General features: G+C 34.6%; 1 pseudogene; it reads right to left on the bottom strand.

Annotated features, from left to right (window-relative positions):
• Positions 1-66,317: 66,317 nt before the first annotated feature.
• Positions 66,318-142,134, bottom strand: LOC102140794 (pescadillo homolog pseudogene; annotated as a pseudogene).
• Between the last annotated feature and the right edge of the window lie 2,045 nt (positions 142,135-144,179).

Here is a 144,179-nt window from a genome sequence, read left to right as displayed (position 1 = left end):
CACCCCATAGCCCCCAATCTGTCATTTGAATTTGTGTCTGGCTTGGTTTGCTGTCAGGAGAGAAAATCAGGCAGCAGTGTGTGGCCCTATTGGGAATGTCAAAAAGAGAGAGAATGATGAAAGTGTCAGAAACTTTTTCTTCTTCTTTAGAATAATGTAATGGAGGACTTTTTGCCAACAAGATATATGATGCAATCATAAGGAAAAATACTTCATGGAATAGTCTCAAATTTTGTTTAGTAAGAAGTGATACAGCATTACACTTCAGAGTTGTTGAAAAATATCTTTCTTAAGACAACAAACATGAAGTAGGTAAATAGTTTTGGAGACCAATAATTTATGAGTATTACCATGTCATTCTTGTGTCTTATAGAAATAACCAAAAATGTAAATGCAGTTATCTTAGTATATCAGTAAATGCTGTATTTTTAAAAATTTAATCCTCTTTATCTGTGATTTGATTTGTCTCCTCTAAAATTGTCTCTTTAATCCTCTATTTGGTCTTGCAAGCATATATTTTTGATCATGTGTGCTGGGTTCTTTTGTTACACAAGTTGAATTAAACTATAGTAATAAAGGAAGCTTTCAAAATTGTTTTATATGGTAGTCATGTCGATCTTGAAAATGAAGACATTTATATTACTCTGCTATGAAAGGTTAGGGACTGAAACATTGTGTATCATTTTTCAATAGAAATGTTTAATGTGGCATTCTGAAAAATAAAGTGAAAAACTAGGCAGGCAATGAATAATTACTAAATAGAAAGATTCATAGAATAAGCTGTTGATTAATGTTGTTTCCACAGGTATGTCATTTAGATGATTATATGGAGTTGTCACAGCTAAAGTAAAAATATGCCCAAAGCACCCGTTTTCTGGAAGTGATGTTTCAGTGTCAACTAAAGCTGCTGTCTGATGTTGTGACATCACTAGAGGCAATCTTTCAGGAAGGACTGTAATAACTTGGCAGCTTTGTGCAATCATGAATCCCCATAGGAAAATCAGGTGTCAGGATGATATGCATACAACCAAGAAGTCAGATTATTACCATGTCCTCACTTACCAGTACTACAAAATGTTAGGCTAAATATTCAGGACAAAACTGTAAAACGAATAAGGGACATCTTAGGAAAATGCAGTTTGATAGCAACTTTTCTTAGAGACTGATTCCAAATCATTTTATGTTTAGCTCTATTACATTGTGAGTGCCAAACAATGTGGAAACGACCATCTAATTCTACCAAGTAGTCATTAAATAACCTAAAGAAAAAGAAACGGTTCATCATCTGTGCCAATATGCTCTACGGAGAAATGTCATGTGTGCCCCACTGGATATATGAATGTAAATCTCTGTCAAATGCACATAAAAGGATTCACTCAAAAAATAAAAGAAGCAAACAAAAACTACACTCAAAAATAGAATATAAATACCATGTACTAACCAAAATCCCAAAGGAAGAAAACAAACAAACAGAAAAAACCTGAATCTTTTTTTTTTCCTTTAAGAACTCAGCAAGACATTTAAATTTGCTTAGCTAAGCCACTTGAGACTCAATCTTTCTGTCATTTTATTTTTCTCGTTTATTCTGCCTGCCCTTGGGCTTTTTTCCCTTGTGTGTTCTACACAAAGTAAAAAAGAAATATAAGATTTGTTTTCCCATATATAAAGAAAAATTTACATGTACACATTTATTCATTTCTAACTGCTATTATCTAATCTTCTGCCATTCCTCAATTATGCCCATAATGCATACTTGATATTTGATCAGTTTGCATTTTTTAAGTGTTATTTTTCCTCTGGCATCTCTACCCCCAATCTCTAGTTATGACTACCTTTGGCTCATGATATGTACAAGATGCAGCAGTGTTGTTCACCATTATGCAGGCTATTGCAGTAATATCCCCTTTCTACACTTCACTACATGTGGCCAAAGAGAGCTTTCCAGCTCTCAAGTTCTAGCTCGTGATGTCTGTAATTGTTATTCAAAAAATTAATCTGTAAGATCACTACCAATCCTGATGATGCCTGTAATTCTCTACATGTCTTTGAGGATGTCAAACTAAAACCACATCTTCCTTTGCCCTCCAGTCTGCTTCTCCTTTGTGTTATAGCATTATTTGTCTTAGAACTTGTTCTCTTTTATAGATCATCTTCATGATAATAGGTAGTATTTACTTTGCCAATGTTGGTAATTAGAGTTCATTGCTTTTGAAAGCATTCCAAAACAGCAATTTTTTGTATATATTTAAATATCTCATCCTGCTTAAAGTTATTTTAGAATGCTACTCAATGAAAGAGCCTCGTGAACACAATGGTGAAAAGCTAAGGCGCATAGTGGTATTTCTTATTACAGTATATAGTCATTTAGTCCCTGCAGGTAAAAATCTCCTCAAATTTCCCTTTAATGAAAGCACCTAAAAAAGTTAAAATTGCTCAAAGAGCACTTTCTTCATGCTGGCAAGGAATTTGGAAGTTTCTAAAAGCTAAGAGAGCCTAAAATCCTTTCTAAAAAATTTGTATCTTCTCTCACAGAGAAATGATTCTCTAAGCTCTCAGGGATTTTTATTTTATAGTTCTGTTTTTACTTTCTTCGAAGGTAAAAGTTGGAGTATTGTATGTGATAGGACAATAATACTGCCATCTTAATGAGACTCCACCACCTTAAAGTATCAAGTTTCCATTTCTCAAAACTATCTGTTGCCATTTGACCAAAATGCAAAAGTCAGCCCCACCTGTATCTTCAACAGAGCATAACAACCCTAACCAAGCTTCTCAGAGTCCCCAGCAGTCCCAACCAGCCAGCACTCCCCTAACGCCTCCCCAACAGGAACTTCTCTCAGAATACACTTCCCCCATCAGGCCCTTTGAAAAAACCTCAGGCTCTAAGAGAGGTTTGCTCCTGACCCTGCCAGTCAGAAGCCCTTCTCAGGTTTGCTCTCAATAAACTTGTCTCAACTATTGAACCACTCTCTCATTTGGTGTTCCTTCTCCTCTCTCTCTCCGTTCTAACAGTATATATCTATATTAAAGGACTCCAAGAAGAGAAATCTGTAAAACTGTTGCATTTTATACAGAATAGCTAATTATTCATTCTTACTAAGTAATTGTTCACATGCATTCTTTAACAGCAGTTTTTCCCACTATAACATAACTTAATATTCACTTTATTAATTTTTAATGTATCAAATGGCCTTTAGGTGAATGGAAAGATAAAATAACTTAAATGATGAACTTTTGTACTGCAACCAGGATGCCTTGGTGTATATGTATTTTCTGTCTATTCTGGTGTATATATATTCTCTCTCTATTCTGTCCGTCTTTTTCTCTCTCTCTGTTCATCTGTTACACTGTATAGTATCCCTGAAATGTCCATGTCCTCAACCCTATAACTTGAGAGTATGTTACTTTACATGGCCAAAACATTTGTAGATGTAAATAATTTAAAGATCTTGATTAACCTGGCTTTTGTGGATTATCTGGACCCACGGCAATCACAAGAGTCCTTATATAAGGAATAGTTAATCAGAGAAGGTATGATAAGGAATGCAGAGTTGAACAGAGTTTTAAAGATGTTATGCTGCTGGCTTTGAAGATGGAAGAGAGGCCAGGCACAAGAGATGCAAGTGGCCTCTAGAAGCTAATAAATGCAACAAAATGGATTTTCTTCTATAGCCTTCAGGGAAAGCATATCCTTGAAGACTCATTTTAGATTTTTGACCTGAAGAAATATATGATAATAAATTTGTATCATTCTAATCCACTGAGTTTGTCATAATTTGTTACAGAAGCAATAGAATATTATATATATCTATGTGTATGTATGTGTGTGTGTGTGTGTGTGTGTGTATATATATGTATAAAATAAATTGTATATATACACACAGAGATATTTGTGAAATGGGAGAATTCCCTGGCCCCACATCTCAGGATATACGACAGGGGTGTGGCTTGTTGTTTGGTTAATGTAAGCTGAAACCCCTTACAAGTGGGGAGTATGCAGACAGGCAGCTGCAGGTGACGGGGCAAGCACTTTGGGCTCTGGCCCCATGCTAGTGTCTAGGAGTGGGTGTCTGTGACTCCCACAGCCCAAGTAGATGTTACAGTGTGCTCTTTTAGCTTTGCCACTTGCAGATGGCTTAAGTGTTAACCAGCTCAGTGCCCTCTTGGCACCCAAGTTTTTGTCCAGAATCTGGGAGGTATCAGGTTGCACACGGACTTGAAGAGTGAATGCAGGGGTTTTATTAAGTGGTGGAGGTGGCTCTCAGTGGGATGGATGGGGAGCTGGAAAAGGGATGGAGTGGGAAGTTGATCTTCCTCTGGAGTTTGGCCATACAGTGGCCAATCTCCTCTTTGATCGTCCCAAACTCTCCTCAGCATTCAGATGCTTCTTCTCTTCTCTCCTTCTCTGCCACACTTTTCTGCCACTCGTCTGCTCATCTCTTTCTGGAGCCTGGGATTTGGTGTTATAGGGTTCAGGACAGGGGGGCATGATGGGACAAAAGGCAACTTTTGGGGCATAAAAACAAAAATGCCTGTTCTCACTAAGGGTCATGGGTTTCTAAGCTTGAGAGTGGGACCTTTGCTGGGGAATCACCCTCTTCTATACAGTATTTTCCTGTCTCCTGTCTGTATGATATGTAGTGTTTTCTGAAGCAAGAATTAGAGTATTGCATATATGCACACATATATACAGATATCTATGTGTGTGTATATGTATGTGTGTATATACACACAAGCATGCAATATATCTATGCATGTAAATATACACATATTATACATATACACTATATATGTATGTATATATGTATCAATGTATGTATATATTATGTGCATATATATGTGTATATATACACATGTATATACATATATCTATGTATCATTATACTCCTATATATATTGGCAACCAATCATGAATTATTGGTCTCATATATATACACACACACACCATATACAGTTTATATATAATTGTATACACTATATGTATATATACATACTATATACATACATAAAGTACATGTATTTGTATACATGTATACACATACACACGGATATACATATATATGTGTATATATAGTGTGTTTATATGTGTGTGTGTCTTCATGGAATATGAGTGCAAAGACAAATCAAGTAGCCCTTGCAAGGATTTGCATCCTGCCTTCTTGTCATTAAATTATGTGAGTGGCCCAGGAACTCACAAATGTTATATTTGGTTTAAGGGAGCAAAGAATGGTAACAACATATTGCACGAAACGAAACTGTCTGAAGGAAGATTTTATTAAAACAATCATTTAATTATTCCCAAAAGTATTTTGTTCTAAGCATAAAGTCTAACAGACAGTGATAATCAAAAACATAAGGAAACATTACCCTTGAATTAAGTGTCAACATAAAACCAAGAGAAAAAAGAAATGAATTCTTCTTGCCTTTGAAAATCATTTTGATCTTGTATCATTATATAACTACATTCACAATAACTATTTATTTATAAAAGCATAATTTCAATGTTTTATTTTCCATAATTTTTTCTTAATACATTTTCTATTCTTTAGCTCTCTCATTAAGAATAAATCTATTTTCTTCAGTACATATTTGGTATTTTTAAAAAATATATTTAAATATGATAATTTCTGAATTCAAGCATTAGCATAAAATGACTTTCAGGTATTGTCAAACAGGAGTCACCTACTTGACTCAGTTAGAATTTTGTGCTCAAATGTCCTCTTCTAGACTCTGTCAGTATTGTCCTGTCTCTTTCTGTTGCTTGGATTTGAGAAGGGAACATCTGATATTTTGCATTACTCTTTGTTATGTACTCAGTTTTTCTGCCTGGATTTATCTAAGATTTTTGTATCTTTCCTTAACTTTAAAATCCCTCTCCATCACAACATTGTGCCTTAGCCTCAATACCGCATTCTTAAGGATATCATTCTTGACCATTTTAGTTAAAAGCGTAAACAAATCTTCTCCCCTTTCAGAGCATTTTAAACTTATTTTACTTTTCTAGTTAGCCTTTATTATCCTCTAATACATAATTTACCAATCTATCATGCTTACTTTCACTAGAATGTAAGCCCCACAAGTGTAGGGAATTTAATCTATTTGTTAATTAACATATTTTCAGCATCTAAGATACTTGTTGAATGAATAAGTACATGAATGGATAATTTTATAAATGTCTTAATTATATTTTTCTTACATTGTGTGAACACTATTGGCCTGAAGACATAGTCTTTATGTTGGTCATAGCAGCTTTCTTCTATTATTTTACCTTTTAAAAATATATTCAGAGAATTCTCAATGGCCTTTTCATCTGAAGTATTATATACATATATATTTTAGATAGAGTTGGTAAATAGTCTCCACCCATCTATATGTAGTGCAGTATGCAGATCTGGAATACATGCAGAGATTTTTGGATCCTTATTCCAATACTTCCTTTCAGTCAACGAGACTATACACACACACACACACACACACACACACACACTAGGTTATACGTTGTTAATTCAGATATCCATTAACCTGTAAATGATCAGGGAATAAGTCAGAGCTTAAATCCGTCAGTACCTCATGTTTTACATCTTTTTATTTAATAATGAAGCAGGATATTTCCCTGACTGCTTTGTGGGACTCATGACAGGGATGCCTTGTTTTCTCAGCCCGCTGCTCTCAACTCCATACAGAAGAGAGAGCGCAAGCGAATGAGGCGGGAACTGGAGTGCATGAGGGCTTGAACGAGCCAGCCATTTTGGTGTTGGCAGGATCAAACTCCACTCATTTGGTCCAGCTTCATTCCACTACTCCAGAGAGGGAGCGTGCATGAGAGCGGGTGCAGGAACTGGAGCGAGTGCTTTTGGGCATAGGCAGGAGTGAACTCCTTGCAGTCTCTGCGGCAGTGTCTAGGCAGGGTGCCGGTGACTTCTGAAGCCCCAGAGGGCGTGTTACAGTGCTGTTTTAGCTCTGCCTTCTACAGAAGGCTTACATGTTAATAGCTCAGTGGGTCCGTGGCCGCCATCTGCCAGTGAGAGCAAAGGGCCTGTGTGACAGTCTTTTTTTTTTTTTTGAGATGGAATATTGCTCTGTCTCCCAGACTGGAGTGCAATGTCACAATCTCGGTTCACTGCAACCTCTGCCACCTGGATTCAAGTGATTCTCCTACCTCAGCCTCCCGAGTAGCTGGGATCACAGTCATGTGCCACCAAGTCCAGCTAATTGTTTTGTATTTTTAGTAGAGACAGGGTTTCACCATGTTGGCCAGCCTCGGCCTTCCAAAGTGCTGGGATTACAGGTGTGAACTACTGCACCCAGCTGTGACAGCCTTTTGTATCTTCACTTGTGGCTCCTGATCTCCTGTCCAACGTCCAGGAAAAATGAATTTGCATGAACGAATTGAAGGATGAATAAGTGTGAGGGATTTTATTAATGATTAAAGTGGCTCTCAGAGGGAAAGAGAGCTGAAAAGGGGATATGGGGGTAGGTAATCTTCCCCTGAAGTTTGGCTGTTTTTGGCTGGATTCTTCTCCAAAGTTATGCCATTAAGCTGTCCCTCTGAAGTCAAGCTGCTTCTCTCCATTGTCCAGTTGTAATTGTCCTGTTGTCCAGCTGCTGCTTCTTGCTGCTGGCTGAGTCTGGGGTCTTTATAGGCACAGAATGGGGTGGAGTGGGCATAGGTGGTTTAGAAAAAGGCAATATTCAAGCAGGAAAATAGGAATAGAAGTTCTCACTTTGGGCCACGGTTTCTGGCTTTTAGGTTTGGGGGTGGGGTTTCACTGGGGATCTACCCTTTTCTGCCTAGAATTTCTCTGTGTCATGCCTCTATCATTGTGTCAATAGCATCTACCGATTAGGTGAAACAATGATACTCATTTGCCTTTCTCAGTTGTCCTAATTCAAAACGAGCTACAGCTGTGCTCCAATTCATTCTTGTGTAACTACTCAAGTGAACACGAAGATTAGGGTAAATTTCTCCTGGCTTCACCATTTTGAGTAGCCTTTGAGCACTGATGAGATTCTTAAATATCATACTGAAATACATGTATGTTCTAAAATCACTTTATGACCTGTGCAATTGGCTTTCTCAAGAGGGGTCTAGAGCTTACATTTTAGACTTTTGTTTCAAACACAGGTTTTTGCATGGAGCTTACATGTGATTTTTTTTTTTTTTATGGTAAACATCTCAAAGTTTGTGACATGTGGTTTCCCAGCATTTTCTAGCTAGTATGGTAATTTTTCTTGTTTGTTTTTTAAGCTCTAATCATAATTACAATAACATCCTGTAACTGCATGTGCTCATGTTAGAGGTAATGAGAAGCAAACGGGAATTTCATTTTATCAAGAACATGAGTGGATGAAATTGTCTAGTTCAGCTTAAGTGCTTTAAAGACACAATCCCAGTCTGGAAAATTATGTCAAACCTTGTCTACATAGGATGACATCCAGGTTTTATGGAATCAATTCTGTAATAGATCTTCAAAACTATTTTCAATTGACTTTCCAAAACAAGTTATTTTTCTTCTTTTTAGAATCTGGTAACACCCAACCACATCCTCAATTTTATAAAATATTTTTAGCCTTCTACTACAACCTAGTGGTAAAATATACTTGCTTTTCTTATCTGCAGACAAGCAATCTTTTTATTTATATATGTTTTCTTAAGTTTGTAAAATATGATTTTCTGAATTCTATCTCTAATATTTCCTTCAAACCCTGATAGAGATACAAACATAACATTGTTTTGATCAGAAATAACATTGACTGTTGAATCAAAATAGCTGAGCATAAAAATCCACAGGCTACCTATGTGATTTTATGAAAGGCACTTAACCTCTCTAAACTTTTGTCTGATATGTAAAATCTACATATTCAACTAGATAATATCAAAGCTTCATTCAAACACTAACAAATCGTATAGCTTCCCTGTTTCTCATCGATTATTTTTGTATTGGAAGGAATTAAATTAAAAGTGAAAGTTTTTTTACTCAATCACTAAAGAGATATGAAAGATTTTTTTTAAATTAAACTTGACAGCATAGGCAGATGAGAAACAAAAGAAAGAGGGGTTTTTAGATAAGCATGCATTTTTAAAAGAGACTTACAAAAGAAAATATTCATAAACATGGACAAATGAAAAGACATACAAATATTTATACAAACTTCAGAAAATAATGATAAGAAGGACAAAGAAAACAATGAATTGGAATTTGCAAAAAATATGAACAAAAATGGCTAAGTATGTGTTTGTTTTTATTTGATGATTGAAGAAGTTGGTGTTCCTAGATGTTGTTTTATTAACAGATGACTGAGAAAGTAGACCTATGAAAAATAATCTTCAAGCTGGAGGTTTAAATTTTAATAACAAAACAAAAAGGACCTTAAGGCCAGTCGCAGTGTCTCTCACCTATAATCCCAACACTTTGGGAGGCCGAGGTGGGTGGATCACCTGAGGTCAGGAATTTGAAACCAGCCTGGCCAACGCGGTGAAATCCCATCTCTACTAAAAATACAAAAATTAGCTGGTCTTGGTGGTGGGCACCTGTAATCTCAGCTACTTGAGGGGCTGAGCAGGAGAATCGTTTGAACTCAGGTGGCGGCAGTTGCAGTGAGCCGAGATCGCGCCATTGCACTCCATCCTGGGAGACAGAGCAAAATTACGCCTCAAAAATAAATAAATAAATAAATAAATAAAATAAAAACAGGACCTTAAATAACACAACTACATGCATGGAAATCCAGTGACAAAACAATTGTAAAAACAAATGGGTAACAAAATAACCTGGCTGGCTCCATACCCCAACAAACTTTCAATCTTGAAGCTGAGATAAAAACAAAATAAAACATAATGAAACGAAAAACTCCCACTCACTAACTTGACCTCTGGGCCAGGCCCTGTAATCAATCCATTTTCCAGGATTTCATTTGCCCTAGGACAATATTTTGGTGGCTAAATAGAAAGGCCTCCTTGTGACTGATTCCATTCTCATCTTTAATCCTTATTCATAAAATCATGTGTTGTGAATACACTGCTGTTATTATAATCTGTCAAGTCAGCAAACACCTATTTGATGTGAATAAAAGTCATAAAACTAAAAATATATATACTTGCCTTAAAAGAAAAAAATATATTATTTCTAGAAACTTCTGATCTTTCCTCATTGTGAATTTATATAAAATGAGTAATTAAAGAAGAATATCACAATATTTAGGGTGCCATAAGTTTCATTCTTGAAGTATCTTTTGTGATTGGGGAATTATTGTTGTATAGTGACATTGCAACTTTAAACAGTGTGTTTTGCCCAGGTTAAAATCTGAATTCACAGTAATAGTCACATGTTCTGTCTTTAACGCTTATTTATTATATTCTGTCCTTTGTGACATATTTAAATGAACATTGGAATTTCCCAGTTAGATTTCTATTTCATTCACACAAAATATTCTAAATCATTAATAGTAAAACAGAAACTGATGTATTTTCCATCATACTTAGTTAATATGATTAGTCCCCATCCACCTGTGAAGACTTAGAAAAAATACACGTTTTTCTCTGATTTTTTTGGATGAGACAAAGGGGAAATTTGTCACTCCAATTAGTGGTATTTATTGGGTGAAATCGAGGGTAGCTAAACATTTTACAAAATGTGCAGAAAGTCATTCATAAAGAAGAACTGTTTCCCCAATTTCTTTAAAAGTTTTGAAATTTTGAAGTTTAACAAATAGGGGAACATAGAACATAGGCATGACTCGTATTTTGAAATAGAAAATGTGAAGAGCAACCATGTTCTTTTAAACCCTCCTGTTTGGAGATCTAACACTGTGTTACATAGCTCTTGAATCTGACTGGGTTGGGCAAATCTTTTGTTCTGAAGCACTTATTCTTTAATGAGCTTGCAAGCAGGAAAAAGGTTCAGTTATGCCTTATAAATTGAGGAGGTTGGACCTGCAAGATCTAATATCTCTGTCAATTCTGTGATCCTATGGTGTTAATTTTACATAGCAGTGGTCAGGAGTGAAATTTTATTTTTAACAGAAGAGAGGATAATATTAATAAATGCCTCCTAAAGAGGAAAAGGAAAGACAAGAGAAATTTAAAGGTCATAAAGTAAATATTTAATCTTCTTTTTGGTATGAAGTCATTAATGGTTTTGTTTGTCTTCCTCTATAACCACTATATTATAATTAAATTGTAAGTTCATTGAGAGTAATGTCTATAAATGTTAGTTTTTCTCTTCTTCATTACAATCAGTTAGGGCGTTTAGTAAATGTTTGTTAAAATAACTGAACTCTAATTATAAAATAGTTAACTCAGTATGTTTTTACTTTGAGAGAAAGATCTTTCAAAATATTTCATACAATACCCTTAACAATTTGGAATTACTGCTTCACAAAGAGCATTTTAATAACTTTAACAAGTTTTGTTTTTCTAGTTGGAATGGCATAGCTTTTTTTCAGAAATAACTTTTTAAAAGCTAAAGCCACAGCAGAAACATTATATGTATTCCTTGCCAATAGTTACTTTTACTCTCATGTACTCTGTAGTATTGCAGATATTTTGGACATAAACTCCAATGCTTATTCAAAAAAATTATATTAGCAATGTATGAGTTAAAGAAAACAAAAACGAGTACCTGGTGCAGAAGGCAGAATGGTCTCTCAAAAATGTCCATGCTTTAATCCATGAATTGAACCTATGAATCTATTACGTTGCTTGGCAAAAGGGACTTTGCAGAGGTAATTTTGGTTATAGACCTTAAAATAGGGAGATTTTCCTGAACTATCTTGGTGGCTCCAATCTAATTATGTAAACCCTTAAACTCAGAGCACTTTTTCTGACAGGAGACAGAAGAGGTGGAGCAGAGAAAGTGCAGATTCTAAGAATGAGAACAATTTAATCTTCCATTATTGACTCTCAGATGTGCGGTCGTAGTTTTAAGAACTAGAGACAAGCCTGTAGGGGTTAAAGGTGGTACCAATTGGCAGCCAGCAAGAAGATGGTGACCCCTAGATCTCTATCCTACATACACTAGATTCGGCCAACAACCTCAGTTAGCTGGTAAAGCCATTCATCCCCATACCTCCAGAAAGGAACAGGCCAGCTCGACACCTTGAGTTTTGCCTTGTGAGACTCTAAGCATGGGACTCAGCTGAGCCACACTGTACCTGGACATCTGACCAATATAAATAATAAGATAATGCATTCATATTGTTTTAAGCTGTTAAATTTATGATAGTTTGTTATGACAGAACAGGAAACTGAGGTTCTTGGTGAAGCAATCCCATACCTTTTTCTTTTTCTTTTTCTTTTTCTTGGATCAAGGTATAATCTATTGAAGATGTGGTTTAATATCACTTATATGTCCAATATTGTGTTACTTTGAAATTAAAAGTAAAACAATAATTTACCTACATTTTTCATTAGAAGCTCACTGTTTGGCTAGAGAATATAACTATTACACTTTAGTTGGCTTTTTTCCTTAAGTATTAAATATTGTGGTGCTGATTATAAAGTTTGTTTCCTTTTAAGACAGTTGTAAATTTTAAATGAGTTAAGAAATGTAAAATGCTTAGTACAATATCTGATCCATGATAAGTACTTTGGAAGTTTTAGTTATTGTAATTATGAGGCAAATATTTGATGATAAAATAATTATCATTGTAAACTTTATTATTTGTGATAAAGTCTAACTTAACTCAAGTAGGACTTGAAATGAACACTTAGAAAAATACTGAGAATTCTGCTAAGCAAGTGGAAAGAAAAAAGGGTGCTGCAGGTTTTAAAAATGCATGTGATAATGTGTGGAGAAATAAGTACCACCATGATGAGTAATCGAAAGCATGCCCAACTGAATAAGGTGACTCCCATGGAATTGGAAACTGACAGTCTCTTACATGGTGGAAACCATGATGGCCTTCACTTCGGTATACCTACTGTGCAAATCTCAACATAGGAAAAGTGTGTATCCACTGTTCTTATCCTATGTCTTATGAGGTTTAATATTTCGCTGCTCTGAGATCTAGTATGTAGTAGCTCAGACAAGCTGCAGACCTTTTCGGTTGCCTTTGTCTCCTTTGTATTAATCACAAGCAGTATTATTGTCAGCTAGGTCTAGATCATTCTGTGGGTCACAAATGACCTAACTTTCTGTACCTGTCCCACTTCCATTCAACTTTTGGCCAAGATACCTTCGTTTGCAAGGGACAGAAATCCAATTAAATGTAACTAACATAACATCATTTACAAAATTATTGGCTTTTCTTGATTAGAAAGTTCAGAGTTCAGGCACAGGTACATCTAGATTTTGAAACAATGAACTGATGAATTTGTCTTTCTTTGTTCATCAGTTCTGCTGTCTTCTACATTTGAACACTTCTGTGTGATTTTTAATTAAGGTTGGAAAGATAGTCTCTAGCATCAGAAATTTTACATAATGTTCAAGCTTATGATCTCAGAAAGGAAGATAATTTTTTATTCATTCCATATTAATCCATATAAAAAGATTTTGATTTGTTTTTCTAGGGTCACATGTCTGACACATGGTCCCACTTTTTTTCCCTCTCCCTCACCATTAGTCCATTATGTCTCATGCTTGGGTCAATCTAATTTGTTTATTGAACAAAAATTTGGATTTATTTTCCTTCAAATTATTTTATCTTCCTCCTATATTATTGTAATACTATTGTATGATTCTCATAATCAGCGGTTTTTAAAAGGGCCCTTCTATTAAGAAGACAGAATTTTAGAAAGATGTGTATGATACAGTTTGGGAGGTAATGATCAGTTTGCAATGTGAATCATAATGCAAGTGAAGAGGAAATACAAAAGAGTAAATATTGCAAGAAAATATACAATGGGAATTAACAAATGGATTAATGCTTTCTCTGTGTTCTTGGTGCAAAGTTTATAATAATGAATGCCTCTGCCTTCAAATTCTGTAGGAAGATAAAATCCTTGTGCAAGCAAGCCAGTGAGTATATAAAAAAGATATATAAAGCTAGAAGGGTGGCGTAGTGAGTGTCGTTAGTTACAAGTATATATTTGTATCAAATTTTTCTTAATCATAAAGGCAAATAATTGAAATTATGTTTTCTACATCTATTTACCTAGGCTGAAATTATGATTGGAAAAATTCAGTTACCTTAACCTGTATTAATTCCTATTCTCAATTATTTGCCTTTTTTGGCCTTTAATTTTAAAGTGCAAAGGTGAATATTAAAAGAGAAAATTTTCTCTCGCCATAATAAAAGGAGTAGGAGGAGCTACATTCAGAAAATACCCATTTTCATTTCTTCATTGACACTCATAGACATTTTTCTGATTTGCTCCAAAATTCCTGGATATAGTGAGTGTTAAACTATATTTGCAGAATAGAACCAAATGATTATATCTTCCATTGGCCTAATTCTAATAATGATTTCTGGCATTTGATATATCCCCAAAATGTTATATTTGTGTCCTGCTTCCATGTAAATATCCCAGTTGCAATTAATACCACTTATTGGTATACTGCTGCTGTATTATGTGAATGTAGTTCCAGAAACGCATTGCTTAGTTTGCCCTTTAATGTCAGGTAAATCACAGTATTACAGAGAAAATAGCTTAGATCAAAGAAATCCAAAACATTCAAGTCAATTAATTCATGAACTTCTATAGCCAGTGGATGGCAAGTGTCTAATTATTTTAAAATGTGACAGTTGAAGCAAAAGGACACTGGTTTGGAAAGTAGTACGTGTGAAGCATTAGCTGAAAGAAGCACAGGTTTTGATTGAAGCACCAATTTTGGAATACTTTTTAAAACTCCATTCAGCAGTATTAGAAAGATAAATGAACAAAGAAATATAAATGAAGGGGAAGTATAAATTAAGAAAAAAATCTGATAAAATAGCAGAATTATACTTCACTATTGTAATATTTTTAGATTCTGTTTTATGTGTATTAGACAAGAAGTTGTATTATTCATCAAAAAGTGAAAGGGACTGAGTTAAAATTAATAAGCCATAATGTTTCTTATTGGGTTCATGCTTTAGAAGTTTAATGCAATAGCAATTGAATGAACACATTCTATAAATAAAGGAAAAGAGTTATTATTGAAACCCAGTATGTTAAGTGCTATTTCAATGCTATAAATTCTCTACTCTGTATTATATAAGGACTTTTAAGACAAAGCTCACATTGCCTTACTGATTCTTCATGTAATCTTAAGTGTCTACTCTCATATGAAATATAATTGCAAATATTGCATGGTTACATTTAGAAGTTGCATCTTTAAGATAAAGATAAATGATATCATTTGATTGTTTTCAAGTGATTACTAATTGTATGTAATATCAAAATACCTTCCGTATTTATACTGATAGGTATTCTTTGTGTTCTATTGCAGGTAAAATTTCAAAACTAGAAACATTGAATCCACTGGGTGAGATGGGAGAAGAAAAGGGTTGATGTGACTTAGGATACTGACCCATGTCAGTGGAGCTGGAGACTTTCAGGACATGATGTTCATATGTGACTGATAATGAGAGAAAGGGAAGCCAGGTAACATAGTCAAACATTACCATCAGGTCAGTATAAAGTGATCTCGGTGAAGTTTCAGATTGAGAATATTGTGATCAACAATGGTCAAACTTGCTACATAAGAGTATTAAAACTGGTTAATATAGATAGGCAGAAGAACATAATTGTTAGGCTCATGGGCTCTTGAACAAGACTACATAATTTCATATTCTATTAATAGTTCACCACTTACTAACACAGTGAGTATAAGCAAAATAATCAACTCCCCTGATTCTTAGTTTTCTTTTCTACAATGATAACGATAGCATTGCTTTCCACGAAGTTTCTGAAAAGATCTAGTGACATAATATACATAAAGTCCTGGCTCATATTAAGCACTCAAAAAACATTGGCTTTATTTTTGCTATTATTATTATCACTATTATCATCCTCAAAGTTTCTTGCTAAGACATTTGGAGTTGACAAGATTTTTCTCCAGAGTAAAAATGTTTATTCTGGTATCATCTCAAATAGAGTAGAAATCTGCAACAAAAAAGCACACCACCACATCAACGTTTAATGTAGCAAACAGGATGTAGAATTTCATACTTAACCTAACTATTCACATTTCCCATCCTTCTCCCCCTTTTCTACAAAATTTTGCAAAGATATTTTGGCTATGAGTGCCTAGACATAGGAAGAAAGAAAAAAAATAACATGAGGATATTTAACAGGATATTTATGAAGATGATACACATTGGCATTAGTTTTATTTTTCCTTTTCTCTACCCCAATCATGCCTCCATATTTCCTCAAAGGTAGAATAGAATTATTTTCATGTCATTACAGTTTATAGCTGAATCGAGTTGAATATCTGCTGCTAGAGAAAACAAATCCATTTGACTAGTTAATAATCTAAGTCTGGTATTCTTTCAGGTTCAAGTGTTAAAATAAAAAATTTCCAATGTTTTTTTCTCTTTGGTTTCGAAAACCTGATAGGTACCCACAGTGGGTCCTGACTAAAGGCCATAGTGGTATTTCAGGAAAGCTTAACATTTCACATGATTTTTTAATTTTTGAGAACTTTAAAAAAATTGTTTAAACAGTCTGCATGCAATTTACTGTGAAAGGCATTAAGTTGCAGCTTGAACATCCTTAATTTAAAACTTGAATACCTTATTGTGGTTTTGATTTGCATTTCTCTGAGGGCGAGTGACGATGAGCATTTTTTCATGTGTCAGTTGGCTGCATAAATACCTTCTTTTGAAAAGTGTCTGTTCATATCCTTGGAAAACCACAATGAGATACCATCTCACACCAGTTAGAATGGCAATCATTAAAAAGTCAGGAAACAACAGGTGCTGGAGAGGATGTGAAGAAACAGGAACACATTTACACTGTTGGTGGGACTGTAAACTAGTTCAACCATTGTGAAAGACAGTGTGGCAATTCCTCAAGGATCTAGAACTAGAAACACCATTTGACCCAGCCATCCCATTATTGAGTATATACCCAAAGGATTATAAATCATGCTGCTATAAAGACACATGCACACATATGTTTATTATGGCACTATTCACAGTAGCAAAGACTTGGAACCAACCCAAATATCCATCAATGATAAACTGTATTAAGAAAATGTGGCACATATACACCATGGAATACTATGCAGCCATAAAAAAGGATGAGTTCATGTCCTTTGTAGGGACATGGATGCAGCTGGAAACCATCATTCTTAGCAAATATCGCAATAACAGAAAACCAAACACTGCATGTTCTCATTCATAGGGGGGAATTAAACAATGAGAACACTTGGACACAGGAAGAGGAACATCACACACTGGGGCCTGTCGTGGAGTGGGGGGAGGGGGAAGGGATAGCATTAGAAGATATACCTAATGTAAATGACGAGTTAATTGGTGCAGCACACCAACATGGCACATGTATACGTATGTAACCTGCACGTTGTACACATGTACGCTAGAACTTAAAGTGTAATAAATAAATAAATAAATACTTTAGTACCAACACCCAGTTCCATATTCTTTCAATTTTGTTTGAAAAAAATGACTGTAAGAACAAACTGAAACAGAGATTAATCCTACATGTGTTTATGTTTTATGGATAAATATCCTTTTTGATGGACCTGTTAATAGGAAAAACTCCTTTATAAACCTAATTGTTTGAACACAAAATGTAAGACCATTTACCTCGTTTCAGGTAGTTTATACTAATACAACTTATTTATTAATATCCTCAAGGTTCTTAGCATTTTCTTTCTTCTATTTTTATTGGCAATGTCAATGTAGTAACTTAAAAAAAAATTATTTACTATTCTTTTCTGCCACACAAAGAAGTTTAAAATTAACTATACAAGGGATTCTTCACGTTTTAAAAAATCTCTTAATTAAGGTTATTTTAGTGCTCCACGCACCGATTTTGCCTAACCTTGTCTTCTATGTAATTTCGATACCTGTGAAGATATTGAAATGAATCTTTCTTCCTGAAAATGTAATAAAATGCACACGCACTAACACATATTTTTTTAAAAAAAATAGTAAACGTCAAAATCAAAATAAAATTAAGAATTGCTCTGAAGTCTATAGTGACAAAAAAAAAAAAAACAAAGAAGTTTATATTATAAACTGAACAGTTTAAATCTTTAATCCATTTTATGTTAATTGTTGTATATGGTGAAAGGTAGGAGTTTAGCTTCAATGTTCTGCATAAAGGTAGCCAGTTATCTCAGCATCATGTATTAAATATAGAGTCCTTTCCCAATTGCTTGTTTTTGTCAGCCTTCCAGAAGATCAGATGGTTGTAGGTGTGCAGCTTTGTTTCTGAGTTTTCTATGCTATTGCATTGGTCTATGTGGCTGTTTTTGTACCAACTCCAAGCTGTTTTGGTTACTGTGACTTTACAGTATAGTTTGAAGTCAGACAGTGTGATGTCTCAGGCTTTGTTCTTTTTGCTTAGGGTCATTTTGGCTATTCGGGATCTTTTTAGGTTCCATATAAATTTTAGAAAAGTTTTTTTTTTTTTTTTTTTTTCCCCTAATTCTGTGAGGAGTGACACTGGGAGTTTGATAGAAATAGCTTTGAATCTGCAAATTGCTGTGGGCAGTATGGCCATTTTAATGATATTCATTTTTCAATCCATGAGCATGGAATGCTTTTCTATTAATTTGTGTCATCTCTGAATTCCTTCAGCAGTGTTATGTAATTCTCCTTACAGATATCTTTCACCTCCTTAGTTAGCTGTATTCCTAGGTTTATCATTTTCTTTGTGACTATTGTAAGTGGAATTGTGTTCTTGATTTCACTCCCAGCCTGGATGTTGTTGGTATATAGAAATGCTACTGATTTTTGTACATTGATTTTGTATCCTGAAAATTTACTAAAGTTATTTATCAGTTCTAGGAGCATTTTGGCAGAGCCTTTAGTATAGAATTATGTTATCAGTGAAGAGAGACAGTTTGACTCATTTTCCTACTCAGATGCCTTTGTTTATTTCTCTTGCCTGATTCCTCTGGCCAGGACTTCTAGTACTATGTTCATTAGGAATGGTGAGAGGGCACCACTCCTATTCAACATAGTGTTGGAATTTCTGGCCAGGGCAATCAGGCAGGAGAAAGAAATAAAGGATATTCAATTAGGAAAAGAGAAAGTCAAATTGTCCCTGTTTGCAGATGACATGATTGTATATTTAGAAAACCCCATCGTCTCAGCCCAAAATCTCCTTGAGCTGATAAGCAACTTCAGCAAAGTTTCAGGATACAAAATCAATGTGTGAAAATCACAAGCATTCTTAAACACCAATAACAGACAAACAGAGAGTCAAATCAAGAGTGAACTCCCATTCACAATTGCTTCAAAGATAGTACAATACCTAGGAATCCAACTTACAAGGGATGTGAAGGACCTCTTCAAGGAGAACTACAAACCACTGCTCAACGAAATAAAAGAGGACATAAACGAATGGAAGAAAATTCCATGCTCATGGATAGGAAGAATCAATATTATGAAAATGGCCATGCTCCCCAAGGTAATTTATAGATTCAATGCCATCCCCATCAAGCTACCAATGAGTTTCTTTGCAGAATTGGAAAAAAAAACTACTTTAAAGTTAATATTGAACCAAAAAAGAGCCTGCATTGCCAAGACAATCTTAAGCCACAAGAATAAAGCTGGAGGCATCATGCTACCTGACTTCAAACTATACTACAAGGCTACAGTAACCAAAACAGCATGGTACTGGTACCAAAACAGAGATATAGACCAATGGAACAGAACACAGTCATCAGAAGTAATACCACACATCTACAACCATCTGATCTTTGACAAAACTGACAAAAACAAGAAATAGGGAAAGGATTCCCTATTTAATAAATGGTGCTGGGAAAACTGGCTAGCCATATGTAGAAAGCTGAAACTGGATATCTTCCTTACACCTTATACAAAAATTAATTCAAGATGGATTAAAGACTTAAATGTTAGACCTAAAACCATAAAAACCCTAGAAGAAAACCTAGGTAATGCCATTCAGGCCACAGCCATGGGCAAGGACTTCATGTCCAAAACACCAAAAGCAATAGCAACAAAAGCCAAAAATGAGAAATGGGATCTAATGAAACTAAAGAGCTTCTGCACAGCAAAATAAATTACCGTCAGAGTGAACAGGAAACCTACAGAATGGGAGAAAATTTTTGCAATCTACTCATCTGACAAAGGGCTAATATCCAGAATTGACAAAGAACTCAAACAAATTTACCAGAAAAAAACAAACAACCCCATCAAAAAGTGGGTGAAGGATATGAACAGACACTTCTCAAAAGAAGACATTTATGCAGCCAACAGACACAGGAAAAAATGCTCATCATCACTGGCCATCAGAGAAATGCAAATCAAAACCACAATGACATACCATCTCACATCAGTTAGAATGGTGATCATTAAAAAGTCAGGAAACAACAGGTACTGGAGAGGATGTGGAGAAATAGGAACACTTTTACACTGTTGGTGGGACTGCAAACTGGTTCAACCATTATGGAAGACAGTGTGGTGATTCCTCAAGGATCTAGAACTAGAAATATCATTTGACCCAGCCATCCCATTACTGGGTATATACCCAAAGGATTATAAGTCACGCTGCTATAAAGCATGTATGTTTATTGTGGCACTATTAATAATAGTAAAGACTTGGAACCAACCCAAATGCCCATCAATGACAGACTGGATTAAGGAAATGTGGCACATATACACCACAGAATACTATACAGCCATAAAAAAAGATGAGTTCATGTCCTTTGTAGGGACATGGATGCAGCTGGAAACCATCATTCTCAGCAAACTATCGCAAGGACAGAAAACGAAACACCACATGTTCTCACTCATAGGTGGGAATTGAACAATGAGAACACTTGGACACAGGATGGGGAACATCACACACTGGGGCCTGTTGTGGGGTGGGGGAATCAGGGAGGGATAGCATTAGGAGATATACCTAATGTAAATGTTGAGTTAATGGGTGCAGCACACCAACATGGCAAATGTGTACATATGTAACAAACCTGCACGTTGTTCACATGTACCCTAGAACTTCAAGTATAATAATCATCATCATCATCATCATCATCATCATCATGGAATTTTGAGAGCAGGCATCCTTATCTTGTTCCTTTTCTCAAGGAGAATGGTTCAAACTTTTGCCCATACAGTATGACATTGGTTGTCAGTTTGTCATAGATGGTTCTTATTGTTTTGAAGTGTGTTCCTTCAATGCTTAGTCTGTTGAGGGTTTTATCATGAAGGGATGTTGAATTTTATTGAAAACTGTATCTACATCTATTGAGATGGTCATATGGTTTTTGCTTTTGTTTTGTTTATGTAGTGAATCACATCTATTGATTCCCATATGTTGAACCCACCTTGCCTCCCAGGACTAAAGTCTACTTGGTGGGGCTCTATTAACTTTTTAATGTGCTGCTGGGCCCAATTGCTAGTATTTTGTCTTGACATCAACCTTGGAAAATAATTTTTGACTAAGTCCCCAAAAGCAATTGCAACATAAAGAAAAATAAACAAGTAAGATGTAATTATATGAAAGAGTTTTTACAAAACAAAACAAAGTATCAACAGACCAAATAGAAAACCTGTAGAATGAGAGAAGGTGATCGTAAATTATGCATCCAACAAAGGTCTAATATCCAGAATACACAGAGAACTTAAGTCAACAAGCAAAATAGACAACCCCATTAAAAATGAGCAAAGAATATGAACAGACACTTCTCAAAAACAGACCTACAAGCAGCCAACAAATATATGAAAAAAAAATGCTTAGCATCACTAATCATCAGAGAAATGCAAATTAAAAGTACAATGAGGTATTGTCTCATACCAGTCAGAATGGCTATTATTAAAATGTCAAAAAACAAACAGATTTTGGTCAGGCTGTGGAGAAAAGGGAATGCTTTGGTGGGAATGTAGATTAATCCAGCCATTGTTGAAAGCAATCTGGAGATTTCTCAAAGAACTTAAAACAGAGCTACCGTTGGATCCAGCAGTCCCAATACTGGGTATATGCCCAGAAGAAAATAAAGTTTTCTATTAAAAAGATACATGCATTCTTATATTTATCATGACGCTATTCACAATAGCAAAGACATGGAATCAACCCAGGTGCCCATCAACAGTGGATTGGATGAAAAAAAATGTGGAACATAGAAACTATGGGATACTACACAGCAATAAATAAAACAATGGAATCATATCCTCTGCAATAACATGCATGGAGCTTGAAGTCATAATCCTAACCAAATTAACACAGAAACAGAAAAATTCTGCATGTTCTCACTTATAAGTGGGAGCTAAACACTGGGCACATATGAGCATAAATGTAGGGAACAATAGATGCTGCGGACTACTGAAAGGTGGAGCAAGGGGGATGCATTAAAAAAACTACCTATTGGGGCCGTGTACAGTGGCTCACACCTGTAATCCCATCACTTTGGGAGGCCAAGGAGGGCGGATTACGAGGTCAGGAGTTCGAGACCATCCTGGCTAACACGGTGAAACTCCGTCTCTACTAAAAATACAAAAAAAATTGCCGGGTGTGGTGGCAGGTGCCTGTAGTCCTACCTACTCAGGAGCTGAGGCAGGAGAATGGCATGAACCCGAGAGTCGAGATCACGCCACTGTACTCCAGCCTGAGTTACAGAGCGAGACTCCATCTCAAAGGAAAACAAACAAACAAACAAAAACTAAACAAAAACAAACTACCTATTGGGTGCTATGCTCACTACCAGGATGATGGGATCTATACTTCAAATCCCAGTATCATGCCATGTTCTCATGTTACAAATTTGCACATATATCCCCTGTATCTAAAATTTAAAAATAAATTAATAAACTGAAGGGTTATAACAATGAAGGACACAGGGACACCTCCTACACATGCATATGCTCACACATGTACAGGCTTGCATGACACATATCTACAGGCTTGCATGACACAGATGGATACAACAAATCTTGAGTGTCTTTCTATGTGATAGCAAGACAAATGCTGGTAACTGCAGCATGCATTTGAATAATTTCCATTTCATAAGGAATATAAAACTTTCTTCCCTATCACTCCTGGTGAGTTCTAAGGATGGCTTAATTATATTGATTTGTTTCACTTACTACCCTAACCTAGTCTTAAGATCACTGTTGGATTCAGGTGATAAAGAAATTCCACTCATATTACATGGACCAGAGTGTACATTGAGAGGTTTTCAGGGACACTTCATATATCATAGAATTTTGTGACCTGAACAGCCAGAGGACTTCCTATTCACCTTAACTCAGATGTGTATGACACACCCTAAAATTGAGCAGTGTTCTAGCTTCTGTGATTTCCCAAGAGTGCTCTGTTCAGATCAAAAATTCTTGTGCAGTCATGGACTTTTCACCACAGTGTCTTATAATAACAATATTAGTAATTTTATTTAGCAACATCTGATGGCATTGACAATTTCTTTATCATGAAAAGGAGATAAAAAAAAAAGTATACAATTCAACACAACATAATGGTGGGAAACATTTCTTGGAACATTACACCATCAGTTTAGCTGCTGAAGAATATTTCATAGAAGAGAGTAGTGACTGGTATCTCAGAGCTCATCTGTTACATCCCCCACAATTTTTAGTTGGAGAAACAGAATCCTGAAAGGATAAATCTTGACCAAGCTTCCAGTTACTTTGATTTACATTACAAATGTTAGTTAAAAGAGAAGAATGGAAAAAAAAAAAAAAGGATATTAAGGGTTCATATCTTGGGGAAAGGGAAAGATCTTAGGCAGACAACTTCCTCAAGTATATTAATAATATTATAAGAAGCATAGTTAAAATGGGTGTTGTACTAATTACATCTGTTCTTAAATTGTTAGAATCATGCACAGAGCACCAATAGCAGTACCTCCACTAGCTACTAAAGCTCCATCAAAATGGCAGTTCTTTTATGCAGATATTAAATAGAAAATTGAGCTAACAATAATTTTTTTGCACTGTGTTTAGGGAAGATAATTTAACAAAGGAAAAGTGTCCATTACAATATATAATACAGTGTGACACTTGGTAATTGTTAATTCTACTCTGTGGTAGACAATGTTTGTTTTTATCCCAATTTTGATGTGATATCCTAGAGATAGAAAACCTACATGAATGCCATGTTTTGGGAAAGAAATATGCATTTATTATACCCAATACAATATTTAGTTAAAATAATTTCCTTTGATAGGTCCTTTCAGTGAAGGTTTTTTTGCATGGTACATTAAATAGATTTTTTATATTTGTTATTCAAACATATCTATATGATTGTGTGCGGTTTACAAATTGAGCAGTTCTAGTGTGGTAGGTAATTGCAGTGAAGTAAAACTAAGATTCAGATATGTCTAGTTTGTTTGGTGAGTTATTCCAATAAGCAGCCCTAGTTATCTATCCACATCTAGTGCTTCAAAACAAGTGGTCAATTAGAGGATGTTCATATTCTGGCACCAGAGAAAATTCAGGAAACTAGAGGGACATTGTGATGTTGCTTCCCAAATAATATTTAATCACCTAACTGTATCCCTTTACATAGTCTTCAGACTGAAGCTGAAGGACCTAGTTCCACTATTTTCCCATGAAGAGGATAGAAATCTGTAGCTATCTAGAGGCTCTGCTTTCAGATGATCTCGTGGATAACAGACACCAGTAAGGTGAACAGAAGTGAAAGAATGTATAGGGATTTTTATGCATAGTAGCAACTTGAGACCCTCAGAAATGAAAAAAATTAAGAGAAAAAATCTAAAATATTTTTTATGTAGGTGTGCACAAAGTTCTAGGGATATTTGAGTTATTTCTTTCTAATGTGATTTTATGTTTATGCAGAGGTTGGTGAGACTTGGAAACTGTACAATTATGCATCCTTTAAAACAACAATTAATATATGCTAATGACTCTTTAGACATTCGTTTTGAGAAGTTTAACAATACTTTGTACTAAAAAAAATCTCACATTGTTCTATGATGTTGCTTTAATATGAGTTCACTGGGTGATGCCTTCTGATTACTGAATCTCTAATACCTGTGTTTTGTTTTGTTTCTGTCTCAATTTGCACTGTTTGTGATCTTTGATAGCCCAAGGTAAATAGAACTGTTCAGTTACCCACCATTAATGAATTTGTAAAATAGGAAATTGGTGAAATGCTTATTATTTACCAGACACTATGCTAGAAAGTGGGAATTTAATAATAAAGAAAGGATGATATTTTTCCTCTCCTTAACAGTTTGGCTGGGAAGAAAAACACTGAAGTAGTAACTTCAAATATGATGAATTTGACAAACGGGATGTACTTGATGCTACAGAGGAACATAAAAGGGGGAGGTAATCTAGATTAGAGTTTCAAAAAAGTCATTTCTCTCTAAGTGAAAACAAAGACACACCTGTAAATTGGAAGAGTAAGCTGCATTAAAAGTGGTATTTCAGGCATAGGGAACAGCATATGTCAGGACCTGATGCAAGAAGAAGGCATATTATTAAAGATGCAGTTAGAAATCAGTACAGTTAGACCACACAATGCAAATGGAAGATATAGGAAAATGAAGCTATGAAAAAAGGCAGATAATAGATTATGAGGTTGTCTATAATTAAAAAAAATTGCTTAGATTCTATTACAGCCTTAATAGAAGCAATGTAAGCAAGATAATTAATTTATAGATTTTCTTTTATAACGATCTAACAGATGCAAATTAAATAATCTCAATTTAATGATTTAATAATGTATAAAAAGCCACAATATTTAAACCAGATTAACTAATATTAACTTTAACATTTGAAACCTCATTGATTGTGTATCTGGTAAAAGGGAACATAAATTTTGGCAGGTATTTGGTAAATTCTGATTATTTTAATATTTAAATTTTAAATATTATATTTAATATTTAATATTTAAACATTATATCTTCCCTCTGTCATGGTAAACACTCCAAGAGCCAGGTTCTTACTGGCTTTGGTAAGTCACCAGCAGGGCAGAAGCAGGAGCTTGGTGACCTAGTTACTTTCTTGCTGCTCGTTCCCATTTGTTCTCTGTATGGATGTCCTGTCTGCTGCAGAAACAGGGAACGGGAGAGGAATAAGAGAAAAATGTCAAAGACAGATAGGAAAAACACATTGGATGCAAGTTTTCAGATCTCTCCTTTGTTGATTTTTTTCATCTACCTCTGCCTTGCCATTGGCTTTCAGAGTGCTGATGGCATCCAAAATGCTGTCTTTCTCTCTGGATATGTTTGATGATTTTCAGGCTATCTCACAACACGGCTCCCTGTACTGTTCTCTGATTTGAGTGAGCTTAGCAAAGTGAAATGCTCTTTGTACCACATTTTTACAACTTTTCTACTATCCCATACCCTCTTGTTGCAGATACTTTGTGCAAGCTCACCTCTTCTGCTCATCTGAGAAACATATCCACCCTTGCTAAAACAGGAGGTGGAAATCACAGTTGCTGCACTGTCAGTGTCAGTGTCTCTTCTTTATTTTACATGCCCATATGGCAACATCCATCAATGGTATGAAGACTTATCAGAATTCAGTGGGGCTTTCTGAGTTTAGGAGTAAAGTGACGAGGAAGTAGGAACACTTGACTTCACCTACCCACTACTGAAAGGGAGGAGAAAAGTATTCATGCTGCATAAAATGCTCTTCTCAATAGAACAGTTCTTGCTATTTTGTTATCCTGCCCTCCCTTACTGAAAAAACCAACAAACTAATACATTTTAGCAGGAAAGCTGATATGGAGCATCTGGCTCTAGCACCAGAAATTAGACCATATGAAGCATGGTGTTTTACTTTGCAATGTTGAATTATTTTCAAAATATAGCTACACATTCTACATATTCTTCTGATAGGAATAGTAGAAAGGGTGTCTTAGTAACATTCTAGCAAATAGTCCTCTCATTAGAGTGAGAAGGTGAAAATAGAAAATGCAGGGAGACCTGTAGCGAGGCTATGGAAATAATTCAGGGAGGGGTCGGGGCGAGGGAAATGCAACTTCAAATAGAATCATAGCATTAAAAACAGAAAGAAGTGGATAGATTCAGTAAAAGAGAGAAAATTAACAGTGCTGATGATTTATTTTATGTAAAGAGTGAGAAAGAGGAAGAATTAAACTCTCAGATGTTATTTGATAAACAGGGTGAGTGAATGAGTAGATGCTGATTTGATGGCAAAATATTTTAAAATGTGAAGTCATCAGGACTTGGAGTCTGATTAGAAATGTAAATTAGGCCGGGCGCGTTGGCTCAAGCCTGTAATCCCAGCACTTTGGGAGGCCGAGGCGGGCGGATCACGAGGTCAGGAGATCGAGACCATCCTGGCTAACACGGTGAAACCCCGTCTCTACTAAAAATACAAAAAGAAATTAGCCGGGCGTGGTGGCGGGCGCTTGTAGTCCCAGCTACTCGGGAGGCTGAGGCAGGAGAATGGCGTGAACCCGGGAGGCGGAGCTTGCAGTGAGCCGAGATCGCGCCACTGCACTCCAGTCTGGGCGACAGAGCGAGACTCCGTCTCAAAAAAAAAAAAAAAAAAAAAAAAAGAAATGTAAATTAAGGGAAAGAAATAGGGAAGTGGTGATTATGAACTACCCTTTAAGAAAAGTACATGAGGAAGGAAGATGAAAATGAGTTGAAAGTTTATGGTGAATAAAGGCTTGTTTTAGGTTTGGAGAGAATCAAGAGGAGAGTGGAGCCAGTAGCAAGGAACTAGTCGATGGTACAAAAGAGCTAGATAGTAATGGATGGTCAAAGATCAGTTCATGGTGATAGCTGATGGAATTGTCCTTGAACAGGTTTTGGTCTTAGAAAAAGAGTTGATGATTAGGTATGTTTTCAGATAAATAAGTGGACATGGAAATAGGAAAGAGGAAAGCAAAAATATGAAAGGCACTAAGCTTGACTTAATTATCTCCATGTAATAGGAAACAAGATCTGACTGAGCTGCAGTTACTTGTCTCTTAGTTCAGTAGTGAACACATATTTGTGCAATTATTCACTAATTTATTGGGCAGTATCTATGGCAATACAGTATGTTAGGAACTATTTTAGAAAGAAAGGGTACAACTTTCAACAGGATACAACAGACCTCTGATCTCAAGCAATCCAATTTTTTTTTTTTTTTTTTTTTTTTTTTTGCAGTATTTGCAAAGTCATGCTCTATAAGCAGCTACAGTCTAGTGTTTAGGAAAACAGAATTTGGAATGGAATACCTGGTTGTATTAGTCTGTTTTCACGAGGCTGATAAAGACCTAACCAAAACTAGGCAATTTACAAAAAGGAGGTTTAATTGGACTTACAGTTCCACGGGGCTGGGAAAGCCTCACAATCGTGGTGGAAGGCAATGAAGAAAAAGTCCCATCTTACATGGATGGCAGCAGGCAAAGAGAAAACGAGGAAGATGCAAAAGTGGAAACCCCTGATAAAACCATTAGATATTGTGAGAATTATTCACTACCACCAGAACAGTATGGGGAAAACTGCCCCAGCGATTCAATTATCTCCCACTGGGTCTCTCCCACAATACTGGGAATTATGGGAGTACAATTCAAGATGAGATTTGGGTGGGGACACAGAGCCAAACCATAACACTGGTTTTGAACTTTAGCTCTAGTGCTTATGAAATTGGGAATTTATAAACTTTCACTCTTTTTTTTCAGAGTATTTTTTTAAATCTAAGAAATGGTGTCTTTTTAAATGTATAAAACTGAGTTTTGTTAACTGAGATTACTTATATTAACAACCCTCTTTATTATTAATTATTATTATAGCATAAACATCATGAGAACAGCATTCATATTTCTTATAGATCTCTCTGTTTCTTCTCCCTGGAATATAGTTAGATACACAGTAATTGTTAAAAATATTTGTTAAATAAATATTAACAATAAATTAATAAAGCAATTTATCTTTCAATATGGTTGTACCACTTGAACTAAACAAGATTAGTGTCATGCCTACCACACTTCATAGAGTATCTAAAATCCCTATGTATATTACACAACCTGTGTCATATATTGTAGCTCTTGACACTAATGTTCTGATAAAGGATAACTTTGGAAATCACTGGTAAAGTATGTGATAAATAACATGTTTACTGATAAAATAGTTACCATTTCTTTTGTTTGGGACTATAAAAGAAATCTAAAAAGAAAACATTCAAAAATATATTTTAAAATAATTATACTTAAAATCTATGTAAGTACTTATGGAAGCTTTCCTTATACAATTTAGTGGAGAATATGTTTGCTATTAAGTACATATAATAGTTAACTATAGGAGTATACTTTTATTGAAGACAACTTATTTAATAAAGTAAAATTAGAGATATTTGTCAAAAACAGCAAGGTAGAGGTTGATACGGTTTGGGTCTGTGTCCCTGCCCAAATCTCATGTTGAATTGTAATTCCCAGTGTTGGAGGAGGGGCCTAGTGGGAGGTGACTGGATCATGGAGGTGGACTTACCCCTTGCTGTTCTCTTTCCCCTTGCTGTTCCCTTGTGACCGTGAGTGAGTGCTTATGAAATCTGGTTGTTTAAAAGTTTACTCCCCATTCTCTCTCTCTTCCTCCCACTCCAGCCATGTCAGACATGCTGGGTTCCCCTTTGCATTCTGCCATGATTGTAAGTTTGCTGAGGTCTCCTCAGACTGTGGAACTGTGAGTGAATTAAACCTCTTTTCTGTACACATTGACCAGTTTCAGGTAGTTCTTTATAGCAATGTGAGAAAAAACTAATACAGAAGTCAAGATGGAAGTCAAAATACTATAAAACATATATGTTAATATAATGAAAAGAAGCACCTTTAATATTCTACTTTAATCAAAAAAATCTAAGTAAGTTATTCAGTGATTTATTTTAAAATGCAAAGCAAATGTGAGTTTAATGAGTTTAATACTTTGAAGAGCTAAATTCTTGAGCTCTAGGATACTGAAAAGAATAAAAGTCTGAGAAATGTCCTAAGAGCTAAATACATTCTAAACTAAGAATGGAGAAGAGACAGACAGAGAAAGAAAGAGATGATTTTAATGTTGACAGGCTTTATAGACCCTGAATATAGGAACTATATTAGGCTTTCAGAGCTATTAGAAAAATTGGACGGGGAACAGGCTTTGGAAAATTATATCTTAGCATGTGTAAGTGCGGCAGTTTTTTCCTTATAATTCTACAAAGAAGAAAAATAGTTGGGAGGTAGCAGGGATTATAGTTTAATTTAGAAAGCATTTGTGGGAGGAATTTTGAGGAGACTTAAAACAGTTATCTTATTTTCTCAGACAGAAACTGAAATATTAGACATTAAGTATTCTGGATTGGTGAGGAAAGCTTTAGAGGTTCAGCAATTAGCTTTCTATTCTGAAACAGTATTGTATTCTTTAAGTTAGTAATTTTCTTAATAATTAGTGACTACTGAAGGTTGTCAGACTCATTCTTTTGGGATGACAAAATTTTCCTATGTACAAATAAATAAGTTTCTGAATGTGAAACATTTCATGCATCACTGAATGGCATTTTATCATCCACCCAATTAGTACATTGAATGGAGAACAAGCTCATTGAAACCACATACTTATTAAATGTCCAGTAAAGGACCAAAACAAGGATATTCTCATTCTTCTGTTTTCTATACAAGCACTGGTACCATCTGGGCAGGTTTATTGCAGGAGCCATAGTATCTTTCTTCTTCCCATCAATTTTCTCTCTTCTGTTGCAGGAAGAAAATTCCACAAAAGAAAGAAAGGAAATATCTTTTCTTTTTGTTATTTAAAAGAGATGAGGAATAAAATATCATGGGAAAGTCAGAAATGGTTGGATTTGCACAATTTTTGCCAAATTGCAACAAATTAACTGAGTGTAACTAGAAATCATATGTTAATCTGTTTTAATTAATAAATTGATAAACCCCATAATTGTGTTGATAAAATAACAGCTACTACTAACAATAGTAATAATAAAGCAATAGATAAAAATTTCCTAGGCACTAACTGGATTATTTGCTTCTCTTAAATTACTTCATTCAATTCTCACGACAATCATGAAAGGGATGTTTTATTAGTGTTCACTGGAAAAATGAGAAAACTAAGATTCAGAAAGGTGAAATAATATATTAAAAGTCACACATGTGGTAAGAGGCAAACCTGGGAAGAAATCAGACTACTCCTCAAGTTTGTGTTCTCAAACTTTATACTGTAAAAAGCATTCTAATTCCAGTTTTGAAAAAAAAAAAAAAAAAAAGGTAGCTCATATATTTAAGAGGCTGTTTGATTTTTTTTGTTGTTGTTTTATTATTTGATCTTGAGACATCAACACTATTATCTAGCTATATAAGTAGCTAGGAATGTATATATACATTTCTAAGTAGAAGTGATGTTTTAACTCTAAGGCTGTTTGCTTGCTCAAGATCAAGCATTTACTTTTTAGTTTTAAATCCTGAGGTCTGTTCTTTAGCATTTTCAACCTTTTTCCCCCTGAGATGTTTCCTACACTGTATTAGCTCAAGCATCTGCGATATCTCTGAGAAGTTTTGTGTATGGTGACCAGCTGTCTTCTGTCCTCCAAAATGCCCCACCAATTCAGCCAAGAGAAGGTGAGTTCGTACAGAAGTATACAAGTTAAGGGGAAAAGACCCTTTTAAATATATATGTCCTCTTTTCCTCAGTCCTTTCCCAAATCCTACCCATGTTTCACAAAACAACAGAGGCAATTTCAATTTGCTTAGTTTTAAAACCTGTACAGACAGTTCCTGACTTACAAGACTTCAACTTATAAGTTTTCAATTTTACAATGATGTGAAAGCTAGAGGCACCAGTAAAAACCGTGCTTTGTTCTGTTTTTCACTTTCAGTACAGTATTGAATATATTACATGAGATACTCAACATTCTATTATAAGATGGGCTCTGTGTTAGATGATTTTGCCCAACTGTAGGGTAATGCAAGTGTTTTTGAACACATTTAAGCTAGGCTAGGCTAAGCTATGATGTTCTGTACGTATATTAAGTGCATTTCCGGCTATATATATATATATATTTTTTTTTTTTTAGACGGAGTCTGGCTCTGTCGCCCAGGCTGGAGTGCAGTGGCACAATCTCAGCTCACTGCAAGCTCCGCCTCCCGGGTTGACACCATTCTCCTGCCTCAGCCTCCCAAGTAGCTGGGACTGCAGGCGCCCGCCACCATGCCCGGCTAATTTTTTTTTGTATTTTTAGTAAAGACGGAGTTTCATCATGTTATCCAGGATGGTCTCCATCTCCTGACCCTGTGATTCGCCCACCTCGACCTCCCAAAGTTCTGGAATTACAGGCGTGAGCCACCGCGCCCGGCCGGTGTTTTCAACTCATGACGAATTTGTCCAATGTAACCCCACCATAAGTCAAGTTGCATCATACGTTCATAAAGATAGACTTTGCACTTGAACACCCCACTTCTCCACAGGAAAATCACACTTTCTATAATTGTTTTCTTATTGTTTTGTTACATATGATTGAAAATGTCTCCAAAATAATCTTTCTTAAATAAAAGAATACACATTTCTTCTTCAAAATTAGCGCAACTGGAATATATATATTTTTCAGTTTTAGAATAATGGTTTTGTCCCTGCTTTATCTGTATAAGGTTTTACAAATTCAGAATTATTTCGCTCTACTAAAAGATCAACACATTTTTAATGATTAGAAATGTATACATCTCATTAGATTTGTTCTAAAATGTTTAATTTTTATTAGGTTGAAATGTAAAGCAAATATCCAGTTCAACATTAGAATCTTGTCAACCCTAAACAAATACAGTTCCAAAGCAAAACGTCTACATATTCCTACCAAAAAGCAAGGAAACAAACAAACAAACTCAAACCTGCAGGTCCGCACATGGAGGAGAGATTTTTCTATTTCTCTGATCTTCATCATGAAATGTCACCCTCTGTCCCATAAGAACAATGTCAGCACAAGATGCCAGTTACCTTCTTACATTGAAGACAGCACACTATTTTTCTTTCCAGTCTACTCATTTCTGTGATAGAAATTCTGTTAACATTTTAAACCCTCAATATTTTTCACACATGACGAGTCTGTGACCCGGCAGGTTGAAGACAGTATCTTATATGAAATTAATAATGTGGAAGACAACTGAGACAACTGAGAAAACTGTGGCATAGTTTAGTAAAAGAATCTATGCCATGATAAACAATGTTTCCTCTCATTTATCAATAAATAATGTTATGATGCCTATGTTGAACTACAAATTGATTGGGGCAGAAAGTCAAAAATACATCCTTTTATTCAGAAATGTCTTTGTTAAAGCATTATTTGTCATTCCATATTCATGATCTATATTTACTCAGCATTGTGTATCTCTCAAATCCAATGCTCAGAGAGCTTAGGTAAATTTCTCACTTAACCAAAACAAAAAAACAAAACCAAAACCAAAACCAAAACAAAACAAAACAAAAAACAGTAGAGTACAGGCTATAGTCAAGACAGGGTTAAACTACTCCAATATCCACATTTGTACCATCCCATCAGCTACCTTGATAATAGTCATTGCTTTTTGATTACTTAGTATCAACTAAGAACAGAGTCTGAGTACTTTACACACACCTCTTTATGTTAATGATGCAAAGCCAGTATTATTTTTTATTAATGAGGAGATTAACACACAGCATGCCTATTTTATTTGTCAGTAGTATGTCATATTCTATTTTTTTTTCTAATTTCTATTTTTATTTTAGGTTCATGGGTGCATGCTTGTTAACTGAGTATATTGCGGGATGCTGAGATTTGGGATACAGTTGATCCTGTTACACAGGTAGTGAGCATAGTCCCCAACAGTTAGTTTCTCAACCCTTCCCGTTTATCTCTCTCCCCTCTAGTATTTCCCATCTTTATGTCCATGTGTTTCCAATGTTTAGCTCCCACATATAAGTGAGAACATGCAGTATGGTGTTCGGTTCCTGTGTTAATTCACTTAGGATAATTTTTCTCTAGCTGCATCCAAGTTGCTGCAAAGCACAGGAATTTATTGTTTGTTATGGCTGCATAGTATTCCATAATATATATGTACCACATTTTATTTATCCAGTGAACCATTGATGACAACATAGGTTGATTACATGTCTTTGCTATTGTGAATAGTGCTGTGATGAACATATGAATGCATTTGTCTTTTTACTAGAACACTATTTCCTTTTTGATATATATCTGGTATGGGATTCCTGGGTTGAATTGTAGCTCTGGTTTAAGTACTGTGAGAAATTTCCAAATTGCTTTGTACAGGGTCTGAACTAATTTCGATTCCCACCAATAGTATGTAAGTGTTCCATTTTCTCCACAGCCTTGCCAACATCGGTTGTTTTTTGACTTTTTAATAATAGTACTGTGATTGGTGTGAGATGGTATCTTATTGTGGTTTTGCTTTGCATTTCTCTGATGATGACTGATGTGGAGGATTTTTTCATGTTTCTTGGACACTTGTATGTCTTCTTTTGAGAAGTGTCTGTTCATGTAATTTTTCCACTTCTTAATGAGGTTGTTTTTTTTTTTTTTGCTTGTTCAGTTGTTTAAGTTCCTTATAGATTCTGGATATTTGAGCTTTGTTGTATGCATAGCTTGTGAATCTTTTCTCTCTTGCTGTAGGTTGTCTGTTTACTATGTTGATAGTTTCCTTTGCTGTGTAGAAGCTCTTTTATTAGGTATTACTTGTCAGTTTTTGTTTTGGTTGCAATTGCTTTTTAGAACATAGTCATACTTTCCCAAGGTTGATGTCCAGAATAGTGTTTCCTAGATTTTTTCCTAATATTCTTAGAGAGTGAGGTCTTATATTAATCCATCTTCAGTTAATGCTTGTATATGGTGAAAATTAGGGGTCCAGTTTTATTCTTCTGCGTATGGCTAGCCAGCTATCCCTGCACCATTTATTGAATACACAGTCCTTTCCCCATTGCTTATTTTTCTCAATTTTGTGAAAGATTAAACGGATATGTATGCAGTTTTATTTCTGTTCCCTATTATTTTCCATTGATCTATCAACTTATTTAAATAATACATATCCTGATCTATCAACTTAAATAATATATATCCTAGTAGAAAGTAAACCCCACAAAGAGTTTGTTTGTATACTTGTTCTGTCAATGTGGTATCCCCAGAGACTAGAACCATGTATGGCACATAAAAGATATTCAGTAAATAATTATCAAATGAATGAAGAATTAAACTGGCCTACCCATTTGAAAATTTATCTTTGAATCTAAATGTTTCATTTTTATCATTTACCATAAAAATAGTTTCTTTTGCTATGTGTGTATTTTAAATTATTTTTATTTATATGAGATTGCTGAGTGTCTTAGAGAAAAGTTTGAGTAGGTCTGTAAGCTTCAGAAGCCACTGTCCCCAGTAAAGGGAAATATCTATAGGCAGTTAGTTCCTTATGCCTGGGTCCTCAGGATATGTAGCCTGTGTTCTCATTTTCCTGGCCAAATTGGAAGACTTCTGAAACAAAGGTAACAATGTATAGGTTGGCCCCAGGTTTGATCCGAGATTCTTGGTCATTACAATTCTGTCCATCAGAGCACGTTTTCATGGTTGCTAGTCATGAGGCAGGAAAAATGGAGAAGGTCAGAAATCCCCCCTTTGGGAATTGCTCTCATCAGGAGATGTTTTACCTTAAGTCATGCCCATTCCTGGAATAGCCAGCATCACTAGTCATTGTAAGCCTACAAAGGCCAGCATCTTACCTCAGTTTGGGATAGCTCTGAAAGGCCATACTAGCTACAGAGCATTCTTTTAGCATCTCCCTTTGCTCATCGTGCTTCCCTCCCTCCTTTATAGCTCTTGTTCCCAAGAGCATTCCCACATTTCTTTGTTACTATAAGCTTCATCACAATGTCTGTTTTCAATAGAATACAACCTGCTAAAAAATAATCTTTTGAGACAAGGACCTGACAATATTTTTAAAAATAAATTTCCAATAGAGATTATAATGTAACCAATCGGAAGTAGCCATTTCTCTAAGCAATCTTACGTTTGATATAAAGATTACAAGATAGAGCAGAGGGATATATGGAAAGGGACATGGATGAAATTTTAAGATGAACATGCTAAAAATAAAACTGTGCTACGAGGTATAGAAGAAAATCAGAAATTGCCATAAACTTTATTTTCCAATTTTACATGAAGCCAACTTTAAACAAGAAGCTATATTTGTAAGTGATGACTGCCATCGTGTAGAAAAAGATCAAAGACAGATTTTAAATCATGTCCTAATTTTGACTAGTTGGTAGAAGCCAGGTGAAAAAGGGTTATGGGGATAATTCTTCAGGTATTGAGGATGTCCATCACTGATTAGTGACTTCTCTCAGGGATGGAAAAAAGGAGCTCATATTGGATAACAGAGGCAGAATTCCTTATCTATAAATAATAATAAAACTGTTAATAAATACCTATTCTCCTCTTAATTTTTATTAGTAAAGTCATACTTTATGGCATATTAGAAATATTTTACTTCAGAGGAATATATTCATTGTGTAGATTACTGGTCATTTATCATTGCGGAATAGGCAATACTATACCCACTGTTTTACTTTTTATTTGTAACAAATGGTAGTATCTTTGTGTCATCTACACATCCGTGTTTAGACCAATATATCAGTGAGGCTATCATTAAAAAGGAGGATAGATAAGTTTCACATCATATAGCACTAAGACTAACTGAAGAACACTAAATTCATTTAATATCAACAGACTCAGTGACATCATTGTGCAGAAATCTCCTTGTTTAGCAATGATAACTTCTAAAAGTAGTTTTCTAGGCCCAGAAGCTTTATATTCAAAAAGATGTCCAAAAGTTCAAACAACATACCAAACTAACATTGCAAACTTAATAGCGATATGTATCTCATTTGTTTTTCACTGTGGAAATTCAATGTCTGTATTTGAAATCTGGTATAAATCGTGATGTAAGATAAATTTAAACCACAAAGCAGAAAATATGTTTCTTTTTATTGAGGTTTTATTTTTGAATGCATAATATGTAGCTACAGCTGCTGGTATTTGTTCCCTTAGTGGGCATTTTGGAAGCCAGATGTATGAAAGAAGATTCAGATAATATGCACAGAAGATAACTGCTTAAGGTTTCTGATCTCAGTAGTTGTGTTTGGTTTATGTATTTTTCCTTTTTGATCATATGTTATGTGCTTTAATAGATAAGAAAGGTTATAGTTGAGATCTCTAGCAACTTTTGTAAACTGCTCAGTATTTGTAGAATTAGGATTCACTAATTTTATAAATTAGCAATCTTTATCACATGCTTAAATGTGAGTATGATTTTTATCTTGTAAAATTTCAGATAAGCAGAGAAAAAAATGGTGACATAAATATTTTAAAAAGAGATTGGAAGGTAATATATTTTATAAATGTCCTCTCTTCTATGCTTTGTTAACATGAAAGCCTTTCCAGAACTTCCACGTGGCTGTAGGATGGCTGATGGCATGTTCTGAAGATCAGCGGTTACATGAATATAGCCCAACCTTGGACAGAAACATACTTTAACTTATATCTTTTTCTCGAAAATGACCTATAAATCTATACCAACCAATACTATAGCCTATATTCCCATGGAGCACATTCTTTAGATCAGTGACCTTTATTTTCTAGTTTAGTTCAGTAGTTTTGTTCACACATTTAAAATGAGATGCTAACAAGGCTCCTTAATTTCGTTGAAGGATTTTACAAGGGTCAGAGTGCCTTTAAGTACATAGTTAATTTTTTATAAGGAACTCGATCTTTTTTGTCTATTTAACTCAAATGTCCTTAAAATGCTAGGCTTAATATAAATAATTGTTTTTTCCTGTTTTTCACTTAGGAATTTTCTCTTATATCTCTTAAGAAAGTTGATTAATGCTAAGTGTTTGTTTTGTCCTTTGTAGTGTTCCATGATGTGTTTTATGGTTATTAGAATTCCATGTTTAGTCTTAGGCTTCTAAACTGAAAAAGGATAAACCATTTTAGACCTTAGGACCAAGAATAACATAAAAGGCAAATGAAATGGAAAAGATGTGAACGTTTGCTTTGGAGAAGATATTATTGCTAAGGAACTCAATAACCATCTTCAACTAATTGAAGAGCAGATTAGTAGAGGGGAGTGAGTTGGGCATAGTGTCCCACTCATATCTCCCTTCAAGAAAAATCTTAGCTCTCCAGCTTTTAGGAATACTGTCAGTAGATGACCATCAACTCTCAGCTCCTCCATAGATTACCTCAGCTGCAAAGAAACAGTCTCATCTAAAAGTCACACTGTATCTGGGACAGCCTGAACTCAATTCATTCAGGTAGAGGTCTGAAATCTTGCCCTTTTTTGAGCAACATAACTCAACTATTGCTGACCATTTAAGCCTTGGAGCTTCCTGTGGAGTCAGCTGAGTCAAGTGTTGGACCTGTATCACCACTCAACTTCTCCTGCCCAAATATTTGTCCTCCTCTATCCTTCTCTTCTCTTCCCTTTCTTTCTGCTGGTATTGATCTATGGCAGTATTTTATAGTGTGCACCTCTTTTCATTAGTTCTATGAGTTGCCTCAGGAACAACAAATTTATGGTCACATGTCTTTTTGAGATACAGCATTCCTCTTTTTTTCCTCTTGGAGATTCTTTATTTGGGTGTGTTTCCTTACTTACTTCTCCTTCTCTACATTCTTTCTTCCCAATATCGTGATAAACCTCTTTATCAAGCAAAATACTTGTGTTTCCCACTGCTTACTTTTGTCTGTCTTTTACAGGTCACATCTTCATTACGTATAACAATGGTAGACTGAATAGACTTTTGCCACGTGCAAGTAAATAAGTGAAACAAAAGGATACCCAGTAAGTGAGAGGGGAGAAAAAGGGAGAAAGAGAGAGAGAGACAGAGAGAGAGCAAGAGAGAGAGTACACATTTCTTAGGGGATAGTTTGGTTTTGGGCGTTAAGTCCTGATATTAAAGGGTTGAGGTTCATCATATGCATTAGCTACCCAAATCACTTTTATCTCAATTACAGCTATTACGATTCCATAGAATTTATTAATTTATTGTTTAGACAACAAGTTTTGTGAGTGAGGCGTGCAGAAGGTAGATACATGAGATAAACTCCAAACACTTAAGCATATAACACAGTGACAATGATCATCTGATTTCTATTTTTTAAGGCTGATATATTTTACACTACCTTTGAGCCATCTGCACCCTACTTCACATATCTGTGATTGTACACAGCTTCTTCCTTATTAGCACTTATCTCTAGCCCATTTGGTGCATTCCTATTCATCCTTTAACTTTCAGGATAGATGCCATTTCCTCAAGGAAGTCTACTTTTGTCCTGCAGGAAAACAGACAGTGACTCCACCGTTTTCCAATAGCAAGTTTTATAAATATTTTATGTTTGCCTCAATGTTTATTACATTTAGTTACATGTTTTTATTTTGGTGGCGTACCTTCCTTAAATCTATGGTTCTTCAAATAGTTTTTATTTTATCATTATTACAGCCTAGAGGGGCCCACAATTTATAAAATAATGATAATAATAATAATATTAGTAATATTAACTGGCAGGTTGAAAGGTCATAAATTCACTCATTTAAGAAGGTTGCACTTAATGCAACTAACAATAAGTGATTCTCATTTTGTTAATATTACATGAAACAGGTTTGCCACATAAAGTCAATGTACTCAAGTAATGTATTTTTGTGAATGAAGAAGAAAAATACAACACAACTTTATACAACACAAACAACCACAAAATAAAGCAAATAAAAAGTACACTACTGAATGGAATAGTATATTTTTATCAATCTAATGTTCATTATTGAACTTTCAAGCTGGATAAAGCTTATACTGCTCAGACATGTCCTGATACATGTAAAAGCCAAAACTGTAAGAGCAAAATGCCTAATGATTGCAGGATTATAAGAGAAAACACAAAAAAGAGATTGGACTTGATATTTGATAAGTATACATTTGATGATGTATGATTCCCCACTAAGTAAATAATTATTCTTTAGCCTTGAATATTTGCTATTATTAATTTTACAAATATTCCAATGATTAAAATAACTAATTTATAATAACTAATTATGCTATTTGTGTTTATTGTTGAATGAATGTTGATGTGGATTTCAGTAGATGATGAAATGTGGACCTCCCAAAATAGGATTTTATTAATATAATCTTATTAAAATTCCCTGCACTCAAACATAGGGGATTCATTTCTACACACACGAAGGCCAAATCTGAGTTACAACCAAGGATTCAAAATAAGCCTTCATATTTGATTAAATATTTATATTTTTATATGCTCTTCCACATATATTACCTAATTTATAAATGTATTTTAGAAACATGCTGATATTAAATCACAGTTTACATAAAAATAAGATCTAGATTTCTACTAATTTTACCTTCAACATTACTCTTTGTTTTCCATTGTGATTCATTAATTTGTAAATTTAAGTTGTTTTAAAAGTTCTATGAAATGATGATTGACATTTGATTTCCTCTATCATTACTTGTGTTTTAATTTAGAGACTTTTTTTACATTAACGTGAAAAATTTAATTGTGATTATATCAAGATCATAGATAAATCTTTGTTTGGCTCATCACGGCCAAGCTTTGTTTTAGTTCTGGTTAATGTAAATCTAAAAAACAGACACTTTGAAGTCAGTTTTGCTACAATTGCTGCAGGCGTAGATGATTCAGCACTGTAACAAAGTACAGAGACACAACAGCCATGTAAATTTTTTTCTAATGCTGTTTTTTGAGTAAAGTAAGTACAAAAAATATATATTGACTGAATATTCTGGATAGGTCCCCTGCTCAAAAGGGGTCTGTCTCTCTTGTGTCAGTCTGACATGGCATATATTGTTTGGATATTTTAGAACACAAAATTTTCTTTACAGAACAATTGATGAAACTCTGGATATTTCATTTTCTGAATGAAGAGAAACAGAGAGAGCGAGAAATTAAAGAAAGTAAGAAAGATGACATAATTATTAACATCTTCCTAGAAAATGTGGACTTAAAAGATCTATCATTACGTTGACATTCATCTGTGAAGTATCACAACATATTTCTTGTACCTTTTTAAACATAAAGTATCCAGTTTCATTTGGAAGCATGTGTTTTCAATTTATAATGTCTTACTCAATTCCCTGAAATTTGTCTTTTCATCCAGAGACAAGCTGATAACGGATCTGTGTGTCCAAGCATCCACTATTATTTGCCCCTAGACAACTACTCCACTTCATTCTGATGTTATACACAATAAACATTTTAGAGAAAAAAAAAAAAAAAAAAGCAAGCATGCAACAATCAAATGCTTATCCATTCGGGAATGTCCCAACAGATGTCAGTTATAGATCAGTGAGGAAGTTTCAGGTTGAAAATGTACTGAGGACATTGAAAAGATAGACAAAAATAGTGATAAAGCAAACATATTTAGTTCAACTGGAAGTGGAATCTAAAAAGCGCTAAGGGATCCTGAGTCAAGCTGATATCAATTTGGTGATGTTGCCCTCAGGGCCCTCGTCTGCCTTCCTAAAGTGTTCTGTACTATTTTTCTTTAAGAATTCAGTCAATCTTATGAAATCAGACAGTCTTAAATTTTTATGTTTCTTTTCTCTCTCAGATTCTGCTATTAATCAACCTTTAATTACAATTTAGAAACATGTGAGAGATGATATAACATCTGCATTGTAACATATCAGGATTGAAAACTAAAATAACTTTGGGATTCTCTTTCTTTTGGTCATATGCTACAAAATATTTCAATTTTTCTATACTGTCTACAAATGTATTTGCCTCCATATAGTCATATTTACCTAACTTTCTCCTGCCTCAATTAGATAAGTACACCTTATTTTTCTCAAGATTTTTCTTTGCCAGGCATGATGGCTCACACCTGTAATCTCAGCTACTAGGAAAGCTGAGGTAGGAGGATTGCTTGAGGTCAGGAGGTTGAGGCCAGCCTGGACAACATAGTGAGACCCCATCTGTAGGGGGAAAATGACTTTCCCTTCTAACTTCTGTGTTATCAGAAATTCTTGCTTTGTTATTTATTCTATATTTTTTTCAACTTTTGCTTTCTGATTGTTACTTTTTTTCACTTATATTCACTTATTTCATTGTCCGTGACCCATCGTGAACTCTAATGACTGTCTTATCTATTCTCTTTTCTTCAGAACCAAGCTTTTTCAACAAAGAATATACATTACTGTTTCTGCCTTATACGATTACATCCTCTGTACATCCCATGCAACCTGGTTTCTGTCCTCATCACTGTGCTGTAATTGCTCTTACTAAGGTTGCCAAAGACTTGGAATATTGCCAATGCCTTTGGGCATGTTTTTTATTTTATTTTATGTACCTCTCTGTGGCATTTGACACTTCATTATTCCACCTCTTAAATTTTCTCCCTCCTTGGCTTTCATAATATTTCAAAATCCTAGTCAGCTTCTTCTGTCTCTGATTGTTCAATCTTTGTTTCTTTCACAGTAGAATCTTTCTCTGTCTACTATTTAAATGAATTTCTGTGAATTAGTACTTCTTTACACATTTAATTCTTACTCATGAAAATTCCAAATGCATATGGCTTTAAATATTTCTTCATTTTGATAATAAATATCTATATTTCAAAAAAATATTTTATAACTAAAAGCAAAACTCTACATTTTTATATATTTATGTGTGTCTATGCATTAATAATTTCCTCTCATACCTAAAAGTTTACTATTATTCTTTATTTTGTTAGTAATACCAACATTTTATAAGTCAGAAGCATAGGGATTATCCTTGCTTCCTATACTTTTTTTCTTCCAAAATTCAGTTGGTCATTAATTCTGTAGCATAAGTGTTTTTCATCTTCTCTGTATTTTGTTTTCTTTGTTTGTTTGTTTTGTTTGTTTTTTAAGATGTAGGTAGTCTCTTCTGTTTTCTGAGTATTGAAGTACCAGGTAAATGTTCTCTTCTTCATCCTTTCTGCATTTGTCTGAGTTTAGACCTGCATAATCTACACACCAAGTTATTATAACAGTCCTCTAAATTGTCCCACTGTCTCCAAATTTTATTATTTCCACTTGTTTCTCATCTTAAACTTGACAATAATTTTCTTTGCTCTCAAAGTCATAAGCCTATAACAAGTGTGAGTTATACTACACTTACAGTAAATTGCCATCAACAGCTTCCCTTAGGAATCTTTTTGTCAATTTTGGATCTGTTTACTATGACTTCCCCCTGCCAAATTATACATAGACCAAACTGAAATAATTATCCCTTGCCTTATATTTGATATTATTTCTGCCTTGATATTTCTGCACATTTTTTTTTTTCCTTCGCCTACTGGGTATTTCCCTCCTTTGTTTGATTAGCATCAAGACACAGCTCATGTGTCTCCTTCATAAAGGATTCATAAGCCTCTTCAGTCAAGAGAGATGACTTCATCTAGGTGACTCCTCTGTGGCTTGTACTTCCCTATTTTGAGAATTTTCCTACAATATTTTAGAAGACTACTAAGAAAAACAACAGATGATTGACAGGCTTAAGATTGTGCAAATATGTGTTTTTTTTCTCTTTATTTGTATATTTTCCAAATTTTCTTTAGTGATTACATATATTTTTATAATATATTAAATGGTACATAAGACTAGCATATTTATAAATATTTGTGTTTTTTAAATGGAAACACACAAATATTATTCACTATGGAGTAAATTCCTTGTAGACAGACTTTTTCATTTTCTTTATTTCCTTTATAAAAATTATTTAAAAATTCATCTCTATTTCTACTGGGGGACTACCGATTAAACAAAAGAGTACAAATTACTAGCATAGCATGTCGAAATAAGGAAACAGTAACTAAAATCTGGCAAATGAGATTTTTAAAGTAAATGAAGCATAAGCACGGTAGTTTAATATGAAGACCTAAAGCATAAATAAAATTTTAAGATTTCTCTCTTTTCATTTATAAATTTTCTTGACCTTTGTTGTAGCAACTAATATTTTTGTGTGATTGAACATGCCCTATATTTAGTCCAGTTTCTAAATTGGGCTTTAATACAAAGTTTGTTTGCTTATATGTCTTAAAATTCATCTGTCTTGATAATGTTTTGGACTGTTATTTTGTATTTATATTTCTTTTTTTTTAACATGCCCCAGTCCTCTATGTTTTGTCATAGTTGACTTTTCTAAGCTCCTTTTCTAAGTACATCTCATACTTGTCATGATTCAGGTCCCTCATTGCCCTGCACAAAGAATTAATTTTATTCTCCTCCTACATCTCTGTAGTCATTCTGATATTAGAATTTTGTATTCCAGATGTTTCTTTTGGTGCTTGAATGCTCAATGGTGCATCAAAGATTTCATAATCTAGCACTACCCCTGTTCAATGTTAGGTTACAGCTATTAGAAAATGATCTTGAAATATTCCATATTATCTTGAGTATTTTAAGAATAGATTTGTGGATAATTTCAACATATTATTTTACCATAAAATTATCCCATAAAACAGTATGTGAAGTAGCATCTCATTCCAAATAAGAAGAATTTGCTATAACTTCAATTAGTGTTGACTATTGTCACAAGTGAATTTTTTGATTGTCCTTCAAATTATACTCAATAAACATCAAATCATTCTTCTCCTGTTCTCTGTTAAAACAAGGCAGAGGAGGAATATAATAATGCAAGACAGGATAAAGGATAGGTATGATCATGATACACTCTTGGCCAAAGATTTGCAATTATCATTTGTTTCAAGGAATGATGAGACTGTCAACTGCAAAAAAGAATTATTAGGAACTTAAGTATCACAGAAGAGCAACAACAGATTGTAATAAATTAATGCAGCATCTAATGGCTCATTGACAAGTGAAAAATGACCAGAACCGTTTGTAATACATTTGAATTTCAGCTGAGTTGAGTTATTTTATCATGATTGAGAAAATAAATGTAAAAATATTGTCCACTTTGATTTTCAAATATTTAATCTATAATTTTGGTTTTTCTATTTGTATTACACTAAGAGAAACTAAAGAAAACTAATTTATTGTATATTGTGTTTTAAAAAGGTGCACATATATTTTAAAGTGTCTCATTATGAAATATTTGTCTTTTATACTGAGTTGATTATATATGACCGGTAAATTAAATATAATCCATGATCATTTAAGTTCCACAAAGTATTTTTATAAGTAACAGAGCTATTTTGCATTTATAATTATCGAGAAAATAAAGAAATTTTTAAAATAGTAAAAAAATTAAATTGTTTTTTCTGCTAGGTTCCCTGGCTCAATAAATTAAATTTTACAAAAATAGGTACTTTTTAAAAAATTTCAGCATAGCAATACATACAGTAAAACTATGAAGGATAAAATTGGGAATACAAGATACAAATTTCTAAAAATATTTTGAAGATTAAGTAAAGAAAAGAAATCCATTGGCCGGGCGCGGTGGCTCAAGCCTGTAATCCCAGCACTTTGGGAGGCCGAGGCGGGCGGATCACAAGGTCAGGAGATCGAGACCACAGTGAAACCCCGTCTCTACTAAAAATACAAAAAATTAGCCGGGCGCGGTGGCGGGCGCCTGTAGTCCCAGCTACTCAGGAGGCTGAGGCAGGAGAATGGCGGGAACCCGGGAGGCGGAGCTTGCAGTGAGCCGAGATCGCGCCACTGCACTCCAGCCTGGGCAACAGCGTGAGACTCCGTCTCAAAAAAAAAAAAAAAAAAAAAAAAGAAATCCATTAGAAAAGTATGAAATAGATCTGATAATATTTAAAAATTAAATGTAAATAATAACCAAAAAGGCTTTTCATCTTTCTCATAATTAAATAAGTATAATTTGCCACTTAAAATTAACCAATATTAAAAATGTTGATAACGTTTATTCTATAAGACAGCACATTTTTGATCATTTGGCAATATTCAAAATTAGAAATGCTATGTCCTTTGATGAACTTCAATTGTTCAGGATATCAATAACTTAGAAATAAAAAATTCCTTAATGTTTATTAACAGTGCTTATATAGTTTGTTAATTACATCAGGCTCTATTCAATATGATTTGAAATATTAATTTGTTTAACCTTCATAATAACCTTGTGAGCTATTACTATTATTGTCCCCATTTTGCACCACAATCATAGAGCTAGTAAGGGCAATGGTGACATGAGTGCTGTGCTAAGATCCAAAACCCAGAAGTTGAACTCTAGATTCTGTGTCTTAAAACACAACACTATGCTGCTACTCTGAATATTTTGCATGAATTATGATTCCTCTATGTAGTTGTTATGAAATGAGGTAGATCTGGATAGGTTGGTATAAAATAATTCCAGACTTTAATACCATTTAAAAAAACAAGATGCAGGTGTATATAATATGTACAAGTTGTTTAAAATTAAGTTGGACAGAAAGAAAGGACAAATAGCAAGAGAGACAAAGAGAAAGAAAGGAAAGAGGGAGCATGCTCAAATTCTACTCTAGAACTTTATTGTTGTCTGGCCTTGGGCAAGCCACTTTTCTCACCTGGGCCTGAGTTTTCTCGTATATAAATTGGAGGTCAGAATAGAAGCAATTGAACAGGGTTGTAAGGATTAAATGACATAATGCACATAAAATACTGAGGACAATACAGATAATGTAATTTCAATTCTGGAATTGTGAATGATTTTTGTTTTCAGTGTCACAGGGATTATGCAATTGTGAATTTTGTTTTCATGTTCTCTTATATTAAAGGAAACCTATATTTTATTGTGTGTAATTAAATATCAAATATTCACTTTATTGTTTATTCAAGAACATTCAGAATATATCAGAACTTCATTTATTCTTGAATATTTGTGTAGTATGGTTCTATTTTAGCTGATATTCCTAGAGAATTTTCAAAGTTAAAATCTGCTATTTATAGAATACATGCCTTTCCTGCTTGGACATTGGGGAGTTATTTGGCTTACCCTAATTTGGACTTTTTTTAACTGTGGGGTTAGTATCAATACTGTATTTAAAACTGTGTTGAGACGTCTAACACAGCATCTTACTAAAAAAAGAAGTATTGATCAACTTGTTCCACAATGGATGTCCTGAACCTTCATTCTGTCTGTTCAGTAATTGGCAAGCACTGCGTATGATGACCACTTTCAGATGGGGCGGAATTTTCTTTTCATCCATGGTTTCCATTGTTCCATTTTATTGCTGTCATTGATCATAATAATCAGCTCTCATTTGTCACCATTAACCAAGCCTCTTCATTCAGTGACTAATATCAGACATGTTGTAAAAAATTAAATAAATGTCTAATAATGTGAGGATCCCTATACCCCTTTTTAGTATTTTTGTGGTTCTGAATAAATGATAAGAATGTCAGATACTATGCATTCCAAGAAGAAAGAAAAGAAATATTCCATATGACGTGAAGGGAATAAATGTACTAAAAGAGTTGAGTTACATTACAAGAAGAGGTTAAAGGAGATCACCCAAGACTTTAATGAGATAATGGAGTCTGCTACTACTTTGGATTTTGGAGAAAGATTGTAATCATCTTGATCTAGATGGGAAGGTTGTTTTGTCTGATGCATAAACCTTTGATTGAGTTAGAATCTGTACCCTCAGATTTCATTTCTGAAATGTATCTCTGAAATATCTCCAAGTGTAATTTTTCCTGTTGCTTTTAAACTAGGCACTCGATCCATGTATAATTTGAAGTTTAGTAAAATCTAGGAGAAATGGTTATTCTGTCATCATAATATTTGTATTTTATGATTTGTTAGTTGATTGTTAACAAATATGTAGATCAGTGTTGGTGGCATTTACTAGTTTCTCTTCCCCTCCCCACTAACAACACAGTATTAAAAATGCTTTGATGGGGCCAGGCACGGTGGCTCACGCCTGTAATCTCAGCCCTTTGGGAGGCCTAAGCGGGTGACACCTGAGGTCGGGATTCTGAGACCAGCCTGACCAACATGGAGAAAATCCGTCTCTACTAAAAATACAAAAAAAAAAAAAAAAAAAAAAAAAAAAAAAAATTAGCCTGGCTTGGTGGCGCCTGCCTGTAATACCAGCTACTCCAGAGACCGAGGCAGGAGAACCACTTGAACCTGGGAGGCGTTGGTTGCGGTGAAACAAAATTGTGCTTTTGCACTCCACCCTGGGAGATAAGAGTGAAACTCCATCTCAAAAAAAAAAAAAAAAAAAAAATGCTTTAATAACTATTTTGAGAATTGTATTATTAAATGATGATGAAAACAAAGGCATACTTGTATTACACGTTTGACCAAGGTAATTTTATGTATCAAGATAAATTTTCAACAAATGTACTTGAAAATATTCTGCAGAAATTATCAGAAAATATACTCAAGAATACAGCTCTGAAAATCTGGGAAACTAATTCTGCTGATAAATTGGAATTTCTGAACTTAACTTCAAGAATAGTTGTGGCACAAACTGTTTAGTCTGTACCACAGAGTTCTGATAAATGTTGATGGAAATGATCGTCCTCTTTATTTCAAGTTAATCAGAGAGCAACACAATTCACTTAGTCAGCACTGAGAGCTGACATGCCAATGATGGAATATAGTGCTGTATGCAAATACTCATCTATTACTCAATCATAGTTTGTAGAAGGTGACAGTAAAGATCGATGTGCATCCAGTGTACACCTTTTTAGTTTAATAGCAGGCTTGGTTCTGAAGGACAGCTCCTGCTATTTATTTAAGTTCAATCTGGATATTTCTTCTCTCTCTCTCTCCTAATTCTTTTTATTCTTCTCCACTTCCACCAATAAGGAAACTCATCAACAGGATACAAAATACCCAGCAGAATATCTGTGATAATTATTTTTGACTAAAAAAGCTATACATCCTTTCTTCATAGTACCTTTAGAAATGTAAGGAAAAATTGGATGCATTTAATAATTACTGATCTCCTGCTAGATACTCGGCACATTGGTAGCTTTTCATTTCCATTTAATTATTTTGCAAATATTATGAAGTTAGAGAGGAGGTTGCAAGTCTGTGTTTAGGAAACAGATACCCAAGTACGATCTTTTCTAAGCCACGCATTTGCTCTGTGACGCTCAGGAAGGAATGTAAGATGCTCTGTGTCCCAGATTTTTCATCTGTTACAAATAGGTATATAATACCTGGATCTTCATGTTGTTTGAAAGTTTAATGAGAAAAGTTTCTGAAATGATTAGCATAACTTAAGAAATAGAAAGAGTACACTACATAGTAACTATTACTATTACTGTTCACATTCTACAGTTAAGGAGACTGAAAGCTAGATGTTAGGCAACTTAAAGTGACAACGCAAATAATTTAGACTGGAATTCAAGCTAGTGTGTGTTTTCAAAGTCTATACCTTTTCTCTCCAGTATACTCTTGATCATTTCATTGGAAGACTATGATAAAGGAAAACCAGTACATTTTTAGGTAAAGCTAAAATTATATACAACTCGCAGGAAAAAAAAAAAAAAAAGTCTATATTTCTTATTTCTCCTACTTTTTTCCTAGAATGTCTGAGCATTTTATACACTACTTGTTGTAAATAAAGTACAATGCAATGCTTTAAATGGAGTAGCGAATTGCCATAGGTATACTTTATCCCCAAGGGCTTCCATCGTTAAACATCCTTTTGGAGAGATTTATATATCTATATTGCATATTTGCTCCCAGCTAAAAATTGGCCTACAAGTTTTCAAGTCAATTATTATTTGATTTTTCTTTCTAACATTTTTCTTTCAATGAAAACATTTTTTAGAGTTAATATGTAGGAAATTCTATAGCATAGTCTTTCTGGCACATTTTAATTACTAACTCCTTCAGGTACTGCTGGTTTTGCAGGATATTTTTCTGGAATTTATTCCTTTTAGTGATGCCTTCAAGGCTACATTACCATAAAATAATAATGTACCTGTATGATCATTTACTTGGAACCCTACCTTTCTAACAGTGAGATTTTGTTTCCTCTTTTATTATTTATATTGTGCTTCCCTTGGGCTTATTATTTATACTATAGCATGAGAAACAGGCATTAAATGATAAGTCGGTAGAAAAACAGTCCATAATGTAAGTGAGCTTGCTTGACAATAGTTAACATGGAAAAATCCTGGGAATATTTTCTCCATGGAAATCAGCAAACACTACAGATCAAGGCTTTTCTTTACCAGGTGGTAAAACATTTACTCACACATCAACTTTATACATAAATAAAATTCTTGCTTGCCTTTGGTAACAAGGGAAAGGAGTGAGCAATTTCTTTAATGATTCTTTGGCAGTGATAACTATCCACTCTTTCTATAGAATTGGGTCCAGATCCATCCCTGTTTCTCAACTTTTCCACTTTCTTTGTAGACTATCGGGTGAGAATGAGCACTAATAAACTGAAAGCAAACCAACATTAATTACTGTTTAAGAATGTTATAGTAATTAACCTAGCCACAACGCAAATTTTTTTCAAAAGAATGCAAACAATAACACCATTGGAAAGAATTCAAAAATTCCTGTGGCCAAGAAGATGAATAAATAATTTGGGGAGTGTGGGATTTCGGTATTCTTTATTATCTTCTGCATAGGTTTACAAGTTATATTAAATTCCTCCCACTTAACTGGAACATGTTAAAGTAATTATATAAATTTTGCTGAGTTAATAAAATTTAATATTTGAGATAAATGTGTTGGCTTATATATTCAAATGATTGTTTGAATGTATTTTGAAATGTCAAGTGTGAAATTAAAATTTTTGAGTAGCACAATAAATCTGCAAAGTGGATATATGTATATTTATATCCTTTAAACATTTATTTTTAACTTTGAATAAAAGGACAGTGATATTGTTTGGCTATGTCCCCACTCAGCTGTCATCTTGAAATTTAGTTCCCTTAATTCCCACGTGTCATGTGGGGGACCCGGTGAAAGGTAATTGAATCATGGGGATGGTTACTCCTGTGCTTCTCTTCTCGCAATAGTGACTGAGTTCACATGAGAACTGAAGGTTTTATAAGGGGCTTTTCCCTCTTTGCTCAGCACTTCTCCTTCCTGCCATCATGTGAAGGATGTGTTTGCTTCCACTTACACCAAGATTGTAAGTTTCTTGAGGCCTCCCTAATCCTGTGGAACTGCAAGAAAATTGAACCTGTTTCCTCTATAAATTACCCAGTGTCTGGCAGTTCTTTATATTAATAGCAGTGTGGGAATGGACTAATACAGGTGGCAAAATATAACTTGGGAAAGCAAACACATAATATTAAGTTTAACTATAAATGTTGTATATTGTGAATAACATAACTGATACAATTTATCACTCTTTCTCAAAAAAGACTAGATACGGCTAGGCTAGGCACGGTGCCTCACACCTGTAATCCCAGCACTTTGGGAGGCCAATGTGAGTGGATCACGAGGTCAGCAGATTAAGACCAGCCTGGCAAACATGGTGAAATCCTGTCTCTACTAAAAAAACAAAAATTAGCTGTGCCTGATAGTGCATGCCTGTAATCCCAGCTACTCGGGAGGCTGTGGCAGGAGAATGGTTTGAACCAGGGAGTCAGAGGTTGCAGTGTGCCGAGATCGTGCCATTGTACTCCAGCCTGGCAACAGAGCTGGAGTGAAAAAAAAAAAAAAAAAAAGAAAAGAAACAAAACAAAACAAAACAAACAGATACAACTTTCCAAAACTTCGGACAAATACATTTTTTCTCATTAGCTCACAATGGATGAAGATGTAACCATGCATTTTTTGTACCTAAACAACATATAGTTTCATTCATTTAATAAATATTTATCAAGAACATGCCATGTGTTAGAGGTTATACTAGGCTCTAGAGTTACAGGCATAAAAAACACCAACTCCCTATCTGTAAGCATTTATGTTCTACTGAACACCTATTTCAATTCTACCACTTTATAAGTTATGAATATTAAGTCTTAGAGAGTAAAGAGTGAGCCTCCCATCTCTACCATGCTTTGAGACTGTTTAAATTTCCCTTCAGTTATTTTTCTTTAAAAAATGTAATACTCAATAATTTTCACCTTGCTTGATTGTCATATTTCAAAGATGTTAATCATCTTTGAGATTCTAATTTAATTTTCTAAACTTTGTCAGAAGCTTAGAGCTAGTGATTATAATCACAAAGTCTGAGAATAATAGTTATTCGTGTTAACTATTTTTTATATTCTTTAGACTTTGTCAATGACACAAATTTGGTATCACTTTCCACAAGAACCTTCATTAGAAACCAGGCAAAACAACAACAACAACAACAAAAATTAAAAAAAAAAACTGACTAAACAAATAAAAACAAAACACAAACAAAAACTTTCATGCCTGTTCATATTAAATATAATTCCTTAATATCTAGAAAAGTATAAAATATTTTTGCTGCATGCAACACCCAGATAATGCAGCTATGGTTTCTAAATGAACATCCCCCAATATAGCCGACTATCAGAATTCCCTGCATCTCTAGAACCACCTGAACTCTAATGAATCAGAGTATCTGTTAACCAGAAAACAGTATTTTTTTTGAAATATCAGCCAGTGGAGGAACCACTAATCTGGAATTTAACTGTTGATTCACAGATTAAAAAGGATGAAATCACCCATAGACTTTCCAAATTCAAAATTAATTATTCCCATCATTTCCTATTTCTCAACCAAGCTATTAAAATCAAATGTGGGCAGTTTGCTTTGAAGATTTCATTATCTGTGTGTTAATTCTGATTTTCATAATCTACTATGAATAATACTAAATGTTTAAAACTGCCTTTATTTTTTTTTTTTTTGGTCTTCTTAATTTAAATATCTGCTCCTTAATGTGTTCTTTCTAGGCAAGAAACGGAGTTATTGGAAAAAATCAAAATAGATGCTAAGACTTTGCTCTTCTGGGAAAATTTAAGAAAAAAAATTTCTAGTTTTAGGTTTTGGTCAGTTAATAACAAGAACTGAAGGAATAATTCACTTTGGATAAAATGTAAAATGTTGATTTTTAGATTTCAGTTACATTATTTGTTTATATTGTCTATTTTATTGTATCTGAGTAGAGATATAGTTTGAGAATGTATACTGTCATTCCATTTTTCATATGCATTGCAGTGGATATTTCAAATTGGTGATCATTGATACAAACATTAGTACTTACATGTGATTTTTTCAATTTCATTTGAAAGTATGACTTATATATCTGTATCCTTTCTTTGATTGCTGCTGCTCATTTCTTTAAGAAATCATAACTATAATACTTAGTTGTCCTTCAGGTCTCTATTTCTTTTCTTATACTAAATTCCCTGGTTCCTTTCTCATCATGAGCTATTTTGGACTAAAATTCTACATTATGCTATGGAAGACTGTATCCAATATTTAGTTAGGAAGTTGCTGTATGTTTTTAAGTACATATTAATATAATTTGTTATAGATAAAATGCTTCTCATAGTAAATGGACTAAATGATTGTTATTTTAAAAACTATAGTCATGTTACTAAAATATATTTAGTAGCAGAATCTGAGAGGAGTATTTAAAACCAAGGCAAACATACTTTCCCAAAGGTTTTACTTTTTATGCTTGAAAAATAAAATGATATATGGGCTACCATTTGTTTTTGAGCAAGCTATTACAGAGGCCATATTGCTTGAGGCTGCCCATCAAGGAAACTACAAGCTTAGTTTTCAGTTTTAGATTTAATTGTTGTCCATTCTCATCCATGAACAGCCCAGCAAGCATGGATGGTCATTAGTCATATTTCATAAGCAAAAAAGTGATGAAAATCCAGAAATTGGTGAGTCTTGTTTTGCCACTTACGATTCACTAGGATTGCTCTTAATCTGTCCTAATAAATGATACCCTATAACAGACATTAGTTTAGATTTCACAGATTGATACGGCACTGGGCAGGGTGACATTGGATATTAGGGAGATCTTGGGCTTTAAATCAACAATGACACAATCATCTTACTGTATGTTTACCACAAAATAGCTTAAGAATTTTGTGTGTTAGATTTATGTCTCATTACTTGAAGTGCATATCACTAAAAAACACACAAACAAAAATAACTAAGCTAAACCTTGAGGCCTGAAGTTCTGATAAATACTGAAATCCATGTGAAGATTTCCAAATGCAGTATGTCATACACTGTCAGTTTTTGCTTGTTTTCCTAATGTTTATTTCTCTTTTTAAAGTACAGAATTACATCTATGTGCATTAATCATAAGTCTCTTAGTAAATGGTTTCAATGGTATGGCAGCTACCCTGTACTGGATGAAAGCATATATTTAGTTTGATCTCTATATGTACATTATACTGACTTTAAGTATGGTTAATGAAATAGGGACTTTCATGTATAAGTACTTCATGTTGTTATTTTCAAACTGTATCGACACAAATGAACAGAGATAGTCAATTTATTTGTCAGTGTTTCAAATGTATTAGGTGGTTTTAAGAAGCTATAGGTGAAGAAACTAAGTTATGGATATATTAAGCAACTTATTTAAAGTAGCACAGGGGTGAGGGACAGAGTTGGGATAAGAAGTCGAAAAGCATATTCTTTCCTGTGTTGCAAAATATCATATTTAATACATGCTCTGCACTATCTCAAACTTATATATAGATAATCAATTAATTATTCATATCTTTCTACACTTGTCTTATTTTTAAATTATTATTATATATATATTTTAGAGACAGAATTTTGTTCTTGTCGTCCAGGCTGGAGTGTAATGGCATGATCTCTGCTCACTGCAACTTCTCCTCCCGGGTTCAAGTGATTTTCCTGCCTCAGTCTCCCAAGTAGCTGGGATTACAAGTGCCCACCACCACGTCTAGCTAATTTTTTTTATTTTTGGTAGAGACGGGGTTTCACTATGTTGGACAGACTGGTCTTGAACTCCTGACCTCAAGCGATCCATCTTCATCAGCCTCCTAAAGTTCTGGGATTACAGGCGTGAGCCACCATGCCTGGCCGACTTTTTTTTTTTAATGTAGCTGTCTCCTGAATAAAGCATAATGTATGAAAGTATACATTTCAAAAACTAAGCTAATAGAATATGTAATTTGACATATGAACCTTGAACAGATGTTCTGTTTGTACTTACATCTGATATGAAGATTTTGTATGCATTGGATTTTCTTTTTAATTTAAGATACAGTGTTTTATAAACGTGACCTTTAGTTCTAATTTTTAAAAATCAATGTTTTGATGTTAAATGACTAACACTGAAAACCCTTAAGGAAAAAAAATACCTTTTGAAGTAACCTTCAAACAGTTGGTTTGATGAGGGGTTCTTTCTGAATGAGCAATTACTCAATTACAAAGATTTCGGCCACATTTTTATATGTGACTTTTGATGGTTCAGATTTATGGTAATTATGTATAGTAAAAACAAACCATTCTTTATTAGAAACAGTCAAAGAAAATTGGGCTTCTTTCAATAATATGAAAAGCAGCACGAAATTAGAAGGATGTTGCAAAGATTCATGTGTTCTAATAAGTATTTTTGCTATTGTTCTTCATATAAATGAGCAACAATTGCTCACATCAAATAAACTACAGCAAAGATAACTTGCCATAACCACTTCCAAACGAATATTTAAAAAGAAACTTCCTGAAAACAGCTGGCAGCTGAGTCACACACAAAATCAGGTACACATTAAAGTGTCAGCCAGAGAGCTGGAAACAGACTCTTCATTGAAATGATGTCCTAAACACTTGAATAAGAAGAGTGCAAAGGCTTCAAAGAGTTTGAGAGCAGATGTAAAACACCATGGAGCTTTAGAGATCACGCTTGGGTATGCGTACGTCTGTCGGCATGTAAACTGTGTGTATGTTTCTGATAAATGTTAGATGATTAGTAGAATTACTGAGTAAGCAGATGACAGGATATAGATTGCTTGACACAATCATGCTTGGGTATGTGTATGTATGTCTGCATGTAAACTGATGTGTATGTTTCTGAAGAATATTGGATGATTAGAATTACTGAGTAAGTAGATGACAGGATATAGATTGCTTGACACAAAGATTATATTTAGCACTTGCCGTTTTGAGCCAAAGACAACATAGCTGAAAAGTTATCTGAAAGATTTTCTCGCTGTTTTTCACATTCTGCTTCTTGTTGACTTTGGGCAAGTTATCAAAGCATAGCACAAATTGTTGCATGATTCGGTTTTCAACTGGAACTGTTAACTAAAGGTACTTCGAACTTTATTTCCCTTGGTAAGCCATCCAGAAATACCAACTTTAGCATACTGTCTATTCTGAATGAAAGCCAGAACCTGATATATATTTTTAAATATTTTAGGAAATTCTAACACCAGTGTTCTTATGTAAGTTTTTTTTTCTTTCCATTATATTTAGATCACACATGAAGACAGATATCTACATCACCTTAGTTCAATGCACTTCTGCAATAATTAAGAATTGAACTGTACTAGGCTGGGCTCAGTGGCTCACGCCTGTAATCCCAGCACTTTGGGAGGCCGAGGAGGGTGGATCACGAGATCAGGAGATCGAGACCATCCTGGCCAACACTGTGAAACCGCGGCTCTACTGAAAATACAAAAATTAGTTGGATATGGTGGCATATGCTTGTAATCCTAGCTATTCGGGAGGCTGAGGCAGGAGAATCACTTGAACCGAGGAGTCAGTGTTACAGTGAGCCAAGATCATGCCACTGCACTCCAGCCTAGCAACAGAGAAAGACTCCATCTCAAAAAAAAAAAAAAAAAAATTGAACTGCACCAAAACATTATTTATGAATAACACAAACCAAAATAACCTAACACGACTAGCAAAATCATCACCATGGATAAGTGAATATAATTTACTTTATATTACTTCTATATTATTTGAGCAAATCTCCGCTATAAGAATGAAGTACAAATCAAAACCACAATGAGATACCATCTCACGCCAGTTAGAATGGCAATGACTAAAAAGTCAGGAAACAACAGATGCTGGAGAGGATGTGGAGAAATAGGAACGCTTTTACCCTGTTGGAGGGAGTGTAAATTAGTTCAACCATTGTGGAAGACAGTGTGGTAATTCCTCAAGGATCTAGAACTAGAAATACCATTTGACCCAGCTATCCCATCACTGAGTATATACCCATAGTATTATAAACCATGCTACTATTAAGACATATACACACGTATGCTTATTGCGGCACTATTCACAATAGCAACCAACCCATATGGCCATCAATGATAGATTGGATTAAGAAAATGTGGCACATATACACCATGGAATACTAGGCAGCTGTAAAAAAGGCTGAGTTCACGTTCTTAGAATAGACATGGATGCAGCTGGAAACCATCATTTTAAGCAAACTATCACAAGAACAGAAAACCAAACACCACATGTTCTCAATCATAGCTGGGAGTTGAACAATGAGAACACATGGACATAGGGTGGGGAATATCACATACTGGGGCCTGTCAGGAGGTAGGGGGCTGAGGGAGTGATAGCATTAGGAGAAATACCTAATGTAAAAGATGAGTTGATGGATGCAGCAAACCAACATGGCACATGTATACCTATGCAACAAACCTGCACGTTGTTCACATGTACCCTAGAACTTAAAGTATAATAAAAATATTTTAAAAAGATATGAGTGCTTTTCTAAAAAGTAGGTTAAAAACTCATATTAAATTAAAATACTATAGCTGAAAATAGACCTATAATATGGTAGAAAAGAAAATGTTTAATATTTTACACCCCAATAATATAGTACAAATCTAGCTAATACACAGGGAAAGGTTAGCACAGGTAAATTAAAAAGTATTAAACAAGAGCAAATACCTCTCCATGCTTTCAGAAATTATTTATTTTGAATCTGGTAATGTATTAATTCATTCTCACACTTCTATAAAGATACTACTTGAGAATGGGTAATTTATAAACAAAAAAGGTTTAATTGACTCACAGTTCTGCATGGCTTGAGAGGCCTTAGGAAACTTCCAATCATGGTGGAATGCAAAGGGGAAGCAAGGCACATCTTACATGGCATCAGGGGGGAAATAAAGAGAAGGGGAAAGCACCAGACACTTATCAAACAAACAGATCTCGTGAGAACTCACTCACTAACGACATGGGGGAGTACCGCCTCCATGATCCAATTACCTGCACCAGGCCCCTGCCTGGACATGTGGGGATTACAATTAAGATTCCAATTTCAGATGAAATGTGCGTGAGGAACAGTCAAACCACATCAAGTAAGTACCAATTATTACTGTTCATATGCTGGGAAATAAAATTAAATTAACTATTACAAAATGATACTCTGTGTCAAGAGCCAAGGTGAGCTGGAGAGAGTTGAGCTGCCAAGCGTTAGAGTAGCTTATTAAAGCACCAAGCCAGCACGGAAGGGACAGTGAAGCCTTTAATCACTGCCGTACTATAAGCAAGAGTCTACACAGAAAAAGATCCTCCATCACCATTCCATTTCTCTACATGGACTGGAGGTGAGGATCAGAAGGATCTGCACAGACCTAGAGAATGTCTCACTAATAAAGGAGCCCAGAAAAACATCCTCCTTCTGCCATTTGACAGGCCTTGAGGGGGTAGAGGAAGGGGAGGTGAGCTACAAGAGAAACATACTGAGATTGAGTGGAGAAAAATGTCCCCACCTCCCACTCCTCCTGTAAGGGGACCTCAGGGAAGGAACCTGAGCAAGACCTTGGTCTAAGCCTTCTGTAAAGAAGCCTCTGAATGGAGGCAGCTGGAGAGGCAGCTGGACTAGGAAGACAGATATACATAAAAGTATGGCATAGGAGTACAGTAGTGCCTGTGTCCTTGACTACAACTTTCTTAAGAGACTACACTACATGGCTGTGTACCAAGTCTGGTAGGCAGGTAGCAGCTTTCCCCAGGGAAGGCCTACCAGGTAAAGCTTTTGCAACTGCCTATAGAGGGGCTTGAAAACACATGCACACACACATACACACATGCACACACACATACACACATGCACACACGCATACACACACACACAGTTTTTGGTCTGGAGCTAGACTACTTCCTATCCACAAACAACTAAATAATAATTTTTAAAAGAAAAAATTAATTATTTATACATATTGCACTTAACTTTTAAACAATATTTGATAAATAATACTGTATCAAAATAAATTGGCACAGATAAATATATGGTTGAAATGAAATTAAAGCAAAATAAATGTAGGCTTCTATAACCTATAAATATTTGGTAAATATAATTTCAGCTTAATAGAATGAATGGACAAAATTACATACGAATATCAATGTAATGATGAAGTCAAAACACTGACTGCCTTTTAAAATTATTCAACCAAAAAAAAAAAAATCTCTCTGAATGAAGTTTCAGAGTCACAAATAAAATAGCGTGGAAATATACACTAAATTCTACTTGACATTCAATAGTTTCAGATCAGTGCTACTTGATTTGTTTAATAAAAAAAATAAGAGTGCCTGCTGCTTTGATGATTAAGAGATCATCATAAAAAACTAGTATGGCTCAATTGGTAAGATGTTGGGAAATAGCATGTGATACTTGTAGAAAAATGAAGAGATCATAATGTACAGTAGAAAAATTTACATTTGGGGATTGCATTGGTTTTAAGGGGAAGGGCATTAAATGACAGAATGAAAAATCTGAATTTTATCTAAAAGACAAGTAGACCTGATTTTTGTTTAAAGAAATAAAGTAATAAAGTGTATATGTGTATATATATAAATAAGATTCAATATATAATGTATATATATATTACTTAATAACATATTTTTCAATATGTTATTGAAATAAAATTCACATACCATAAAATTCACTTTTAAAATGTACAATTTTGTGATTTTGAATGTAATCAGAGTTATGTGACTATCACAACTGCCTAATTTCAGAAAATCGTTATCACTGTGAAAGAGATATTTTAGAAAAGTTAATCTGGTAGAAGAATACCTGAGTGGAAGAAATTATAGCAGGTGTATTAAAAATAATAGAAATGCAATTGAATGGCCCTTGACATAATTGCTCATAAACTGCAAGGAAAGGTTGCACATTCATTGAAAGGGCAGGAATATACTTAGTTTCAGCAACAACTGGTCTTTATGACTCATACTGTACCAAGACTTTCAGTTCCACACCTACTTCTCTGTTTGCTTAGCCAAGTCCCTCCCTTCTCACTGCTTTTCTGTGTCTTCCTTCATTTATCAAGAATAGGGCAGTCCAATAGAAAGAGAGACCTGTCATTTTCTTTACTCAGTGGGAAGATGCAGTTTGGGTGACGTCCTAATGATGAATGAACCTGTCCACTATAGGCGAGTGTAGAGGATGGATAGAGAGGAGTATGAAAGTGGTAGAATTCACAAAACTCACAGACTGTAGTGAGAAAAGGCACACTCTCTGAAGGATGTTGCTAATTAAAGAAAGGTGCATGTTTCTGGGGGTGGGAGGGTGAGGAAGAGCTTTGACATAAAACAATACGTAGACAATAGCTCAAATGAATTAATAAACCATATTCATGTCATGAAATCATGACATTGTAAAATGTGTATGCAAATACACAAAATATTAATACAAGGTTTATTATTAACTGCTACAAGTTTTTGTTTGATTGGTAGTTTTTGTATTTTCATATGAAGAAAACTGGTTGGCAAGTGAATTTCTAGAGTATTAAAAAAAGATTTGGCCACTGAGTTTGATACTTTGACTAATTCCTAGGATTTTGGAGCACATGAAGTCACAAAGTTCACAAAGAATGGTACTGAGTTAGGACCAAGCGAGCACTAAATTTAATAATAGTACAGAAAACAGAAACAAAATTACAATCATAAAGTTGCATGCTAATAAGTATATTCCATTCAGCAGTGTTACGTAGTTGTACCAAATAATATCAAAATGAACAATTAAAATAATGAGTTGTTGAACTGGGGCACTTGGTTAGATATCTAGAAATGATTATGATCAATTAGTAACGTATTAATTTGTTAATTATCTAAAAGGTAAGAAACTGATATTATCCCATTGGTACTTTGGAAAAAATAATATCTTGGTATGTTCAACTCAATTTTTAAAACCTAGCTTTACTTTTAATAGATAAAATGTGATCATGGCAAAATTTTATATTTGTTTTGAAAAAATCTAGGTCATTTTATAATCTAAGAAAGCTGCAGGGAGAATGAGATTTGTGGCAATTTGCACGCAAAAGTGGACTGCCAAGTATGCTTAACATTAATTGTAACTGCTACCTAATTTTGTAACAGAAACAAGAAAATGAGAAGACCTACTTTAGTAGTTAATTTTGTGAACATTATGATTTGCACAAAGTAGAAACTCAGAAAATATTTATAAATGGAGATTAATACAATAAATTGATGTGAAACTACATATCACTGTCACTACACTGATGGAGTCAAAAACTGTGACTGCCTTTTCAAAATACAATAATATATCTTCTCTCTGAATGAAATTACTTAGCCAGGAATAATATGTGACAATTAACATACACTAAATTCCAGTTAGTGTTCAATAGTTTCATATCATTGCTGTTTGATTAATTTAACAAATAAAAATGAAAATAGAAATAGGTTCTGCTTTGATCATTCTCTGCATAATATTTAACTTATTTTCTTGAGTCCTCTACTTTGAGCATTAAAAAACAATTTGGGTGTTCCCTTGCTTTGGAAAATATGCTATTACAATTTAGTCTTGTTAAATATGTGTTTACAAGTGTTGCTATTCATGTCAAATGTACTTGTTTCCTTAGCACTTCCCCATTTAAGTGAAAAACAAACAGCTTCTTTTATCCATTTATTTAAATTTTTATCTATGTATTGCCAAAACATGAAAACTTAACACTTTTGAATTGATGCAGGCTGCTTCTAAGTGAAAAATATGCACATAAAGGGCAATGCAATTTATTCTTACTTTAGAGAGTCTGAGTGGAGGAGAGGTAGAATATACTGCTGTTTTGCTCAGATCTGAATAAGCAATCTGACCATATAACAGCAAGCATCTATCACTGTTATACACAGTGATCTGGGAGAGCTCTTGTTTAGGATGTACACTTTAGTCATCTTTAAAATAGGCATTTCTTGTTAAAGAGGTGTTAAAAATGTTTCCATTTAAAAATCTATCCTTACTTTAGGGAGAATCATGGATTGGGAAAAACACAAATTTCAGAATATTTCTGGGAAAGGCTTAATTTGTTAGTTCTTCACTGGTTTATAATTGCTATATGTGAGGATAATTAGAGAATAAAAGCTGACTCCATGCTAACAAAAAATCTATTCTTACTTTAGGAACACATCAGAATTATGCACATTGGACTTTTTCCTATTGCTGATTTGATTTCAAGCTAAAGCACTGCTAAAAGGAGTGGGACAGATACACCAGGAAGCAAACTTCTTGTCCAACAACATTAGGAGATATATATATATATCTCCTAATATATATATATTTATAACATGTAAAAAATAAATATATTTTTTACATGTTAGGGGGCTTGACCTGTAAGTTTCTGTGAGGTGAAGAATTTGGGATATGGAGTAGAAAAATATCTTCCCTAATAGGTAAAATATGGTATAAAGCATACTTAAATTATGCATATAAAATGATATTATTGTATCTAATGTAAAACAAAAAGATAATTAAATGTCATGAGTTAGGAATGGGGATAACAGTCATGATAACATAATTTAATTAGACTAGATCATCTCTAGGTTTTTACTGACTTATTTTTAAAATTTGTTACCTCTTTGATGTGATTGTTTTCAACCATTACTAAGCAATTCTATAGTCAATACAGGATTATTCAGTTACTGTATATATACTCTTAAAGTTAATTTAGAGTTAATAATAAACCAAAATTATATGCTTTATGTGCACTAAAATCTCTCCAGAATTGCCAACTTAACAAATACTTGAATCAGCTTAGTTGGCTTCAATGTTTTTTTAAAAGGCAAAAGGCCAAGAGGGTTTTATGAAACTATTATGGATCCATCTACGAATATTTCAGAAGTGCACTGCTCTTACATAAAAAAAAAAAAAAGTCATTTTGATTGCACTTTGGAATCCAGGTGTTAAAATGTACAGCTTGTATGACTTCAGTTTAATGGGCTGTCAACTGTCCAGGCGACTGCAGTACAAAGCTAGGCATGTCTTTAATCTTCAAAGAAAAAAAAGTAAAGAGAATAAATTCAGCTATTAGCTTGAAGGTAAAAATAAATGAAAGGATAACGTGAAAGCAAGCAGTATTAGAGTTCATAGATTTCTTATTGGAAATTTGAAATTATATTATCAGTGTATGGTAATTATATACATATACATATGCATATATATACACACACACATACACGTGCACTCACATACAAGTACATTTGTGGGTAACTTAATGACAGAGATAAGTTCTGAGGAATGAATCCTTGGGTGACGTCCTTGCTTGTATGAATATCATGGAGTGTACTTACACAAACCTGGATGATACAGTGTACCACGCAACTAGGCTATGTGGTATGGCCTGTTGCTCCCACCTACAAACCTGGATGGCATGGTATTTGTGAATGTAAACATATCTAAGCATAGAAGTAGTACAGTAAAAATACAATATAAAAAAGATAAAAAATGGTACTTGTGTATAGTACACTTATCATGGATGGGAATTGTAGTATTAGAAGTTGTCTGGGTGAGTGAGTGAGTGAGTGGTGAGTGCATGTGAAGACCTATGACATTACTTTACACTACTGCAGAATGTATAAACACTGTCCAGAGGCTACACTAAATTTATTCAAAAAACATTTTCTTTGTTTAATAATAAACCTAGCCTCTGTAACTTCTTTATAAAGTATTTTTTTTCTTTTGCCTTTTTTACAGCGACGCTTAGCTTAAAACACAAATATATTGTAGAGCTATACAAAATTTTTTTCTGTATTTTCTTATTTTATAAACATTTTTCTATTGATTTTTTTTTTTTTACTTCTTAAACTTTCCTGTTAAAAATTAACACACACACATATTAGTCTAGGCCCACATAGGGCCAGGGTTATCAATGTCACTGTCTTCCCTCTCGTCATTTTGTCTCAGTGGAAGTTCTTCAGGGGCAACGACACACGTGGATCTCTCATTTTTTTATGATAACAATGCCATCTTTTGAAAGACCTCCGGAAAAATTTATCTGAAGCTATTTTATAGTTAATTTTTTTTTAATTAAATAGGAGTACACTCTAAAGTAACAATAAAAATCATAGTATAGTAAGTCCATAAGCCAGTAATATAGTCATTTATTTTCATTATCAAGTGTTATGTACTGTGCTTTATTGTATGTGTTATACTTCTACATGACTGGCAGGGCAGTAGGTTTGTTCACACCAGCATCATCACAAGCACATGAGTTTCTGCGACAGCAGTATGACAATTACATTGTCACTAGGCAAGAGGAATTTTTCAGCTCCATTTTAATCTTATAGGACCACTGTCACATATGTATTCAATCACTGACCAAAACATCATATGGACAGCATGAGACTCACCATTTTCCAATGATAAATTACATAATAAATTATTAGCAACAGAACTAATTGTATAGTTCTGAACATCTAATTAAAATATTTGTTTTGAGAACATCTGGATTAGTCCAGGTTTGATTGTTTTATTTGTACCTGTGAAAATATTTGTTTTACTTGTATAACTGGAATGGCTTTTGCATAGTTTTGATATAGCCATAACATTAATAATTATGCCAAACTTATGTCCTTGCAATATTCATAATGTCTCATTTTTTAGAATCATTTGGTCTTTACAATAAAGACAATCTTACTTTTTAAAAATTTATTTATGTTTCTCTAATTTATTCTTTAGATTCTAAATGCATGTTTGGGATTACCTTAGTAGTTTATCCATTAAAAAAATGATTCTTTTGGTGGGTATATGTGTGAAGACAAGCTTGTTTTTTACTAAATATTTCCTCTTTTAATCTTTTTAATATACTTCATCGCCATACCTAATATTTTTGTATTTTTATTACAAACTACAAATATGCATTGCTTGTATTTTAATTTATAATTTAAATTTATTAAACAAATGTATATACATAAATTTTAGTCCAATAATTTGACATGGCTACTCCATTCACCATGCAAATTTGTATGTCCAGACAATTTCTTCCAACATATTTAAATAATATATTTAATAACTTTTTGAATTCACTGCAGAGTTTGACAGATAGAAAATCAACTATTTGGGGGCTAAGGTAAAATTTAGTTATCTTTTTTTTTTTTTTTTTTTTTTTTTTTTTTGAGGCGGAGTCTCGCTCTGTCGCCCAGGCTGGAGTGCAGTGGCGCGATCTCGGCTCACTGCAAGCTCCGCCTCCCGGGTTCCCGCCATTCTCCTGCCTCAGCCTCCTGAGTAGCTGGGACTACAGGCGCCGCCACCACGCCCGGCTAATTTTTTTGTATTTTTAGTGGAGACGGGGTTTCATTGTGTTAGCCAGGATGGTCTCGATCTCCTGACCTCGTGATCCTCCCGTCTCGGCCTCCCAAAGTGCTGGGATTACAGGCTTGAGCCACCGCGCCCGGCCAAATTTAGTTATCTTACTCTTGTACCCAATAGACTCACATACACACACAGGCATACACACACATGCGCACACGTGCACACACACACACATAATATTTTTTCCTATTCATCTAATATAGAGGTAATTTTTTAAATCTTAATCTCCATGGTTATATAGGTGCTTAGATTTTTAAAACTTTTATTGTACTCTATTCTTTAAAAATGTACAATATGCTACAGGTTTGTTATACTTCAATAACAGGGAAATGAATTAATTAAATTAATTGAGTGAATAAATTAAATGACTTACTTTTAGTGAATCTATTTCTTTTCTTCGCAATTGACTGCAAAAGTCCAGTCGTTTAATCACAATTGCTACCCACACCCTCAACCCATCACAGCCTGAGAATCATGGGACACACTTTGTGGGAGGGAGCCGTGGAAAGCCAAGATGAATGGGTACAGCATGTGAGGGCCTGGTCAGGCCCCTGCACCTCGTGTCCCTGGCTTCTAGGAGCACAGAATCAGACTGGGCACAGAGGCCTCTTTTCTGCCCACGAACCAGCAGGGGAGCTCCATCCAAAGGAAGTCAGGTCTCCCCACCAGGCTAGTCAGCGAGCATGAGGGGTCAGGACTGGCTGGAGGAAGGAAGAAGTGAAGAGAAGCGACTCTGATCTGTCACCACATTTAGGTGCTCTGACCTGCCTCTGCCACATTCAGCTGCTGGGGAGTTGGCCTCGGCCCTCTGAGGGGCCACTGGCACTCAAACCAGCCTTGACTTCTCTGCTTTCTTCTCACATCTCACTGCCTCATCATGGGCTTTCTGCTACTCTGGTAGCTTTTTGGCCTCTTGGCTTTTCTGCCTTTTGTCAAACATGATCTTCTGGTACAGGTACTTCTCCGGCTTCTTCATCATAACAATCAGGAGCTTGGCCTCGATCTCCTCCTCCTGGGTCAGCAGCTGCTCCAAACTACCCTCCTCTTCATTTACTCCCCCTTCATCATCATCACCTTGGTTGTCTTCCTCCTCCTCCTCCTCTTCTGACTCATTCAAGTTTCCTGGGTCCTCTCCCAGCTGCAGAGCCAGAAGCTTCAGCTTCTCAGGTGGGATGTAATCTCCTTCCTCCTCAGTCACAAAGGGTGAAGGGTGTGGGGGTAGCTGCATTGCAGGAAAGTACTCTGCTCCAGGGAAGTGCAGTCTAGCATTCATGGAGTCAAACACCTACTGGGGCTCCACATAGTGCCTGCTAATAACTGACGTCTGCTGCCCAGGCCAGTCGACAATCTGGTGGGTGCTGCATACTTGAGACTGATGCACAAAGGCTTTTGCCAGGATATGTCTTCCCAAAAACTCCTGATGACGAAGGCTAGGGCTTCAGGGGACACCTGTCAGTTAAGTAAAAACTTTAAGCCCTCAGAAAGCTTCTTGTGGTGCTCCTGCACCTCCAGCTCCTTCCTAAGGTTCTCCTTCTGCACCGCCAACTCCGCATCGGTGGGAAACTCATCCACTTCGGCCTCTTCCTCTGTGGCAAGCACCGCAGCGTGGGCCAGGTTCACACTGAGGGCCTCCAGTTTCTCCACTGGCCTCTCCGAGTCCAGCGCGTAGGTACCATCACTGGCCTTCGCCTCTGCTTGGGCCTGACCCTCAGCTTGAGGGAATAGTGAACGTTGAGTGACTGATAGAGGCTGAAGTTCATCGATGAAGCCCAGTAGGGTGGTGTAGAACTAGGTGAAGGTGGCCGTGACTCTGGAGTCCATGTCTGTCTGGTGGTGGTGGGAGAAAGTATAGGGGGTGATCCATATAATGGGCTGCAGCAGCACCTCAGCCTGGTAGTAAATGCCTTTGATGGGCACGAAGACCTTGCTTAGGGCACAGGGAGCGATCACGTAATGCATGAACTCCACTGCCAGCCCGCAGCACAGCTGAATGGTCTCTACATGGGACTTCAGTCCAGGGGAAATTGGAAAAGAGGAAGCACATGGAGAAGGCAGCGCCACCCAGGTCCCCCCAGGCGTCAATGAATGTGGGGTACCATTCCTTGATGATATGGTCATGTTTGTGGTCAACCTTATTGTCCTTTACATGTTCCTCGGTGTTCTGCTCGCTCTTCCCATAGGCCTTCCAGGGCTTCCAGACAGATTCCTTGTATTCCCGGACCTTGTTGAAGATGAATTTTTGGAGGAGAAACCTGATGTCTTCCATAAGGTAACAAGTTTGGGCCGCAGTAGCACCTCTATTAACCTTCTTCTTGTGTTTGGGTTCATGAGGATAAATGCCCATCAAGATGCACCGTCGCCTCGAGTCAGCCATGTTCAGTGGGAGCTTCTTTCCTGGCTTTGCTTCCCATGATGTGGTTGGCGGGTGAGCCTCCTTACTGCTGCTGCTGCTCAAGGCCTACTGTAGCTCCAGGTTAAACATCCCATGAGTGCCGCAGACTGACAGTGCCACTTCCTCCCGGAGTCTGTATTTGTCCTCTCGTAAAAATCTTTTACTCTCTAAACATAAACCAAACTTTATATTAATTAATTTCATAACATTTAGTCTTCAGTTTTAGCACTTAATTATATATTTCAACTTCGGGGATAAAAATGTATTACAAAAAAAGTTTACATTGCCTTTTAATGACCTATAGCCTACTTTATTATGGTTCAAGTAACTATTTCTTTATTGAAAAAAAATTATTTAATGGTCTTGTGTCCGGTATTGGTGGGTTCTTGGTCTCACTGACTTCAAGAATGAAGCCATGGAAACTCATGGTGAGTGTTATAGTTTTTAAAGATGGTGTGTCCGGGGTTTGTTCCTTCTGATATTCAGATGTGTTCGGAGTTTCCTCCTTCTGGTGGGTTCGTGGTCTCGCTGACTTCAGGAGTGAAGCTGCAGACCTTCATGGTGAATGTCACAGCTTTTAAGGAGGCACATCTGGAGTTGTTTGTTCCTCCCATCTGGAGTTATTCATTCCTCCTGGTGGGTTCGTGGTCTGGAGTTACTCATTCCTCCCTGGTGGGTTCGTGGTCTTGCTGCAGACCTTCCCGGTGAGTGTTACACCTCATAAAAGCAGTACAGACCCAGACTGAGCAGCAGAAAGATTTATTGCAAAGAGCAAAAGAACAAAGCTTCCACAGCATGCAAGTGGACCCAAGCAAGTTGTGGCTGCGGGCTCCGGCAGCCTGCTTTTATTCCCTTATCCGGCCCCACCCACATCCTGCTGATTGGTCCATTTTACAGAGTGCCAATTAGTCCATTTTACACAGAGCTGATTGGTCCGTTTTATAGAGAGCTGTTTGGTACCTTCTGACAGGGTGCTGATTGGTGCGTTTACAATCCCTGAGCTAGACATAGAGTGGTGATTGGTGCATTTACAATCCTTTAGCTAGACACATAAGTTCTCCAAGTCCCCACTAGATTAGCTAGACACAGAGCACTGATTGGTGCATTTACAAACCTTGAGCTAGACACAGGGTGCTGATTGGTGCATTTACAATCCTTGAGCTAGACACAAAGTGCTGATTGGTACATTTACAATCCTCCAGATAGACATAGAAGTTCTCCAAGTCCCCACCAGCTTAGCTAGATACAGAGTGCTGATTGGTGCATCCACAAACCCTGAGCAAGACACGGAGTGCTGATTGGTGCATATACAATCCTCCAGCTAGACATAAAATTTCTACAAGTCCCTACCCTATTCAGGAGCCCAGCTGGCTTCACCTAATGGATGCCGTGCCCGTCCTGGCCTGGCCATGGTTGTAGCTGCCTGTCAGTCCCATTAGTTGCCCTGGCACTCCTCAGCCCTTGGGCGGTGGATAGCACCAGGTGCTGGGGATCAGGGGATGGTGCCCGTCGGGGAGGCTCGGGCAGCATGGGAACACACCACTGGGGGTTCAGGCATGGTGGGCTGCAGGTCCCAAGCCCTGCACCTCAGGGAGGCAGCTCAGGCCTGGTGAGAATTCAAGCATGGCATGGGTGGACTGGCAGTGCTGTGGGACCCAGCGTGCCCTCCACAGTTGCTGGCCCAGGTGCTAAGCCTCTCACTGCCCAGGGCCAATGCTGCCCGCCGGCTGCTCCTAGTGTGAGGCCCGCCGAGCCAGCACCCACCCAGAACTCACGCTGGCCCGTGAGCTCTGCACACTGCCCTGGATCCCCCCACCGCCAGCCTCTCCCTCCACACTTCCCTATAAGCAGAGGGAGCCCGCTGCCAACTCGGCCAGCCCAGAGAGGGGCTCCCACAGTGCAGAGGCGGGCTGAAGGGCTCAAGTCGGCCAGAGTGGATGCCAAGGCCGAGAAGGTGCTGAGAGCCAGGGCTGCTAGCATGTTGTCACCTCTCAGTCTCATTCTTATGTTCAAACAACGTAGTATTCAATGTCATGGTGTTTCTGAAACTGCAAGTAGTTTTTGTTTTTGTTTTCTATCCCACTGGGCACATAAAGAGATAACTAGACAGCCATAGGACAGTACAGAACAAATGTGGGCAAAAGTCAAATCTACAAATGATAAACTCGTCCCTTTATATCTAACCCAATAGGTGAGCACCTTTAACTTATTTTTAGAACAATTATTTAACAAATACAAAACCAAAAACAATGCATGTACTGAAACACAAATAAGAACATAATATATAGCATGCAATAATTACAAAGTTTCCTTTAGATTATCTCATTTGCCATGTAAATCTTCTCCTCAGAGTTAACCATTGTTAGCATTTTGGTACATGTAATGTTTACCTTTTAGACCATTTAAATTGCATTCACACGATTTCTGCACACATATGCTCATATATTTTATTTTGCAACTTTCTCTTTTATGTTGAGCAAAATGCCATTGATATATTTCCAGGTCAGTACTACCCATCTATCTTGCTGTGTATAATGGTTCCAGAGTATTTCTTACTAAGACCAGAGCATACTTTACTGAATCATTTCTCTACTTATAAATATTTATAGTTTACCAAACGTTCAGGATTTTTTATACAGTATTAACTAGAAAATTTCTATGGTCAATTTCTTTTCTTTTTTTTTTTTTCTTTTATTTATTTATTTATTTATTTATTATTATTATTATTATTATTATTATACTTTAAGTTCTAGGGTACATGTGCATAACATGCAGGTTTGTTACATATGTATACTTGTGCCATGTTGCTGTGTTGCACCCATCAACTCGTCAGCACCCATCAACTCGTCATTTACATCAGGTATAACTCCCAATGCAGTCCCTCACACCTCCCCCCTCCCCCCTCCCCCCTCCCTCCTCCCTATGATAGGCCCTGGTGTGTGATGTTCCCCTTCCCGAGTCCAAGTGATCTCATTGTTCAGTTCCCACCTATGAGTGAGAACATGCGGTGTTTGGTTTTCTGTTCTTGCGATAGTTTGCTAAGAATGATGGTTTCCAGCTGCATCCATGTCCCTACAAAGGACACAAACTCATCCTTTTTTATGGCTGCGTAGTATTCCATGGTGTAGATGTGCCACATTTTCTTAATCCAGTCTGTCACTGATGGACATTTGGGTTGATTCCAAGTCTTCGCTATTGTGAATAGTGTCGCAATAAACATACGTGTGCATGTGTCTTTATAGCAGCATAATTTATAATCCTTTGGGTATATACCCAGTAATGGGATGGCTGGGTCATATGGTACATCTAGTTCTAGATCCTTGAGGAATCGCCATACTGTTTTCCATAATGGTTGAACTAGTTTACAATCCCACCAACAGTGTAAAAGTGTTCCTATTTCTCCACATCCTCTCCAGCACCTGTTGTTTCCTGACTTTTTAATGATCGCCATTCTAACTGGTGTGAGATGGTATCTCATTGTGGTTTTGATTTGCATTTCTCTGATGGCCAGTGATGATGAGCATTTTTTCATGTGTCTGTTGGCTGTATGAATGTCTTCTTTTGAGAAATGTCTGTTCATATCCTTTGCCCACTTTTTGATGGGGTTGTTTGTTTTTTTCTTGTAAATTTGTTTGAGTTCTTTGTAGGTTCTGGATATTAGCCATTTGTCAGATGAGTAGATTGCAAAAATTTTCTCCCATTCTGTAGGTTACCTGTTCACTCTGATGGTAGTTTCTTTTGCTGTGCAGAAGCTCTTTAGTTTAATGAGATCCCATTTGTCAATTTTGGCTTTTGCTGCCGTTGCTTTTGGTATTTTAGACATGAAGTCTTTGCCCATGCCTATGACCTGAATGGTACTACCTAGGTTTTCCTCTAGGGTTTTTATGGTATTAGGTCTAACATTTAAGTCTCTAATCCATCTTGAATTAATTTTCATATAAGGAGTAAGGAAAGGATCCAGTTTCAGCTTTCTACTTATGGCTAGCCAATTTTCCCAGCACCATTTATTAAATAGGGAATCCTTTCCCCATTTCTTGTTTCTCTCAGGTTTGTCAAAGATCAGATGGCTGTAGATGTGTGGTATTATTTCTGAGGACTCTGTTCTGTTCCATTGGTCTATATCTCTGTTTTGGTACCAGTACCATGCTGTTTTGGTTACTGTAGCCTTGTAGTATAGTTTGAAGTCAGGTAGTGTGATGCCTCCAGCTTTGTTCTTTTGACTTAGGATTGTCTTGGAGATGCGGGGTCTTTTTTGGTTCCATATGAACTTTAAAGCTGGTTTTTCCAATTCTGTGAAGAAACTCATTGGTAGCTTAATGGGGATGGCATTGAATCTATAAATTACCTTGGGCAGTATGGCCATTTTCACGATATTGATTCTTCCTATCCATGAGCATGGTATGTTCTTCCGTTTGTTTGTGTCCTCTTTTATTTCACTGAGCAGTGGTTTGTAGTTCTCCTTGAAGAGGTCCTTTACATCCCTTGTCAGTTGGATTCCTAGGTATTTTATTCTCTTTGAAGCAATTGTGAATGGAAGTTCATTCCTGATTTGGCTGTCTGTTTCTCTGTTACTGGTGTATACGAATCCCATTGTCTCAGCCCAAAATCTCCTTAAGCTGATAAGCAACTTCAGCAAAGTCTCAGGATACAAAATTAATGTGCAAAAGGTCAAATTCTTAAACATTTATAAAATCCTATGTAGGATTACCTTATTCTCATTTATGCTTTCGATGTCTCTTCTGAATTTCTCCATTAAAACATCTCTCACTTCAATTCAATGATGTATTTATAAGTTATGTGCTACACTAGTGAATGAGTTCTTTTTTGGCAACTGAGTTTCTGAAACACTATTTACTCTCAGGAAATGTATTTTGAGTTCAAGGGTAAATGAATAAATGAATTTCTCATCACCAAGTTACTTTTGTTCAGTTGTCATTCATTTCCTCTTAGTTAAGGCTATCAAAATTAACCATTGCTATCTTATTTTTGCTTTTTCCTTTATGCATAGCCTGGTAATTTTCCCCTCTGTGTTTTTGTAATTCATTTATTAATTCAGAACCAATTGGGCTAGAGGCTGGAAAAAGCAGGCTAGGGTCAGAACTGCAAGCTCTCTGTCCTCATAATCTTAAGTGAAAGAGATGAGAGGCAAGCACATAGGTATGTATGTGTACATGTCCATATATTTTATTAAGAAAAACTGTAGCATTATAGTAACCTATAAGGAGGAGACATAATTTGTCAGTTACCATATTGTGCAAAATCTTGTATGTAACAATTTGGGGGGTTATGCTAATAACAGTGAGATCAGCTTAACGTTTTATACACCGAGGGGACATGTTCGGGTTGTCATTTTGAAAATATTGCTCCAGCTATAATATATGAAAGAAGGTGAAAAGGGTAAAAATAAATGTAGGAATGTAGGAGGATGTTGGATCAATACAGAAAAAAAAAAAATGGATGATAGTTTGGATACAAGTAGTAAGAATGGAGATGGAGAGAAGTTCTTAAATACATTGACGATATTGGCAGGACTTGATATGAGACTAAATATGGGGCTATCAAGGAAAGATAATTTGGCAAGGATTGGCTGCACCTTTTTAGATTTTGGCTTTAATATCTGGACAGATGAGAGAACAAAGATTGGTTTGATTGAAAAGATAATGAGCCCAGATATGTAGTTGGATTTCGGGTTCCTTTAAGGAATCCAAGTTGTAGATGCTTAATAAGTAGCTGTATACATTGATCTCAAATTCAGTAGGTTTTCATATGCATGAGAGGGGTTTGAAAACTCTAGCTTCAAGAAATAGCAAAAATTGAAATATACAACAATAATTTACGGAGAATTAGAAGTATGAACAAAATTTTTCATAGAATTGTGAAACTATGGTTCCTTCTAAAACTTCCCGTAGATAAGTAATTATCTAAAAGTCTATATAAAAACAATTAGAGACTGCTAAAATACTATTTTAGCATGTTTGAATTTTTGACAAAGAAAATTAAAATATAAAATTTTTTTGTTTATTTTTATTTGCTGTGTTTTAAAAATAACCTTTAGCCCACCTTATGGAGTTCCTTCTTTGATATTTTGCATTTCATAAATATGACTTTATGACAACAAAAATAACCTTCAATTCATGGTACATTGGTGAAAAAGAAGAAAGGTGAGAGGATAATATGACATAGCTTGATTTAGAAATGCATGGATGATTTCATTTTTATTTTAACTTTTATTTGAAAACGGAACCCAGATAAGGCCATATTTACTCTACTCCATATAGAGTAGTTCAAAGATAGGATTTCTCAAAGCAGAGCTTTGATGCTTACTCTGAATCAGTGGAAAGACATGTTATTCAAAAGTCGAAAGTGTGCTTTCACTTCTGTTATTTATGACTGCTGTCTCACAGTGTTGTCACCCTGCATGAAGCATTATATCCCTCTGATTTGTTGCAGTAGGTAATAATGCAAAAATATATGTCATAAAAACTGCCACATAGTTCCCCAAAAAGTACAAATAAATGATACTACCTTTTTACGTTATATAATTTTCCACACATACAGTTTCCATTCAAATTGCTGGTCAAGTTTCAATAATTTGTTCAAATTTAAGCTTAGTGCTCCCTGGGACGTCTACTAATCTTTAATAAAAGAAGAAAGTAATTAGTTCATTTACTGTTTTTATTCCAATAATGCATTGTTCCTTTTATTTTATTGTCCATTATCCTTAACATATTCAGCATTAGAATTTCAGTTACGAATCTCCAGTGTGTATTTCAAAAATTCAAATAACTGATACTTTGATTTATTCAAGTATATTTAGATTTATTCAAGTATATTTTTGTAAGAATTGTATTTTATTTGAAGGAAAAGTATTGTTCTTCTTAATAGGTGATTTCACTTTAAATTTCAAATAGGAAATACAATTAACCCTTCTTCAAAGGAATGGGATTTGTATTTAAAAATCTGAGTCTTCTTTTGAGAAGAAAGCATTATGTTTTTTCCTAAAGTGTTAAGCACACACACACACACACACACACACACACACTTTATATATTTTTATATGCACACATATGTTTTATATATTTATGTATACACACATTTTATATATTTATGTATATACACACATTTATTTCATATATTTATATATGATTTTTTTACATTTATATATCTTTACATGTGTGTGTGCATATGTGTGTTTGTATTATATGGGGTTAGAGAGAGAACAGACTTCAGCTAACATCCTTAATGCTCTGATATACAAGTTGAAAATTTGATCAAAGTATCAGTTATTTGAATTTTTGAAATACACACTGGAGATTCGTAACTGAAATTCTAATGCTGAATATGTTAAGGATAATGGACAATAAAATAAAAGGAACAATGCATTATTGGAATTAAAAAAAGGATAAAGAATCAATCATTTTTTGTTTTAAGCCTCTCTGGTTGTCTAAAATTGACACAGAGAGTTCACTCTTCTTGAAGAGGACTGTGAATGTGAATGACTAGCATTACACGAAAACCTAAAAGCAAGAACAGGCCTTGACCACAGCATTACTGTTTGTTTGCTTTCTACCTAAAACAGCTCTGATAGCTGTTCAGACTCCTGTCCTGTGCTGCAAAGTTTCCCCAAGAATTTGTCCTGCTCCTCTTAATGCCTGTAAAATACATCTCAATAGATATTTTAAACTGACCTCTGTTATGTTTATGACAAAATATACAGAACAGCAAATAATTGGAAACACTCAAGGAGAAAAGAACCCCTAACACTTCAGCAGTACAGAAAATAACCAGAATCCTGGTGTGCTGACGAGTTGATGGCTGCAGCACACCAACATGGCACAAGTATACATATGTAACAAACCTGCACATTATGCACATGTACCCTAGAACTCAAAGTGTAATAATAATAATAATAATAAATAACCAGAATCTATCTCATCATATATTCATCCAGTCACTAATTTAACACCTGTTACATGTCAGACTATATCCTAGATGCTTGGGATACATTGGTGAGCTAAACAAAAGTTTGTACATATGTGGAACTTAAATTCCAGCATGGCATAGAAAATATTTCATGTTCTGATATTTTCTGGTTGTACTAAAATATATAGGCAATAGCAAATATTATAATAACCACCATAGTGACCAAGATACCTTGTCTTCAACTGGTCACATTTAAGAGCATCTTTCTGTATTTGAGCATCATTCAGAGTTCATCAATATCAGATGACTGCTATCACAACTAAAGGAAAAGTATGCACATTTGAAGACATGTGTAGTGAATATCTCTATATTGCTTTAAAATCCATGCACTAGAATCCCATATTATCCAATAATGGCAATTTGGGACTCTTTTTGCAATGACTTTATAAATCCTTACTTTAGATATATTTGGTTTTTGGGGGTTTGGGGGTTGTTTGTTTCATTTTAGGCTGTCATCTCTGTTCACAGTCTAACACAGTGTTTTGTAGGATATCACTGAAGACATATTGTATGGTCCAGGGTGTGGAAGGAAAAAAATATTTGACTACATATATTCTTACATTATTCCTGAAACTTGTGGAAAGCAACAGGAGAGAGGAAGTCATGAAGCCAGAAATCTTTAAAAATCACTATTTACAATGTCAGTAAAATATAGCATGATGCCCTGTGCTTTTGTTATGTTGTAGGAAAAGATGTTTAAGAAGACATGAATTTATGTGAACTGCTGAGATTTTCTGACAATTTTTATCTCTTTTACCTTCCAGGTGTAAACAAGATAAAATAAATATTATGCTTACATTACTGTAGCATTGGCAGGGATAGGTTTTATGAGTGTTATTGCAGCTAAAGGTTTTGGTCATCGGAAGCAAATGGATCAAGCTCAACATTTTGAATTTTGCAAACCAAAGAAGCAAGAGTTAAGTGGAAAGATTACCTGCCATCTTTCCACTTAATTACAGAGGCAATAAAGTAACTTCATTTATCTGATGATGATAAGCTAATTTATGTAGTAAACACCCAATGCCTATTATGTGGCAATAAAGATGATTACCTGCAAATCTTTCTTATAAACAGTTTCATAGAGCTTAGAAGGATTCTTTTCTTAAATTATTATTTTTTTCTCATATGAACCGTATTCCTTGTAACAACAACAACCACAACAACAAAAAACTCAACTCTTTTGGAAGAGCTCTGACATTTGGTGTGATTCTTTTGCGAGAACCAGGTGGAAATAATGAGACTGATGGAATTTCAGTCCCCAGATTTGATTGAGTGAAGGATAATTGAATTTAGGAATGTACAACAATGGGAACAGTGTTGAAATAGGTTATCTGAAAACAGATGCACACATTTTGGAGTCAATCCTCTTGCTTTATCTCTTTTATTATTATACTTTAAGTTCTGGGGTACATGTGCAGAATGTGCAGTTTTGTTACATAGGTATACATGTGCCATGGTGGTTTGCTGTATGCATGAACCTGTCCCTACATTAGGTATTTCTAATGTTATCCCTCCCCTAGTCCCCCATCCCCGAACAGCCCCCTGTGTGTGATATTCCCCTCGCTATGTCCATGTGTTCTCATTGTTCAACTTTTATGAGTGAGAAAATGCGGTGTTTGATTTTCTATTCTCATGATAGTTTGCTGAGAATTATGATTTCCAGATGCATCCATGTCCCTGCAAAGGACATGAACTCATCCTTTTTTATGGCTGCATAGCATTCCACAGTGCATATGTGCCACATTTTCTTAATCCATTCTATTATTGATGAACATTTGGGTTATTTCCAAGTCTTTGCTATTGTGAATACTGCTGCAATAAAAACACATGTGTGTGCGTCTTTATAGCAGAATGGTTTATAATCTTTTGGGTATAAACCTTCTCAGAGGAATACTGTAACTCACTGATTTAGTCTCTAAGAATTTTTTTCCTATGTTTTTCACTTTAACTTGTTTTTCTTTCCTGTTTAAGGGTTTCTCAATATTTTAGTTATACTTGATAGAGCCTGATAAAGGAGTGGAAAATCTTCTATAGGACAACTCTCTCTATAGTAGTAACTGCCAAAAAAGTTAGTGGCTAAAAAATTGACTTTATGATTCTGTAGGTACATAATTTGGGCTGGGTTTACTAGGCAGTTCTGATTTGAACCAGGCATGGATTATCTCATTCTCATGCATCTGCAGTTAAATGGTGGACCAACTGTGACTGGTTGGTTATGATGGATGGGACATCTGGGACCAACTTGCTTTTCTCTCTATGTATTCTTTTATCCTACAATCCTACATTAGCCTTGCCTAGACTCATTCCCATGGTAACCCTAGAGTTCCAAAGCCTCATTGTGCCAGCACTTTAAATATCCATTTGCATCAGGTTTTCTACTGTTTCACAGGCCTAAGCAAGTCATAAACCTTGCCAAGTTTCAAGAGATTTTAACATAGATAAACTTGACTTCTTGACAAGTAGAGCTTCAGAGCATTCATCTTTTTTTTTCCCCCAATCTACCATATTCCCTTTGAATAAAGCCACTAGGAATTTAATATTTAAGTCTCAGCAGTTCCTGTATTGAAGTGGTCACTTGAGAGTAGGAGGGGCACTGAATTCTTCAATGTATATGCCAACATATGACGTAAGACACAGGTTTCAGCATGGGCAAAGTGCTAAGGGATAAGGCAACTTAACATTTTTAGGGAAATTCAAATATTTTTATACTCTACTAGTAAAGGAAGTAAGATTAGGGTTTGTTCATCGAAAATGATGTTTGGGGCCATGAATAAGTAATGAGTATCTAGAGAGGCCAGCCCATGGGTGATTCAACAGATGTCCTAAGAGGACTCTCAAAGGTTTCTAATCAAGTAGTTGCTGAGGTTTGCACTTTGGAAAGATCACTCTGGATGCATCATTTGGTAGTGATCAAGACTGAAATCCAGTAGACATTTAGTTGACTGTTATTTGAGTAAGATTCTGTAGTAGGTGCTGTTTGTTCTCCATTAGATCTCCTGTTAGCAGGCTGATGTGTCTATCCCCCAGCTATTGTAAGTGCTGCCTGCTAATTGTTAACAGGTACCCCAGTTCCTAGATAATTGCTTCAGCTAAAAACTTTGTTGGAATGTTATGTATCCACCTACTCATACTTGGGCAGTGTCCATTCATGAACGACTGATATAGGGGCACCTTTCCCTCAAAGGCGCAAAACACTACAGTAAGATTTCTGTTTCAGAAGCCTCATCCTCCAGTGTGGATTCAGCCCAGGGTATACTTTACCGGAATTAATAGTCTTGCTTGACCCTTCCCTTTTCCTTTCACTCACTTCAGACTATATATTTTTTTTTATTAAAAGCTATCCTTCAATATAGTACCCAAATATAGTACCTTCAACTAGTACCCAAATCTCTGTCTCAGCCTCTGCTTTTAGATACATGTTATTACTTCCTCAAGTAAGCAATATGCATATTTTTTATCATCAAACAGAATTTACAGCATATGAGCACAGAGCCCTTTCTCAGACCTTCTGTTGTGTTCTCTCTTGGTTTGGTGCTGTGAAGAGTCCTCATAAAGCATTACTTATCTGACTCACTGAGCACATGTTCTGTGATGGGGTCATCAATTTTTTTCTGTAAAGGTCAAATAATATATGTTTTTGGCTTTATAGACCGTAAAATCTTAGTCACAGCTACGCAACTCTGCTAATTTTGTGTGAAGAGAGCCTTAGATAATACATATAGAAAATGACAAATGAATGATATAAGTAAATAGTGTCTATAGCAGTATTCCTTACACTGTTGTTTCTTTTTCTTACTTGAATTCCTATGACACCACCCTCATAAACAGGTTGCATCTATCCCATTCGTATTGCTGATGCTACATTAAAATTTATGAATAGTTCGATTTCTATATGATATTACAACTGCACAGAGAATGCTCGTTTTTCTCTGCTCCACTTGATTGTAGGGAATGCAGACATACCCCATTTTATTGCCCTACGAAGATACTGTATTTTTCACAAATTGAAGATTTGTGACAAACTTGTGTCAAGCAAGTCTATTGGCATCATTTTTTCAACTGTATGTGTTCACTGTGTATCTCTGTATTGTAAAGGTAAACTGAGCCTGGAGCCAAACCGGGAACGAAGACACAAGGCAAATGGCAGTGAGAATAGCTTTTATTAGGGCTTGCGGGTGAGGTTCCCCAGTCCAAAGGCGTGGGCCGAGGAAGTCGCGCTGAGGGAGGAGGGTAGGGGCTTTTTGTAACCCGAGAGGTAGGGAAGCTGGTTGTGCAAACAGGGCCTGGGGGGTCTTGAAACTACTAGGGCAGGAGTTGAGTAAGGGTCATGAGGAAGGGGTCTTTGGAAACTGTCAACCGAAACTGCTGTTTACGAACTTGGGGAATGCAGGTGAGCTGCAGGTCATAGGGGAGTGTGGTTGCCCAGCCGGAACTCTGACGCATGTAAGTCTGCGGGTGTGTACAAGGGTGAAGGGAGTCTTTAACAAAAGGCCTGCTACGCCGGGTGACGCCACCATGTTGGGTCTAGATCCCTGCCTAACATGTATCACATTTTAGTAATTCTTGGAATGTTTCAAAAGTTTTTATTATATCTGCTATGATGATCTTTGATAAGTGATCTTTGATGTTACTATTGTAATTGTTTTGGAAAGCCACAAACTATGCCCATATAAGACAGGAAAAATAATCAACAAATGTTATGTGTGGTCTGACTGCTCCACTGATCAGATGTTCTCCCCATCTTTCTCACTCTTCTCAGACCTCCCTATTCCCTGAGTCACAACAGTATTGAAATTAAACCAGTTAATAACCCTGCAATGACCTCTAAGCATTAAATTGAAAAGCAGAGTCTCATGTCTCTCACTTTAATTCAAAAGCTAGAAATTATTAAGCTTAGTGAGGAAGGCATGTTGAAAGCCAAGACAGACCAAGACAGTAGTCCTCCTGAACCAGTTATCCATGTTGTAAATGAAAAGGGAAAGCTCATGAGGGAAAGTAAAAGTGCTACTCCAGTGAACACACGAATAACAAAGTGAAACAACCTTATTGCTGATATGAAGAAAGATTTAGTGTTAAATTCTTAAGCCAAGTTGTAAACCAGAGCATGACCCTAACTCTCTTCAAATCTATGAAAATTAAGAGAGGTGTGGAAGTGCAGAAGAAAAGTTGGAAGCTAGGAGAAGTTGTTGGTTCATGAGTTTAAGGAAATAATCTCTATAACAAAAAAGTGCAAGGTGAAGCAGTAAATGCTGACGTAGAAGCTGTATCAAGTTATTCAGAAAACCTACCTAAGATAATTAATGAAGGTGGATACACTTATCCACAAATTTTCAATGTGAATGTAACAGCCTAATACTGGAAGAAGATGTCATTGAGGACTTTCATAGCTAGAGAGGAAAAGTCAGTGTATGGCTTCAAAGTTTCAAGGGACAGGTTGACTCTTTTCTTACTGGTTAATACAGATGTTGACTTTAAGTTGAAATCAATACTCATTTACCATTCTGAAAATCTTAGGGCCCTTAAGAATCATGTTAAATCTACCCTGTGCTCTAGAAATGTAATAACAAAACCTGAAAGACAGCATATCTATTAAATCCAACGTCAAAACCTACTGCTCAGAAAAAAAGATTCCCTCCAGAATATTACTGGTAACCAACACTGCATCTGGTTATCCAAGAGCTCTGTTTGGGATGTATAAGAAGATAAATATATGATTTCAATATTATACTAATCCTTCAGTTCATGTATTAAGCTGTAATTTTGACTTTCAACTCCTATTATTCAAGAAATGTCCTTGGTTCAGGTTATCCCTGCCATAGAGAGTGATTCTTCTGCTGGATCTGGGCAGAGTAAATTGAAAACCTACAGAAAAGGATTCACCATTTTAGAAGTCATTAGGAACATTCATGATTCATGCGAGAAGGACAAAATATTAACATTAACAGGAATTTGGAAGAAGTTGATTCCAACCCTCAGAGTTGACTTTGGTGTTCAAAACTTCAGTAGAGGATATGATAATAACTATAGGTGTGGTGGGAATAGCAATAGAACTAGAAGATGTAACTGAATTCCTAAAATCTTGTGGTAAAACTTTAATGGATAAAGAGTTGTTTTTTATGGATGATCAAAGAAAATGATCTCATGAGTGGAATTTACTACTGGTGAAGACACTATGAACCTTGTTAAAATGACAGCAAATGATTTAGAATAGTGCATAAACAATGTTAATAAAACAGTGGCAGAGATTGAGAGAATTTACTCCAACTTTCAGGTAAGTTCTGTGGGTAAATGCTATCAAACAGCATGATATGCTACAGAAAAATCTTTCATGAAAGAAAAAGTCAGTTGATGTGACAGCCTCACTGTCTTATTTTAAGAAATTGTCACAGTCACCCTAACCTTCAGCAACCAACATGGTGATTAGTCAGCAGCCATCAACACTGAGGCAAGATCCTCCACCAGCAGAAATATTAGGCTTGGCCGAAGGGTCAGAGGATTATTAGTGTTATCAGTAATAAAATACACTTTAATTAAGGTATGTACATTTTTTTTGACATACTGCTATTGCACTCTTATTATAAAGTATAATGTAAACATAACTTTTTTTTTTTTTTTCTTTTGAGACAGAGTCTCGCTCTTTCGCCCAGGCTGGAGTGCAGTGGCACGATCTCCGCTCACTGCAAGCTCCGCCTCCCGGGTTCACGCCATTCTCCTGCTTCAGCCTCCGGAGTAGCTGGGACTACAGGTACCCGCCGCCAAGCCTAGCTATGTTTTTGTATTTTTTAGTAGGAGACGGGGTTTCACTGTGTTGGCCAGGATGGTCTCGATTTCCTGACCTCGTGATCTGCCCACCTCGGAATCCCAAAGTGCTGGCATTACAGACATGAGCCACCATGCCTGGCCAATATAACCAATATAACTTTTATATGCAATGGGAAATCAAAAAAAATATGTGACTCAATTGTGACATTTGTTTTATTGTGGTGGTCTGAATCTGAAATCACAATATCTCAGTTCGTCTTTTTCATAATATCAGACTTAATAAAAAAGTTAGTCTTTCCTCTCTTCCTCCTTGTCTTCCTTCTCCTTCCTTTTGTGAGATTAAAGTTTTGAGTCATTTCCAAGATGATAAATAAAACCGAGGGAAATATTCAGTGACAAATTCAAAATATTCTAATATAACTTAAAATATGTGTTTGCAGGCCTCACTTAAAAACATTGAGCACTGTTGTACCATTTAATATCTTTTTCTGGCAAATCTTATTAAGCTTCTTGATTGATTTTCACTTGAACTATTAAATACAAATTTTACATTTTATGTTTTCCTAATAGCTTAATAATCCCCTCCTACATTAAGGCCAAGCTAAATACATTATAGTAGTAATATTTTTCTCTCAGCTCACTTTTTTAATGAATATGGAATGTTGCTAAGCTGACATTAGGACAAGAGAAGTCTAAAATAATATGTTATGGAACCTTGTAAGATGCAGTTTGATTAACTGTGTGGTTTTATGATATGGTATTTCATATTGTGAGCTATTTTCATTTTGTTCATTCATTAATTTATTTCTACAACCAAGTATGTATTGACAACTATTTAGATGTTACTTGTTATAGATGCTAAAATGTGAAAAAAAAAAGAAAAGATAAACAAAAAAATAGATAAAACATAACTTATTTCCTGGAGGAACTTAAAATCAAAGGCAGGGAAAACAATAAAAAAAACAAACTAAGGCAAACGTAAGTGAGTAGACATATTTGAAATAAAAGGCTCATGGATTAAGATACTAAGGAGAGCACACCAAATTGAGAAATCAAGAACCTTCCTTAAAGAAAACAATGCTTAAACTTCATCTAGAAAATAAATAATATTTTATCAAGTAATGATATTAAAGAGCACAAGGTAAAAGGGTGACCCTAAATTAGAGCATAGAATAAATTCAACTTGAAACATGTTAAGAAATAACACTTATTACATTTTGGTATACAATATTGATAGAGAAAGACAGTATTTTTGGAATGGTGGTAGCAGGGGCTCTGCAGACTCTCCTTAGAGTAACAACCATAATTGGTAGAAATTACGAAAACAAAGCAAAAAGGAACTTTTAGTTTTTTTTTTTAATTATTCTATTTACATTATTAAATAGATACTTGATTATTTATATCTAAATGAGAATTATAAATGTCACAGGACAATGTCCCTATGGGCTTTGAAAACACGGCTATTTCCAGATATTTTCCCATAATATAAAATGTTATGTGTGGTCACATCTTATAAATTTATAAAAATCATATTAAAAAATCCTGGATTCTTGCTGCCAAGAATGAAATTTAAATGTGCTATCTAGCCAGACGCAGGTGTTCCCTGGCCCATGTTCCATATATGATGGTTTGTCTGATTTGAATCAATAACTTCTGCTGAAGATAAAATCAGATTAGATGGTCATACAAGGCTGAGGACCCTACAGGGAAACTGCTTGGCAAAACAAGTTGTTTCACCTGCATAGCCTGGGAGGCCTTAAAGCCTCTTCAAGCAGCTGTGAAGTCTCATTTGAGCAATCGATCTACTTTTTACTGCGTGTCTCCATGACACCTATTAGCATAGTTTTTATGTGTTTCTGTGATACCTAATAACACAGTGTGGAGAGCAGACGCAAGAAGCTTTCAGAATGATAGAGAAGTCAGTCTCCCATTTTCTATCTATTGGCAGTATTGTAGTTAAAAAAAAAATATGTTGATCAAAGTTTGATATATGCTGTTGGATTTGATTGCTGTTGAGAAAAGTAAAAACATACTTTAGTAGGCCTAATAATTTACTAGTAAAATTAAATTGGATTTTCTAAGAGTTTTATATGCTTGACTAAACACTTCCATAGTGACACATAGCATGTCTTATAATAACTTTAAGGTCAGAGGATTGTAATGTTCTATATTTAGAGCACATAGCCATCTTGAGTGAGAATAAAGTTGACAAGTCTTTCAAATAACTTGCAGCAATCACTTTCTGTTTATCCAGTGCATCTTGCTTATTTATTGTATATTATGAGTATTTTAAAAGTTCTATACTCTTGCAGATAGTATTGTTTCAAGTGTAATCTTAATATTCATCACTATTACTTAGAACATCAGACACAGAAAAAAGTATTATTCTGACTCTGATGCTAAGCATTTTGTTTACATTAAACAAGTCTGTATTTTCTGGATCATAGTTTGTTCTGTATAATAGAAGAGAGTTTGGATTGAATAATTCCTACCATTTTTTCCAATTCTAAAAATTTATTTTTCTATAAGCTTTTCTAAACATTAAGTAAAAGTTAAAATATCTTAGGTAAATTTTGGTTTAAGATGAAGGGACAAGTACTTTTCTTGGCTAGACAATTCTCTCCCCTAAGCTTGTGGGTTATTTTTAAAACCATGAGTGGACAGCGAGTAATGTCTTAAGAGGAAGGCATCAATTAGAATGACTCTGTAACAAAACACCATTATAATTGTGACCTGCTATACAAGATATAGTTCCTATTGTATTTTCTTTGCTCTGTTCATAAATTCATTCTTCTTTAATGGAATCAAAGATATTTGACACCTTTCCCAACTTCGATAAACAAAAAGAGGATCTGATCCCAGACAAGCTCTCTGGACCAAAATTTCTTTCCTCAATTTTCTCTTTCCTAGGATATCATGTTCCTTCAAACATGAAATGCTCAACAGTGATGCCACCCAATTTTAACTTTTTAATTGCTTTTCTTATTTGGCCCACTGAGTGTCAGGGTTTCTTTTCATTTATTTCTTGAAAAAAGTATTACAGAGTAAACAAAAAAGGTAAACATTCTATTAACATTTTTATGTCATTGTATAAATAAAATATCACATAATTGATCTCTTTCTTTGTTACAAATAACCTCTTGTAAATCAATACCCTAAACCATGGTAGTTTTACCAATCCAGATGTTCACCATGAGGGAAACATTGTCATATGGCAAATGGACAAGGAAGCACTTTCAGCCTAACTGGGCAGGATTGTACAAAGGCGTTCTGGCATAGGCATGTATCAGGAAAAAAAAAAGAAAAAAGAAAAGCATAGCTATTGCTTTCAAGGAATTCACCCCACAATCTGGGGAAATACACTAACATACACTAAAAAATATTCAACAGAATAATGTAAGATGAGGTGGTGAATTCTATGGTACAAACTTTAAGTATTTCTCATCTTAGAAAACAACTCCAAAGGCAGGCATGGTGACTTATGCCTGGAGTCCTACCACTTTGGGAGGCTGAAGAAGGAGGATTGCTTGAGCCCAGGAGTTCAAGACCAGCAAAGGCAACATAGTGAGAGCTCAATTCTACAAAACAAGTAATAACAATAACAAAAAGTCAGGTCCTGTAATGTGCACTTGTCGTCCCAGCTACTTGGGAGGCAGGGGAAAGAGGATGACTTTAGCCTGGGAGATCAAGACTACAGCGAGCTATCATCATGCCACTGCACTCCAGCCTAGCCAACAGAGATACTGTTAAATTTAATTTTTATTTATATATTTAGTATTGTATCTATACAGATTATGTTCATGTTGTCCAATATGTGTCAGTCACATGAAGCTATTTTGTTTCAAATTAAGTAAAATTAGATTTAAAAACAAATTTTTGGTTGTACTAGTCATATTTTATGTCCCACATATAACTAGTAGCTACCATATCAGAAAAGACAAAAAAATTCTATTATTGAAGAAAGTTCTATTGAACTTGCTTAAACATTCTTTAAAATTTGAGAAACTAATAAAGATAATAATAATTAAATTATTGAGTAATAAACTAGGTGATGCATTTAAAGTACTTAGTACAGTGTTGGTTAGAAAGCAAAAGCTGTATATGTGTACATATATACGTATATATAATACATATGGTTATTGCCAATTTTGTGTCAAATTATATTTTGGATGAGTGATATATATTGCCCCATTGACCATCATTGCATTTTTAGATAACAGAAAATTTGAAATACATTTTGCAGATATGGAAATTAGACTTAAAAAGATCATTGTATTAGTCAAGGTTCTCTAGAGAGACAGAACTAAAGGAATATATACGTATACATATATATTCATATGTACATATATGTATACATATATGTGTGTCCCACAATAGGCCATCTGGATGCTGAGGAGTAAGGAGAGCCAGTCCGAGTTCCAAAACGGAAGAACATGGAGTCCGATATTCAAGGGCAGGAAGCATCCAGCACGATAGAAAGATGTAGGCTGGGAGGCTATACCGGTCTCCCTTTCACATTTTTCTGCCTGCTTATATTCTAGCTTAGCTGGCAGTTGATAAGATTCTGCCCACCCAGATTAACCCAGGTAAAGGGTGGATCTTCCTTTCCCAGCCCACTCACTCAAATGTTAATCTCCCTTGACAATGCCCTCACAGACACACCCAGGATCAATACTGTGTATCCTGCAATCCAATCAAATTGATACTCAGTTTAACCATATAAACAATTCACATTAAATCCTAAGCACAGACTGAGATTTCAATTTATATTTCCCAAACATAGAAACTCTTGTTCCTGTCCTCTGGATTGTATTCTCTTCCTAGATTAAAAATAATGAGCAAAGCCTTGTATCAATTTTGAAAAATTGCTGAGGAAAGAAGCCACTACTTATTGAGCATCTCCTATCTGCCAGAATTTTCTTATGAATTTAATCACAGAAGCATGTGAGATAATTTTATATTCTCGAATGTAAAGATTATTTAGACTCAAGAGTTTAAATCACTTTTTAAGCTAACACAATTGACAAATTTAACAACTGTCTTGAACACCACAGTTGGTTCTTTCTCAATTTTATTATTTTTTTAAGGTTAATTTTAAAATTTTTGTATAAGATCAAATATTTTCTCATTTCATCCTAAATCTTCCAAATATTTCACATTACTATTACAGTATTGCTATATCAAATCATAATATACCAAATAGTATACGCTAAATGCAAATTGTGAAAACATAACACAAATACATTAAAATGTATATAAGTGTGTGTATATATGTGTATATATACACAATATATATGTATATATAGTCATGTGCTACATAATAACTTTTCAGTAACAGTGGAACACATATGTGCTCATGGTCCCATAGCATTATAATACTGCATTCTTACTCTTTTTTTATGTTTAGATGCACGAATACTTAATAGTGTGTTACAATTGTCTACAGTATTCAGTACAGTAACATGCTGTACAAGTTTGTAGCCTAGGAGCAATAGGCTAGACCATGTGGCCTAGGTGTATAGTAATATAATATTAGGGTTTGTATAAACACACCTTGTCATGCTCGAACAAAAACATCACCTAACAATGTATTTCATGGAACATATCTCTGCTGCGAAATGACACATAACTCAATATGCATATACACACATATAAATTGTACATGTTCAAATAGGATATCAACCGCAGACATATGCACAGCAATCTTTTATTAATTGGAATGGAGCACCCAATAGTTTACTCTAACATTGTTTAGAATTCCACAAATAAAAACAGGCTACTTTAATTGATGAATATGAAATATGCTAAGAGGAATAAACACAAAACATAGTGATTAAACGGAAATGACCGGAAATGGATTTTTTAAAACCCTCCAGAATTTATTTGGACATAAGTTAAAGAGAAAACAGACATATTCAGTTAAACAAAATGCAGATGAATATCTGTTATATTTTTAATTTTAGTAAGTTTATGTGAACATATTTTAACACTACATGTCAATATTTTAAACTCACAGACCAATGTTTGCTAAAAGATATTTTCATGATATTTTTATAGCACTCACATTCACTGCTAGGCAATGTAATAAAACATATAATGTTAGTAAAAGACAGTTATAATCATGTAACTTGTTTTGTTTTTTATTAAATAATTACATGCTTAGATGCTTCCAAAGATTGGCATTTGACCACTGAGACTGATTGTAATGACCAACGCTAGAAAAGCTGTGTTTGAGAGGGAGTAATATTACTCATATTGTTGTGTAGCCATGTATTTTTCTCCTATATCAACCACAGGGGTGAGTCTCAGAAAATAGTCTCCTTATAGGCAAGTCTCTCTCATTTCCCATTTCGATTTTAGTGGCTAGTTTTGAGAAAAAATGTCTGTGCTTTTAGCTGCTTCATTCTTCTCAACCTTTGTACTAACTGTGTGGGAAGGGCCTGCCGAGCCTTCCCTCCTGTTCTGCTTTTAGCCTGCTTAACAATTCCTGCCTTACTAATAAAATCTGTGGACACACACTTTTCTGCTCTCCATTTTTGTCCTACGTCTGCTATAGTTTCTAACCATGTGATTTAGACATAGGAATATTTGGAAGAAAATTGTAAGTTTATTTACTGTGTTCATGGTTCTGTGTCTAGCAGATAAATGTCACATTAATTTCCTAGTTAAAAAAAGATATATCTGGAGACACATTTCAAATACACCTTTCTCAAAGCCTTCAACATAATGAACAGAAATACAAAGCTAATGAAATTAATTGACAAACTAACAACTTAAATCCTGGTGAATATAAATAAAGCTACCATTGAAGGAGAGTAATGACTTATCTATTTTTCATTGTGATTCCTAGTTGCAAACAAAATTTCTATTTTATCTGAGCAATTTTGACATATAAAAGATTCTTTAAATGTACCCATATAATATCCATTATTATCATGGTTTTCCAGAGTAAAAACATTGTATGAGCCACCCCTGGGTTCTAGCAAATCCTCTACTGCCTTTTAAAAAGGGGAAATAAAAGCATTGGTGTTTATTAAGCATTTTCAAGAAATGGCTTTATGCAGAGTCAGCTCACTGCTTTGAAATAGTCCATTTGGATTGTTTCAACAAGTTCACAGCTATAACCAATAGTGAGGAAAGGAAATAAGAGACAGATGGAAATGTTAGAGGGAGAGGAAGCCTCCACATATTTCATATACACTAATTCAGGCTGTGGATTTTGATAAATAATTTTCCCTTAAACATTTCATCTTGGAATTTTGCCCTCAGGAAAATTTCACTCTATGCAATATTTGCCTTTCTTAGATTTCCCAAAATTTTTAGATTTGTGAAAATTTATCAGTATAAGAATAAATACTTATAAACAAATGTAAAATGCAGATACACATATTTAATGAACCAATATGAATTATTTCAGTCAAAGAAGATACAAATAGGCCACACATGGTGGCTTATGCCTGGAATCCCATCACTTTGGGAGGCCTAGGCAGGCAGATCACAAGGTCAGGAGTTGGAGATCAGCCTGACTAATATGGTGAAATCCCATCTTTACTAAAAATACAAAAATTAGCTGGGTGTGGTGGTGGTACATCACTGAGTAGCTGTAATCCCAGCTACTCAGGAGGCTGAGGCAGGAGAATCGCTTGAATTCAGGAAGCAAAGGTTGCAGTGAGCTGGGATCACGCCCCTGCACTCCAGCCTGGGTGATGGAGCAAGACTCTGTCTCAAAAAAAAAAAAAAAAAAAAAGGTAAAAAATAAAGAAGATACAAATAAAATAAACAGAATCGAATGTCTTGTTTATCACCACATAGGGCAATGAACTATTATGAAACAAACTTCTGTGCACGTTTTGTCTCATTGTTTCTTTTTATTATGAAATTTTTTCATAAAATGTTCTAGTTACATTGTTACATCTTTTTAAGTATCCCTATTCTCAAATTCAACTTTCCTCAGCCTTGTGAATATATTGGAGAATCATGCTCCTTCCCCTTTCAGTACTTTTAAAACTTTGAGTTATGTTTGGCCATCTTTTATTGGGCTCTTGCTTTGCCAGACATACTTTAAATACCAATGACACAGGATGATTAAGAACTGATCATGTTCTGGTTTCTTATCATTTTGCAAGGAAACAGTCACAAATCATTATATTATATTAGTTATATTATTTAAATCATATAAAAATGTGATAAGTATAATGATAAGGGATTAAAAGGTACAAAATGGGGAACTCTTGGCTTAGCTTCAGTTGACGATGGGTATGCTAGGGATGCTTCTGGAAAAGGACTCGGCTTAGTCTAACTGATGTCAACTGATCAGAAGGAGGCCATAATCAAATGCTCCCATTCCAAAAAGTATATTCCACTCATTCCAGCCAGACAGGGTGTTGATTTTCCATTCCCTTGAACCCAGTCTAGTTCTCAATCTTGCTTTGACAAATAGAAAGTTGCAGAGTTCATACTGTATGACTGTTAGGCCTAGAAGTTAAGAGGCCTAACAGCTATTCCTTTCTCTTAGAAGGTAGTCATCATAAAGAAATCTGAATATCCTGATTGAGAGCTAGCCTTTGGAAACAGAGAAGCCCTGTATAATAACAGACTAAGAAGTAAGGAAGACAAACCCGGCCAGTCCCACAACCATTTCATTAATACCAGGTAAAGCAATAGACCTGCCAATGAAGCATCTTGCATCCTTTAGCTTTAGGTGAGTTGTCTCAGATTTCACCATGTGAAGCAGACCTGCATGAGCTATGCTTATCTGCCTAAGCTGAAAAATCATGAGCAAATATATTTTTGCCATTTGAAGGAATTGATTGTGATGATTTGTTATGTAACAATAGACCAGTGAAAATGTGAATATTCCATGTAGGAATAGGGGGAGTAGACAGTTAAGATGCAATGATAAAGGACATTCCAGAGGGAAGAGTGGAAATAAAGGCATAGAAACATGAAACTACTCTATATGCCTGAATACATTCCAGCAGCCTATTAGTCAAAGAGGCTAGTGAGGCCGGGCGTGGTGGCTCACGCCTGTAATCCCAGCACTTTGGGAGGCCGAGGTGGGCGGATCACAAGGTCAGGAGATCGAGACCATGGTGAAACCCCGTCTCTACTAAAAATAGAAAAAAAATTAGCCGGGCGCAGGGGCGGGCGCCTGTAGTCCCAGCTACTCGGGAGGCTGAGGCAGGAGAATGGCGTGAACCCGGGAGGCGGAGCTTGCAGTGAGCCGAGATTGCGCCACTGCACTCCAGCCTGGGCGACAGAGCGAGACTCCGTCTCAAAACAAACAAACAAAAAAAAAAAAAAAAAAAAAAAACAAAAAACAAAAAAAAAAAAAACAAAGAGGCTAGTGATAAGATGATTAACTTGAAAAGGCAGTTTTTTTTTTAAAAAAGTAAATTTTCTAAGAGTAAAGAGATGATATCTCATCTCTGAAAATTTAATTGCTAAGATTGTTGCTGATATCACAACAGTTGACAGAAATACTGTATCTTGCCAGTAACATGTTTTTGCATGTGTGTGCAAACAATGTAAAACATCCAATTCAGCAGGGATCATAAAGTATAAAGTGTGGCCTAAAGACTAAACTTTTGGTCCAGTTTGTTGTGTGACTACAAGCAATTTACTTAAATTTACTGGGCTGCAGTATGTTTTAATCCATAAAATAAGGGAATTAAAATAAATTATCCTTAAAACCTTAAAGGATCTTTGAGCTCTAAGATTTGAAATCCATATGGGTACCACATGACTCTATATCTAATATAACCGGTTATTTTTTTCTTCTCTAAACTACGATCTTTGACTTAACTGGTAACTTGAACTGGTTTGTCCAGCATTGGAAGAGAGGCAAAACTATTGGGCTGTTTTTCTCCATACATTCTTGTTTGCTTCACATTATAAATGAATTCACTCTAAGACACATCTGTCCTGAGAACTTCCAGGTGTTCAGGTTAGGTGGGCTGGAGAAAAATGAAGTAACATGGATTTGCATTCTAAAATGTTATCTTGAAAACTAATAAATCTAACCTTTCTAGGCGGATATATGGAGTTAAAAGTACTAATTGATCATGTTGGCATGAAGGTGTTGTTCATTCTGCAAAGGCCACATTAATTCAAACTGATGTGATTCAAATTAACCTTAATCAGCTTCTACATAGACAGCGATTCCATTACAGGATAGATTGCAATTAGACTTCTCCTGTCTTTATCTGCCCCATGGCCTTATGAAAGGGTTTGAAATTTTTATTTTGCCTCTTTTGATGTAAAAAAAAAAAAAAAGTTATAATAACCATTCATTTACACGTATCTTGTTATCATTGCTGGCTTAAGGACTGACTTTTTGCCTGTTTACTTTTTGGTTCTGTTTACTCCAAAAATATCAAAATACTTCGGTTAGTGTGAACTACATAAATCTTAGACATGTTTTCTTTACCTGAATGATAGGTTGCTATATTAGAAGACAAGTAAGCAATAAAGTGTACCATCTCTCATTTTATATTAATAAACTAAATGCACTATGTTTAGGGAGTCCACGTAATTAAGAAATGTATAAACTTGAACATAAATAGTAATATGGGATAAATACACCTTTGAAAACATGAGTCTGAGTGGGTTAAGATGTATATGGCCTTAAAGAAGCATATTTATTTCAACTTAATTATATAAAACAGATAATATTTTATATCATTCTATTTTGTTCTTACAGTAATGTTCTTGTAGTAATTTTGGAAGTGGATACTTTTCTTGAGAATACTAAAGTTTTCTTTCTGAAAAAGAGAAAAATGGAGGAGAAGAAACAAACTGCTCTTAAATCTTCTTCCATGATCGTTGCATGAAGGTTAAGTTATGGGCCCCAAAAGTGGGCTAGCCTCATTTGGATAATACTCCACCCTAGGCAGTATGATTTTGAATAAGTTGCTGAGACTTTCTGTGCCTCCATTTGTAAATGGTATAGTAATACCTAGTTCATGGAATTGTTGTTAGAATGACATAAGTGCAAGTATGTATATTTTCACTTTCTCTATAAACCGGTTTTCTACAAATTACAAAGCAACAACTAACCAAGTTAGTTGAAATTGAGTACTTTATTCAAATAATAGGTATTTGGTATTTACAAATCAAAATTGAAAATCATAGTACATAAAAATTCATATATGTAGGTCAACAAATATAGTAATTTAAGAAACCTTTTCCTTTCGTCTATGTGTCTGTTTCTGTACCAGTGTCATGATGTTTTTGTTACCGTAGCCCTGTAGAATAGTTTGAAGTTGGGTAATGTGATACCTCCAACTTTGTTCTTTTTGCATAGAATTGCCTTGGATATTTGGGCTCTTTTTTGGTTCCATGTGCGTCGTAAAATAGTTTCTTTTCCTAGTTCTGTGAAGAATGTAATTGATAGTTTGATAGGAATAGCATTAAATGTATAAATTGCTTTGGGTAGTAGAGCCATTTTAATGATATTGATTTTACTTATCCATAAGCACGGGATGTTTTTCCATTTGTGTTATCTCTGATTTCTTTCAGCAGTGTTTTGTAATTCATATTGCAGAGACCTTTTGCGTTATTTCTGGGTATTTAATTCTTTTGGGGGCTACTATGAATGGCAGTGCATTCCTGATTTGTCTCTTGACTGTTGTTGGTGTACAGGAATACTAGTGCTTTTTGCACATTGATTTTGTATCCTGAAACTTGCCGGAGTTGTCTATCAGCTTAACAAGCTTTTAGGCCAAGACTATGGGACTTCCCAGATATAGAAAGTTGTTGTCTAGTTGTTGTCTACAAAGAGGGATAGATTGACTTCTTCTCTTTCTATTTGGATGCACTTTATTTCTTTCTCTTGCCTGGCAGCTCTGACAAGAACTTTCACAGCTATGTTGAACAGCAGTGGTGACAATAGAGTGCCCAGAAATAAAGCTGCATACCTACAACCTCCTGGTCTTCAATTAAGTTGAGCAAAAAAAAAAAAAAAACCAATAGGGAAATGATTCCCTATTCAATAAATGGTGCTGAGATAACTGGCTAACCATATGCAGAAGACTGAAACTGAACCCCTTCCTTATACTATATGCAACAATAAATTCAAGATGGATTAAAGAGTTAAATATAAAACCCAAAAGTGTAAAAACTCTTAAAGACAACATAGGAAATACTATCTGGGACATAGAAACAGGCAAATATTTCATGACAAAGATGCCAAAAGCAATCATAACAAAAACAAAAATTGGCAAATGGGATCTAATTAAACTTAGGAGTTTCTGCATAGCAAAATAAACTATTAACAAAACAGATCTACAGAATGGGACCAAATTTTTCAAACTATGCATCTGTCAAAGGTGTAGTATCTAGAATCTGTGAAGATCTTAAACAGATGTACAAGAAAAAAATGAACAACCCTATTAAAAAGTGGGCAAAAGACATGAACAGAGACTTTTCTAAAAAAGACATACATGTGGCTAACAAGCATATGAGAAAAAGCTCAGTATCACTGATCATTAGGGAAATGCAAATCAAAACCACAGTGAGATACCATCTCACACCAGTCAGAATGGCTATTATTAATAAGTAAAAAAATAACAGATGCTGGCAAGGTTGTGGAGAAAAGGGAACACTTATACACTGTCAGTGGAAGTGTAAATTAGTTCAATCATTGTGGAAAGCACTATGGCGATTCCCCAAAGAGGTAAAAACAGAACCACCATTCAGCTCAGCAATCCCATTACTAGGCATATACCCAGAGGAATAGAAAGTATTCTATTATAAAGACATATGAAAGCGAAAGTTCACTGCAGCACTATCTATTCACAATAGCAAAGACATGGAACCAGTCTAAATCTTCATCAATGACAGATTCAATAAAGAAAATGTGGTACATATACATCATGTAATACTATGCAGCCATGTAAAAGAACAAGATCATGTCTTTAGCAGGAACATGGATGGAGCTAGAGGCCATAATCCTTAGCAAACTAACAAGAGAACAAAAACTCAAATACTGCATGTTTTCACTTGTAAGTGGGAGCTAAATGATGAGAACTCATGAACAAAAAGAAGGGAACAACAGACACTGGGGACTTTTGGCCGGTGGAGGTTGGGAGGAGGGAGAGGAGCAGAAAGAAACAACTACTGCGTACTAGGCTTAGTACCTGGTTAACAAAATAATCTGTACATCAATCCTGTGTGGCATGAGTTTACCTATGTAACAAAGTTTCACATGTATCCCCAAACCTAAAACAAAAGTTAAAAAAGAGACACATTTAGGTGCTGTGCAACACATCCCTTTCATTGTGTAGAATATATTTTCATAAACGAAGACCACTGAAAGTTATTGAACTTCTGTAAGTAGCGTGGGGAAACAATCAAATATATGAGATTTAGCGAGACCAACTTCCTGCTATGTATAGAAAAAATGGGAGTCAGCTGGGGAACAAGGGAGCAGGGAAGCATTTGTGGCTCTTACAGTCATCCATCTGCCAAGGGTGGTAGCAAAAAACATGCACAGCAGAAAGGGATACATTTTGCAAATGGACTCCCATGTAAATAAGTAATCTAATTCTGTACTGCCTTGCAAGAACAAGGCTCACCAACTATTGCAAGATTCTATTTTAAAGAGTGGTGTAAAGGACATTGGAGACTCAGAAGCATGAAGGATTGGAGCGGGGTGAGGGGTGAAAAACTACCTATTGGGTTCAATGTACACTCTTCAGGTGATGGGTACACTAAAATCCCATATTTTATCCATGTAACCAAAAAATCACTTGCACCCTTCAAGCCATGGAGATAAAAAAAAGTCTGGCTTGGTGTGGTGGCTCATGCTTGTAATCCCAGCACTTTGGGAGGCTGAGGCAGGAGGATTGCTTGAGACCAGGAGTTTGAGACCAGTTTGGCCAATATGGCAAAACTCCGTCTCTACTAAAAATACAAAAATTAGCTGAGTGTCATGGCATGTGCCTGTAATGCCAGCTACCTGGGAGGCTGAAAGCAGGAGAATCACTTGAACATGGGATCGTGACACTGCACTTGAGCCTGGGAAACAGAGTGAGTGAAACTCCATCTCAAAATAAATAAATACGTTAAAAAATATATAAATAAATAGATAAATAAAAAAGTTCCAAAAATTAATAGCCTCATGTAAATTTTATAATATCTAGAGTTTTAGTTTTGCTCATTCTTAATATGCTTATCTCCCCATGATGTGAAACACTAGAAAGGTGAATAGTCAATGTTTCATAAATTTCTTGTTTGTAAAGTACTACATTTTACTTAGCATAGTATAGTTTAGTATTTTATAGGCAGTTTATTTTGTAAGATATAAATATGTCCTTTAATGTTTTTAAGACCCCAGAATAAAGCCTAACCTTGATATTTCACTCTTAATCTGTTAAGTGAATAACTACTGAGAAAGATACAGGGGGACTATGAACAGAATTTGTAACTTTAAGGACATAGTAATTTCGGTGATGAAAGTCCATGGGAGTTTGTAACGAAAGTAGATGATGTCTTTGGAGTTGCAGAGTTCAATGAATAAGAAATAAATCATTGGCTATCTTGCCCACATGGACAGCACAGTTAGCAAGAATGAGATGAGACTTATATTGAAAGGGAACACTGCCAGTTACATGCCACTTCACTAGTGAAATGAAGAGTGCCTAAGGTGGGAGAGAGGCTTTAGTCAGATGGCCCAAACATCCTCCACTTTGAGGGATACAGAAAAAGCACTGTGTTCCAGGGAGAATCAGATTTAAGTTAAAGTCTTAAGGTAAAAGTACCACAAAGTAAGAGTAATGAGGATGCAGGGCTGAGGTAACCATGGAACAGGGACTTGGTGGTAAGACTAGGAAGAATCTAATAAGATAATATAAATATATATAAATATAAATATATATATAATATAAATATAAATAAATATGTATACACACACATATAAAATATATATAGTCTGTCAGTGTGCTATGGGCTAAATTGTGTGCCCTCAAATGTATATGTTAAAATCTTAACACTCATTACTTCAGGATGTGACTGTATTTGAAGATAATGTATTTAGAGAGGACATTAAGGTTAAATTAGGTCATTGGTGTGGGCCCTAATCCAACGGGACTAGTGTCCTTATAAGAAGAAGAGATTAGGATACACACACACGGAGGAAAGATCGTGTGAAGATACATGGAAAATATAACTATTTACAAGGAGACAGGTCTTCAGAAGAAACTAACTCTACTGACATCTTGATCTTGGACTTCTAGCCTCTAGAACTGTGAGAAAATAGCTCCTCAGTGGGACAGTACTTTTTATGGCAGCCCTAGAAAATGAATACACAACATAACAAATGCTTTTTGTTCATTAGATGTTTATACACATCCTGTTTTAAAACAGTGACCTCTCTGCACCTCTCAATCAGCTGCATTCAAGTCTGTACATGCAAACGAGACTCACTGTGTAGCAGGAATCAACAATTGGAGAATAATCACTAAGCATATATTTAAAAATTTGCCTCCTTTAGTTTTCCTTTGGTTAAGCAAAACATGTCTACTTGAAAATGGTCTGGAAAGAGTTCTCTTCTAATAACTTTGTGCTTCTCTGGATTTCTTCTGGCACCACGATTTTCTAGTTTTGCATTCAACCTAATTTAACCTAACATGGTACCTCATGCATAGTGGTACTAAATAAGTGATTAGTGAATGGGTACTTGAATGAATATATGCCATGGCAATTTTCATAAACTAGAGCACAAGATAAAAGATATTAACATTTTCTCACTTATTTCCAAACTGCATATGTTTCATTGAAGCTTGTTACTTCTCACTCTTTTCTAGATTATTTGCCTCTCCCATTGTGCCAGTCTTCATCATAGCAATGAGTTGTAGTTTTAATTAAATGAAAAAGAGCATACCAAGTCAAATCTTCTACAATTAATTGCATGTGGCACACCGTTCAAAAGTGTACATAATACATTCAGCAAATAAACATCAAAATTAATTATAAAAACAACTGCCATCAAATTCAATTACATCATAGCCTACTTAAGTGATGGAATGAAAACTGTAATACATATTTATAAATTAACAAAAATAAATTTATATAATAATGGCATAGAAATATTTTAGACAACTAAAAGACAAGGAAAATGAAAATGACTACATTTGACATAAATTAGGAGAGATAATCATCCACTAAATATTTTTCAGACTCTTTTTCTAAAAGTAAATAATTTGCAGTTTACAGTAAAAATTTTCAATGGTAGTTTGGGTTAAAAAGAAGTGTTCAAACACAAACAAGGAAACAAACATACAAAAGCAACATCCTAGCAAATAAGATAAATTCTTTAATAATTTTTTAAATAAAATTTGACTTCAAGAGAGGTATAGTTTTTTTTGGTAGAGCTTCTAGTAATTTCTTGTGACCTACTCAATTTGGTCAATAAATAAAAGAATCTGCTATAAAACTTATGTTTATGTAGTGTACATGTGTATGTATGGATTATATTTAAATTTAAACAGCATATATATAAGCGTGTATGTGTGTGTGTGTGTATATATCTCATGTGCGTGTGTGTGTGTATGTGTGTGTACATATATATAAAGTGCGGTTCAATAGGACTTTCTATGATGAGGACTATTGAGCACTTAAATTGTGCCTAGTGTAGCTGAGTAACTGAAATTTTAATTTAATTTAAATCAACCAAAATTTGAATTTAAATAACAGATGGAGTTAGTGAATATCATATTGGAGAGCAAAGCTTGTCTATAAATTGGTATATGTAATTATGTATAAAATGTACATAAATAATCCAAATTTATGTTGGTATATAATGTACAGGTTTTATATATAATGTACAGGCATATGCTTATATGTATATGTTCATATATATATATATATATATATTTAATGATACTAAACAGTATAATCACAGGTTCATATTACAACAGAATAAGGCAAGTCCAGGTTCAACTGCTCACCACTTAAAAGCCAAACACAAGAGGAGATAATGAGTGAGAAAATAAAGCAGTTTTATTCAGAAAGCCAGCAAACCAAGAAGATGGCGGACTAGTATACTAAAATACCATCTTAAGTCAGAACAAATTTTAGGCTTTTTTAATGTTAAGGTTAGCAGGGGGAAGAAGAACGCGTTGGGATCAAGAGGTGATTGACAACCACAGACATCTGGGCACCAGGGAGGGTCTGAGGAGGCCGGGAACATTTTTGCCCTTGGTCGGGTCATAATGCTCCTGTAAGTCTTTCCCAAAACATAGTTATTTATATACTTCTCCTTTAATCTTAGTTTTAAAAATTACATGATGACTGTTTTTACATATTAGTGCTCTAAAATTATACCAGCCTACCTGCAGAAATGAATAAAGGCCCCTTAAACAAAAATAGAGTGAGTTACTTTGCTGTTTCACTGTTACAAAATCTTACAAAACTTACAATTGAAAAATTGAAATGTTTAAATCTTCTATTATCAAATTTGTTGAGTTTAATCTCCCTAGGATTAAGTTAGTTTGTTAAACAAGTAAATAATTAGACAAAAAGTAGGTGAGGCCAAGCAAATTCTAGGTCTGCTGCTTTCTGTAGATTCTAATAAAATGAAACATCTAACAAGCCTCAATTTTGAAATCGTATGTTTCTGTTTAAGATAAACATGGACACATATAAATAAGAATTTCCACAACAAAATTAATCTTCACTTTTTAATCTCATTACTAAATATTTGGATTAAAAATATTTAACAAAATTGGTAGAATTACCAAATTTGTGTACTTCTACTTCTAGAAATAACACGTAAAAGAAATTTTTGAAGTATTTGCCTAGATGGAACCCTAAATGTGAAAGAATCTCTACCATCTGGATAACATTAAATAATTAATTTAGAACTCTTGCCTCAATTTACAAGATAAGAGGCAAATAGACAAATTTAACTTTAAAGACAATAATCAAGGTAATCAAACAGATGAATATGTCTGCTCTGTAAAAGAAATGTGTAATACCTATGCAGTGCCTTTGCTAGTATGATGATATAGCTTGATGAAAATTAGTCAACAACAATATTTCAAATGTAAAATAAACAATGCCTCTCATAAACCATTAAATTAGTGTTTGCCTTGCATTTTTGTACAGTTTCCAAGGCCATATATCCAAACCCAAATTTAAAACTAAAACACATAAATATAAAGCATTTTTTTTTCTGCAAAAAGATGATATTTAAGAAACACACAACAGGATGTGAATGATGATGTAATAATTCACATCCTTTGCATGGTTAGGCATAAGATCATACTGAGCTCCATTTAATGCACAAGGTGTGAATTATTACCCCATAATTCACACACAGAATAGTTTATTGTGCTTATAAACAAGTCCCTCTATAATTTTTTATTAAAAAGAGCTAAATGTTCAATTGTAGTATGTTTTTAAAAGGATATGTGAAGAAACAATGAGAATGTGAATTAGAATAACATTAGATGTCTTGAATTTTAAACACAGTACTTTAACCAAAAAAATCAAAATGCATTTTCTTTTTTTTGCCTTTCTTGACTGATGTTCAGACACAGCAGGTAATTCAGCAGCCAAGTCAGTTTATGCGATAGTTACCAGAGATCCCCTTAGAATCATCCCTTTTTTTCACCATTCACCTCCCCTGCTAGGTCTTTTACCATTGCTTCAGAGCTATATAACCCTCTGAAGTTTCACTTATACATTTTAAAGCCTGTCAGTTTATTTCTTGTGCACAGGAAAATCATAAAAGCCTCCTAGCTCTCTTCTATCAAGTTCTAGATAGCATGAAGCTGAAGTAGGTGTTTACCTTTGAACTTGGGATTCTTGGAAATTCTCTTGATTGTGAGCAGTTAACTCCACTGAAAAACAAGCTATCTGCAACTGATTCTCACAGCTAGCTGTTAAGAAATTTGGTTTATAGTGGGATTTAATGGGCTTCTTTAGATATGGGTCTGTATTAAAAAGTGGAGCTGCATTTGGATAGTAAGCAGAGGTTAAACAGAAATCTTATTGAGCAATGGCTTGGAGTAATTGCTCAGACAATTCTGGAAAAGTTCCCCGAAATTTTCTTTCTTTAACTTTTATTTAAGTTCAGGGCTACATGTGCAGGATTGTTAAATAGGTAAAGTTGTGCCAGGGGGGTTTGTTATACAGATTTCTTCATCATCCAAGTATTAAGCCTAGGACCCCATATTTTTACGGATCCTCTCCCTCCCCCCACCCTCCACCCTCTGAAAGGCCCCAGTGGGTGTTGTTCCCCCTATGTTGTATTATCATGTCATAATGTAGCTCCCACTAATAAGTGACAGCATGTGGTATTTGGTTTTCTGTTCCTTCATTAGTTTGTAAAGGATATTGGCCCCCAGCACCATCAATGTCCCTGCAAAAGACAGGATCTTGTTATATTTTTATGGCTGCATAGTATTTCATGGTATATATGTACCACATTTCCTTCATTCAGTCTACTATTGATGGGCATTTAGGTTGATTCTGTCTTTGCTATTGTGAATAGTGCTGCAACGAATATGCAGGTGCATGTGTCTTTGTAATTCAATGATTTATATTCTTTCGGGTGTATACACAATAATGGGATTGCTGGGTCGATGGTATTTCTATCTTTAAGTCTCTGAGGAATCACCTCACTGTCTTTTACTATGGTTGAACTAATTTACACTATTACCAAAAGTGCGTAAGCATTCATGTTTCTTCACAACCTTGCCAGCAGCTGTTATTTTTTGACTTTTTATTAATAGCCATTCTGACTGGTGTGAGATGATATCTAATTGTGGTTTTCATTTGCATTTCTCTAATTATCAGTGATTTTGAGCTTTTTTCCCTGTTTGTTGGCTGTATGTATGTCTTCTTTGGAGAAGTTTCTGTTCACGTTCTTTGCCCACTCTTTAATGGGGTTGTTTTCTTCTTGTATATTTGTTAAGTTCCTTATAGGTGTTGGATATTAGATCTTTGTTGGAAGCATTGTTTGCAAAAATTTGCTCCCATTATGTAGGTTTGTCTATTCACTCTGTTGATAGTTTCTTTTTCTGTGCAGAAGTTCTTTAGTTTAATTAGACCCCATTTGTCAATTTTTGCTTTTGATGCAATTGCTTTCAGTGTCTTCATAATGCAATCTTTGCCTCTGCCTATGTCCTGAATGATATTACCTAGGTTATCTTCCAGGGTTTTTATAGTTTAGGGTTTCACATTTAATCCTTTCATCCATCTTGAGTTTATTTTTGTATATGGTGTAAGGAAGGAGTTCAGTTTGAATCTTTTGCGTAAAGCTAGCCAGTTATCTCATCACCATTTATTGAATAAAGAATCCTTTCCCCATTGCTTATTTTTGTCAGGTCTGTTGAGGATCAGATAGGCAGTAGGTTGTAGGTGTGTGAACTTATTTCTGGGCTCTCTATTCTGTTCCATTGGTTGATGTGCCTGTTTTTGTATCAGTACTATACAGTTTTTGTTACTGTAGCCCTGAATTACAGTTTGAAGTCAGGTAGCATGATGCTTCTAGCTTTGTTCTTTTTATTTAAGATTGTCTTGGCTATTCAGGCTCTTTTTTGGTTTCATATGAATTTTAATATAGTTTTGTATGGTTCCATGAAGAATGTCAGTGATAGCTTAATAGGAATAGCATTGAATCTATAAATTGCTTTGGGAAGCATGGCCATTTTTTCGATATTTATTCTTCTTATACATGAACGTGGCATGTTTTTCCATTTGTTTATGTTATCTCTGATTTCTTTCAACAATGTTTTGTAGTACTGCTTGTAGAGATCTTTCACCCTCCCTAGTTAGCTATATTCCCACAAGCTTTATTCTTTTTCTGGCAATATTGAATGGGATTTTGCTCCTGACTTATCTCTCAGCTTCACTGTGGTTGCTGTATAGTAATGCTAGACATTTTTACACAATGATTTTATATCCTGATACTTTGTTGAAGTTGTTTATTAACTTATGAAGCTTTTAGGCTGAGGCGATGGGATTTTCTAGATACAGGATCATGTCATCTGCAAACAGAGATAGTTTAACTTCCTCCTTTCCTATTTGTATACTCTTTATTATTATTATTATTATTATTTTTCTCACCTGATTGCGCTGGAGCAGAGTTCCAATACTATGGTTGAAAAGGAGTGGTGAGAGAGGGCATCCTTGTCTTTTGCCAAGAATGTTTCCAGTTTTTGCCCATGCAGTTGGATTTTGGCTGGGGATTTGTCATAGATGGCTCTTATTATTTTGAGGTATGCTCATTCAATAGCTAGTGTATTGAGAGTTTTTAACATGAAGAGGTACTGAATTTTATCAAAAGCCTTTGTTGCATCTATGGAGAAAATCTTTTTGATGTGCTTTTTGATGTGCTACTGGATTTGGTTTACCTGTATTTTATTGAGGATTTTTGCATTGATGTTCATCAAGAATATTGGCCTGAAGTTCTCTTTTTTGTTGTTGGATCTTTGTTAGATTTTGATATCGGGATGATGCTTGCCTTGTAGAATGAGTTAAGGAGGAGTTCCTTCTACTGAATTTTTTGGAATATTTTCAGCAGGAGTGATATCAGCTCTACTTTGTACATCAGGTAGAATCCCTCTGGTCCTGAGATTTTTTTTGGTTGGTAGGCTATTTATTACTTATTCAACTTCAGAGCTTGTTTTGGTCTGTTCAGTAATTTAATTTCTTCCTGGCTCAGTCTTGGGAGAGTGTATGTGTCCAGGAATTTATGTGTTTGTTTTCGATTTTCTAGTTTATGTGCGGAGAGGTCTTAATAGTATTCTCTGATGGCTGTTCATATTTTATGGGGTCAATGATAATATCCCTTGTCATTTTTGGTTGTGTTTATTTGAATCTTCTCTCTTTTCTTCTTTATTAGTCTAGCCAGTTGTCTGTTTTATTAATTTTTTTCTAAAAACCACCTTCTGAATTTGTTGATCTTTTGAAGGGTTTTTGTGTCTCTGTCTTCTTCAGTTCAGCTCTGATTTTGGTTATTTGTTGTCTTCTGCAAGCTGAGGGATTTGTTTGCTCTTGTTCTCAAGTTCCTTTAGTTGTGATTTTAGGTTGTTAAGTTGAGATCTTTCTAACTTTTTAATGTGGCCATTTAGTGCTATAAACTTCCCTCCTAAAACTGTATTGGCTGTGTTCCAGAGATTCTGGTATGTTGTATCTTTTTTTTTTTTCTGATTAATTTCAAAGAACTTCTTGATTTCTGTCTTAATTTCATTATTTACCCAAAAGTCATTCAAGAGGAGGTTATTCAATTTGCATGCTTTATTAGCATGTGGAATATTTTGGAACAACTCCAAAAATGCTCCTTTTGTGTGTGGTGTTTTATGTTTTGCATTTTCATTATGACAAAATATACATGACATAAAATATAGCATTTAAAAATTACTAAATATATATTTAAATGGCATTAAGTACATTCACAATGTTGTGCAACCATCACCATTATATATTTCCAGAACTTTTATATCATTCCAAACAGAAACTCTGTATCCTTTAAACAATAACTGCCCATTCCTCCTTCCCCAAGTCCTTGGTAACCACTATTTCACTTTCTGTCCCTATTAATCCCTTTCTTTTTTTTTTTTTTTTTTTTTTTTAATGGTTTGTGGGACTATACAATTCAGGGTGGGCATTGGAGAAAAAAATATTCGTTAGTCTTCCTGACTACTGATAGCTAAGGCCTAAACTGCTCTTTAAAGAATATTGATTGAAATTGTTAATATTGATATGTACTTGTAAAACATAAACTTAATGAGATATTAATAGCTCCAAGTAATTTCTACTTGTTAGTTTCACTAGGAATATTTTTCTACTATTGGTGGGCAATATTATAACAAAAATTGGATGAATTATACTCTATAGGTTTCAATTATTTGAGGGATTGCTATGCAAATTTTTCATACTAGGGAACTAGACTAATATTAAGGGGAGTATGATTTGAACAGGAATGCATAATACAAAGTTGAACTCTCCTTTGTTACCTGAAATCAATGTGATTCTTTTGAGAGTTATTTTGCTACTGTCTTACAGATTTTTTAAAAGGACAGACCCATTTGGATATATTCTTTTTTTTTAAGAGAGAGAGGGACTTGCTCTATTACCCAGGCTAGAATGGAGTGACATGATCATAGCTCACTGTAACCAGCTCCTGAATTTATTGATCTTTTGAAGGGTTTTCGTGTCTCTATCTTCTTCAGTTCAGCTCTGATTTTGGTTATTTGTTGTCTTCTGCTATCTTAGGGGTTTGTTGGCTCTTGGTTCTCAAGTTCTTTTAGTTGTGATTTAGGCTCAAGCAACTCTCCCACATTTGCTTCCCAAAGCACTGAGATTACAAGTATGAGCCAATGTGCTCAGCTTCCACTTGGACATATTTTCTAATAGCCATATCATTTATATAAGTTTATATATCAGATGGACTCTTCCTATCTTCATATTTTTACCACTCAACTAATATTTTAAAATGATGTTTTTAGTCATTAAATATTATCCAGAATGATCTCAAAATATGAGAAAATGAGTTTCCAATTTTTATTAGGTTTTTATATGTTACTATTATTTCAGTCAATGAAAGTCTGCTTTGTACTGTTTCCGAGTTTTCTAGTATTCTATGGTATTGAAAAAAATCATGGTATTAACAATTTAAATAATTTCTTTTGCATGAATACATCTGCCAGTAAAGCTATCTATAAAATTATCACTTCTGTTATTGCATTCTTTAGTTTCAAGATTTCTATTCGGTTCTTTTTACGGTTTCCATTTTTTTTTTTATTAAACTTATTTTACCCATGCATTGTTTTCCTAATTTTATTTAGTTGTCTATCTGTTTTGAGCATCTTATTCAGCTTCTTTAAGATGATTATTTTGTTTTTTGACAATTCATAGATCTGTAGTTCTATAGAGATCTAGTAGAAGTGGGCTGCTAGGATTTTATTGCTTTCCTTTGGTTGTGTGACAGTGGCCTGAATTTTTATGATCTGCGTAGGCTTGCATTTGTGTCTGTGCGTTTGAAGGAGCAAACACCTCTTCCAATCTTTACAGACTGGTATTGGTGGGTAAAGATCTTTTGGGTCCATAGGCTGATGGGATTACCTCCAGAATAGGGGTCTTATAGGATTGAAGCCAGTTCACATGGCTACTGCTGAGTCTGCAGTGAGGTCCACAGGCCTGTTACCAGGGGTTTGAAGTGGGGTGGATCCTGCCTGGTAGCTGGGTGTACTAGATTAGGCTTCTTGGTACATCACTTCAAATGTAGATTAGGTTTCATAAATACTAGCCAAAAACACAAAATTATTGTGTTATGTGATCAGATAAGGAAACTCATATTTTTTAAAGTCCTTTTAAGATAACATTTCTATATCTTGATAAAATATATTAATAGAGTTGAAATTCCAACTCCAATGAAAACACTTTTCAGCCTCGATGTCTGCTTAGTAAAGCAAGAATTCATGAGCATACTCTGACGATGTATGAACTAATTTATGTAAAGTCCTTGGAACATTATATAGATGTTCCTAGCACATAGGAGGTACATATATTTTCTAACAGCCATATAACTTTTCTAACTTGATTTTTAAGGTGTATAACTTTGATTATTTTTATCTTTATATTAATATCATCCTACTAAAATATTTTAAAATTAAATATCAAAAATGATCTCAAATATGAACAAATAGTTTCAAGTTTTTATTAGGATTTCATAGATACTTTTATTTTAGTCAATTAAAATATTTATATTTGTTTTGTTCTTTATATAAATATTATCTATCACCATCATCATCACTGTAGACTCTTCTAATTTGGTTTTCTATTATATATTATTATGATTAACTTCTTGAATTTTCCCTTTAGTTTTCTTTTCAAGTTTAAGACAATAGCCTTTTAAACCAAAATATATTTGAATATTTGCCTTGGGAAAACTGTACCTTATCTTGATATTTGGCTGTTTTTAAGTTTGGATGAGGCTGGTGTTAGGTTACACACAATTAGATTTAATACAAAATAGTCATTTACTGAGTAATACTTATTGATATAAAAAAAGTCACTAACTTCCATGTTGCCTTTTTAAAAATGTGCTGGCATTAATCCATGTAGCTGTTCTCTTCTGTACCTAGATCTTTCTGAACATTAAATCTTAGATGTTCCACAAGCAACTTAACTTCAAAATCTATAAAAATTACATACTGTGTATCATCCCTTCTCCTCCAGACCTAAAAACCTGCCATTCTGTTTTATTCTTAACTAAACCAGAGGTAGATCTAAGGCTGTTACATATCCCACATTCTATGGAAATCATCACTATCTCCTTTCCATTTAGTCATGATGTTCCACTGTTCCCACCTCTGAAATACTCCTAGCCATTCTCCATAATGCCATTCTGGATATGTTTTGGTTATACTTTCAATAATTCCTTATTAGACAATATTTTCTTAATTATTTTCCCATTTCACAGAGTATATATTCCTACTTTTTCAGAAAACTGAGTTTATTATGCCTTATTCACCTTTACCCATATTTTATAAAACAAAGCCTGCTAGGAACTATGCTAAGTGCCAACTAAATGATTATTAACATTGAATATGATATTCTCATGATATTTACTTTTTGAAATAGGAAAGAATAATTTCCAATGAATATATATTTTAATTAAAATGATAGTCAAATTTAGATTGGAATCTTTTGAAAGCAAAGCAAGTCTAATTCAACATGCAGTCTATTTTCCCCCAGTAATATCCACCCTTAAAATAAGTAAGTCATGGCTATTGCTTCTATCTGTTAAGTATATATTTAGTAAAACATTATAGTATCTAGTACAGTTTTATAGCATTCTTTTATGTGCAAGACTTTTACTCACAAATCTCTAGGCCTTAAAAATTAAGACAAAATCTCTGAAATGACAAATAATTAGTTCTCAAGCAACTGGACAGAAGTAAATAATTCATGAAGTTAGAAACCCAAAAAGATGTTCATTTGAGCCTAGTTATTTTAGAAGTGTTTGTGTAAATTCCATTACTTATTTTTAACTATATGTTTCAGTAGAAATCGATGTTTTTTCTTTTAATTATTTGAAAGCTGTGGTCAAACTGAAATTTTTGCAAGGTCATTATCTTTGATCTATTTTTTAAAAATGTTGAGGATAGGGATATGTACGTCTTTGAAAGCTTCCAGAGAACCTATTTTATGATGAAAATTATTAAAAAACAAAACATTATTGGTCAAAATCACTATATTATGCTTCATATAGAAACATTGAAATAGACCCTAGTGAGTTCCCAGCTATAAATTAAATACAAAACACATGGTAGGTTATTTTGCAAGAATTTCTAACGTGTCATAGACTTCTATTATTTTACACTAATTATAAGTACTTTGAAAATTGATACCAAAGTCCATATAAAACCAGAATATCTCTGTCTCTCAAATTGTTTAATAAAGCATTGAAAATGAGTTATTCTATCTTTTTTGAAAAAAGATTAATTAAAATATAATAAGGAAGTTAAATAAAACTTATTTTCCCAATTGAAACAATGCAATTAAAAACAATGTTTTTCTCATTTATAGTCTTATGCAATATAGGCAAGAACAATGTTTCGTAGTAGAAGTTATTAGAAAATTTGTCCTGGTTAAATGGAGATGTCTTTCTATAACGTATTAAAACCATTTTAAAACACTATATTGCCAGACTGATTCTAAATTACATGTAGCAAAATCAATATATTGAATAATTCATGAAAGACTTAACCAATATTTTATTTTACACAATTATGGTATATTAACATTGGAATATTAGCACTAACCAAGCTAAAATTTTACAACTAATCAATGCCTTGTTTTATATTTCATTTTTCTAAATTAACGTATATTTCTCATTCAGTGTTTTGTCTGTTGCATAAGAAGTTCATAAGAGTCATTCAGCTTAAAAAAATCATAGTGTGAATGTGCTAGCTTGAAGTTTCCTTTTCCTTGTTTTCTCTGAAAATGTATACTATATTTTAGATAGGGAAATTCTTAGGTTTTATTATTGGATACGTCTCTTTTAACACATTTAAAGTAATCTGTCAGTAAGTTACTATAAAAATAAATGTAAAGAAGAATAAACAGTCTCTAGCAAAGTGTTTATGCTCTTATCTATTTTTAATTCACATCCATTATTACTACATTTTGAAGTCTGAAATAAATCATTTTCCCTGTAGCACAACCCTTTGGTTGAGAGCAGGAAAAGGAATTACTGAGAAAGTCTGACGAGGATTATTGAGGAAACACAAATACTAATTGCTTATGTTTTCATTACTTTGTTCATGTTCAGTTAACAATAGCTCAAAAGAAACTTCACTTTTGTTAAAGAAGGACTTTGAAATTCTACTGAAACTGCTATTTCTAACTGAAATATTTTGAAATTTTTAATGTAAGGTAGTCTGGAGCAATGTGTTTGTATAATGTTGTCTCATTCCCTTCTTTCAAATGTAATATGTATGTGCTCTAACACAGACTGAACCTATAGTCTTAAGTGATCTAAGATTTAGAATAACATTTATTTGCTATGATTTTAGTTGTTTCCTGAAATCCTAATAATAGTCACTCGTAGCATTTTATATTAGCAACATATAGAAATTCTTCTGAAAGTAGTGCAAAGAATAGTCAATGGATTTGTCATTTAATTAATTTTCCCTCATTTTTCTCCAACTAGAGCACTTGGTTATTCTTTATGTGAAGTGGGACGATTTCTACCTTCAGGTCTTTGCTCTTGTAATCTCTCCAAAGATGAAGTGCCTTCCTTTCTTTTATCAGCTAATATTTCCTTTGACATCTAGCTGTGTGGAATCTTTGTGGATTTAGCCCTTATTACTCCAACTGACAATTGTCTCTGAAATCAACCATTAAAGTTACAATCTCTAGAGCACAGCAATTAGCAGCACACACTTTTAATTCACATACCCCTAATTTTATTTTGTTTTGTTTTGTTTTTATGTCAGAATTTGAGGGAGGGGGTACATATTAATTTTTAAATTTTTAAATTGACAAATAGTAATGGTACCTATTTATGGAATACAATTTGGGATTTTGATACATATATGTATAATGATGAAATCAGAGTGGTTAACATGTCCATCACCTCAAGCATTTATTATTTCTTTATAGTGAGAACATTCAAAGGCCTTTCTTCTAGCTATTTTGTAATATACAATACCTTGCTGTTAACCATAGTAATAGAATGTGATAAATTATTCATCTTATCTAAGTGTAATGTCATACCCATTGATCAACATCTCCCCATTCTTTCTAGCCCCCTTACCCTAGTCTCTGGTAACTAATCTACCTCTATGATATGAACTTTTTTTTTAAAGGTTTCAAATATAAAGAAGATTGTGTGGTATTTGTCTATGTATCTGACTTATTTCACTTAGAATGATATCCTCCAGGTAATTGTGTATGACAAGATTTCATTATTTTTTATGACTGAATAGTATTCCTTTGTGTATATATACCACATTTTCTTTATTCATCCATCTGTTGTTGAACACTTAGGTTGATTCATGACTTGGCTGTTGTAAATAGTACCACAACAAACATGAGAGTGTAGATATATCATTGGCATACTGATTTCATTTCCTTTTGATATATACCCAGTAGTGGGACTTTTGGATCGTATGGAAGTTCTATTTTTAGTGTTTTAAGGAACCTCCATAGTGTTTTCCATATGGTTGTACTGATTTACAGTTCCTCCAAAACTGTGTACATGTTTATTTTTCTCCACATCCTTGCCAATTATTTTCTTTGGTCTTCTTTATAATGGCCATTCCAATAAAGTGAGATGGTATCTCTTATTGTCGCTTTAATTTGCATTTCCCTGATGGTTAGTAATGCTGAGCATTTTTTCATATACCTGTGGGTTATGTGTAGGTTCTCTTTCGAGAAATTTCTATTAAAGTATTTTTGTGCATTTTTTAATTACATAATTTGAAGGTTTTGTGTTTTGCTTTGTTTTGTTTGTTGCTTTTGAGTTGTTTATGTCCCTTATAAGTTTTGGATATTAACCCCTTGTCTAATGTGTAGTTTGCAAATATTTTCTCTGTAGATCACCTTCTCACTCGGTTAGTTTTTCTTTCTGTGTCCCTAACATTGAGATATAGCAATGTTGCTTTTAGGAGGATATTGTAATATTTTCATCAAGACAAAGGATGGTTTTAAGCAAAGTAGTGGCAAAGAAGATGGAGAGAAGTAGGAGCTGATTTGCCAATGAATTATGGTGAGTGAAGGAGAGAGTGGGAGGTAATAATGATGACACTTAAGGCTCTTAAGCAGAAGGTTAGATGGTATGATGTATACAGTGAGAGGAGAGACTGAAAGTACCTAACTTAGGTGGTAAATAAAAACTTTAATAATAAATATGTTAAGATTAAGATGACTGTAATATTTTAAGTGGCATAGATAGGTTATTATGTATATGTTTTAGAACTCAAAGAAGAAGTCAAAGCTGGAGAGATAAATTTGAAGGAAATAAATTTGAGATTCATCAATGTACAGCTAAAGGTCTGTAAAATATTAATATTTCCCTCATTTTAGAGATAAGGAAAGTGAGACACACAGGTAAATCATACAGGTAGTCATTCCAGGTTTTAATTTCTTAACCACTATAGAATATTATAATAAAAATCTTCTGATAATCATAAGAATATCATATTTGATATAGTCAAAGAGTTAAGCCTACTGATATTTGCCTCACAAATGTTACGGGGGATATTACCTCCAGAACCTGTAATGTGTTTATTTTAACTTTTAGTAAATTATCTCACCTTAACCACTGATTTTTTTTTCTTTCCCTCAATTTGGGATGAGTAATATAGATCTGCACCATAGTTTACATAATACACCTGTATATAACAAAAGCAAAAATAACCTTGAGTCCGGGCGCCGTGGCTCATGCCTGTAATCCCAGCACTTTGGGAGGCCGAGACGGGTGGATCACGAGGTCAGGAGATCGAGACCATCCTGGCTAACACGGTGAAGCCCTGTCTCTACTAAATACAAAAAAAAAAAAAAAAAAAAAAAAAAAAAAATAGCCAGGCTTGGTGGCAGGCGCCTGTAGTCCCAGCTACTCGGGAGGCTGAGGCAGGAGAATGGCGTGAACCCGGGAGGCGGAGCTTGCAGTGAGCCGCGATTGCACCACTGTACTCCAGCCTAGGCAACAGAGCGAGACTCCATCTCAAAATAAATAAATAAATAAATAAATAAATAAATAAATAAATAATCTTGAACCACACAGCCTCAAACTCCATTCTTCTTCTTTTTTTTTTTTTTTTTTTTTTTTTTTGCAGGGAGTCTCGCTCTGTCATCCAGGCTGCAGTACAGTGGTGCGATCTTGGCTCACTGCAAGCTCAGCAGCCTCCTGGGTTCACACCATTCTCCTGCCTCAGCCTCCCGAGAAGCTGGGACTACAGGTGCCCGCCACCACGACCGGCTAATTTTTTTTTTTTTTTTTTTTTTTTTTTTTTTTTTTTAATAGAGACAGGGTTTCACCGTGTTGGCCGGTATGGTCTCGATCTCTTGACCTCGTGATCTGCCCGCCTGCGCCTCCCAAAATGCTGGGATTACAGGCGTGAGCCACCGCGCCTGGCCTCAAACTCCATTCTTGAACAACCTGTTTTACAATCTTTCAAAAAAGAGTAACAACGTCAATTAGAGAAGTACTTCACCCTCTGTGATCAGAAACTTCTAAACTTATTCTTGGACATGGTAGAAAACTTATGTTATTTATCTGACTTTTCCAAACCAGGAAATCATAAGATCATTTTTTACTTTGATTATATATCTCCTTTTTGCATTTTGTTTTCATTGTTGACTTATCACATTAGTAGTTCACTCAGGAACATCTCAGTTGAATGTATGTGCCATCAATATTTGTTCTCCCTGTGACCTGTATCCTGTCATCTTCTGTTTGTACTATATATATTGTTTTACTACATCTTTGGCACTTACACTTTTTAGAATTTCATTAGTTATTTCAGGCTCATCATGTAAAACTTTGAAAACGCATGAAAAATGCAGTGTGATATAGTGAATGAGAGTAGAGTCTCAGAGTCATGGTGATTGAATACAAATTCTGACCCCAAAACTCACTATCCTAATGTTTTAGGCAAATTATTTAACCTCCCTTAGGAGTCACTTTTCTCATTCATAAAATGGGGATAATGAATAGCGTATAGATTAGGATCACATAAGGTAATTTGTTTGGAACATTTAACAGAATACCTGGCACAGAGTGAGCACTCGAAATGTGCTCAAATATTGTATACTTAAGTTACTATTAAGATAATTCTTTGTACTGTATATTGGTTATCGATTAATGATTTTCTAAATTTAATGCATTACGGCTGTTGATTTCAGTTGAAGTTGAAAGTTAGATGTTTTTCCTCACACAACTGAATACTTAAGCAATCAATGACATTCTTTTAAGTTAAAGTATTATGACAAAAGTGTGATTCTTGTTTATTTCCTGACTTAATTAGGGTTTACAGTTTTAAATATGCATTTTTAAAAATATGGGACACTTGCAAACACTATATACTGCACACTTAGTTTTAGGACAAAGTTTTATCGTTTGTCAATATTGTTTTTACAGGTTACTGTGGTTTGGATATTTGACCCTTCCAAATCTCAAGGTGAAATTTGATCATTTAGGAGGTGGAACCTAATTGGAGATGTTTTGTTCATGGGGGCAGATCCCTCATGAATAGCTTGGTGCTGTCCTTCAGTAATGAGTGAGTTTGCACTCTATTAGTTCTCAAAAAGTTAGCTGTTAAAAAAAAAACGGGAACCTCCCTCCCCTCTTTCTCTCACTTTCTTTCTTGTCACGTGATCTCTGCACACTCTTGCTCCCATTTGCTTTCTGCCATGAGTGGAAGTAGTCTGAGCCTCCCACGAGATGCAATTGGTGCCATGTTTCTCATAAAACCTGCAGATCCATGAGACAAATAACGTTTTTTTCTTTACATATTACACACTCTCAGGTATCGTATTCCTTTTTTAGCAACAAGAAAATGGTGAAGACACCAGTTCTTGTGTATTCATGACAATTTTTGATAACGTTTTGAATTTGTAATGCAATCATTGCCAAAGAGATGATTCACCACTTCTTTCAAACCTAGCACCAATTTCTGCTTTCTATGGAGTTTGTGAATATATATTCAAGATGACATCAAACAGCCATGGTTACCATTTATTAGTCTGCTTTGTTCCTCTGTTGAGAATTATTTCCATAAGATGAAGTATCATAAAATCCAGAATAAAATTATAGTATATGACTAATAAACATCCTATAATGTTAAATTAATTCTGATTTCCCTAAGAATATTTACTATAGCAGAATTTTCAAATGCATCAGACTCTGTCTTGCCTTCAAAGAATGTGAAATTGATTGAATATAATGTTATCAGAACTTAACTGTTATCCAATTTTTTTTTTTAAAGCAATGTGCCATGGAGATGAGTAATCTAAGTAAAATCTGATTTGTAGGGAAAAAGAAAGATAAAATATTTTTTTTTTTCCAGTGCTTGCTACATACCAAATTCTGTGTAGATGGCTTTTACTTATAACCTATTACGAGCAGAATATGGTGACCTCACATATTAACAAGTGCTATTGTTCCTAGTTCATAGAGGATACTACAATATAGAAAAGATAATTAACTTGCCTAATGTAAATCAGCCAGAAAACAATGGAATTTAAATTCAAATATAGGTGTGTTGGTTGCAATCTTCATTCTTTCCGCTGGTGTATACTGCTAAAGTTTTAAGTATTTGGAAAAATATGTGATGAATATATAATATATTCCTGAAATGATTAGTTCTCTAGATCCACTTTCTGTCCTTCTCCACTGATTTAGGTCTAAAAAAATTGTCTTGTATAGACTGTATCACTTCAGTCTTGCAAAAGGATTTGGCCAACAGAGTCAGTAGAAGAATATAAAAGAATAGATGAACAGTGAGGTCAAGATACGCATTTCCTCTGTTCAATTTCTGTCAGGTCATTATTACTTGACTGGATCTAGGTTCACAGTGCATCTTGAACATCCCTCTTCATATAGCTCCCATTTTTGGTTTTTAGTAATCACTTTCCCACTTCCCCTTCAAACTTAGGGTTAGTTACAGCTCTCCTCACTCTCCTTATTAGCCCATGATGACTAAAACACCACCATTGGTGGTTTTCCTAAAAGCTACCCATATATTAGATTCATCACTTTATGAATTGCCCTCAATTCTGTGTTGTTTAATTATTACCTTGTGGGACATTTAATAACATAATTAATTATATTATACTATCTTTGATATTTTAACACATTAGATGCATTTATAATTGTTGTTTACATTGTCGTAGGATGTCATTTGTACATGGATGGTATTGTGTTACATATTTCACATGGAACATTTTCTTTTCTTCCAGGTAAATTGTAAAAGAGGGTTGAACTTCTTCATGACCAAATAAAGATAATACAGTGTGTATAGTTAAATCATCATAGAAATCTCAACAGGTGTATACATACTATGGTTTTGGAATAACTTATACAACAAATGACATTTCTGTTTGATTAAAAAAAAAAAAAAATTGAATCCCAAGAAGTTCAGCAAGCCTAAGATCACAGAGTTAAAGTGGATGTAAATCTACATACCACTCTCTTCTCATTTATGCTTTTTATATTTTCTTTGAATTCCTTTATAGATTTTTGGTATTTCAGAATCTCCTAAAATATTGTGCAATAATTCTCCTAATTTAGTTTAAAAAAAATGTTCTTGCAAGTCTATTTCTATGATTTCTGAAATCATCTTCTATCAGAAGCATGAATAGAGTGAATGCTTAATTTTGCATTGTTGACTTGACATAGCAAAGTGTTCAACACTTTATCTCTTTGTTTCTTTCTTAATAATATATTTCAGACTTATTGTGATCAAGTCTATATACACAATTCTTCCTTGAATTGACAGTTTCATTTTTTCTGAGTTCCCTTTCTTGTATATCTTGTGGTAAAATAATGCTTATCATGAATTTCAATATTCAATAATCTGATCTCATGAAGATGGCGACTTGTTACATCTGGTGATCTGTGACTTGTTACTAAGACATAACTGATACTGATTTTTAAGAAATCTTTATAGTATAACATCAGTCAGCTCAGGAAGTATTGCTTGAGCTTACAAACTGTTTTTCAAGATCAAAATTTTAAAGTATGGTGCAAAAATTAAAATGTTATCTTAAATAATTAAATTTAGTATATCAGAAATTATAATTATTCCATCTCACATAATAGAGAAAGAAATTCACATGTAAATTTCCTTCCAAATAAATCTATGGCCTGTGTATCTGATTTATGAAAGAAAGCGATAGATAGATAGATAGATAGATAGATAGATAGATAGATAGATAATGAGAAATATATATATAAATGAGATGAATGGGTAAAATTTTTTAAATGGAAATTTCTTTTTAATATTATAGACATTCATAATAAAAAGTACTGACATATTCTTATTAATAATAGTACAGAAATTTCAAATTTGGGATTAAAGTCACAATAATAATAGCTAAATGCCATTGATTTATTTTCAGTTTTTCAAATTTTGCTTTTTGGCTACAATTTTATTTAACAAGACTTAATAATCAGTCTAAAGATCTGTGATCTTCCTCAAAGAGCATTTTATCTATGTTCAATTCTTAACATTTTATGGCTTGTACTTTTGATACCTTCCTGATGATTTTAATTTGCTGAATTGATTCAGAATAGATATTATGAATTAAGCTAAAGAAATAAATTTCAGATGCATTTTGTTTCTTCTTTCAACAAGGAACACTTTTGAGACAAAATTGTCCTATTCTTAATATAAACCATATTTTTATGTGAATATTTTATATATTTTGATATAGCATTAATTGATTATGATTTCTTTCTTCTGTTTCTAAAGTGAGATTAAAATAAAATTTAAAAGCTTAAAAAATGTTTTGTCATATGACTGCTTTAGTGTTTACTCATATTCAATGATAATTCAACTTCCATTACACAGTAAGGCTACTCATTATAGTGTGTTTAGATATTCTTATTTTTAAATACTAGTATCAATGTAAGTCTGTATTGAGAATGTGTGATGTCACCATAAGGTACAAATACATAATTTATTAACTTACCAGGTGATAAGAAATCCATAATATACCCAAATTTTAATGGGTGAATTCTTAATGTTTATAATAACCAAAAAAACTCCACTGTTCTTTGATCTCTCATTTGACTCTGTTTTATCTGCACTTAAACCTTTACTGTGAAGTTGAAGCAAAACAGTATATAGTGAAAAACTCAAATTATCTTTTCTTTTTACATAGGAAAAATATTTCTTGTCATTAAATATTTTTTTGCTAAGGTTTTATTGCAGGCTGGGCTACAGTAGAAATTACAGTCAAGACTAAATATAAAATTCATTGGATATTTACAATGTTATTATTTCTTTCTTGTCTTTCCTGTTTCAAGTCTACTCTCCAAAGCCTTTTTTTCCCTTACAGAAGGGTTTATGTGAGCATCATTTTTATTTCAGGTATTATGCTAGATGCTATGGAAATAAAGAAAAAAAAAACAAAAAACACATACTCCCTGCTTTCATGTTGCTTTGGTCTAGTAGAAAATAAATAAATAAAAAAATAAGAACATGTATATGCTACCAATTAGATTGTGACATGCTTAGTAATAAAAATATGTCAAGAAGAAGTAGTTCATAGAGTTAGTTTTTAATTACACTGAAGTCATAGAGATACAAGTCAAAGAGATTTTTGAGTTAATTTTTAATTACACTGAGGTCATAGAAATACAAGTCAAAGAGATTATGAGTGGTATGAAGGAGGTGCAGCATTTTGCAGGATGAGGACAGACAAGAAAAAATAAAAGCTTTCTAAAGACAGATGAATGGTGATAAGAAATTGGGTGTTGCTTTTCAGGAAACTCAAAGTAGTTCACCATTGTTGGAAAGCAAACTTTAAGAAGAGCAGGAGCAGGAAAGAAACATAGAAGCCAGGAAAGCCAAGAAATCCCATGGTTTTTGTGTAAAGCTAAAGGGTGTTTTGTTGTTGTTGTTGTTGTTTGTTCTCTTTTTTATCACTCTTTGAAGGATTTGAAACACAGAAATGATATTATCAGATTACTGCTTTGAAAAAAGTATTCATATGACAGCATAATGAGTAAAATTGCTAGAAAGTCATAGTAGATATAAACAACCTAGAAGGTGTAGCAAACATAGAAGCTGGTGATGATGAGAGACAAGAAATGGACTTGAATTGAAAGCAGAAATAAATATTGGCTTTGGGCTGTGAATAAAAAAAAAAAAAATACTTCAGATGATGGCCTGATTTGTTTTCTGAGCAACTGGATACTAATCAAAGAGAATGAATAAGAGAAGAATCTTATCTGGGATCCTGGAAAATGAATCTCTTTTTGGGCACATTGAGGTTTCAGTAGACAATTGAATGTCAAGTGAATATCGTGAGCAAGCTTCCTCAAGAATAATTGACTTTGCAGAGTAGGAAAAGAATTTGACCACTAATCTTAAATTGATAATGTCTGACATAAGGAGCTATATGAAATAGACATTAGAAATCGGTAAATATGTCTAGTCTGTTTCCAGAGACCATGGGGGAGAATAAAATTCAGTGAGAACCTCTTGTCACTTGACTGTAACGTCAACATTGTTGTAAGATACACTTTTGTTATGCAAACTCAGATTATGTTGTACCTTGGCTGTTTTATTTTTTTAATGCCATATGAAATACAAGCTCTTTGGCACTCCAGGCTACATCATGGCTTTCAAACCTTATCTGCCCCTAGTTTTTTCCATATACTATATGCTACAGTGCAAATGAAAAATCAGATATTCCCTGAATAGCCAGTTAATCGTTTCTCCTTGATTTAGAATGCAGTATCTATAAATCCATCAGTGAAATTCCCTTCAAATATAAACCTTCTTTAACCTTAATTTTTCTCAGTTGTAAGCATTAAAACTATGTGAATTTTGTTTAAATTGTGTTTATTGTTTCCTCCTCATTATTTATGTGTAATATAATACATGTTATGGTTATGTTGTACGTTTACTTTGTTTCTTTGCTACTAGATCAAAGTTTCTTTTAGGACAGTAGGTACATTTTACTCCTTTAGGCTTTCTTTCCAGTACATTACTCATAGTATATCCTTAATAAGTATTTAAAGTAGTGAATAAATATAAACAGGTTACATGGAAAATATACTCCAGTTAAGTATGTATGTAATAATATTGTATAATTTAAATAAACATTGTGATATCTTGAAATGCAAATGCTCATTTTGTAAGCAAAGATGTAAGAACTATTTTGCCAGCCACTACATTATATCTGTTTAACTAAGGTTTTTTGTTATAAAGATTATTATCATCTGGAAATTTAGAATAAAATTGCTATTATGGTTCTAAATGCACAGGTATAAAAAATGAGGTGTCTTCATAAAATTTAAGTGTTAAAACAACACATCAATTTAAGGCACATAATGTATACATAGAATACCTTTTAGTAAGTAGTATAGTTAAAATAAACTGTAATCTATTTATTGTGGAGAATAGATTACAAATTTCATGCAGTTGAAAATGCACCGATATCATAATGAAACAGTAGAATCAGAGGCCGTGAGATAAGAAAAACAGTGTAAGTTGTTTGACTTTTTTGAGCAAGAGCATCCTCATGGGTAAATACATTTGTATTTTGCAGGGCTACTATGAGGGCTAAAAAAAACCCTGTAATGTGACTAGAACATAGGTGCACTCAATACATGATAGTTATTGTTACTAATGTTTGTTATTATCAATATTATTGGTTCCAGTACCATTGCACTAGCTATGCATATGCACACATCTCTTAATATGTTCATGTATAAATAGGAAAATGCTTATCCATGGAAAGATTATAAATACAAAGTGACTAGCATATCAATATTTTATATCAAATGTGTGTTGACAGTATAATCAGTAGCTTATTTTTAAATATTTCAATGAATTTTCATATTTATATTAATATGCAACATCAAAAATGAGTAAAATGATTACATATATATACTTGTTTTATTTTAAATCATGTTACTCTATGTTAGGAAAGTGGATAGTTGCTAAAATGAAATACACAATGTTTTATCACCACAAATCTAAAGGAAATTAAATGCCTATTGGAAAGCACAAGTCTATGTAATGAAATCATCCTTATAACATTTAAACATTATTCATATAAGACAGTTTCTATTAGCTAGTTTGGTCTTTCATTTAAAATTTACAAGTAGATAGCTTGAGTAAAATGACATCCTTATTAGGAAGTCCAAAAGTGCTATCTGTGTCTCTGTGTCTCTATATATTATTAATTGTCTATTCGACTCCACGGAACAACTGCCGTTGTACCTCAAAAGGCTAAACACAAAACAACTTCTAATTTATGAAGCCCTAAATCAAAGTTTTCAACTTAGAGATGCTATCAGTTTAAATCCAAACATTTTAATATGATTTTTAAAGAATGACTCATTTAGAGTGTTTTACTCTTATTCTGACCTTTAAGAATTATAGTAATGACCAAATCATTTTACTTAAAACACATTACAAAGTTTTATTTTATCTTGACTTTTTACTTTTTTTCCTTTCTAATTCAGACAGCAAAACTTGTTCATTGTTAACAATTAGAAAATTTACAAAAGTATACACATAAAAAAAAAAAACCCTCTACCGTTAGTTATTTTATCTACCTTTGACAAAGTCATGAGTGAGTGTTATTATTCTATTTGAAGAAATAAGATCGGTAACCTTTCTAAAATACTTGACTAAAATAGTTGACTCGAACTACGCAGGTTTGAACTGTGTGGGTCCACTTTCACAATTTTTTTTTTTCAATGAATATATCAACTTTTTGAAGATTTTCAACAACTTGAAAAAATTCATAGATGAATCCACACAGCCTAGAAATGTTTTAAAAGAATAAGAAAAGGTAAGATATGTCATTAATGCATAAAATATTCATGCATATATTTTATCATTTATTACCATAAAGTATACACAAATCGATTACAAAAAGTTAAAATCTAAACTTGTGCAGACACTTACAGATAGTAGTGGTGCCATTGGCTATTGAGAGAAATGTAAAAAAATGTAAAAATACTGTATTAAATAATAACTGTATAAAATTAACTATAATAATATTATACTAGTGTAACAATTTTGTAGCCACCTCCTGTTACTGCAGTGAGCTCTTGTTGTATCCACTTAAAACACCATGTGATGCTAATCATCTCCCTGTGAGCAGCTTGTCTCTCCAAAAAATTGCATACTGCAGTAAAATGTGATCTCTCATAGTTCTCATGTATTTTCCATGGTGTTTAATGCAATACAGTAAACCTTAACACCATGAGATCCATATGCAGTGCCACCAGTGATGCTAGAAGTGCTTCCAGGAAGCAGAGAAAAGTTATGACTTTATAAGACAAAAGTTGAATTCTTCATATGTACCATAGAATATCTGCAGTTACAGCAGTTGCAGCAGTTGCCCACCGTTTCAAGATAAACAAATTCAGCAGCAGGACTATTGTAAAAAAGAACAGAAAATTTGTAAAGCCATTGCTGCAATTACTCCAGCAGGCACAAAACTTTGTACTTCTTGTGAAACATGTGCCTTTTTATCCTGTATTAAGAATGCAGCTTTTATGTGGATGCACATTGCTATAAGAAAGGCATACCTGTAGACTCACAAAATTTAAGAAAAAGTAAAGTCATTATATGACAAAGCAAAAGAAAAGTGAAGGATCTAAAGCTGGAAAATTCAATGCCAGCGAAGGATGAGTTGATAATTTTAGTAAGGGATTTGACTCTAATTATTGTCAAGAAAACAAGAGAAACAGCTTCTTCTGACCAAGAGGCAGCAAGAAAGTTCCCAGACACTACTAAAGGAATCCTTAAGGGCAAAAGATACTTGCCTCAATAAATTTTTAATGCAGATTAAAGTAGCCTATCCTGGAAAAAAAATATGCCACACAGGACGTTTATTAGTAAGGAAGAGAAGCGATCACCAGGATTTAAGGCAGAAAGGGATAGGCTAACTCTACTGTTTAATGCAAATGTTGTCGAGCTCAGCCCTTATCTATAAAGCTACTAATTTCCACGAATTAAGGGGAAAAGATAAACACCACTTGCCAATCTTTTGTCTATCTGACAAGAGGTCTTGAACAATGAGAATGCTTTTACTGGATTGGTTCAATTAATTATTTGTCCCTGAAGTCAGAAAGTACCTTACCAGTAAGGGACTACATTTTAAAGTTCTTTTAATAGTGGATATTGCCCCTGGCCACCCAGAACCCCATGAGTTCAACACTAAGGGCATCACAGTGGTCTACCTACCCCCAAACACAAAGTCTATGATTCAACCTCTGGTCCAAGAAGTCATAAGAATATTTAAAGCTCATTACATATATTACTCTATGAAGAGGCTTATCAAGGATGTGGAAGAGAACCCCAATAGGTTTCTCTTCACCGTGAAAGTCTGGAAGGATTACGCCATTGAGATTCCATCATTGTTATAGAAAAAGCCATAAAAGTCATCAAGCCTGAACCAATACATTTCTGCTGGAGAAAACTGTGTCCAGATGTTTTGCATGACTTCACAGGATTTACTACAGAACCAATTAAGGAAATTATGAAAGAGATTATGGCTATGGCAAAAAAGTAGAAGTTGAAGTGTTTCCAGATAGACTTCTTAGAAAAATGCAAGAGCTAATAGACACCACACCAGAGGAATTAGAGGAAAACAACTTGAAAGTGAGTGCTTCCAAACCAGTGTCAGATGATGAGGAAGAAGATGTAGAAGAAGCAGTGTCATAAAACATACTGGCATTAGACAATCTGACAGACGGTTTGATTTTTCAGGATTTCTTTTTACTTCTTTTATGACATGGATCCTTCTATTAGATGGATACTAAAATTAAAGCAAATGGTGGAAGAAGGATTGGTACTATATAGAAACGTTTATAAATAAATGAAAAAAAAAACAAACAAAAAATCAGACTGAAATTACAATGCATTTTCATAAAGTGACAGTGACTGTGCCTGCCTCTCCTGACTCCTCTTTTTCACCTCTCCTGAATCCTCTTTTTCACCTCTCCCAACCCGAGACAACAAAGCCAAAACATCCTCTTTCCCCCTCTGCCTTCCCAGCCCATTCAATGTGAAGACAATGAGGATGAAGATCTTTATGATGTCCTACTTTTACTTAATGAATAGCAAATATTTTCTCTTCTTTACCATTTTCTTAATAACATTTTATTTTCTCTAACTTATTTTGTTATAAGAGTAGAGTATGTAATACATATAACATTAAAAGTATATGTTAATTGGCTGTTTATGTTATTGGTAAAGCTTCTGGTTTACAGTAGGCAGTTAGCTGCATTTTTGAAAAGTCTAACATTTTATGCTGAATTTTGACTGTAGGAGAGTGAGCTAGAAGGACTCCACCCCTAACTCCTGTGTTGCTCAAAGGTCAATTGTACTTAAACATTGTTGAGGTGTTAAATATAGACAAAGGGTCAAGCAGTGTTTATGGATTAAACTACTTGGAAAACTACGTGTGAAGCCCAAAATCCAAGTGAGCATATTCTTAATGTTTATCCTTCCAAGTTAAATCAAGGTTAAATGTATATTATAAGCAATTATTACCATATATGATTATACAAATTCTAGCAAAAAATTAAATTTTTAAAGGGAAAATTACATTTTAAAAATTAATAGTGTCTTCTACATCTTTAGATTTTCTTTGGAATTCATTTTAGTAGAATAATGAGGTTTTGTTTATTTTTTAGAACCTAAATTTAATAAAGTTTTGGATTTAGTTATAATAAAAATTACACAATTGGTATATATGCAACTACTATAATACCTATTTAATACCTTAGAGCTTACAAATATATATTACTATTGTTTTACAGGTGTTTATAATTACTTTCAGATTTGTAACTTTGTGATCTGTCGCTTTGTGTGACAGTACAAAAGTTTTGTCAAATAAGCAAGGGAAATTTTGTTACTGTGTTCTAAATGAAGAAACTGTGATATATCAAGGTAAATAAAGAGAAGGCAAATTTGAGAGAAGAACTAATGTATATGCCAAAGTAAGAAGTTGAAACCGAGCCATTAGAAAATTTTAGGATGCCCCCAATTTTTCAGAACTAATTTCTCCTAGTGACTCAACATACTACTTGTACTTTATCTTTCCTGTGTACTTTTTTTTTTCTGTCATAGTGTATTTATATATAGTTCTGAAAATTGCCAAAAAGAATAGATATATATTAGAAACCAGATATCTCAATAAATTCAAAACTTGGACTGTATTAATACATTTATAAAAATGTCTCGATTTAAATGTATTTCTTTGTAAAGACATTTTAAAACATTGAAATTATATGTGAGAAATGACAGGCAGTCTTTAGATCTGAATGTTGTTGACATAAACAGTGTATTAATGTTAAATAAATAATTTAACAGACAATATTGTCAGAGCTGTTACTGTATAATTTTATATAACCAAGTATCGCATTAATCTTCTCACTCTTCCATTCTTCGGCACTTCTGAAAAGACAGTCACGCAGATGCTATCTGAAACTTCTTTCCACAGGTATGAATTTGGCATATTTTAACAGTGTTGTAAGGCACAGATGTATACATTCCTTCTTAGGACTCATTTTAATTTCTTACCCATGCTATTTTCTTGTTAGTAAAAAACTGATAAAAGCCATAAGTATGTCACTTAGCATGTGTAATCTTTCTATTCCCAGTGTTTGTTCAAGTCATATGGTGGAGCTGGGCCTCTCAACTTTATCACATCATGCATACATGGAAAATGATGTCAGCACCATGTGCAGGGGAAAATGGAGAAGGTCTTTGGAGGCTGGAGCAAACAGGCTTGGAGCACAGGTGACAGCTCCAGGGACTGACTGAAGAGAAAAATATTTCGGCATACTTCTAACATATCAAAGGTACCAATTCTGAGTTGCATATTGTATTTAAGGGTGTGAGGTTTAATTTGTTTAAAATAGATGCTCACATCCAGGTACAGACACTTACTAACTCTATTATATTGGGTAAGTAATTTCATTTCTTTGACACTCAGTTTTTACATCTGTAAAAATGGAGCTGATAAGGGTAACTGCATCAGACAGTGTCTATGATTAAATCGGAGTGTTGATTCCTCAGGAAATTCCTTGGCAATACTCTACATTCAATAAGTTTCATTTTTTTACCCATTCCTCATTCCCATTCTACCAAGTTCAGATCTACTTGGAACAGAATTGGAAAGGGCCATTATAGGCATATAGAGCACTCTTAGTCAGAAATGAATTAAGTCATGGAAATAGCATAAAAACACATGTGAGAAGGAAGCATGTGACATCAAGGTCCAAATGAAATCTGTTCGTTGAACGGAAAGAAGTTATTCATCTGCTTTTTGTCCAGGCTCCTCTGTCAGCTCTCACAGTACTTTGGCAACTGAAAATCAAATCTCTTTCCTCTGGCAATAAAACTTCCCCATTGATCTGTCTTTGATAGTTTCACAATGTTGTCCTTATGCTTCTCATACATCTCAATAAAGGAAAGTGTCATTTTCTACCATGTATTTAGTTTTGTCATCTCTGTACTCAGTTTATAACCAACATTAGCCTTTTAATGTTTAAGAAGGTTTGCTACGTGAACTCTATATTTGCAAAGAGAAAGGCAATGCACGGGAAACAGAGAAGATAATATTGGAGATAAATGGAAAGATGTAAATTAATCCATTCACTTCAAAGCAAGATATTATGTTCCAGAAAGAATAATTTGGCAGGGAATGTGTAATTATTGAGTGGCAGAACAAGGTCTGAAGCCAGAAATTTCGTTTCATCGGTTAGTGTCTTTTCTAAACCATACTTGCTTTCCTATTAGTGAGTATGCTTTCTCCCAAGAGCAGTCGAGGGAAAAGTGTTTTCTTTACAAAGTCTGTCATGAATGGGCCATGTCCCTGGATATAAAGAGCAGTCACTGGATTACAGGGAGTATCTTCTGCAGCATATAGGCATACCTCGAAGATATCGCAAGTTCAGTTCCCGACCACCACAATAAAGTGAATGTCACAATAAAGCAAGTCACACAAATTTCTTGGTTTCTAAGTGCATTTAAGAGTTACGTTTACACTATAATGTACTCTATTAAGTGTACAATAGCATTATGTATAAAAAAGCACATAACAATTTAAAAATAATTTATTACCAAAACATGCTAACAATAAACTGAGCCTTCAGCAAGTTATAATCTTCTTGCTACAGGAGGGTTTTGTCTCAATGTTGATGACTGCTGACCGGTCTGTGTGATGATTGTAGCAGGCTGGGGTCAGCTGTGGCAATTTTTTTTTTTTTTTAAAGACAACAGTAAGGTTTTCCATATCAATTAACTCTTTCTTGAAGAAAGAGTTATTGGAAGCATGCAAGGCTTTTTGATAGCATTCCACCCACAATGGAACTTATTTCAAAATTGGAGTTAATCCTTCAAACCCTGCCACTTTTATCACATCTAAGTTTATGCAAGATTCTAAATCTTTCATTGGCATTTCAGCAATGTGGACAGCATCTTCACCAGAAGTAGATTCCATCTCAAAAAACCTCTTTCTTTGCTCTTCTCTAAGAAGCAACTCCTCATCCATTTAAATTTCATCATGAGATTGTAGCAATTCAGTTATATCTCAGGCTTCACTTCAAGTTCTAGTTCTCTCGATATTTCCACTACATCTGTAGTTACTTCTTTAACTAAAATATGGAATCCCTCAAAATCATCCACAAAGGTTGGAATCAGCTTCTTTCAAACTCTATTTATATTTGATTTCCTTCCATGAATAACAAATGTTCTTAATGGTATCTAGAATAGCTAATACTTCCCAGAAGGTTTTCAATTTATTTTGTCCAAATCCATCAAAGGGATCACTCTCTGTGGTAACTATTGCCTTGCAAAAGTTATTTCTCAAATAACAAAACTTGAAAGTTGAAATTAATCCTTGATCTATGGGCTGCAGAATGGATGTGCTAGCAGGTGTGAAAACAACATTCATCATTTGTACATCTTCTTTAGTAATCTTGGCTACCAGGGGTATTGTCAATGAGCAGTAATTCTTTAAAAGGAATCTATTTTTTGAGCAGCAGGTCTCACTTGTGAACTTAAAATATTTAGCAAACCATGCTGTAACCAGATGTGCTATCATTTGGGCTTTGTTTTTCCATTTCCAGAACAAACAAATATTGACTTTAACCTGAAGTCACCTGCTGCATTAGCTCCAAACAAGAGATTAAGCCTGTTCTTTGAAGGTAAGCATTGACTTTTCCTCTCTAGCTATAAAAGCCCTTGATCACACTATCCTCCAATAAAAGGCTGTTTTATCTTCATTTAAAATCTGTTGTTTAGTATAGTCACCCTCAGTATTTATCTTAGCTAGATCTTCACATTACTTGCTCAAGGTTTTTCATCAGCACCTGCTGCTTTACTTTGCACTTTACATTATGGAAACAGCTTATTTCCTTAAACCTCATGAACCAACTTCTCCTAGCTTTTAACTTTTCTTCAGCTTCATTACCTCTCCAAGCTTCCCTAGAATTGAAGAGTTAGGGCCTTGTTCTAGATCAGGATTTGGCTTAAAGGAATTTTGTGACTGGTTTGATCTTCTATCCAGGCTATTCAAATTTAGTTCATATCAGAAATAAGGCTGTTTTCACTTTCTTATCATTTGTGTCTTCTCTTGAGCAGCACTTTTAATTTCCTATGAGAATTTTTCCTTTGCATTCACAACTAGGCTGTTTAAGTAATGAACTCTAGCTTTTAGCCCATTTCAATCTTGACATGCCTTCCTCACTAAGCTTAATTATTTCTAGCTTTTCATTTAAAGTGGCTCTTCCTTTCCCTTGATCACCTAAATGCCATTAGAGGGTTATTAATTGGACTAATTTAAATATTTCAGTGTATTTCAGTATTGTTGTGTCTCAGAGAATAGGGAAGCCCAAGGGGAGGGAGAAAGACTGAGGAACGGCTGGTTAGTGGAGTAGTGAGAACATATGTCAATTAAGAACATTTATCAATTAAGTTTGCCACTTTATATGGTCACAGTTCATGGAGCCCCAAAACAATTACAATAGAAATATCAAAGATCACTGATTTCAGATGACCATAACAGATACAGTAATAATAAAAACACTTTAATATTGTAAGAATTACTAAAATGTGACACAGAGACAGGAGGTGAGCACATGCTATTGAAAAAAATGGTGCCCAGCCAGGCGTGGTGGCTCACGCCTGTAATCCCAACACTTTGGGAGGCTGAGGCAGGCAGATGACAAGGTTGGAAGTTCAAGACCAGCCTGGCCAATATGGTGAAACCTCGTCTCTACTAAAAATACAAAAATTAGCCGGGCGTAGTGGCGCATGCCTGTAATCCCAGGTACTCAGGAGGCTGAGGCAGAAGAATCGCTTGAACCCAGGAGGTGGAGGTTGCAGTGAGCCAAGATCATGCCATTGCACTCCAGTCTGGGCAACAAGAGCAAAACTCTGTCTCAAAAAAAAAAGGTACCGATAGATTTGCTCCACACAGGGTTGCCACAAAGTTTCCATTAGTTAAAAATGCAACATTTGGCCAGGCGTGGCAGCTCACGCCTATAATCCTAGCACTTTGGGAGGCAGAGGCAGGCAGATCACCTGAGGTCAGGAGTTTGAGACCAGTCTGACCAATATGGTGAAACCCCGTCTCTACTAGAAATACGAAAAAATTAGCCAAGCCTGGTGGCAGGCACCTGTAGCCCGAGCTACTTAGGAGTCTGAGGCAGGTGGATCACCTGAGGTCAGGAATTCCAGACCAGCCTGACCAATGTGGTGAAACCCCGTCTCTACTAAAACTGCAAAAATTAGCCCTGGATGGTGGCATGCGCCTGTAGTCCCAGCTACTCAGGAGGCTGAGGCAGGAGAATCGCTTGAACCCGGGAGGCAAAACTTGCAGTGAGCTGAGATCGCACCACTGCACTCCAGCCTGGGCTACAAAGCAAGAACCCCTCTCAAAAAAAAAAAAAAAAAAAAAAAAAAAAGTAGCGTTTGTGAAGTTCAATAAAACATGACATGCCTGTATTCTTTAAAAATCACAACATAGAGCAGATGAAAATGCATATTCTTTACACATTTGTAGCATCATGTATAATTTAAATAAGTTATACATTTTACTGTAACATTAGCAATATGAATACAATATATGGTATCTGTTTATTTGGATAATATAGCAATTCAAGTAGGAGAAAAAAATCAATGATGAAAGAAACATCTCTATAGCTACCATTTACTTGTACCATTAATTAATCATTTACTATATGTTACTCACTGTATTAAGCTGTTTATACAAATTTCATCCAATAATCACAAGAATCCAATGAAGAAATCTTATAATTAATATCATCTTAATAATGAGTAAACTGAGCCAAGTTAGAGAAGTTAAATGACATGCTCCAATTCATACAAATATAAGAAGTAAATTCAAAATTTGAACACAAGCCTGTCTGACTACAAGTACATTCCTATCACAATGCATATCATATCATTAATATTAGAATATTTTAAAGAAACTTCTGCTAAAGGTCAACTTGTCTACCTTCGACTCTTTTCAAGAAATATATTTTGTATCTTTCTACAATCTTGCGTACGTGTTTAGATATCTTTCTTTTGTTCTTTAAATGGCTGCTAGCACTCTTAATTCTCAATGAATTAACTTTTACAGATTTGTCAGAGGACTGTTATTGTCCAGCCAACTCAGTCTAGGCAGGGTCATCATGGCCATCTCTTGCCCCTTTATTGCTATCTCAAATGGGTCATCTTTGTCCTCTCAATGTCTAAAATAATCTGTATAAGCATGCCACTTTTAAAGGTAAATGAAGAGAGTCAAAAATTTTATGTCAATAATCAAGACTGACAAGTTTTACAATGCAAATTTACCAGAAATGTATGAAAATAACAACGCTTTTCAACACTAGGTGAAACAGTATTTGGAAGTAGTTTATATTATTTTTTTAAATTATGATTGGTTTTCAATGAAAAAAGATGAGTAAAAAAATCAGCTGAATCTCATGCATCAAATACTGGAGAATATACAAGAATATGTTAACAATGTTTACTTCTTGTGAGAAGAATTACCATTGGCATTACCTTCTTCTATTTTTTTCTATTTTCCAATTTTTGGAAATAATAATATATTATTATGAATTATATATTATATTTGTAACCAGTGAAAACAGTTTCATATGACTGTCAAATTTAATTCAATTTATCCTCTTCTTCCTCTTCCTCCTCTTTCATTTCTTCTCCTTCTTCTTCTACATTTTTTCCTTAAATAGCTTTATTTTTCTTCTGGCTAGTGCATAGTTGGAGGGACACATAACAAAACACATGATAGACTCATATAACCATAAAAATGTGGAAAAAAAAATCATAGCCCTAAAATCAAAGTGATAATTTCTCCTTGCTATCGTATTAGTACAATGTCAATTATGCTTTTTCTAATGTTTCTAGTAATGATAACATGGCACATAAATTACCAAATGTAAACTATCTTATATTTTTTCCTACAAGAATCCTAGGAGAACTATGGCATATTTTAGCCTTATTTAATATCTTTCTGAGCTCCTATGCTGATTTTTTTTTTTTTGGAAATGTATTCTAGAAGAAATATATGAGGTAGTATCACCAGATTATATAATTGTATCATAAAATATCAAAGACAAAGAGCTACTTGTGAGGTGGCATAAAATCAATATATTCAAAGCACACTAAGATTGTAAGTGACCAATTGGCAACAGTTTTACAGTCCTAAGAATGGTTGACAAATTGATTTCCTTTGCCACGACACTTCTATTCATGAGGAAAAAGAAAAAAAAAAAAAGACTTCACAAAGTACAACCAAACAGTAATAATGACTAAAAAGTAATATACAGAGAAGACTCTACTAAGGCAGAGGATAGTAAAATTGAGAAGAAATCTATAAAACAAAGTCAACTGTGAGATTCCAGGTATATACAGTGAATTAGTTTCATATAGTCAGGTTACTTTGTATTAATATATTGAAATTTTAATGTCTCTATGAAATAAAATCATTTTTGAAGGAAGGTTTTAGGTACATTTTGTTTCTCTCTTTCCTTTTAACAATGGAGTCATCTTTGACTTCTAGAGTAAAATGAACAAAAAAAGAAAACAGAAAAAAATAATAAAGAAAAACGCTTACTCTATAGGATCACTATGTCTCTGCAGGTTAAGTCAAATCTGAAAAAAATAATAATTTCTAAAGTTTTTCCTCTTCAGGTAACTCTAAAGTCAACGAGAAACTTTTTAAATTATAGCATTTTCATATCTCTAATAGGCACTTCTAATTTGAATTTCCCAAACCAACATGTTCCTCCACAATCTCTTCCTCATTGGTAAGTGATGCAAACATCCATTGAGCTGTTACAAAAAAAAAAGCTGTAAGTTATTTCTGCCACCTCTATCTCTCTTACGTCCTATACTTCCTATACTGGATTCATCACCAAGTTTCCTAAGTCCATATCACAAACCCCACCTTCCTCATGCAAGACAATAATACAGTCATACCTGGAGAACTTTGGCAATAGCCTCTTAAGGTGTCTCACTTCATATGTTCTTGCCTTACTCCTATTTTTCACATGATAAAATTTAAGCCCTAGGATAGTCCTACTTTAAAAAATCATCATAGTGTTTTCTTTGTACATAGAATAAAATGAAAACACACTGCAGTGGCCTATATGGTCTTGTCTTAACTGCCACCTAACCAGGTCTGCACTTCATATTTAACCCAATTCCTTTCTTGTCTTCATGACCAACCACATGCTGTCCTTCTTTAAGCCTCCAGCATCTTCAGAACTAGCCAATGTGGCCTCAGGGCCTCTGCATCATGATGTCACCTCTGTTTCAAAGTTTCTCTTCCCTCCAATGCTGTTCACCCCCTCATCACTATCTAACATACTCAAGTAACCTTCTCATTGTACACTTTTGGTTTTGCTTAAAAAGAGCAGTGGTGGATTACAACGTGTCAATTTCTCAATAAATAAATAAATAAATATAGAATACGATCAAGTAATCCACTTCTGAGTACCCAAAAAAATTGGAAACAGAGATATGAACAGATATTTGTACACTGATGTTGATAGCAGCTTTATTATAAGCAGAAGGTAGAAGCAACCCAAATGCCCATCAGCATATGAATGGATAAACAAAGAATAGCATATACATAAAATAGAATATTATTCAGCCTTAAAAAGGTGTGATTTCTGATATGTGCTACAACATGGATGAATCTTGAAAACATTGATAATTAAATATGCCAGACATGAAAGAACAAATCCTACACATTTCCACTTATGTAAGGTAAATAGAAAAAGTAGAATAGCGGTGACCAGGAGCTGTGTGGAGGAAGAAATAGGGAGTTATTGTTTAAGGAGTAGAGAATTTCAGTTTGCAATGTTAAAAAAGTTTTGGAGAATGATAAGGATGATGGTTCCACAACAATGTGAATATACTTATGCTACTGAATTGTACACTTAAAAATTGTTAAATTTATGTTGTGTGTATTTTACCACAATTCAAAAAATCTCTTAAAAATTACAGTGGCACTTCTTTTTTAATTTTCTCTCTCAACAGCAAGCATTTCCCATTTTAAAATTATCATTAAAATTTAACACTGAAATAATTAGAATTTATCATTGCATATCTGTATTTCTTCATATGATTAGCAAATCTTTCCTGTATGAGGCTGTAAGTTTCATGAGGGCAGTAACCTTGGTTTCTATATTTTCTTTTCCTTCTTAATTCCTTTTTTGTTTTTTACCCAGCCCAAACACCTGGCCTCAAGAAATCCTCCTGCCTCGACCTCCCTAGTAGCTGGGGCTACAGGTGTGAACCACTGTGACAAGTTAATTTAAAAAAATAGAGACGAGGTCTCACTGTGTTCCCCAGGCTGATCTCAAACTCCTGGTCTCAGGCAATCCCCCTGCCTGAATCTCTCAAAGCACTGGAAATGCAAACATGAGCCACTGCACCCAGATTGGTTTCTGTATTTTCCGAGTTATGTAGTTTGGTTTTAGTTATCTCACTGCCTACTTTGTGCCAAATTGAGGGACCAGCACCAGTAGCCATTGAATCAATCTCTGCTAAATGAATGGCTAAAGGCTACATCTCAAATACAACAAAATATGATATATGTTTAAATAAACATTTGATTTTGGCATATTTTTAGATTTACAACAGTTTTCCATATAGTCTTCACTATTTTCCCTGATGTTGACATCTTATATTACCATGATACATTTTCAAACTAAGAAGAGCAATATTGATATATCACAATTCAGTAAGCTTGAGATATCATTTCAATTCCACTACCTTTTCTACTTATCCCCAAGGTCTATTCCAGAACAATGATACTTTTGATGTAGCAACGCAGAGTGATAGTGTTCTGAATTACCCTAATAGTTTCCAGAATAAGACTGTAACACCTATAGGGAAAATAAATATATATACTCCTTGTCTACATATTTCATATACATATATAAACTTAAAATGTAAATATATCATTTTGCAGCACTCTATTATGACTTTTTTTGGTTAATTATCCAGTATTATATTTTTTTCTTTATTTCCTAATTTGGTGTTTCTTCATTTGTTTATAGAAAGAAAAGAAATTTATGTAAGTAGTTTCCAAAAGAAAAAAAAAAGTGTCTCCTCTGGAAATATAGTTTTGTATTCAATTCTTGCTTTTTCTTCTCTTTTTTCTTCATTTTCTTTAAATATAATTTTTTTTGTGCTCCTACATTTTAAATATCCCTTAAACTCTAATCACAGAATATAGAAAGCAACTATTATTGTATACTTTATTTCAAACTATTTTTAAATTATTTATCATTTAAGTATTTGTTTATATTAATATATAGCCATGCATTACATATACTGATGCTCTCAGTTTGGCAGACACTTAAAACAACAAACAGTTGTGGACAGAATCATGCAGAAGCATCTGTGAGCAAATGTCACACAAAACAAAGAACATTTTCCAACAGCTGAACGTCAGTTTGGAGACATCAAAGGAATCATATGAACTTCATATATTTTAGAGACAAATGTTAATCCCAAGTTTCTTTTAGGAAACACAAGCAATTCTATCATAATCATCTTCTTTAAACAAACAAACCAAAAAACCAAAACCAATTGGGTATTTTATATGTAGTTAATAAAGTGTTTTACTATAAAAATAGATAAAAAAGATTTCAGTGTTCTTGCCTAAGAACACTGGATAAAAATCAAGAAAAACACTACATAACTTATGTTAGAATTCATGTTTACTTATATATTTACTGACACATAACAATTTTAACTACGTGAAGGAATATTTTATGTGTATAGTGTTCAAAGCTGACTAATGTTAATTCTACACATACTTATGTTTTTATTTCATTAAGACATACTAACTTAGGTGTTTAAATATTTCTTAAATGTTATACTTGCAACAAAATCAACATCCTTCTAGCTGTGTAAAGTATTATTTTCAAAATGATTTTTAAAGATGTTTCCTCTTAAATGTGTCATTACGATGCATTTATATTATGGCTTTGAGAGTACTAATCCTTTGGCAATGGTTCCAAAAATTTAACTTGTCATCATTTTGCAACTAAGTAAAAATAATCTGTGTTTTACTGCTACCAGCAAACTAATTTATCATTGGAAATCTAATTTTTCATTAACTAGAGCTCACAATACGCATTGAGTTATTTAACAACACATACATTATTTATTCTAAGAATGTGGGAATAAAACAAGTTAATATGAAAAATATATTAAAGAGAGAAATGGGACTACTTTATCCTGGAATCATTACAGATACTATTCAATATCCCTCAGTGTTTATAGGTAAGCAATATAAAGAAATGATACTTACATCGACAATGCAAGTCAGTGACTCCTGAAATTATCCAATAAAAATAAAGTTTGAATCAGCATATTTTATTTCCAAGAGTGAAAAATGTATTTTGCACATTTGCTCTTAAACATATAGTTTAAATTTTAAAAAAGGTATTTGCTAATTCCAATTTAAAGAAAATATCTCTGCGTTCAAGTATACTCATTAACTTCATTACTTATTAACTATTAGCCTGTTGCTTTGCTCTCAGAACTAATGGAATATTTGATCATTTTATTCATTGATTACATCTTTTTATGTGAGTGATTCTAATTTTAGTTCAATGCATGCCTTCAAAATTTCATGTGTGTATTTATGAACAGAGTTTCATGTAATACCAGAAATAATAATAGATGTGAGACTCTTACTTTTTTGTGGGAAGTGTTATATTGGAGTAGAATATTCTCCAGTGTACTCTACTGAAGTAATAACTTCCAGGAATGATTGCATTTTATTCTATTTAGAGCAAGTGAGCAGAAAATGTATATTACTCGGTATTTAGAAAATAAAATATAAATATTACAGAATGGAGACTTCTATTTAATTTTGTATTTTAAAAATTTTATTGTCAACTAATTTAGCTCTTAGATTCTGGAAATGTCTTTCCATTTTTCTTTGAGCTTTTCTAGCTTTCCCATGATATAACAAATGCAATGTTAAAATATTAGAAATTAAATTCGTGTCATTTTCCACGTTATCACTCTCTCTACAAACTAAAAGATTATTAATCCCAATCCCATTACTCTGTTCTTTTGTTATTAAATGGTTAGTTATAGCTATAATTTAAAAATATCTAGGTACTGGGTCTTGAAATTCTGGATTGAGACATTGCTTTGCTTAATATTTTGATCATGCCTAACTATACAAGGGCAATAGTAAAGTTACCTTAATAATAGCCAGAAGAAATGCCTCTAATCCAATTGGTCACAGGGCAGCTATCACCAAAACCAATTTCTTTATAATTAAATGGTGCTCTCAGGCACTATAAAAACTTGGAAGTTGCCCATGAATTTGGAGGAAGTAGGAGAATTTTTTTTTTTCATAGACAGGAACCCACATTGAAGCAATTTCTGAAACACACTGATAAGCTTTGCTTTAGAATTTACATTAAAGAGCTCAATAGTTGCTACCTGTGAGAACAGCTCACGCTTCTAAACTGACTTATGTCCTGTAGAGATTAAGGACAGAGGCCTCTAGAAGATTAGCATGTCACTTGGTTTAAGTGACACCCAATCCATTTTATTGACATGGATTCCATCCTGCAAAACAAGCACTTTTTTACTAAAACATAATGAAAATTTGTGTATGTCTATAGACCAGAATACAATACATTTTTACACATTAGTGCTAGCTAATGTAGCCAGTGTCTGTAAATGAAACCAACAGTCCTCATTATGGATGGTGTGTGGACACATGCCTCAGAACACTAATTTAGTAGAGCATACCAAAGAGCTTTACATTACTTTTTAATTTTATCCAAGTCTTGCTATGGTCCAAAGGTATTAAGCTGTATTCATTGAATTCGGCAGGCTATTACTTTGCATTGTTACGATTCCTCTTGCATCTCAGCATTCAATTGTGAAGCCAAATGGGCTCTGATTTGATTTCTAATTGTTTGTTTTCAGCAACTTGAACCTGAGTTTGTTGCTTCTGTGTACAGCAGAAAGAACATCAGTGGGTAGGTGAAGAGTTCTCTCATTTTACTTTCAAGGCCATTGTAACACAGATTGTGGTCTGGATTCTACCCCTGTTAGGATAGCACTGCATAACAGAGATGTGAAATATGACTGAATTTAATCTGTGCAGCTACATTTGAAAGTTGACATTTTATAATGTTTCTGCCAGCTACTTGGACTCCATTATTATGGGAAAATAAGCCTGTGCTAACACCTTGGAAAACAATGCTACCATGCTTTCTCCTTTGCTTTTTGTCTGCAACATAAAATCACTGCATGATCATGGCATTATGTGAAGATTTCACTAAATAAAGCACATTACACAGCAGACAAACAATTATTTCCCAAATTTTCCATAATTTAAAGAAATTTGTAAATCTATTTATAAACATGGGAAGGAAAAATAAAACATTGCAGTACCAGACTTTGTTAATCACTTCAAATCACTTTAACATATGTTAAAACTTAATTACAATAAAATATTAAAAATATGTTTTAATAATTGGAGTTTGATAGAAAAGCCCTTTCATAAAATACATACCATTTTTGCAATATAATAATTGTTTACTTTGGTTATTTTTCATAATGAAACATATGTTTTGTTTCCTGTTTCACTTTGTTTTTTGTATCAACTATAGAAATTTATTCTTAAAGCTCCTGATGGCCTGAATACTAGCAAGCGTCTACTTGTTACTACTTTTGTTTTAGTTTTATCTCTGTGAGCTAAAGTTGATTAGCAGAAAAACTAAATCCGGACAAGTGAGAACAAACTGGTTGAAACAAGTGCTTCATATTTAATTGTCCTTTCAGGTTAATCCTTCAAATATAAACAGTGAAGACGAGATGGCTTTATCTCTCAGTCTTGCGATCTTTCCAGATTTAGATTTACCTTAGACTATTGTTTGATGAAGTTCACTGTTTCTATAGGATTGATCCCATGAGATACATGGTTATTTGTAGATATTTTAGTTCATCAGCATGGTTTTGCTCAGAGAAAATATTATAAGACCACAGAGGAATCACAGTTTCACCATATGATATGTCTGTTATTAAATAGATGCGCCACAACATCTCTGATACTCAGTTTCCTGTCTATAAAAATAGAAGATTTCATTATATGACATTTTCAGATAACAAAACTTCATTATCAATCCTTAAGTCTTGTCATAAACCAAATGAGAGTATTGTTGAGTACATCAATGAGGGTCAATGTCTTGGCCACCTCATGATAAGCACCGTTTAAAGTTATATATGCAGTTTACTCCAACATTCTCATCAACCATGATGTAGGTATTGAATTAGTATAAGGGATGATATGGTTTGTCTCTGTCCCTACCCAAATGTCATCTTGAATCATAGCTCTCATAATCTCCACATGTCATGGGAGGGAGCTGGTGGGAGGTAATTGAATCAGGGAACAGGTTTTTCCCATGCTGCTCTCATGATAGTGAATAAAACTCACGAGATCTCATGGTTTTATAAAGGGCAACACCCTTGCACAGGTTATCTTGCCTGCCATCATGTAAGAAGTGCCTTTGTTGTTCTACCTTCCGCCATGACTGTGAGGCCTCCCCAGCCATGTGGAATAATGAGTCTATTAAACCTCTTTCTTTTTAATGAATTATCCAGTCTTGGGTAATTCTTCATAGAAGTATAGAAATGGACTAATACAGTAAATTGGTATTGGTAGACTGAGGTACTGCTATGAAGATACCCAAAAATATGGAAGTGACTTTGAAACTGGGTAACAAGTAGGTGATGGACCAGTTTGGAGGGCTCAGAAGAAGACAGGATGGTGTGGGAAAGTCTGGAGCTTCCTGGAGACTGTTTGAATTGTTTTGACCAGAAAGTCCAGGCTGAGGTAGTCTCAAATGCAGATAAGGAACTTACTAGGAACTGGAACAAAGGTGATTATTACTATGTTTTAGCATAAAGACTGGTGGCAATATGCCCATGCCCTAGAGATCTGTGGAACTTTGAACTTGAGAGAGATGATTTAGAGTACTGGCGGAAGAAAGTTCTAAGCAGGAAAGCATTCAAGACATAACTTGAAAGCGCTGGGTTTTATTCATTCACAAAGATATGCTTTGGAATTGGAACTTATGTTTAAGAGGGAAACGGAGCTTAAAAGTTCAGAAAATTTGTAGCCTGACAATGCGGTAGAAAAGAAAAAACATCTTCTGAGGAGAAATTCAAGCTGGCTGCAAAAATTTGCATAAGCAACCAGGAATCAAATGTTAATCACCAAGACAATGGGGGAAATGTCTCCAGGGCATGTCAGAGGTCTTCAGGCAGCACCTCCCACCACAAGCTGGGAGGCCTAGGAGGAAAAAGTGCTTTCATGGGCCAGACCCCAAAGACTTGCTGCTTTGTCCAGTCTCAGGACTTGGTGCCCTGTGTCCCAGCACTGGCTAAAAGGAGCCGATGTACAGATCAGGCCATTGCCTTAGAGGTGCAAGCACCAAACCTAGGTAGCTTACATGTGGTTTTGGGCTGGCAGGTACACAGAAGTCAAGAATTGAGGTTTAGGAACCTCTGCCTAGATTTCGTAGGTTGTATGGAAACACCTAGATGTCCAGACAGAGTTGTGCTTCAGATTCTCGCTCATGGAGAACCTCTGCTAGGGCAGTGCAGAAGGAAAATGAGGATTGGAGCCCCGACCAAGTCCCCCCACTGGGGCACTACCTAGTGAAGCTGTAAGAAGAGGGCCACCATTCTCCAGACTCCAGAATGGAAGACCCACCAATAGCTTTCACCGTACACCTAGGAAAGCTATACACACTCAACACCAGCCCATGAAAGCAATTGTGATGAGGGATGTACCTTTCAAAGCCACAGGGGAGGAGGTGCCAAATGCCATGGGAGGCCACCTCTTGCATCAGCCTAACCTGGATGTGAGACGTGGAGTCAAAGGAGATCATTTTGGAGCTTTAAGATTTGACTGCCTGGCTGGATTTTGGACTTGCATGGGAACTGTAGCCTCTTTGTTTTGACTAATTTCCCCCATTTGGAATGGGTGTATTTACCAATGGCTGTACCCTTTTTGTATCTAGGAAGTAACTAAATTGCTTTTGATTTTACAGGCTCATAGGTGGAAGGAACTTGTCTCAAATGAGGTTTTGTACCATGGACTTTTGTGTTAGTGGAGAAATGAGTTAAGACTTTGGGCAACTTTTGAACAGCATGGTTGGTTTTGAAATGTGAGGATATGAGATTTGGAAGGGGTCAGGGGTGGGATGATATGGTTTGGCTGTGTCCCTAACCAAATCTCATCTTGAATTGTAGCTCCCATAATCTCCATATGTCAAGGGAGGGACCCAGTAGGAGGTAATTGAATCATAAGGGCAGGTCTTTCCTGTGCTATTCGCATGATAGTGATTAAGTCTTATGAGATCTGATGTTTTCGTAAAGAGCAGTTCCCCTATGCAGATTCTCTTGTGTGCCACCGTGTAAGACATGCCTTTTCTCCTCCTTTGCCTTCAGTCATGATCGTGAGACCTCCCCAGTCATGTGGAACTATGAGTTCATTAAACCTCCTTTTCTTTATAAATTACCCAGTCTTGGACTTTTCTTTGTAGTCATATGAAAATGGACTAATACAAGGGAAGATCACATAGTGCAACAACTTCAGGCATTTTTAGGTATAACTTTTAGGAGATGTTTTTCTTTCTTTGAAAAGAAAATGATATAATGTAACAGAAACAGTACATGCACAGACATGGAGAAAATTGCTTAAACTCTCTAAGGCTAGTTTCTCACCTGCACTAGATTTGGTTTAAAAATAGCTGTATCACAGAGTGTTGTAAGTACCGAATGATATCGGGCATTCAAGATTCTGTGCAGAGTCGAACTTGACTCGTTTATTCCCTCAGCTCTTTCCTTACTCTTTCCATCCAAATATTTTATTTTGTATTAGTGAGGATTTGGCAGAAATTGTCTAGGAGCCAAAAGCTGGAATTCTGTCCTTGAGAAGTTGGGAATTGGATGTACTAAGGGAACTTGAAACTTTCAGAGAAGTGATTCGGAATTGCAATATTTATCTTCCTGTGATAAGCAATTAAATTAATGAATAATGTCTGTTGTGTTTCGAAAAAAGCATTTTGTTCTGGGGATATCCTCCTATGCCACAAGCTCTTTATAGACCTTTTTCTCCCTGAGACACACACACATGTGCACATACCCATGCACAGACACACAAGGACATTCTTCAAGTATTCACATGATTTTGCCAAATAATGAGACAGTAAAATAGAGAGAGCAGGACAGGGAGCTAGTATAATGGTAAACATTTGTCATTGTTTCATTAAATGATTTAACACTCTGCCACTGTTAAACACTAAAATTTTAGATGCAGATACAAATTTATATCCAAGATACATATTTGGAGAAAAAAAAAAACTTGCAAAATGTTTTTATATGCACTGAAAATTTATGCAACAATACAATAAATTGTTAAGTGCTGGATAGTCATAATATGGTAGAAAGAAAGTGGCTGAGGGGGAAAATATTCACTTTTCATTCTACATCCCTTTAGATATATGTTAAAATTCAAATAATGCAAGTATCACTTTTACAATTACAACAAAGGAAAGGATATTCTATCTACAAGAACCAGAATTTATCTTACCTTTTTTATATTTGTTTATCAAAAGGGTTGCTTTGTGATGGTAAAGATAGAATGTGAACTTGAGCTCTAATAACTCCTCCACCAAGACCTGTTTGTCAGCAGTTGGGGAGTTGCTGTATGGGGCAAGAGGAGTAAATTTTGCTTTTAACATGGAGCATAAACAGAAGGATAGAGAAAGAGTAGCAGGACCCAGCGACATGGAAAACAGACCTTGGGAATTCAGAGCAATGATGAAACCTGACAAACTAAAATATGTATACACACACACACACACACACATATATTTATACACACACACACACACACACACATATATATATAGAGAGAGAGAGAGAGAGAGAGAGAAGTATATTCGAGTTTCGGTAATACAAACCATTCATTGTATCTGTAAGCTTTATTTAAATCTGAGCTACTCTGGTCTGAAAAGTGTCTATCATGTATCTATTTATCTAGCTAGCTACCTATGTATTGATTGATACTAGTGAATAAAATGAGTTTTTTTCTCTGCAATGATTATGTCACAAAATAAAAATGACATATGTGATTGTGGAGACTTGAGGCCAGAGTATATTCCAAGAACATGATTTTATGTTAATCCAAAGAAATCCAGGGAAGTCATTAACTTCTTCAAAAGAGGCAATTTTAGGCAAATCTATCCATGTTTCACAGGATACAGAGTATGTATCTCTATATTAGTTACATTTTTAAAAATTGTTAAAATTAAAATTCTGTTTAAAATAGAAGAAACTATGCATGTGATTACTATGAAAATTTGAAAAACAAATTGAACAATAATAAAATACATATATATTATAAGCAAGATATTATCTACTCTGGGATCAGAAAGTGGACAAAGAAGTTATTTCTTCAGCCATTTCTCTTGAGTAAAAAAGTAAGAGGAGTAAAAAAAAAAAGTTAAAAAAAGGGGAAAAAAGTAAGAGGGAACATGGTAAAAAGAATGAAATAAGAATGAATGTAGTATTTATGGATTTCTGGGAGCTTTTTAGTGCCAAGGTTTTGATGAATAACTTCATTTCCTTTTGAGGATCAAACTGTTTTGCTTGAGAGGCAGAATTTGTTTCGGGATGTGAGAAGAAGAAGAAGTTGTGAGTTATATAAGATTGAATATAAAATAATGAAAAAAATAGGAAAAGAATACTGTATGTGTTCATTAATATATCCCTTTAGATATATGTTAGATATATGTTACCTCACAAAGTACTTTCTTTAGGAATTAAAAGAGTAAACTAGTTTAATGAAATCTAAGATTTCTTCAGTGCTCATGGACCTATGAGAGGTTGTTTCTACCCAATTTAAATATACAAATCAATGATTATAACCTAATTATCAGCGAGTTTATCTTGGTAGAGAAGAAAGGGATGCTTAAAAAACCAAAGGGTTGTCCTAGAACATTGATCTTTAAAAATAAAAAATGAGTAATTTTGAGTACTTATTTTGAGTGATTTTGGATAAATGAAATAATTTTCAGTGTTTTATAGGCACAGGATTTTAATAAAATGTTTTTCTTCCTTATTCTAAACTTCCATACATATTCTATTTTAAAATTCCTTGAGAGCTCTGCTTTGAAGACATGCCTTCTTCATTCTACCCAATAAAAATATTATATGCTTGCATCCAAAATTTTACTATACAATATTGTCCAGGGTCTAAAACTGTGCCAAAAAAGGATTACTGTTATATACTTATAAGTATTGAAAGCATGAGAGATATGAAGAGTTACACATGAATGAATTTCTTCAAGATGTATATCTGAAATGGAAATTATGATCCATAGAGTCTGTATGTCTTCTACTCCACAAAACCAATTCTAATATTTTTTCAAAGTGCCTTTAGCATGCTACCCTTTAAGTAATAGTGTATAAATGTTTCTGATGCAGTTTCATTAGTGATGTAGCAAGATAGTAAAACAGAAAATCTCCTGGCATCACTTCCCCAACAAAAATACAACTAGAAACTATTTAAAGACAAAATAAACTCTGAATAAACCGGAACTCAGCAGAGAAGCCAAGAAAGCTTTTAAGTTCATAGAACTGACAGAAGCCGTGAATAGTAAGATAAACAGTCTTTTCAAAGTGTGCTACCCTCTCCCCAAAACTGGCATAAAACCTCCAACAGAGAATTTCTCTAGACCAGTCAGGAGCGATGGCTCACGCCTGCAATCCTGTCACTTTGGGA

The sequence above is a fragment of the Macaca fascicularis genome, chromosome 5, assembly GCF_037993035.2.
Source record: "Macaca fascicularis isolate 582-1 chromosome 5, T2T-MFA8v1.1".
Taxonomy (NCBI): Eukaryota; Metazoa; Chordata; class Mammalia; order Primates; family Cercopithecidae; genus Macaca; species Macaca fascicularis.
This window is presented reverse-complemented; position numbering and strand designations above follow the sequence as displayed.